This window comes from Protopterus annectens, chromosome 10.part0, assembly GCF_019279795.1.
Source record: "Protopterus annectens isolate FY-2018-M chromosome 10.part0, PAN1.0, whole genome shotgun sequence".
NCBI classification, from domain to species: Eukaryota; Metazoa; Chordata; order Ceratodontiformes; family Protopteridae; genus Protopterus; species Protopterus annectens.
In genome coordinates, this window is record NC_056744.1 from 623,903,865 (window position 1) to 624,048,043 (window position 144,179).

The window sequence follows — 144,179 nt, forward strand, 5'->3', positions numbered from 1 at the left end:
CTGCTTTTGGAACTTGGATACCTATATCTCGTTTACATTGCTCTGCTTCACTCTCAGTCTCTCACAGATATATATATATATTTCATCGGCAAAAACATTCATGTAAAACACATAAATATATATATATATATATATATATATATATATATATATATATATACTATCTAAAAAAATTCCCTTTTCTATATATATATATATAGAGAGAGAGAGAGAGAGAGAGAGAGAGAGAGGCTCTTCATATTTAAAACAATATGAATAATAAATGTACACATACTTAAAACCATCGACATATGTTAACATCTATGTCTATGAATGTATTTCATAGCCCATACCTCAGTGTTTCAGGGGTCTATCCCTCAAAAATGGTTTAATAGAAACCCTGTCATTCAACCCTTTCCCTCTATCTGACTACATCCTAATTATCCATTTGGTTTCTTCTTTCTCCTTATTGTTCTTTATATTCCCCAATCTGTTACTTCTATTGACCAACTCTATCACCATAAACCTAACTTTATGGTTTAGATCATTATCCAATGTATGTTTGGTCAGTGCATTAGTTTCAGCCTCACGATTAATAGCATAAATATGCTCCCTCACTCTCTCTCTTAAAGTCCGATTCATCTTGCCTATATAGAAGCTAGTACATTTCGTACAGATAGCTAGATAGACAAGATCTCTGGACTTGCAGTCAGCATAGTGCCTGAAAGTATACGTCCTACCAGTATCAGGGTGTTCAAAATTGTTGGAGCCCATCATATAGGAACATCGATTGCAGTTTCTACATGGGAAAGTCCCTTGCCTACTAGATGTCACCCTACTCCCTTTATTCTCTTCATAACATAGTAGCCTTTTTAGGGACTTATTATTTAGGTAACTATATCTCAGTTTAGGGCTAACTGTATATGAATTTCATCATTGGTGGTCAAAATAGTCCAATTCCTGTTGATCACCTTGCATATGTTCCTATTATTATTGGAATATGGTATGTTTAACTTAATTTGCATACTAGCGGAATTATCATGTCTAGTTACTTGGGTCAATTCAGTGGTATTGGTATTCCTTTTCCTAAAGTCAGGTCTTCCTTTTTCTTTTCTATCTATCACTGCTGAATCATTTAATACATCACTTTCTTTTCTAGTGTACCCCCTCATAATAAATTCTTCTCTCAAATTATTCAATGTCTGTTCACATTTAGCATCATCACTGGTCAGGTTAGAAATTCTTTGACCTTGATTAATGACTATATTTTGATATATATGTCTAGGATGCATACTTGTACGATGAAGCAAACTATTTTTCCTGCAGCTTTTCCTATATAATGAAGTTGCATAACTATCATTTCCTCTTTCGATAAACACATCCAAAAATTAAATTCCTGATCTAGACCATTTCCCTTCAAACCTCAAAAATCTAGTTGTTTGATTAATATATTCAGTAAATGAACATAGAGCAGTTTCAGTACCTTCCCATAGGAAACAAACATCATCCACAAACCTTTTTTAATATCTAATATTCCTACTATATTCGGTATCCATGATGTGTGTTTTCTCCCATTGGGCCATAACTAGGTTGGCGTATAAGTTCTCACAAGGCGTTCCCATTGCCACACCTTTTGTCGGCAGATAGTTTTTATCATTATATAGAAAAACATTATTTTCCAGAATTAATTCAAGCAATATCATGGGGCGGCCATGGTGGTGCAGCGGTTAGTGTTGTCACCTCACAGCAAGAAGTTCCCTGGTTCGATCCTTGGCTGGGGTACCTTCTGTGTGGAGTCTGCATGTCCTCCCTGTGGTCGCGTGGGTTTCCTCCGGGTGCTCCAGTTTCCTCCCACATCCCAAAGACATGCTGTAGGTGGATTGGACACTCTAAATTGGCCCTAGGTGTGAGTGCATGTGTGTGTGTGTGTGCCTTCTGTGGAAGGTTGGGCGCCGGGCTGGCAACTAGACACTGTAAAACTCCACTGCCAATCATGAGCGGACAGGTGATCCGCTGTGGCGACCCCTAACCGGGAAAAGCCAAAAGAAGAAGAAGAAGAATTCAAGCAATATCATGCATTTCATCATTACATCACTACTAACATTTCTTGTACACAGCAGCTGTCTCAAATATTCCAAGCCTTCCACATTAGGTATCATTGTGAACAATGACATTACATCTAATGTTACAAGCCAAGTGTTAGATAAATCAGCATCGTTATTCACAAATTCAGAGAATGTTGCAAGAAATCCCTGCGTATCTCTAATTATAGTATGTGGAGTTCTAACTATCTCCCCAAGCTGCTGCTCAACGTATATGGAGAGTGGTTCTGTCAACGACCCTCTACTTGAGACTATTGGTCTCATCTTAGGTTTCTGTAGATCCTTATGGATCTTGGGGAAGACCCCTAAAAGTAGGAATAGTTGGTAGTTCAACTAGAAAATACTTATACAAATTAGAATCAATGATGTCACACATTAGCAAGTCATATAAATTACTATGCATATTACCAATGATTTTGTTCAGCTGTATATAATTAATCAATTGATAAGTTTCATTGCCATCCAACATTGCTTGCATTGTCATTTCATAATACTGCTGTCTAAAACAACAGTGGCCCCACCTTTATCCGCAGGTCTAATAACAATTTCATTATTATTACTTAGATTAATAAGTGCTTCACTTTCACCTTCATTTAAATTAAAAAAGGTTTGATTACAATTAAGCATCCGTTTACTAGCCATTTTCAAAAAATCCCTTTCACAGGCTTGCTCAAATGCTTCTAAAAAGGGGTGCACATGTAATATGAATACACTGGATTTCTTAAATAAAACATACTCGGTATCATGGTCATTTTTGTATAACATTTTCAGTGCAATATTTCTAACAAACATTTTAATATCAAGTATAAAATCAATAATATCTGTCCCTTTTGAAGGTATAAAAGACAAACCTCTATTAAGAAGTGACTTTTCAAAAATCCCCAATTCATAGTGAGACAAATTAACAATTAGTTCAAACTCACTTGTCTCTGTATTTTGTTCTGGAGTGCTGTTAAGTCTCCTGATACTTTCCGCTTCCTGTTGGTCCTGCTAGGAGTCCATTTCTTCTGCTCTCGAATCGGTAAAGGAGACTGATGGACAACCGAGTTTAAAGCTGGTTGAACAGCATTCACACTTGCTTGTTTCTTTCTTACATCTCCAGTCAACAATAGACTGGATTCACCCATTGCTTTTTCTTGTTGTCGCTCGCTGTTTAAAACAAAAGCCCCTTCAATATTCTCCACTAAACTGATCCTTTTCACTTTGGATTTGAATAAATTAGTGGAACTTGAAGGCTGCTGCTCTGCACTCACTATTGTCGTTTCACAGCTGATCACTGAAGCCGTTGCCTCTAACTCACTTCCATTACTGCCTCTCTGCATGTTAGAAAGTTGAATGGGGGTGTTGGTCTTTTACTGCCCATTTGATTGGTGAACGGAAGGGGGATGGATTGAACACCCTGCCGCAATTGGTTCCCTCGGCCATCTAAGTTCTCTCGGGTAGGAAAAGATGTTTCCAACATTAAAATCTTTCAGATCACATTCAAGTTTTTTCTTCTTGTCAAGAAGCAATCTACGTTCTAGCATAGCTATATATGAGAGCATGTCTTCATGAAATGCCATATAGTCACTTTCACTCATAAGCGATGACATTTCTGTCTGCTGGATCGTTATTTCATCACTAATACCAGTCTTTATTTGCATATACTGCTCAATAAGAAGCTTCATATAGGAGAAACTGGTATCAATATTAAGGTTTTGCCATTTGGCCAAGAGTTCAGGATATAAAGTGCCATATGTCGGCATTTTTAGGATTTTTAATCTCCTAGGTACTACACGGAAGCAAAGACACGCCTCCATGTGTTTATGCTGCCATTGCACATTTTTTAGCTTTGTAATTAAATTCTCTATCTTTCGTGTCAACTGAAGAACATTAATTGTATGCTCATTATGTTGTTCACTATCATTAGCATTCAACAGTTCAGTCTTTTGAAATTGCAGAAGTGCATTAGTTTCAGCTTTCAACAAACGTTTAAATATTAGGAAGCTTATTACCTTCCTTTGTAGAATTGGGGTTATAATCCAGTTTGAAAGTAATTTCTTCAGCCATGTCCCTTACAGCTGCTAAGACAACAGTCGAGTTCAATAACTCCAAAAAATAGCTTCAGGGTATTGAAGGTACCTTTACCCTGAAGCTGTTTTTTGGATTTATTGATCTTCTGGCTCTACTTAGTAATAAATATATGAGTGAAATATGTGCAAACTCATTTGCATTAAGCACACACACACACACACACACACACACACACACACACACACACACACACACATATCTGTGTGTGTGTGTGTGTGTGTGTGTGTGTGTGTGTGTGTGTGTGTGTGTGTGTGTGTGTGTGTGTGTGTGTGTGTGTGTGTGTGTGTGTGTGTGTAATTGTACCAGAGCATAATGGATACCACCAAATATTTAAATACAAGTAATATTATTGACCCAAAAATGTATATATATATATATATATATATATATATATATATATATATGGGTCTAGGACTATTCACTGAAAGCACATTTCACTGAAAGTCAGATGACTGTGCACAAATCACTGAAAGCACAATTCACTGAAAACACAATTCACTGAAACACATTTCACTGAAAGTTATATATGGCCTTTTCCCCACTATAGTGCAACCCTGGAGTTAGAATATATAGTAAGGGAGGGTGTGGGGGGCACCACCCCCCACATTGGAGGGTGTGGTGGGCATAGCCCCTCACATAGTTTGGATATATATTAAGTTTAGAAAAGAGTAATTTATTGAAATTGCAAGTATCCATGTGTATAGTTTAAAATATTTAAAATAGGTGGGGGGGCGGTGCCCCTCACACCCCCCTTACTATATATTTTAACTCCAGGGTCACACTACAGTGGGGAAAAGGCCATATATAACATTCAGTGAAGTGTATTTCAGTGAATTGAGCTTTCAGTGAATTGTGCACAGTTAAATGTGTTTCAGTGAAATGTGCTTTCAGTGAATAGTCCTGGACCCATATATATATATATATATATATATATATATATATATATATATATATATATATAAAAATATATATATATATATATACTGACAGACTTTTATAAAGCAACACTGTTGCTTTTAGTTTTAATGCTTCTTTACCATAGTTGAACATGATTCTATAACAGCATGCGGTGGTGGTGCTGTGGTAGCGTTTTTGCCTCACAGTAAGACGTTGTCCTGTTCGATTCTCAGCTAGAGCATCTTCTGTGTGGAGACATGCGTGAATGGGCGTACATTCATTGAAGGTTGTGCATCAGGGCCGGCAACTCGGCACATAAAAATCTACTGCCAATCATTAGCGGAAAAGAGTTTCCGCTGTGGCGACCCCTAACCAGGAAAAGCCGAAAGATACAACAACAACAAGTAAGAGTACATTTTCTTGAATGACGCAAATAAAGCTTTATAAAAGGAAAGATGAGGAAAGCCCATGCAGTGTTTTGTTTGCCCTTTATGAAGATGGATTTGACGTACAGAGTAGAAACTCTGGAAATGAAACAGCAGAGTGAATACGAAGAAGACAGCAATGAGGAAGATGGAATTAGTTCCTGTTATTGGAATTCTGACCTACTGAGAAAGAAAACAATAGGGACTCTAACAGAAAAAGAATCTAGCCCAGCAGGATGGAACTGCTTTGAATGTACATGTTGTGAGCTTGTTGTTAGCCAATGACTTTTGATTAGAAGAGCGTGCATTTTTAAGTTATTTTGTATAACAGTACTGTTTTATAAGACTGTTTTTTTCTGGTGCATTTAACATTCCACATTGGTGGACTGCAGTGGGCATTTTTGGCATACATGTTACCAAAGTCGTAAAACTGTACTTATTGCTGCCAGCATAAGACAGTCACCATCTGATTTACCCAGAAAGCTAGAAAGAGAGATACAGAAGGAACGACAGACAGACTTGTGGTGTATGCTGGGAGTTTTCCTTCCTGAGTGAAACTGTGCTTGAATCCATTTATCAGAATGGCAACTGTGAAGCAACTACTGCAGACCACTGTTACTGCAGCTGAAAGGATGGAAACAGTGACCAAATGCATGGCTAAGCCAAGGACAGCTACACCACTAAAACAGCAAACCAATAAGGCCTTCAAGGCATATCTTGTTGCCTTTCAGTAGTATGTCTACCAGGAAGGATAGAACTGAGCCAGCTGGGACAGGATTTTTTCCATCTAGATGAGCACATGGATGGAATTCAGCATCTGGATTAAAGTAAAATTAGAAAAGCATTGCTTGCCAGAACTGATATTACATCAAAGACACGGGGTCAGAAGTCTCATAAATGGACAAAACAGAACCATCACCGTTACGTGATTGAAAGGATGCAATTAATTTATGGTTAGATTCTGAGGGTCAACTTACTAAAAATATAATGTTTGAAGTGTTAGTTATTGACAAATTTAAGAGATTTTCACCTACTGCTTTAAGAAAGTAGATGTGTAAAATTGACCCTAACACCACTGAAAGCTTTGCTGTATTAACAGAAAGATTGTTATGCTAGGAAATTTGGAAACAAAGAGTTAAAGAGCCTGTCCATGAAGGTGAAAGTAGAACTTGCAAAAGCTGGCTTGATCCTCAACATCACAAAAATGAAAACTGTGTCATCTAGTCCTATTGGTTCTTTGAAAACAGATGGAGAAGAAGTGGAGGCAGTTACAAGTTTTATTTTCCAAGGCTAAAAGATCCTGCAGATGGTGACTGCAGTCATAAAATTAAAATATGCTTGCTTTTTGGAAGGAAAGCTATGCAAATATGGATAAGATTCTTAAGAGCAAATGCATCATATTGTCAGCAAAGGTCGATACAGTCAACCTTTCCAGTAATAATACATGGCTGTAGGAGCTGTTCTATAATAAGTCTATGTGCTGAAAATTGATGCTTTAAACTGCTGTGCTGGATAAAATGTTTAAAAATTCCATGGATTGCAAGAAAATCAAATCAGTCAGTACTAAGGAAATAAACACAGACTGCTGACTGAAAAGCATATTAATAAAACTAAAACTCACATACCTTGTGTAGATACTACCAGCACAGCTATCTGAAATTTTGTAAATAATTATATCCATTTGTGAATGTCAACATGATTTATATAAGATATTGGTGTCACAACTGTATTAGAACTGTATGCCATGTATATATCAAACTGGTTTGAAAAGACGTGTTGAAAAGGTATTTTATAAAGTGCTTGTGTTTAAAATGTAACCACAGTGTACTCTACTGGAAAATAATTGAAATGTACATGTGCTATTGTAACTGTTTAAATGTATATATTTTAACAGTGGAAACTAGAATTCAGGAGGTTAACTTCACAAAAATAACTGAAATTAAATTACTTTATGGCTAGGCCATAAAAGATGGTATCTTTCAGTTTTCAATGCAGCTAGAAACACAGCGTCTGTACTGAGAAGCTTTCTGTATTGTTTTCAGAGTTAACTAATTACTATCTCTGAAATCATTAAGGAATGTAATTGTTTTATGACTTTCAGCATCTGCTAAAAAATCCGAGGTCTGTGTATTTTCACAGATAGATGCTAAATACTGCCAGCTTCCAGCAGTGGGGGTTTCATCTGGGAACTAGAGTCAGATGACAAGAAATTATATCATTCTGCAAGCTATCCCAGCAGTATTATTTGAGATATTAATTTGAGAAGTCTCTTAGTGAGACAAAGCATACTGTATTCTGTCTTGGACCTGACAGCAACTAGAAGATCCATTCACCACAACATCTGCCTTGCTCTAATAGTAATTTTATAGGGAATAGTATCATTCTCTTAGATATAGTCAGAAATATAGCAAAGCTTAGTTTCGATATTTTTCTTTATTTATTTGAGACTGCCCTGCAATGTTGTTTTAAAGATTTCCTGTGGTTTTGAAATCTGATGTCACTGTAAATATATATTTAGTATTGTCTTGTTCTTTTTTATTTATTATTAAATACATTTAAACCTTTCATTGTGGCTGATCTGTGTAGAGACATTTCAGTTTGGAGAGTATTTGCATATTTATTTGGTGACACTGTGTGGGCCACTCCTAATAGCTTTGCTCTTGGTCAAACTACCATTTGTATTAGTATTAATATTGCACAGTAAAATTAGATAGCCTTTGTTAAGAGCCTTAAAGTAACTGATATGGGGATCTGGTGGCAGTGATAACTACCTTGTAGTCTGGGAAGAAGGAAGCATAGCTAGTAAACCTCTACCAACCTTTCCCAGGTGTGTGTGTGCGTGTGAGTGTGTGCGTGTGTGCGTGTGTGTGCGTGTGTGTGCGTGTGTGTGCGTGTGTGTGCGTGTGTGTGTGTGTGTGTGTGTGTGTGTGTGTGTAAAACAAATCTCCAGGAGTGTGTGTGTCAGCTGCTTGGGCAGGGGCACGAAGCACTGGTTGGACAGAGAGAGCACTGGAGGACTTGGCCATTGGGTAGTCTTATTATTCTCTTAAGGGAAATTGCACTTGATGCAGAGAGCTGCATCTGAAAACATTGTGCATGTACTCATCATCCCCCCTGTATATGTCCACCACTGGTGCCAGTGATGAGGATTGACGCTTCTTGATTGCTGGTTAGCAGTGGTGGGTTATCACATATTTATTGTTTGGCAGTGGTGGGATCACCACCTTACATATTGGGATTCAGTGGTGTGGGTATTGAACTCCTGTAGCCTGTAAACAGTGGCCACTAAAGAAGGTGTTTGTATTCTCAAGCACCCACACAGTAGGCATTCAGCATTTCATTATTGATGGCAGTGGTGTGATCACCACATCACATATTGGGATTCAGTGGTGTGGATACTGAACTCCTGCAGCCTGTAAACAGTGGTCACTATAGGAGGTGTTTGTTCTCTCAAGCAGCCACACAGTAGACATTTAGAGTTACATATCACAATAGTTTTATTTATTTTTTTGCTAACTTAGTTAGTCAGGAAGAGCAGGCAAGGATGTCAGCAGAGGATTATGGCAAACTGACAAGGAGCCAGTTGACTGAGATGCAGCAAGCCAAAGAATTGATGCATGCCAACCTGACTATTCCTCTCATTCTCTCTCCTTTTAGCTGGTGTTGCCATACCATTCTTCACTCTCTCCTTTGAGCTGGTGTTGTTGAACCACTCATCTCTGTCTCTCCTTCAATTTAGTGTTACCATACCATTCGTCTCACCCCTTCATGCTGGTGTTGCTGTACCATTACTGTCTCTCTCCTTCAAGCTTCTGTTGCCATACCAGTCCTCTCTCTATTCATTAAGCTGGTATTGTCATACAGCTTTTCTCTCTCTCTCTCTCTCTCTCTCTCTCTCTCTCTCTGTCTCTCTCTCTCTCTCTCTCTCTCTCTTCTTTGAGCTGGTGTTGCTGTACCATTCCTCTCTATCTCCTTTGAGCTAATGTTGCCATACCACTCCTCTCTCTTTATCCTTTGAGCTGGTTTTGGTTATACCACTCCTCTATCTCTCTTTGTGCTGTGTTGCTGTACCACTCCCATTCTCTCTCCCTTGAGCTGGTGTTGCTGCACCACTCCTCACTATCTCTCTTTGTGCTGTGTTGCTGTACCACTCCCATTCTCTCTCCCTTGAGCTGGTGTTGCTGCACCACTCCTCACTATCTCTCTTTGTGCTGTGTTGCTGTACCACTCCCATTCTCTCTCCTTTGAGCTGGTGTTGCTGCACCACTCCTCACTCTCTTCTTTGAGCTGGTTTTGCCATACCACTTTTTCTCTTTCTATCTCCTTTGAGATGGTCTTGCTGTACTACTGCCCTAGCTCTCCTTCAAGCTGGTGTAACCATGCCATTCTTCTTGCCCCTTCATGCTGGTGTTGTTGTACAACTACTCTCATTATCCTTTAAGCTGGTGTTGCTTTACCACTCCTCTCATGCTCCCTCTGTCTCTCTCTCTCTCTCTCCCTCTCTCTCTCTCTCTTCTTTGAGCTGGTGTTGCCATACCACACCTCACCTCTATGTCTTATTTGAGCTGATTTTGGTTATACCACTCCTATATCTCTCCTTTGTGTTGGTATTGCCACACCATTCCTCTCTCTCTACTTCATACTGGTGTTGCTGTATCACTCATCTCTCTCTCCTTTGAGATGGTGTTATTGTACCACTCCCTTCTCTCTCTCCTTCAAGCTGGTGTTGCCATACTACTCCTCCCTCTCTCTATTGAGGCAGTGTTGTGGTAACACTCCTCTCTCACTCTCTTTTGAGATGGTGTTGTCTTACTATTCCTCTCTCTCACTCCTTTGAGCTGGTATTGCTGTACAACTCCTCTCTCTCTCTCTCTCTCTCTCTCTCTCTCTCTCTACTTTGAGCTGGTGTTACCATATCACTCCTGTTTCTCTCCTCTGAGTTGGTGTTGCTGTACCACTCATCTCTCTTTCTCTCTCTTTTTTAAGCTGGTGTTGTTGTACCACTCCTTTCTCTCTCTCTCTCTCCCTCTCTATCTCTCTTTCTCTCTCTCTCTCTCTCTCTCTCCTTTGCACTGGTGTTGCCATGTCACTCCCGTCTCTTTCCTTTGAGCTGGTGTGGCTGAACCTGTCCTCTCTCTCTCATTTGAACTGGTGTTACTGTACCACTCCACTCTCTCTCTCCTTTAAGCTGGTGTTACCATACCACTCTCCCCTCTCTCTCTTTCTCTCTCTCTCTCTCTCATTTGAGCTGGTGTTGCTGTACTATTCCTCTCTCTCACCCCTTTGACCTGATGTTGCTGTACCACTTCTCTCTCTCTCTCTCTCTCTCTCTCTCTCTCTCTCTCTCCTTTGAGCTGGTGTTGCCATATCACTCCTGTCTATTTCATTTGAGCTGGTGTTACCGTACCAATCCTCTCTCTCTCCCTCTCTCCCCCCCCCTTTGAATTGGTGTTGCTATACCACTCCACTCCCTCTCCTTTGAGCTGGTGTTACCATACCAATCTTCTCTCTCCTTCATGCAGGTGTTGCAGTACAACTACACTCTTTATCCTTCAAGCTAGTGTTGCCGTAACACTCCTCTCTCTCTCCTTTAAGCTCGTGTTGCCATACCATTCCTCTATCTCTCTCTATTCTTTGAGCTGGTTTTGCTGTACCACTCCCCTCTCTCTCCTTTGAGCTGGTGTTGCCATACCATTTCTCTCTCTCTTCTTTAAGTTGGTTTTGTCATATCACTCCTCTCTCTCCATTGAGCTAATGTTGCCATACCATTCCTTTCTCTACTTTGAAATGGTGTTGTCGTACCACTCTTCTCTCTGTCTCTCTCCTTTGAGCTGGTGCTGCCATCCCATTCCTCCCTCTCTCTCCTTTGAGCTGATGTTGCTGTACAATTCTTCCCTCTCTCCTTTGAGCTGGTGTTGCCATACCATCTCTCTCTCTCTTTCCTTTAAGCTGGTACTGCTGTGCCACTCCCCCTCTCTCCTCTGAGCTGGTGTTGCTGTACCATTCCTCTCTCTCTCCTGTCAGCTAGTGTTGCCATCCTATTCCTCTCTCCTTTGAGCTGGTGTTACCTCACCATTTATTTCTCTCTCTCTCTCTCTCTTTCCTTTGAGCTGGTGTTGCTGTACCATTTTTCTCTCTCCTTTGAGCTGGTGTTGCCATACCATTTCTCTCTCTCTCTCTCTCTCTCTCTCTCTTTCCTTTGAGCTGGTGATGCCATCCCATCTCTCTCTTTCTCTCCTTTGTGCTGATGTTGCTGTACCATTCCTCTCCCTCCAATGAGTTGGTGTTGCTGTACCACTCCTCTGTCTCTCCTTTGAGCTGGTGTTGCTGTACCATTTACCCTGTCTCTCCTTTGAGATGATGTTGCCATACTACTCCTCTCTCTCTCCTTTGAGCTGCTATTGTCATAGCATTCTTCTGTCTCTCATTTGAGATGGTGTTGCTATACCACTCCTTTGACCTGGTTTTGTCATAGCACTCCTCTCTCTCTCTCTCTCTCTCTCTCTCTCTCTCTCTTTCAAGCTGGTGTTACCATACCATTCCTCTCTCTCCTTCAAGCTGGTGTTGTCATAACACTCCTCCATCTCCCCTTCAAACAGGTGTTGCCATACCACTTCTCTCTCTCTCTCTCTCTCTCTCTCTCTCTCTTGAGCTGGTGTTGCTGTAACACTCCTCTCTCTCTCACTCTCTCTCTCTCGGATTTGAGCTGGTGTCGCCATACCATTCCTCTCTCTTTCCTTTGAGCTGCTCTTGCCATACCATTCTCTTGTCTCCTATAAGCTGGTATTGCTGTACCACTCCTCTCTCTCGCTGTCTCTCTCTCTCTCTCTCTCTCTCTTTCCCTCTCTCTCTCTCTTTCATTTGAGTTGGTGTTGTCTTACTATTCCTCTCTCACTCCTTTGAGCTGGTATTGTTGTACCACTCCTCTCTCTCTCTCTCTCTCTCTCTTTTGTTTGGGCTGGTTTTGCCATATCACTCCTGTCTCTCTCCTTTGAGCTGGTGTGGCTGTACCACTCCTCTCTCTCTCTCTCTCTCTCTCTCTCTCTCTCTGTCCCTTGTCTCCGTCAAGCTGGTATTGTTGTACCACTCCTCCCTCTCTCTTCCTTGCGCTGGTGTTGCCATATCACTCCTGTCTCTCTCCTTTGAGCTGGTGTGGCTGTGCCAATCCTCTCTCTCTCCTTTGAAATGGTGTTGCGGTACCACTCAACTCTCTCTCCTTTGAGCTAGTGCTGTCATACCAATCTTCAGTCTCTCTCCTTCTTGGCTGGTATTACCATATCATTCTCTCCCCTTCATGCTGGTGTTGCTGTACAACTACTCTCGCTATCCTTCAAGCTGATGCTGCCATACCACTCCTCTCTCACTCCTTTAAGCTGGTGTTACCATATTACTCTTCTCACTCTCTCTCTCTCTCTCTCTCTCTCTCTCTCTCTCTCTCTCTCTCTCTCTCCTTTGAGCTGGTGTTGCCATACCACTCCTCTCTCTCTCTCTCTCTCTCTCTCTCTCTCTCTTTCTCTGTCCTTTGAACTGGTGTTGCCATACCATTCCTGTCTCTCTCTCTCTCTCTCTCTCCTTTGAGCTGCTCTTGCCATACCATTCCCCTCTCTCTTCTTTAAGCTGGTGTTGCTGTGCCACTCCACTCTCTCTTATATGAACTGGTGTTGCTGTACTATTCCTCTCTCTCATTTGAGCTGGTGTTGCTGTACTATTCCTCTCTCTCTCACTCCTTTGACCTGATGTTGCTGTCCTACTCCTCTCTCTCTCCTTTGAGCTGGTGTTGCCATACCAATCTTCTCTTCCCTTCATGCAGGTGTTGCAGTACAACTACTCTCTTTATCCTTCAAGCTAGTGTAGCCGTACCATTCCTCCCTCTGTCCTTTGAGCTGGTGTTGCTTTTCCACTTCTCTCTCTCTCCTTTGAGCTGGTTTTGTCATATCACTCCTCTCTCTCCATTGAGCTGATGTTGCCATACCATTCCTCTCTCTCCTTTTAAATGGTGTTGTCTTACCACTCCTCTCTGTCTCCTTTGAGCTGGTATAGCCCTACCAGTCCTCTCTCTGTCTCTCTCTCTCTCTCTCTCCTTTGAGTTGGTGTTGCCATATCACTCCTGTCTATCTCCTTTGAACTGGTGTTGCTGTATCACTCCACTCCCTCTCTTTTGAGCTGGTGTTGCCATACCAATCTTCTCTCTTCCTTCAAGGCTGGTGTTGCTGTACAACTACTCTTGCTATCCTTCAAGCTGGTGTTGCCATACCACTCCTCTCTTTCTCTCTCTCTCTCTGTCCTTTGAGCTGGTGTTGCCATACCATTCCTCTCTCTTTCCTTTGAGCTGCTCTTGCCATACCATTCCCCTGTCTCTCCGTCAAGCTGGTATTGCTGTATCACTTCACTCTCTCTCTCTCTCTCGTTTGAGTAGGAGTTGCCTTACTATTCCTCTCTCTCACTTTTTTGAGCTGGTATTTTTGTACCACTCTCCTCTCTCCCTCTCTCTCCTCTCTCCCTCTCTCTCTCTCCTTTGTGCTGGTGTTGTCATATCACTCCTGTCTCTCTTCTTTGAGCTGGTGTGGCTGTACCAATCCTCTTTCTCTCCTTTGAATTGGTGTTGCTGTACCAATCTTCAGTCTCTCTCCTTCTTGGATGGTGTTACCATGCCATTCTACTCTCCCCTTCATGCTTGTGTTGCTGTACAACTACTCTCTCTATCCTTCAAGCTGGTGTTGCCGTACCACTCCTCTCTCTCTCTCCTTTGTGTTGGTGTTGCTATGCCATTCCTCTCTCTCCTTTGAGCTGATGTTGCTGTAGTATTCCCCTCTCTCTCTCTCTCTTTCAAGCTGGTGTTACCGTACCATTCCTCTCTCTCTCTCCTTTAAGCTGATGTTATCATACCATTTCTCTGTCTCCTTTGAGCTGGTGTTGCCATACCATTCCTCTGTCTCCTTTGAGCTGGTGTTGCTGTACTACTCCTCCCGCTCATTCTAGCAGCTCATCTACTACCTGGATATTAATTAAACCCGGTGCATCCTCAGGGACTTACTCCTAAATGCTGTGCAGCAGACTTTCTTTTCACAAAATACTGGTGTAAAACAAGTGGTGTTTCCTTCTATGAAATGTTTCTGAAATATGAAAAAGAAGAGTGGATTTTATTTGGAGCCAGCATCTGAGAATAACATGATATGTAGAAAATACTTAATGATGTTTTGCAGTTTCTCTAAACCACTGATTAGTTTTCTATAAATGTCATAATCTTTGATTTTTTTAAAAGTCATATAGTAAATTTTAAGATAAAATCAAAACTCCCATTCTTAGAAATATTTTAAGAAATTGCTTCATAAATCGAAATATAATTCCTCTCCCTTAACTTCACTGGTGTTTTTTTTTTGTATGCAGCAGGATCGGCTGTTTATATTCAAGATCTAAATCAGGTATTCTTGCTTTTAAGAGAGACTCTGGACTTCATCTAAAATTAAGTCACTTTATCTCACAGTTCACTCATGAATAAATTTGTTCTTCATCTAATCGTTGCTTCTAGGAAAACATGTAACATAAAATCAGAAACATAAGTTAAAAAATGTTCAAAACATCTAACCAACCATTGCCTCTAGGAAAACTTGTAATACAAAATTCTACAAGTACACAACTTTTCAACCCTGATACTGTGATTACATATATAGAACTGTGTCTGTGGAGTTAACTTTCTCTTGAGAGAAAATCCTTGCATCCTCATTAATTATACCTTCTGAGGTGTGTAACATTTCACAGGAAGTCTTTTTTGATAAAGCAACCTCATTAAGTTATTCTAATATGCCTGAATTTGTTCTGGTTGTCTTGGTATGTAATTTAACTGAGAAAAAATTGCACAATCACTGTCAGTCACAAAACAATGCACGACTTGTCTCATCAGTAAGTTACTTGTCACTGTTTTCTTGATTCTAGCTGTGTATCTCAGTAAATGGAGTCATTAAATTCTGCCTGCCCTGCCAACAAACTTAAAATAAGTGCCCTTGGGGGATGTGTTAATTTGAATGTTAGGTCAAGATTATGTATGATGGCCTCAGTAATGAGTAATACAACATTTATGGCTCTGTTACCGTATCCAATCTGCCCACTGTGTTACCTCATTAAAGGCAGTTTCAGCACTGAGTAATAAGAAAAAAAGACATCAAATACAAACTAAGTTAGATCTTTTGTCAGCCTAGGACTTTGCTGTAGTCTTGCATTTATCTAAGGGAATGACGTTTTGAATATATATTTTGTCCTTCACATTCTATTAATTCATTAACAGGAGGTGCTGTGGTAGCATTGTCGCCTCACAGTTAGACGTTGCCCGTTCGATTCTCAGTTAGAGCGTCTTCTGTGTGACGACATGCGTGAACAGGCGTTCCTTCATTGAAGGTTGTGCGTTAGGCCTGGCAAGCCAGCACGTAAAACTCTACTGCCAATCATTAGCGGACCGGAGTTAAGTTGTGGCGACCCCTAACCGGGAAAAACCGAAAGAAACAAACAAACAAACGCATGTGGTATGGAATGTCACACTTCTAGCAGCTTGTAAACATTGCATTCCAGAGCATTTTCTGAAAAATCAACATAAAAGCATAAGATAAACAAATGTAAGTGTTATATGAATAATAAAAATCTGTTCAAACTGTACAAACAGCAACTTGATCAGTAAGATTTATCCCTTACAGCAATAACAGTCAGTGTATTCATAGTTTTTCCATAAATACTATAATATATGATAATGCACACAACGACAGAGTTATATTTTTTCTAAACTTTCATAAACAAATTGTCATACCTTGTAAATTATATGATATACACATATATTTTAGAACAATTTAGTTATCCAGACATAAACTTTGACATGATAACAAGAAATTCCTCTCTGGATATTTGTTTATTAAGATATTTGCAAAAATATGAAAATATATGTTTGATTATATAATTAGCAATATAAATTACACTGAATATCCCTCTAGATGTCTAACTTACAGTGCAAATATCAGTGACAGTTTTCATCATCAATTGTCTAAGGTTTCACCTGACACCATGCAATAGTTTGTAATTACAGTCACTTGTTTTTTGAAGTGTTAAGCACATATGGAAATATTACTTATTGTCATAATTAGTAAAAAATAAATTGCAGTATCTCCAGTATACTGTGATATAAATGGACATTGACAAAGAATTTTCCTGTCTCCCACCACAGCATTTCTTAATATTATGTAGGTCTTTCAGTTATGAAAATATGAACATAAATATGAAAATATGAATAATATATGGCACAAGTGATTAATTTCTCTACTGTGGGACAGCCTACATTATACTCTTTATAGTTACCACTGTAACTGTGGGCTTTAATTTTCTTTCTCACTTTTTTTCTGGTTACAGTCTTTATATTCTTATTTTTTCTTAGCATATTCTGCTGCTACTTTGTTTTGTCCACTGTTAATTTCCATAGCAGTCCTTTCTGAGAAATGTCTATTAATCTATACAAGGTAGTCTGGCTGCTTTCCCTCTGTGGTTAGTCCAGTTTACCATATTACAGTTTTGCACAAGTATATTAGTATAATATATACTGCGTCTTGCTTAGTATAAGAATAAAGTGAACATCTTCTCTTCCATCTACATTTAGCCTCTATATTGGATTGGACACTCTAAATTGGCCCTAGGTGTGAGTGCATGTGTGTGTGTGTGTGTGTGTGTGTGTGTGTGTGTGTGTGTGTGTGTGTGTGTGTGTGTGTGTGTGTGTGTGTGTGTGTGTGTGTGCCTTCTGTGGAAGGTTGGGTGCTGGGCTGGCAACTCGACACTGTAAAACTCCACTGCCAATCATGAGCGGACAGGTGATCTGCTGTGGCGACCCCTAACCGGGAAAAGCCAAAAGAAGAAGAAGATTGAGACTGCAACCATGGCACCACAGTGTGCCCTTCCTTCATCTGTAGTTAGTATACTAACACTAGAATAGCACAGTAACTGCTTCCTTTTCACTTAACTCCCCTAAATTCTGCCTACTGCTGAAGCCACTTGTCAGAAGTACAAATGCTTATTCTGTCTATTTCACTTCTGTGGAAGATACCTGGCAGCAATTCAGTGTGTGCATCTTCTAAGAACCGTTTTATCACTTACGTCAGAGAATTATGATGGAAAGTGCATGCACTTTGTATAACTGTTTCACTTCAGTGACTGAAGACTGATGAAAAGTTAGCAGTTGTGTCCTTTACTTCTGTGAGGGAAGTCTGAACAAAAGTCAGAATGTGCACATTTTGGTAATTATAGAAAGTCAGTGTATGTGTGTCTTTTTATTTCTTTAAACCTTAATGATACCTCCAGACATTTCTCCAGAATTACTCGAGTGATGCTTCTAGTTGTCAACTATTGCATGTTCATATCTGAATTAATAATTCCAAAATAATGCTACATGGAAGGTATTGGACCATATCATAAAAACAATATATGACCGGGAACACATCTGCATTGTTAGTTGACCTCTGTGTGGAACAGATAAACATACATTAAATGTGTATATAGTATTTATATATATATTGTTATAATTGCCATATTTCTCTGAATATTCCAACAACTAACATGGACAAAGCTGCTTAGCCTCACATAAAAACTTTCAGTAAAATCAACACAATGCTATAGACCATATGTGTATTGCTTGACTGGTTACCAAGACACTGCAAGTTGGTTACAAAACATTACAAAATTAATATTAACTGTTTTTGTGGTGACTTATAAAATCCAGTTTAAGATGTCAAAGCTGATGAATGCGACTATTGTGAATATTAGTTTGTGTTTGCATTTTGCAATTTAAATTTCTTTACTAACACATGGTTCTACAGATATGAACATTTGTTTTGAACTGTGAGGATATAATGTGATTTTGTCAAAAAGACTCAGGATGCACCCATTGGAAGTTAAAGTACAAACTTCAAGAGCTCCATTGGACGGTTTGAGTTAAAACAGTTTACTTTTCTGTACGACATTTAATAGAAAGCTATTGTATATATCTTTTAATAACCAACTTACTTCTGTGGAAGAAATTAGAAAAAAGTCAGTGTATGTATAAAACATTTTAGTTCTGTGAGAGATGCATGATAGAAAGGCAATGTACGCAACTTTTAATAGCTGTTTTATTTCTGTTCAGAGAAGTCTTGTAATAACTGTTTCACTTGTATAGAAGAAGGCTGATAAAAAATAACCATGTACATTTTTAACAACAGTCTCACTTCTATAGAACACAATAGGAAAAACATCTGAAGTTCTTTTATAACCATTTTACTTCTGTGGCAGAAGCCTGATAGGAGGATCAATGACGAAACCTTAACTGACAAGATGCCAAGGAACCACATCACTGAACATAAACACCCAATGTAACGAAAGGGGGGAATCTAAAACTGCAGGTGTTTGCTTTTTGCAGGGGTCATGCCCCCCCCCTTTGAACTTATATCTAATTTATATATATATTTACATATATATATATATATATATATATATATATATATATATATATATATACACACACACACACACACACACACACACACACACACACACACACACACACACACACACACACACACACACACACACACACACACACACACATGAACACATATGATTTCCATGGTTGCATAAACAGGAAGAAGAGAGAAACCTCACAAAAGAAAAGAATCCATGCTATTTGTTTTGCATTAGTGAGGATGTATCTGGGGGACCTAGAATGGGAAAACCTAACAAAAGAGGTAAATATTTGGTATGGAAGACATGAATTTAGCAGTAGAAACTTGGAGAGAATTTATATATTATTCCCCAAGGTACAATAAATGGGCTAGATTAGACAGAAATTATATTTCAGAGGGACATGGGCGTTTAATTGAAAGCTTCGACACACATCCAATACCTATTTTGGATCATGCGCCAATAAGACATAAGATAAAAATGCAGGGTAAGTAAGTAAATATGAGACACTGGTGCTTCCTCCCCTACCTGTTAAAAAGAGAGGAATTTAAGGAATGGGCAGTGGAAATTATTTGAGAGTTATTAAGATCATAGGATTATAGTAGCTTACTAGGCTATCGGTTTGGAGGTCATTTCGAGTCAAGCCATTTCACCCCAATGTAATACAATAGGTACTCTAGTCAATACCCAGAAATGTATTTATTAATGACTGCCCATATCCAGGAGGGTTCTAGGCACTATCCCCAGTAAGAATTTATGGTGCCCCATCCAATCGTCCAGGTTCCTTTAGAACAGTGTCATAGAGGTGCTCTGCTTCACATGAATTGACGGGCTAGTCTAAATATGTAGCAGTCACTGGGAGACAAATCTGTCCCTCCAGCACATCCTGTTCAAGTTGTAGGCCATATTTATATCCTTGGAACAGGTAGTTCTAGTCCCGTTTGATTTAAAGATGTGCAGTAAATTCATTAGGTTTGGGTTGGAGATTGCTCTGTAAGCCAGGCATAAATCTCCCTTAAGAAGTCTGTAGGGTCACACAGTGGTGTAGCAGTTATCATTGTCTCCTCACAGCAAGAGGTCCTCCGGTTAGATTCTCGTACTGGAGTGCCTTCTGTGCAGAGTCTGCATGTCCCCCTGTGTGTGCATGCGATTCCTCAGTGTGCTCCTGTTTCCTCCCACATTACAAAGACATGCAGTAGATGGATTGGACATTTTAAATTGGCCCTAGCCATGAGTGTGTGCATGCATGTGTGTGTGTGGTGCATCCTCAAGGAGGATTGGACCATGGGCTAGCAACCTGACCCCTTAAAACCAGTAACTGCTACAGAAACATTGACCGCTGAAAGGTGCTCATTGTCCAATGTACCACATGGTGCATAAACAAGAAAGAGAGAGAGAGAAGAAGTTTATATGATACTGAGTATAGTGACAGAGACCTTAGTCAGTCTGTATAAGGCACATGCTGGAGTCCCTTGATCTTCTTAGTTAGAAATGTCTGAGGTGTCTCCAATTGCTGCAGGTGCTTTGTACAGTACATGCCAAAAGGGCTGTTATACTGAGTTATGGGCCTGAATAGTGACAAGTATAGAGAAGTTATTACCTCCTTTGCTCTACAGGCATTGTCTTTGCTAATCAAGTATACTATGTAGAAAGCCTTCCTTAAGGTCACAGTCTACTTGTGATCCCAGATCTCTTACCACTTCGTAGGTACATAGGGTATTGTTGTTAATTTGATAGTGTGAAGGAACATTATTTTTACCGAAGGGAATGATGATGCATTTCTTTGCATTCAGTTTGAAACCGTGACTAAGACACCAGTCATTGGTCTGCAGAAGACTTCCCTGAAGTATAGTGACATAATTTGTGGATTCAATAATTGCACCCCATTTGCAGTCATCCACAAACTTGGTCAGCCACACCCCCATAGTTTTGGTCTGAACTTCTGAGAAGTATGTACCAAACAGTAGGGGGCCTAGCAATGACCCTTGTGCCACCCCACTGGTGATTGGTCTGCTGGTTGATGTAGAGTCACCCACTTTGATAGTGTGTGGCTGGTTTGTGAGCCTGTTGGCAGCCCATCTTGCAACAAAAGGGAAGATAGAAATTTCCTCAGAAGTTATAGCTAATGAGTGGGATAAAACTAAAGTGGAGTTTAAAAATAGGGTAGAAATAAAAAAAAAAGGAGACATTGTTAAGAAGTAACAGGAATTATTTACAGGTGCTGACAAAGGTTAAAGTATTGCAGAATAAAGGGAAATCACGAACAAGAAGAGGCAACAACAGAGTTCTAAAGAGACAATAAGGGAGTATCTGGATAATATGCATGAGATTAGAAAGACTGCTGTTAAGCAACTGTTTTATGATAACTCCAGAGCACAAAAACTTTTAGCGCAATGACGTAGGCAATAGTAGAAATGTTAGTTCGCAAACTTAGCGAGCCTATAACAATTAAAATAACTAGAGATCCTGTAGAGGTATTATAGATATATTGGAAATTTTATGAAAATTTGTATAAAGCAGAGAAATGTGGAAATCAAGAAAAAGTACAAATCGAAATATTTATAGACTTAAGTATGCTAAGGTTAGAGGCAGATGAGGCTCAACAATTAACAGTTAAGATAGGAAAACATGATATAAAAATGGTGATGTAATAGGAAAACATGAGATAAAAATAGTGATGTACAATCAATCTGCAGGAAAGTCTCCAGGAATAGATGGGATTCCTGTGGAAGTTTGGAAGCTAGGATGGAAGAAAGTGCTAAAAATCTTGAAGGTTTTGTTTAACATTATTTTAAAAGGAGAGGAACCATCAGCATCCTGGAAAAAAACTGCAGTGGCTGTAATACCTAAATACGGTAAAGACTTGTTAGATCCAGCTTCATATAGGCCCATTTCAATTTAAGGAGAGAGAGGGATTTTGGATTCAGATCCTTAAGGAGAATAACACCAGTCATACAGAATATTACATTCATATATCATGGACAGAAGTAGGTCAAAAATTAAAAAAGATAGCTGGGTGCACAAGACCCAGAATAAAAAAGTGCCCAATTCTGGTAGGCACACTGGTGCCAAGATTGGAAAAAATAGTGTAGAATCCTCAAAATACAGAAACATTCCTACAATGAGGCCAGGCCCATGGGGGGAGGATGGCCCCCTGTTGTAGAAGGAAGTAGCAGTCCACAAAACACAAAAACGGATAGGCCAAGGAAGAGCCATAAAGACAATAGAGTGTACTATGGAGAATAGGAAAGAAATTGTGTTGTTACCATTATGCAAAAAGCCCAGAATTTCCAGACACAAGATATACAAAAAGATGGAGCGAGAAAGTAGAGGAAAGAAAAATACTTTCACACAAAAACCTGTCAGAAGCTTCAAATAAAAAATTGTGTTCATTAATACAACATATTTCTGAAAAACAGTATATAGACCAAGAAACTTTGATCTGTTTGGAAAAAGAAAGGAAGTGTGAAAATATAAACAACAAAACCTAAAGATTTCTGTAAAGTATAAAAAAGAAATATGGGCATGGGAAAGAAAGAGAGATTTGATTATGGTGCAATATTTATGCAAAGTCAAAAGCCAAATTAATCAATAAAAAAGACAGCTCCAAAGATATCCGATGATAAATACAGGCAAAGGCTTCCAGATATGGAAAATTTCACAATAAAAACAATATCACAAAGAGGGAATGCAGAAAAGATTACTAAAGTAAAAGTTAAAAAAAAATAGAATCTGTAGTTATGTAATGCCTGTGAAGTGAAGGATTTGGTGTAGAAGGTCTAGCACAGGTTCCATCACAGCATGATGCAAGGAGTCCTCAAAGTAAGGAGAAAAAGGAAGATCAGGAGACATCTGACGAAGAAATATGGACATGGGACAGAAAGAGATATTTAATATGGTGTAATATTTATGCAAAGGAGAAAGCAAAACTAATCAATATAAAAAGAGCAGCACCAAACATATTTTAAGAGAAATATAGACAAAGGAATACAGATATGGAAAAGTTTACAATATAAAAATAAGACAGAGGAAAGGTAGAAAAGAAGATTAGCAATGGAGAAGTTAAAGAAATAGAAACTGAGGTTATGGAGTACCTGTGAAGTGAAGGATTCAGTGTAGAAAATCCAACGCAGAAAGCACCACAGCAGGATAGAGCAATAGACATCCAAATTATGGGGAAACCAGTGGAACGAGAAGCAATAGGTCAGTTGCCATATGCAGATATTTTGGAGCCTCCCACAGGAAACCAGTATAAACATTCACTTGAAGCTGGACAGCAAGGAAGGCACAGGAAACTGTGGCAAATCTGACAAAGTCAATGAGTTACCATTTGACAGAGCAACGAATGCACAGGATGAAATTAAAGAGAATGTGCCACAGGAAGATGCTATAGACCTTTCTATAGAATGCCCACAGGAAATGGAGAACAAAAAATGTGCCCTCAGTTTACAAGAAAATGAGGAAAGAGAAGAGTTGCGCACTGATCGATTACATTACAGTGACCATGAAACAGTGGCAAACCACTTTGCAAATAAGTCATGATAAAGGGCAAATTATTATTCTAGGGATAAACATTCAAAGAGGGATATTCCAGGGTGACTCCCTGTCACCGCTACTATTCTGTCTTGCCCTTAACCCATTAAGCTGTCTACTTAACAGATTAGGTCATGGCTATAATTTGTCTCCCAGAAAGCAACAAAATGTAAAGATTTCTCATCTTCTGTTTGTCGATGATTTAAAACTGTATAGCTCATCAGATGTGGAACTGAAAACACAACTGCAAGTAGTCAAAACTTTTTCAGATGATATAAGAATGTCATTTGGTCTTAATAAATGTGCAAAAACAACCTTTAAAGCATTGCAGCACCAAGAAAACATCAGTTTGGGACAAGAATGTGATATAAAATAACTTGAACAAGAAGGAGTGTATAAATATTTCGAAATTGATGAAGGCTCAACAATAAACTTGAACAAATGTGAATAAAACTTAGTAAGGAATACTTTAGAAGACTTAAATTAATAATCCTGAAGACAGAGCTGACATCTATGAACAGAATTCAGGCTATAAACCAATTTCCTTTTCCTATTCTAACTTACAGTTTTGGAGTAATTGACTGACCCCAAAAGGTGATGGACGGATTAGACAGGAAAATAAGAAGGATGATTCATGCTCATCAAATGATTTATAAAAATCAGTGCATACCAAGATTACATATTCCATGTACTGACGGAAGTATAGGCCTCTTGAAACTGATTACATGTATAGACCTGCAATCATGGAACTGCACACATATCTGCTGAACTCACAAGACCCAAACATAGTGAAAGTTTTGAAACATGAGGAGAATAAATGTAAGATGACTTCCTTACTTAGTCTAGAAGAGCCATATTGAAGTCAAGCAGGATTGGAAATTAAATCAGAGGTAGATAAAAATCAGGCAGCAACTGAATGTGCCAAAAAACAAAATAAAGAATATAAGGTGAAGGATCAAAAGGCAAGAAATGTGGAAAATGCATAAATATAGTTGCAAGTATAGAAAACTCCTGGAAGAACCTCATGTTGATCAGGATTGAATGCTTTCTTCTTTGTTAAAGAAGAGGAAAATTCAGACCAAAAGATAAAAAGTTAATATTGGTGGCCCAAGACAGTGGGCTACATACACATTGATTTACAAAGTCCATTGAACATGTGGGAGAAACAGTCAAATGTAGGTTTTGTAAAACAGAATTGGAAACAGTCACACACCCCGTTGTTGGTTGTGATATACTAATGGCAGAAGGACTGTATACTGAAATGCATAATAATGCAGCAAGACTTTTGCACTGGGATTGTGCAAACATTATAATATTGAAATAGCTGAAAAACACTCGAAACATGAGCCACAAAGCATCCCAGAAAATGATGAAGTCTACATCACATGGGATCACCTGTTACCAACAGTTCAAAAGATAGATGCAAGAAAACCAGATATGATTGTCCATGAAAAGAAGACAAAAGTAGCATTGATCATTGAAATCACTGAACTCAGTGACTACAGTGTCTTCCATACAGAGAGACACAAAGTCATAAAATATCAGGAGCTGCAGGCAGAAATGAGAGCAATGTGGAAGAAAGATACCCAGACAGTTCCAATAGTAGCAGGAGCAACGAGTCTTATAAAAAAGAATCTGCAATCATATTTAGATATGTTACCAATGCATGTAAAACCATAGGAATTGCAGAAGGAGTGATTACTGGGCACATTAAGGATCCTGAAAAGAGCACTTCTGGCTGACATCAAAGATTGAAACAATACTAATTTCATGAACTTTAATCACACTTTGACTTAGGAATGGGGTCCATTCTCATCATGGTATCAAAAACCCAAAAGATCTGGAGGAATTAAAAAAGGGATTGATCATATTAGGGTATATCAAGAAATGAATGGTCTTAGGTTACAGCTCCCTAAGCCAGGAAATCCATCCTCCCACAAGTGGTAATGATATATGACCAGGACTGCTACAGTACAGGCTGAGTGTGCCATCTAGGAAACTTTACAAGCTGACATGAGCATCACGTCTCTGGAATGCTTGGCTGCCATCCTTGTCTTGTTAAGGGGCTAAGGGGCTTCTTCTTGCAACTTCGTCTTGAGGGACTGGGTGGAACTTGAAGAAGAGGGAAAAGATAAAGGGGTATAATCAGGAATATCCAAACTGGCCAATGCTTGCTTCATCTTTTCTTGGTCTTTTTCCAGTCCCTAGGAGCCTAAAGATATCCAGAATAAACTTTCTATGCTCATTCTGACAGGAACAGAGCCTTAACCATGCCATGTAGCAGAAAAACATCATAACAAAGAGAGACATTTTCCCAAGCCGTAACATCAACAGAGTCAAAATTAGAGTAATAAAGCAATTATCACAAGACATTTTGCCAGAAACTACTGATCTCAAAAAAGGAGCTCTGCTGACTTCAACAGAGCCTTTAACATAAGGAAGCACATGAAATGAGAAACATGTGGCTGAAATTGCAGGGATCTGAGATTTAAGGGGACAAAAGGGGATACTCTTTTGCACACTGTTTAGAGCTTTGAACTTCTTATCTGTCATCAAAGTTGAATGTTGCTGTGGTCATTTGACCTTTGCTGATTCAGTGAATTTACATAAGATTTTCCCTACATTATTTAGTAAACATTTCACTCAGCTCCATCATGGAGATATTGACAACAGAACTTCCTAGAAGAATAAAGAGCAAATCCAGATGTTTACAGTCCATGTAATATGGCATCCTTCAGGTCAATTTTTTATTTGTCCCATTCGATTCTTGGCTGGGCTTGGGAATGCCTTCTGTGTGGAGTCTGCATGTCCTCCCCACGGTTGGGTAGTGTTCGAAAGACATGCGTGCATAAATGGGCATGCCTTCGTTTAAGGCTGAGCGTCGAGCTGGCACCTCTGCATTTCATAAAAATCTACTGCCAATCATTAGCGGATCGGAGTTCTGCTGTGGCGACCCCTTACCAGGAAAAGCCGAAAGACAAACAACATTTATATTTTGGGGGGAAAGAGTAGAGGATCTGAGTTTCTTAATACTTAGCATTTTTTCATAAGTGAGATCATTTGGAGGGAAGAGCAATATAGAGGGAGAGTATCATTTTTCTTGCCAGTCTGAAAACTGAGAACAGTGGAATCCTTAGAAACCCTGTCCCAGGGACACACAGAATGAGAGAGAGAGAGACCCTCTTCTGTCCTTCATGAGACAAGAGGGCATCTCATGTACAATTGTTATGACAGATGGCTAGCAAACAGCAAATGGGCATTGGGTTCAGATCAAATGTGCCCTGCACCCAGGGATGTGCAGATTGGTAGTAGCAACCAGCCATGACAGGCCTTGATAACATCTTATGCTGTCATCAAACTATGTTCCTTAAGAGTGTGAAACTTGTGAAGACAGTTACCTAGCAGGTGTTAGACAGTGTATGCACATCCAATATTATTGACATTCTTAGGTTCCAAACTGAGGTAGGAATCCCTGCAAGAGTCTCCCTATCTCTGGCCTGTTAGTCTTCCCACCCTTGAGTGAAGGTCAGATGACGAAACTTTCCAAACCTGAGTTCAACCACTGAGCCATTGCTAATGGAGTCATGGGCTCTCATTGCACAACCTAGCTAGTCTTCATGCTTGATAACAAGCATGGGTCAAAAGGTCAGAGGCTGTGACTGGAACTCGTGTTCCCATGAAGAGAGAGGTCAAAAAGCAGCTCTTCCTTAAAAATGTAAGGTCTGTATACTTGCACCCATTTAATACACAAGCTGTGCAATTTTATGAGATAATTACTCTATCTGTCAGACTCCAATTTACTGTTAAGTAAATACGCTACTGTAAGTTTGTGATGCTGATTCTTACATAGGCAATTCCTAAAAAAATATTTTACTTGGCTCCCCTTTCATATCTTTAGGTGAAAAACTATGCAAGTCATCATGGGCAGCATTAAAATTAAACATAACAAATGTAAAACAAAACACTTTAACCAAAACAAAAAAAAACGGAAACTAGTATGGACAAGAACGGAGTATAAAACTGTATAAAATACTGAATTTAATAAACCATTTTAGCGCTTTCATCTCCTAAGAGACTTCATCAAAAATAAGACCAGAACATTATTCAATTTACATTTAAATACTAAAAGTCCTATGACATCACAATTAATCAATTTAAAAAGACAATGACACACACAAAAAATTCCTTTGAATAACTAAACACAATACAATTATATAAAACAGCCTTGGAACAACTTTATAAACTGTCTAGGTCTACAAGAGGGCAGTGAGACCAGCTATGTTATATGGGTTGGAGACAGTGGCATTGACAAAAAGGCAGAAGTCAGAGCTTGACGTGGCAGAGTTGAAGATTTTAAGATTTGCACTTGGTGTGACGAGGGTGGACAGGATTAGGAATAAGTATATTAGAGGGTCAGCCCAGGTTGGAAGGTTTGGAGACAAAGCCAGAGAGGAAAGATTACATTGGTTTGGACATGTGCTGGGGAGGAATGCAGAGTATAGTGTGAAAAAGATGCTAAGGATGAAGCTGCCAGGTAACAGGAAAAGAGGGTGGCCTAAGATAAGGTTTATGGATGTGGTGAGAGAGGACATGTAGGTGGTTGGTGTGACAGAGCAAGATGCAGAGGACAGGAAGAAATGGAAACAGTTGATCTGCTGTGGTGACCCCTAATGGGAACAGCCGAAAGAAGAAGAAGAAGAAGAAGAAAAAGAAGATTTCTAACAACCTCTAACAACCTTCTAACTATAAAAAGTAATATTTAAGATATGGCCCTGATTTTGGGCCTTAGTTCTTCATTATTTATTTTGTCTTTGTCCTTGGTTCTTGTGCTAAGTGTTTGAGAGGTATACCTTAATGTTTGTTTCATTTTATGGAATCTGGCTCTGTGGTGCATGTCTAGCTTCACCTATTTTAGGAGAAACAAAATGACCACTTGCTTTTACTGTTTCATGTTTTCATTCATCTTAGTGATCCAATGACAAACCCGTTAGCCATACTAGAGACAGAGGCCATCATATACTGGTGCACAACTTCTTGTCCAAGATTACAAAAAAGTCTAATAAAATGATACAAAATAGCTGATGTGATTAACATACTTAAAAACAATGTAAGTCTGAAACACCTTTTTTCTACCATCAGAACATCATGACTTCTTGATGCTGACATTAAGCCAGCCAGAACAAGCTATTTGCAGAATTATTTTATCTATAGTAGACACATATTTTACAGTAACTTTAACTCACAGGTACAAACCCATACAGTTGCAGGCGCACACACACACACACACACACACACACACACACACACACACACACACACACACACACACACACACACACACACACACACACACACACACACACACACACACACACACACACACACACACACACACACCGACATACCCACACAGATATGTGCAGTTGCATTAGTGCAGAATCACAACCATTTTTTGTTGTCTTTTTTGTTTAGATCTGAAAGACATGACAAGTGAAAAAGGAAGCTTCAAAATATGGTTAACTATATGGGCAAATCTATCTTCAACAGATTTTAGCGTATGCACACAGGCATTGTTTTTTCATAGTAAAATATATTTGCTTGTGAGCATGAAAACTGTCTGTGAATATGTGTGTGCACTCAGCTTTGTTTTGTCATAGAAAAAGAAGTTTGCCTAACAGCATGGGGCATACGCCCTTTCTAGGAGTGTGACGATTGTAGTATGCCATCAGTTTTTAATCTCAGCATTGAACTAGGTTAAACTGGAAAATGTGTAATGGTGTAATGTTCCATTGCTGTTATAAACTTTTATTGCATAACTGAGCAACGCTATAGACATATTGCCATGTTGTTGTGACTCATCCCATACAGTAAAGTTACTATACGGTTTACGTCTTGGTCTGTCATCATTTATTGACTTACATCTCAATCACAATCAAACGACCTGAATGTTGCACAAACTGAATTTAGAAAAGGCAATTGTATAAAGAATACAGGATAACAGACATATCAACTAGATCAAACTCTGCCTCACCTATCAACTTCCACTTAAATGGCTGCTTATCTTTGCCTACCTGAAACCTCCCATTTCATTTATTTTAAATTTGCTGACCGTGAAAGTCCAACTAGGACAGAGCCTATTTTCAGTGGAGGCCTGTGGAGAAGCACTCCAAACGCATGTCTTTGGAATGTAGGTGGAAACCAGAGTACCCAGAGGAAACTCATGCAAATGCAGGGAGGACATGCAGACTCCACACAAAAGACACCCCAGCCAAGAATCGAACTGGAAGACCTCTTGCTTTTAGGTGACAATGTTAACTGCTATCCCACTGCACCACCCATCTAAAGATGAAAAAAAAAAAAAACAAGAAGTTGATGGAGCAGTGCAGCAGCTAGCTTCTGTGTCTGACTATTGATGATAGATGATTCATGTTCTGTTACTCTGTTGTAACTCTTATCCATACAAGCAAACCTGACTCATCCTGTCACAGTGGACAAGTACTCAAACAAACTTTCTTCTTGATTATGAATCACTTAAAGAAAATTTAGACTAATTACAGTTTCATCTAATTTGTCTGAGTGTAATCAACAATGCAGATCCAAACTACAATAAAAATACATTATTGAGTAGAAGCTACCAGGCCCCACAACCTTAGAATTTTATAACTAGTCACTCACACTCACCAAAGCAGGCCGTATATCACAAATGAAGCTATAACTTTAAAATTACTAGTGGGTATTCACCCCATTCTACCTAGTTCTGTTGGGCTACAGCCTCTCAAGCCTGTGCTGCTTTGTGCCTTTGTGAGTAGGCTATCTGATGTTGTGATCCAGAGAATTGTGGGTAATGGGACACTTCTCTTCCTGCTTTCATCATGAGTGAATCATGGGCAGAGGTTTGATGATGTTAGCCAAAGGGCTGCAGGAGCTTGCAAAGAGCTCCAGGGCATCACACTGACACTTTGTAGGAAGATGCAGTGGCCAGTGGTCAGCTTTGAAGTTCCTTGCATTCTGTCTTTTATCTGACCATTGTAAGGATAGTATTAGGGACCCCCCCTGTTAATCCTTATGTGGTCCATGCACCAAATATCCACAGTAAGGGAATGTAGGATTCTAGTCTTTTGTGTTTATATCATTGAGTGACCATGCTTAAACACTGGCACTTAAGGGGATTTTTAAAATTGTATGCCTCTTGCAGACAGTACTATATCGGTGCAGGTACTGGCTGTTGGCCTTAAACTGCAAGCCAAATGAGTTACTTGAAGTTTTTTTTTTTTTTTTTTTTTTTCAGGTATTGAAAAATAGAAATTATCTGTTGATATATGGTAGTACAGAGATTTAACTGCGAGTGGCAGCAGAAAACTGGGGAACAAAGGGGTCAGTGACACTTTTTAGCATGACTTATGATGGCATGCTATGCACCAGCAGTGGGTACATATGCCCATGAGTAACAGAAATAAAGATTTTTAGAACTCTGCCAATTTGGGGGTGGGGTGACAGAAAGGGATATGCCAGCTGTTACCCATCACAGAGGGCTTACAAAGTCATACCACTGCATTGTCCATTTCAGTGAATGGTCCCTTTGTTCCATACCATAGGATTATATTTGATAATCTAGTCAATTATTTAGATTATAGCAAACTATTAGGTGCTCTATCACATCAGAGCATCATGACCCCAAACTCCCTAAGCCTTGGAAAGCTATTTATTCATTTTCTAACTTTTTCATACTTTTAGCTGCCCATGCATTGTTTGTAGTTGCACTTAATATGAGCATGTGCCATTTGGTTGGGTGGTCTTCCAAAGAAAGGGATTAATGTGAAGGAAACTCCCAGAAACCATTTAGTGCAACAATGGAGTATTCACTTTTCTCCTCTGTTGTGAGACTTCAGTGTAGGTATATTTATGTTCAGGGCTGTAGGGTGGCTCATCCTCTGGACAAAAAAAACTTAGTCTAAAAATCACTGACATTGATTTCAGCGAGTTATGTTTGGAGTACCGTTATTCTCTGGAAAGATAGTCCATCTAACTTTATGAATCTACTACTGTCCAGTTAAAGTTAAAATACACTGCAACAGTGGAAAAAAAACCTCATTCAACAATAGCGTATGCAAGGAAAACTTGATGCATATGGTTTACTTTCTAATCTAATTGCTGCCTTTTATTTATATCATCAATTTTTCATTGGTTGTATATCAGATATTTAGAAAATGTTATTACAAATCACATTCATAAGGAGATATGCTGAATACATATAAAATTTCTATATCATCACCTCTATCTGAAAATATATTTTGGCACAAATATAGACACTGGTCATCTTCTTTCGGCTGTTCCCGTTAGGGGTCGCCACAGCGGATCATCTGCTTTCATTTCTTCCTGTCCTCTGCATCATGCTCTTTCACACCAACCGCCTGCATGTCCTCTCTCACCACATCCATAAACCTTATCTTAGGCCTTTCCTCTTTTCCTCTTACCTGGCAGCTCCATCCTTAGCATCCTTTTCCCAATATACCCATTATCTCTCCTCAGCACATGTCCAAACCAACGCAATCTCGCCTCTCTTGCTTTGTTTCCAAACTGTCCAACCTGAGCTGATCCTCTAATATACTGATTCCTAATCCTGTCCATCCTAGTCACACCCTGTGCAAATCTTACCATCTTTAACTCTGCCACATCCAGCTCTGACTCCTGCCTTTTTGTCAGTGCCACCGTCTCCAACCCATATAACATAGCTGGTCTCACTACCCTCTTGTAGACCTTCCCTTTCACTCTTACTGGTACCCGTCTGTCACAAATCACTCATGACACTCTTCTCCACCCATTCCACCCTGCCTGTACTCTCTTCTTCACCACTTTTCCACACTCACCATTACTCTGAACTATTGATCCCAAGTACTTAAACTCATCCACCTTTACCAACTCTACTCCCTGCATCCTCACCATTCCACTACCCTCCATCTCATTTACACACATATATTCTGTTTTAGCCCTGCTGACCTTCATTCCTCTCCTCTCTAAAGCATATCTCCACCTCTCCAGGGTCTCCTCAACCTGGTCTCTACTCTCACTATATATCACAATGTCATCTGCAAACATCATAGTCCACGGGGCCTCCTGTCTGATCTCATCTGTCAACCTGTCCATCACCACTGCAAATAAGAAAGGGCTCAGAGCTGATCCTTGATGTAATCCCACCTCCCCTTAAACATATCTGTCACTCCCACTGCAGTCCTCACCAATGTCACACTACCCTCATACATATCCTGTACCACTCTTACATACATCTCTGCCACTCCCGACCTCCTCATACAGTACCACAACTTCTCTCTAGGCACCCTGCAATATGCTTTCTCTGAGTCCACAAAGACACAGTGTAACTCATTCTGACCTTCTCTGTATTTCTTCAACAACACTGTCAGAGCAAACATTGCATCTGTAGTGCTCTTTCCTGGCATGAAACCATACTGCTGATCACTAATCATCACCTCCCTTCTTAACCTAGCTTCCACTACTCTATGATGATGATGATGATGATAGACACTGGTCTTTTTTTTGCATTAAGCTATATGCATTCATATCTGCTTGCATCACTTTAACTGGCCTACCTACTCTTACATTCAATAATTGTAGAAGTGCAGGTGAACAACATATACTTTTGTCAGTGGGTTTCATTGACTCTAACAAAGGATTTGCTTCAGTTTCACATATGCAGATTGATGGAATTAACAAAATGCAGCCTGTAGACTTCAAATGGATTCTTAACTATCTGTCTGATAAAGATAACAGAGTTTGTATCTTTTTTAGTTTTCCTTTTCAAACTCCCATTGTCTTGGCATTCTTTGTGCCACTGTTCATGAGCTTTTTCTTTTTCTCCCCTGTATATCAATTAATTCACTCCTTAACTCATTTCTTGTAATCTTTAAGTTATTTATGCTGATGAAATTATTTTCTCAAGAAACCGTGTATCATCATCTCCACAAGTGGAGTGCCTCAGAAATCAGTCTTTGGACTGCTCCTTTGTGGCATTTACTTCTCAGAAGTAAAGGCCAATGTCAGTGGTCTCTGGTTGACTAAATTTGCAGATGATTGCAAATTAGGAGCTGTCATTGAATCTCACAATGTACTCCAGGAGGGGCTGACACAAACAACTGGTGTCAGAGCCACGGACTAAAACTAAATGCCAAGAAATACATAATAATATCTTTTGGGAAGTCATCCATCCCTGGTTACTATCATATTGACAACACACCTCTTAGAGCTGACACACTAGTCAGGGACTTAGGGATAAACATATATAGTAATGTAACCATTGACCATCACGTGTCTACAGTGGTGAGGAAAACATTTTATGTTGCGCAACTTATAAACAAAGGTATGGTGTCTGAGTCCAAGAAAGTCTTTTTTCCACTGTATTCAGCATTCATCAGACCTGTCATTGAGTGCAATGCCGCCGTTGGTATGTACCTAACCAGGCATACCCAACAATTGGAGCATCCACAAAGGTTCCTCACTAAAAGAATACAGGGAGTAAGTAAAATGTCCTATGCAGACTGCCTCAAGGCCATATCCCTGTATTCTGTCTCCTACAGGCTTTTGAGGGAAGATCTATGCCTGGCATGCAGGGCATTGTCAGACCCCACTCTGATGGACCTCCTGCATATCCACAAAAACAAACAGCACCAAAATTACCTGTTCTAAAGACTTAAACCTTGCCTGTGATATAAATAGGGCATGTTTGAGAGATAGGTATGTATCCCAAAGACTACCTCTTCTATGGAACAGGCTCACCAGCCATGTGAAGCACAGTTTCTTCCTAACACAATTGGATAGAAAACCAGAAATTCATCCCTGGTTTGGCACCTATCTCTCTCATGAACACAGGTAACCTGTAAATGGTTCATCTCCCAGGCCCATGCTTACACTTATCAAGAGTATCACAACTTGTCAGAGATTTGGGATGCATGGCTAGGCTTAAAAAGGCCCGTGTGGTCATTAGCCTAGTAAATACCTATGAACCTATGACCCTATGAACCAAGTAATAATGCTTTGTCCCAATCACCGCTTCTTTTCTTCTTGTCATGGAAGTCAGTGGCAGTCTCCATACCTTCTTATTCTTAATAACAGTAATGTGATTTCTCTCACCCTCACAGGCAAGGAAAGTTTTACAAACAAATTCTCAAAAGAAAGCAATAGTTTTCCTCTAACAGTGTCCACATAAAAATGTGATTAGTCACTAGGCAGGTAAAGCTTGCCATAGCCCTAGTGTGCTGACATGTTCTATGGTTATAGCACAAAAAATCCTCCTTCTGTGTAGTAATTTTCACACAGAATCAAGAGTATCAGAATGTCAATCTCTTCCTGATATTGCTGTGTTTTTGAGCTATAATTATAAACTGAACAGAAATAAGTTGTCAGATCTATTAGGCCATGGTATAATAAAAGCTACTGAAAAAGGAGATATACAGAAAAAATAAAGAATGCTCATTCCATATGCAGCTAGTGACTTATGGAAGTGACATGAAAGAAACAGAAAAGCATATTAATTAACAATGGTCTGTATTCGAAAATTATGGCAATGTCAAACAGGTGACTGGGAACAGGCTTACGTTTACATACAAAATACAGCAATATTAGAAGCAGGACTGTAGCTAAATAGACTGGATTACTCAAATGGATGGTGGTAGGGAATCCACACACAGAGGTATTTAAGAAGGGCATAAAGGGGAAGGAAGTATGTATGAAAGGAAGGATATTATATGAAATTAAGGCCAGACTTGATTAGCTAAGTGTCATCTTCTGCTATCAGACAAATATAATGTAATGATTTAATGTAAATGCGTTAGACCCAGCCCCTTAAGTTTTTTTTTCACCTCTTGTCTCAGCTACTGCACATCTGAGCAGTGTACTGTGCATGTGGATGGTATGCATATGCTGACACTTCCACAGTACATACATATGCTGACACTTCCACAGTACATACATATGCTGACACTTCCACTGTACATACATATGCTGACACTTCCACAGTACATACATATGCTGACACTTCCACTGTACATACATATGCTGACACTTCCACAGTACATACATATGCTGACACTTCCACAGTACATACATATGCTGACACTTCCACTGTACATACATATGCTGACACTTCCACAGTACATACATATGCTGACACTTCCACTGTACATACATATGCTGACACTTTCTCTGTACATACATATGTTGACACTTCCACAGTACATACATATGCTGACACTTTCACTGTACATACATATGCTGACACTTTCTCTGTACATACATATGTTGACACTTCCACTGTACATCAGTAAAATGCAAGAGTCGAATTATACAAGCTGCTTGGTTCTTGAATTCTTCCTCATCATATGTCCATGTCTTCCTTCTCTTGCTGTTTCGGTACTATTCATTTTCAATGAGCTACTTACTGGAAACTAGTAGTAGCAACAGTGCAAGAAGGGAATGACACAGAACTATGACGGGGAGGATTTCTGTTATTTATTGAGGATGGGATTCTGTTTTTATTAGCTTTCTATTCATATATAATAATTGCAAATTACCAAAATTAAAAAAAAGAAAAACTGAAAACACTGAAAAACAACAAATGCCGAATATCAGTTTTATCCTTTAAAGTCACCTTTTGCAGGAGAAAGCAAGCCCCCTGTGCCCCCCCCCCCAATGTGGTAGGGCAATATCTGTTTCGTCTCATATATCTGTATTTTTCATGACAAATTTTCCATGATTAAAATTTTATGCTTTCCATGTCTGTGAAAGCAGAAAAAATAAAGAACTAAAAATGTCAATAATCTTTAATAATGAAACTTAGAGAAAACTGAATTGGGTGGCTGCAGTGGTTAGCATTGCCACCTCACAGCATGAGGTTCTCTGGTTTGATTCTCTGCTGGGGTACTTTTTGTGTGGAGTCTGCATGTCATCCTTGCGGTCATGTAGGTTTTCTCCCACATCCCAAAGACATGCTGCAGGTCTAAATTAGCCCTGAGTGTGAGTGAGTGCATGTGTGTGCCTCCTGTGGAATGTTGGGCACTGGGCTGACAACCTGACACCATAAAACTCCACTGCCAAATGTTCTGCAGACTGTTGTTCTGCCATGGTGACCCCTAATGGGAAAAGCTGAAAGGTGAAGAAGAAGAAGAAGAAGAAGAAGAAGAAGAAGAAGAAGAAGAAGAAGATGAGGAAACTGGATAAACATAATTATTCAAAGAAAGAAAAATCAAAAAGCCATTAGATACATTACAGACATTTAACCCTGTGTGGGTGTTTTAACTGAAGTTTGTTACCACTTAAAAATACAATGTGGAAAGGTTTAAAGTTTCATTCATACTCCCAATAAGTAGTTCTTGTAATGACTTAAAATGTAAAGTACCCAAATGGTTCTGTAGTGTCAAGGGATAAAGCCCTAACTACAAAACAGACAACTTAAGTATGGGCAGCAGCTTGGGCATAAAAAAAGCCAGGTGAGGGGATCTGAAGTGAATGGCTAAAAACAGCTTGCCCATTCGGGGGAGAGGGGGGTCCTAGTAGGCCGTGACTCCATTGCAAGAAGAGTCTTTCTTGTATGCAGACTGTTAATTAGTTGACACAAACTTGGTATCTCAACCCTGTAGTAGTAGCAGCTCTGCAGGTGTGTGTGTGTGTGTGTGTGTGTGTGTGTGTGTGTGTGTGTGTGTGTGTGTGTGTGTGTGTGTGTGTGTGTGGAGATAGCCAGCCCAAGGGAATGAATACATTTTATATATATATATATATATATATATATATATATATATATATATATATATATATATATATATATAGTTACATAGGAGTTACAAGGTAACTAAGCCACGAGGCCATTCTGCCTCACTAAGACCCACCCTTAGGCCTTGCCTGTCTTTTCAAAAAGGACCTGACCGGTCATGTGAGGGGTGAATTTGTGAATACCCAGCCAGTTGTCCAGCTCTTTTTAAAGTCAAACAGTGTGTCACTTTGCTTAATATGGAGAGATTGTGTATTTCAGAGAGTGGGCAGGTGCTGTATGACAAATCTGTCTTTTTAGTCTTATTTATTTGTTAGATTTAGGTCTCTGACCCTAGTGTTAGCTGGACTGGATCTCTTATATGCCAATAAGCAAAGTCATCCCTAATGAGAAACAGAGTTCACCCAAAGGTAGTTGATCTCTATCCTCTGGATTTCCCCTTTGTGACTGACCCTCCCTTTGTAGTAATTTTAGAAGCAGCATATATAATATCAACATAAATACTATATTAGCCAGAATCAGTAGGAGGTATGCTTCACTACATTTCCAATAAAATCATGAATGCTCTTCTGTAAATTAAATCCCACATTCATGATTCCCCTCACATACAATTTAATGAATTCTGTTTTTATCCTCCCCTGTTAAAATCTTGGGGTTAAAACTGATGGCCCATTTGCATTCTCCACTTACTTGTCCTGCTCCCCTGTGCCTCCATGATGGTAATGCTGCGGTTCTGAATTTGTATACATTAATCTTTTATTAACAGCTACTCAGTCAAAGAAACATTATCGTATTGCATTGCTGCAGCTAACAAATTTTAATTGCGTCAACCTCACAATGGTAGAAGCCCTTGCATGTTGTAGTATCACCTGCACCTGCTCTTTACCAACCAGATAATAACCTGTCAGACAGCCAAGAGTCACAAACTGTATCAAACCCAGGACATCCAAATGTCACATTCTGATAGCCTTTCCTCCATTACAAAAGGCAAGTAAATGCAATTCCACTAACTACTGCTAAATTGCTATTATGCTACTCTGTCTGAGATGGCAAGGATGACCCCTCCCTTTTGTCTAGGTCTTTAACTGTCATTGGCAGGAAGTGCAAATGCTGTAGCATATCAACCATTACTTTTCAAGCCTGCACAAACTCCTGGGTCTTCACCAATCATGTCAGGTCGTTGTAGACTTTGTAAGGTTTGGCTGTCATGATCAAAAGTGGTGCCAGGTGAGGTTCCGGCATTTTTTTTTCTTTTTCTGTTCTTCCAAACCTCACACAATGTACTATAGGATGATCTTTGGTTACAGCAGTTTTTATGTTTTTATTTGACATTTCATCAAAGGTGTCTTCATAGGTTTATAGGTTCATAAATAAATACTATATGATTAGTCTGCAGACCATTACAAAAACTAGCCAATATCCCATATTCAAAAGTTCCCACCAGTCTCAAATAGGACAGAACTTGATAAACCAGGGGAGAATTTGAGGCTGCCCATCCAATTATCTAGATTTACTTTGAAGGTGGCAATTGTGCTACTCTGATTAACATATAGTGGACATTTGCTTCAGAGGTGGGATGTAAATCTATTGTTGCATGTCTTATCAGTTGATGAAGGTTTAGTTCCTTTAACCTGTTTTCTGAGAATCCATTTGGTCTGTGAAGTAATACAAGGTTAAAGAAAGTCAGATCTTTCATGGCTCAAAAGGCTAGACACAGATTCCCATATTAGAGTCTATAAGAAACTGAGTACAGGCTGTTAGTCTGTCTTAATAACTGTGATTTTTAAGGCTACTGATGTTTTTAGTTTGGAACATCTTAGGTCTGTCAACATGACTGATAATGTTTAGACAAATGCATGCCAAAAAGAAGCATTATATTCAGTAATAGCCCTAATGAGATACCTGTAAAGGTAAATTAAGACTTCTACGTATCTAATTGAGATGCCTGTGGAAATTAGATGAGCCAGGTATAAAGCTTTCTAGACTACTGCAGATACATGATATTCAAACGATAAGCAATTATCAAGAAGGGTGTGTGGATCCCTCGTAACAATGTCTGATTGGAGGGGTATGTCACCTATATGGTATGTCAGAATGTTTTGTTTACCAAAATTAATTATACTACATTTTTTTCACATTTAATTTAAAACCATTGTCATTGCACCAATTGCAATTCTGTGTCAGTGGATGATCAAATAACAACTCAATTTACAATTATCTGCACATTTAAATAATAAAATGCTAGCAGTGGTGGCCTAAAGGTCTGAGAAATATATGCCAAATAAAAGAGGACCCAACAATGATCCCTGTTGTACACCATTGGTAACTTTTTTGCTTTCAGAAATGGTTCCTGTAACTCTAATCACTTTGGCTCTGTCAGAGAACTAGTTAGCTGTCTTCCACACAGTATAAAGCTTTATATTCAGATTTACAAGCTTCTTTCATAGTTTCATAGGTAAGTAGCAAGCTTGCTCTCCTTGTAGGCCATTTTTTTAGCCTAGCTAGTTTCCCTCAAAAGTGGAAATCACACCGTGTACATTGTGTCTGTGAGCTAAACATCTTAACCATTATGCCAACCCCAAAACTCCTGCCAACTCCTAACCCTTATTATCAATAATGCCTGCATGAGAAATAGTGACAAAGGCACTGGTCAGGATCAGATCTGATGTATGTACTGCATAACCACTTTCCACCTATTTCATTGACTTTTTCAAAGAAATTGATAAGGTTAAAGCACAATTTTTCTTTGACAAAATCAAATTGATAACTATCTAGGATGAACATATTTTAATTGCCATAATATTAAGGTTTGAAATAATGCATTCTAAAGCTTTACATACAGGGCTAGTAAAATTAATGGGCTTATAGTTACTAGGATTTGTTGGGCCACTCTGCAACAGCATTTGGCATTACAACTGCTGTTTTCCAGGCTTCAGGAATATTAACAGTGAAGAAACTTAGATAAAAGAAGTTAAAAAGGAATTCAGATCGGCCATATTTGTCAGTGATAATCAGCCAGCCTGATATGCTGCCTGGACCCATGGAAGAGGCATTCTTAACTTTTGAGAGGGCTGACAAGACTTGTTGCATAGTAATTAAAGAGGGTAGCTATAACTATGAAATTTATGGAATAGCGATAACTGTGGATGGAGTAGAATTTGCACTAGATTTATCAACTAGGACATTAGCTGTTTACTTTAGGTCAGAGTAGGTATTACAGTGGACAAATGCTTTACATTGTTGGTGTTAGTTTGCAACTTCTTGACATACTTAAATATTTGTAGTTGTTTTTAGTTTTAGTGACTATTTTAAAGTCGTATTCAGCATTGAGCTTCCTAATGGGTATCTTAAGCTCTTTAGTAGTCTACTTAGTGTTGTCTTAAGGTAAATAGAATGAGATTGCATTGTCCTTTTTTGCTCACTACCCCTTGGCTAACAGTCTAGCTGTTCTGTCCTAACTGAGTCTCTTACTACACCAAAACATTTTGTGAGCTAGACACCTAAATATTCCTACATATATTCTGAGACATTCAAAAAGCTATCATAGATACCTGATATCATAGATTGTACTTATATTGTATCAACCCTGTATTTGTTACACCATGACATGAGATATATTTAACCTTCTCTTTCACTGCAGATAATATTATAATAAATGACTATAACAAAACCAATCAGTCATAGACACTGACTTAGCGTTGTACCCTGTACTTTTTGTGCTTTAAATTTAGCTCTGGTGAATTCCCACTGTAAATGTTACTACCATATACCTTCTCTTTAAATTACCCCACTTATACACACTACTATTAGATAATGATTTGTTTACTCTTATGTGAAGTGCTGGCAACATCCAAGTTTTTATCCCTGAGCTAATTGAAATACTATTTAAGTAGTTATCATTTTTGATCTTTTATGCAAAACAACAATTACATATAATTTATTTTCTCAAATTATACCACTCAAAGACAGGGGCTATTAACTTGCTACATTATTGCACTGGGACAAATGAGCAATATTTGCCCATTCTGTATTGTAACTGTACTAGAAAGGGTGTTTATCACTTAAGATGGTTTTACTTATTTGTTGGCACTGCTCCTACCAGTGGCTGCATTTCTGTAAAGCTGCTGACAGAGTAACTGTAGTACTTACTGGCCTTCTTGTCACATGCTTATTAATAGACCTACTCCTTTTGTTAAAATTAAATCCACCCTTTTTACATACTTTTGTACCCCCTTAGTATTATACCAGTTATATCCTAGTGATTGCCTACCATACTTGCACTTTATCTGGCTAATAGTACTCTGTCATGAAACATGACTATTCCTCAGTTGCTGTCTTGTTGAACCTTATTTTTGATTCCATATTTTTACTGCAGTTTTGCTAGAAATACAATGGGGGTGGCCTGGCTCACTGTAGCTGATGAGCCTCATGCTGCAAATGTTGTGCCGCATGGTTGGAAGGCTGCACATGCATGGAAGCATTCTGGCACCTCCTGCAGGCAGCTATTCCAGAACTTGCAAGGTTGCCATAGGAGTGGGCTAGAGCATAAAAAATACTAGCCAGCAGCAGTATGATGTTACACCAGAATCATTTATCTCCTCACTAGCCCCATAGGTGGATCAGGTAAAGCCTGAACGGAGGCTAAGGCAGGTCCAATAGACCCAATTAATGAGGAGTGAAGCTGCTGGTAGCTGACGGTCAGCTGTGAGGCAACTAAAAAACTTAAATAAATGAGTGGATAATGTAGACAAACATGCTAAGTGAGTCAGGTAAACAACCTAGGCTGCACTGGAATAATGACCAGGGTCTCCCACATTCCAAAAGAGGCATTAGGACATATCTCTGCACCCAATACTCTTTCAAACCACTAACAGATAATTATCTTCTGTGCCTTATTTCATTTTCTTAGTACACTGTGTAATACTGAAACTGATGTGGCCCTTGGTCCAAAACATATCCGCCTGCACCTTCTAGGTACTGAAGGTGACATTTCATGAAACTCAAGAGTCACAGTCTCTATACACACGTGCAAATATTTGGAAACCATATCTTACCTCTAAGTCTTTATGACCTTTCTCTTTTTGGAAGTCTGATAAGATGTCTGTTACACAGAATATAAATCCATGGAATTCTTGGTTATATTTGTTAACCTTACATTTTTTTTTTTAATTGAGAATGCATCACTTTCTTTAAAAGCTTCTGAAACAAAGTCTCAAACAGATGTTATCCTTTTCTTTTGCTTTCTAGATACCATAATACCATCACTAATATTTCTAACATTTTCTGTGCCATTTAAGATTTGTTATTCTTTAGGTGCAGATTTCACCCAGAAAATGCATTTGTATATTCTTAGCCTCAGGTGTTTAGAAACTATTATTTTCCTGATGACTGGCTGGTGCTTTAGCTCATAGTAACTGGATCTGCTGAATGCCTGAACTCCTTTCATATCTAGAAATATGCCAGCCATTTTGACTGTCAAATGTCCTCCATTGAAATGGATGTGCTATCAATCCTCTTATCAACGTAGCCAATGACCTCATCCAAAATTCTGAACTTAGATGGAGTGACTTCTGTTGACACCAAACATTTTCTTTAATGTATCTTCTGCTCTTTGTTCTTTCTTTACCTTGCTGTTTTATATGCAGATGTACACTTCTGTGGAGTTGGCAAACTAACTTTAATGAAATAAGTTGGATTTTTTTCAACTTTTCTATGTCATGAAATAACATATCCATCTTGAAAACTGTTTGACAAATTCATATCAGTTTTAAGTAATTCAGTGCCATAATCAGCCTTAATTTATATTCAATAAAATAATGTTATTGTGATCATCATGTTCCCTTCACTACATCTGACTTGATACAGTTATTCTTTGCTATAACTGCAGTTTCAGATATTCCTTTTATTGGTTTACTATTAAAGAATAATATAATGGTGTAAAATAGTTTTAATGCTGACATAGGATGCAAGCCAGATGATGCAGTCTGAGTTTAGAGCTGTCTGCTTTGGTATTCTGCGTGCTGCTTATGGCTGAATCTTGTCAGTGGCCTTTATTGTACCAAATACACACTTATCTGAGCCGTTAGTATTTATATTCTGCTTCTATGGAACATATTCACTTGCAACTATATTTTATTCTGTTTGCTCTACAACACACTTTTTTGATAATTTTTTGCCTCATGCCTACCAACCATCAGTCTTCTTATCCACTCAATGAGACATTATGCTATCCACGGAGAGGTTGTCATCCAGGCTGTGAGGGTGATTTGTCCTCTCACCAGCATCCTGCCAATGCAAGCAATTTATTTATAGCTTAACTCTTCCCTGATTGTGAAGTAAACACTTGTATTGCTACAATGACCACCTATGCCTCTCACCCAGGAGCAAATGCATGGTGCTATATATGTGCCAACAATGGCCACTGTCATCAACTGAGGTGATCACACTCATATCTATCTTGCACAGCTCCCTGCATCATGTTGACTGTATTGCAGAAGAGGCTCTGTCTTTACAACAGCAGCAGAAGCTAGACAGGAACCAACATGCTTCCCACAAGATAGGTACACCCAGCCTCCCTGCATGTGTCATCAACCAGCCAAGTAACTATTCAATCTGTTCTCATCTTGACTGTAGTTAAAGCTTTATCCTTCTATGATACTAGCTTGACTTGCTTTTGTGGGCTTGATCTGCACACTCTTTCACTGGACATATGCTCTTATGAATAAATCTATCAACACGACTACTGCATAATGGGAATCTCAGTTGCTTTTTAAATAGCTTGGTAAACTGGATATTAGCCACTACATCTGTATGACATCTGTTTATGTTCTGCTTGTTTGGCTTGTTCCTCTAGCAACTCAAGAGCTCTGACATACTTTAATAAATAATTTAATACTTTAATAAATCATTTAATAAATAATTTAGTATAAGGCATGGTTCCCTGAGAGTTTAACTTGACTATCATTATGGATTTACAAATTTATACTATCTGAGTTTTAATTTCACATCAGTGACACTTGAGAGACAGTTCTTGGTTGTAATCCATAATGTTGTCTGGTGCATACCTGCTGTTTTAGTACTGTACTGCACTGAATTTCTAAACTTATTTATGTATCCTTTGTTGACTGGGTTTGCACCACTGGGATATTGGCCTTTTTTCTGGGACAACATGAGGAGATATTCATGCCAACTAGGCAAAACTTGGCCAGAACACTGGGGGACTTTCCTTACTCTCTGGTGCTGCTAGGTGGTGCCAGGGAGCTGCTACTGTAGTTCCAGGAATTCCAAATGGAAGAGATTGCAGCAGAGCTGGAGAGAAGAACAGGAGATGATTTACTGAATAAAGAAGAAGAAGGAAATGAAATAACTGTTACAGAGTTAGAACATGGAGGACTGGAGACACAAGTGCTTGTAGATTTGATGAACCAGGCAGAGCAAAAGAAGGGAAAGGAAACATGATGGAGTGACACGGTGGAGAGTATTACAGGAGGAAGAAATTGAGAGGTTGGAAACACAAGCAACAGTTGCTGAAAGGAAAACAGTGTAGGTATTCACAGCTGGTAGATTAGCTAGTATTCAGGGTTTACATCCTCTACAGGGATTTTTGTTACAAAAAAGATGTTATGTCGATGCAGCAAGGCAAGGAAGAATGTGAGAAGAAACTGAGAGAGGACAAACATTTGTAGTTTCTCATCAGCCACAGAGAAGATGACCAGTAGTAAGAATAAAAAGTAAAAGTGATTGTAATGCAAACAGGAATGACATTATGGAGACATAAGAGCATTAATTCATTTGGAAGCTGAAAAGTGTAGTTAAGAGTCATTGGAAAGTTTTAACTTGTTGGAAAAATTATAACTTAGACTGAAAAAACTACAGTAGTACCGAGGAAAGGCTATTCATTTCAGAGCTTTGGGATTTTAACTAGAAAATAAAATAAATGTCCAATTTAGGATTACAGATATTGGTGAACATGAGTTAAAACTGTTTATTCTTTCACTATGTAGTAAACTACATGATAAAAAAAAATGTGATGAAAGAAAAGTATTGACTGGGGGTTGGGAAGTGTGAGGAAACAATGGATGTTAAGGATAGGATAATTCAACATATTTCAAATACAACAATTGTAAATGCTAAGAGAGGATTTAGTACTGATAAAAATACTTTAGTAGAATACTGCAACAAACAAAGGTATGGCCAATGTGGGGAAAAAAGAAATACAGTAAAAAATGTAAGCTTTTTTGTAGAAAATATAAAGAATTTGGACACTTCTGGTTTGACTGCCTCATATCAGAAAAGAATGAGCAGATAAACAGGAAAGTTCAGAAGAAAGACAAACAGTTGAACATATCTTACTATAGAAGATGTTGAAAGAGTAGATGTTATGGGAAGAGGAAAATGAAGAAAATAAAAGCAGGTTATTAATATACAGGAAGAGACAAAGCTTTAGTTTTAGAAATTGATGAAGGAGAAATTGTGAAAAGAGAAGAACAAGATAGTCAAAATCCATTGGTGGGAGATTTCAGAGAAACAAAAGAAAAATAAGATCTGAAAGTAAAACCCTTACAAAAAAAGGAAAAGGATGGTATATGAATTTTAGCATTAAATGTGAATAGCATCATAAACTATATCAGAGGTTGGGTGGTAGAATGATGTAAAATAATAAAAATGGATGTCTTTGCTTCCTAGATACCAGATGTAACAAAAAAAGGAGAATAAAACAGGCAGTATGGGGGGTTAAATTGTTTGGTCAGTTGGAAATGAGACATGTTCTGGAATAGGAATTCTTATAAAAAATAAAAAAATAAGAATTTTAATTTTAATAATAGTAGTACCAGGAAGGGCAGTGATATTTGATATGGGAATGAGACAAAAATGTGAACGATTAATAGTGATGTATGTATATACTAATATCATGGTGAGAAAGTTGTTAGAAGAAATAAGAAAATATGTTAGCAAATATGTCAATATTGATGTTAGGAGGATTTTAACTGTGACGCGAGAAAATAAAAGGGGAAAAATATAACATGATATTAAGGTGTTAAGGGAATTAATAAAATGTAGAGATTTAAAAGCAGGGAATAATACAGAATGGAAATATAAAAGGCCATTTTTAGGACTGAAATTGATTATGTAGTTTACTGTCATGACATAAAAGAAATAAGAGGGGTAGTAGAGATGGCAGAGTTTTCAGATCATAGAGCAGCATGTGCTATAATTGTGGAAAGCAGAAAAATAATAAAGGGGAAAGGATAAAGAGATTAACTGCAGAGTGTGAAAAGAGGGAAGAAATGATAAGAGACAAAGAAATATTATAGAAAGATCATATGACAATGAAACCACTTTATAAAAATTAGACAGAGTAACGGGTAATATATAAGTATAAAACTATATTTATAAATGGAAATAAGAATAAAAAAGAAATAAGAAGTAATATAAAGAAATTTTACAGAATTATGAGAATGGAATAGAACAAGTAAGTGACAAAATAAGGGAAACAGAAAAATAGATATATGAAAAGAATAGAGAAAAGGTAAAAATTATGTTACATGGGCAAATAATTTTTAAAGGAAAGAAAGGTGAGGCTCCCCATTATTCAGAAAAATAAGTAAAAATGAGAGAAGGAAGGAAGGAAAGGTGGATGCTAGCTTAGATGGCAAGGAAGACATAAAATACAAACAAGATAATATTACGGAAGTGGTAGAAAACTTTGTTAAGATAATGTACAGAAAAGAGGAAATAGATGGCAAGAAAAATAGAAAGTAAAAAAATATCTGAAAAGGTAAATTTTATTATAAAAAATATAACAATAGAAGAAATAGAGACAGTGATAAAAGACGGTAAGAATGAATTGGTGCAAGGATTAGATTGTATCAATCTTGAGTATTATAAGGAAATTAATAAATGTGAATGAGAAGTTTTATTTTTAAAAATATTAAATGAAAGGATGAAGAAATGTATAATCGAAGAAGACAAATATGGTCAAGTGTTAAAATTTAAATGGAAAAGGGATGAAAGAAAAAATATAAAAAGAACTGAGTCTTGTAACACTAGGGAATACTGACTATAAAATATTTATCAGTTCTACAGAAAAGATGGAGAAAGTATTATCTGAGGTGGTAGAGGAAGAGCTCCATGGTGTATAAGGAAGAAAGGTGAAAGAAATGTTAATTATAATGCAAGGAGTAGTAGAGGTGATACTGAAAGAAAATAAAGACATAAGACTGATAGCATGTGATTTAGCTAAAACCCTTGATAGAGTGAGCTATGAAACAATGTGACAGATTTTAGAAGCATATGGCATAAAAGAAGAAAACATACCCCGGGATTCATGAAGCTGAAATTTCCATGCTGCACGGAATATGGCCGCCGAGCGATCCAGGAATGTGTCGTTTTGACGTGCACAAGCCTGCCTACACTGTTCCTGCATGGAAAGCCCTGCAGTATGCTAACCAGCTCATTTGCTGTTGAAAACCATGCAAATGAGCTGAATTAGCAATTCAGAAATTAGGCAGGTCTCCGTGCAGGAACAGTGTAGGGTGCAGAAATGTATTCAGCTACTAGCCGAATACATTACTACAAAATAGAAGACGGAGGCATGACAGCCTCAAATAAAGCATGTATTCCATGTATCAGGTATATCAATGGCCAAATGTATGGCCATTGGCATGAAAAAAAAAAAAAAAATATATATATATATATATATATATATATTTTTTTTTTTTTTTAATAAAAGTTTGTTTTTTTTGGCCAGTCTTGGCCATTTAAGCATAGGGCAGCAGTATGCAAATGAGATCATGCTGAAAATACAAAAAAAAAAGGGAAAAAATCAAGTTGAGAGAAATCTGCATTTTGCCATAATAGTCAATGGCATGCAGAATTAAAACAATACCAGGGAATAGTGGTTGCTAAGGGGAAAAGCTCAGCATAAGTGTGGTAACTCAGGAGTAAGGCAGTGGTGTATGCAAATGAGGGGATTTATACTGAATCACAAATTTCTTCTGTCAGACTGCACCTAACCGCGTAGGTGCTCCAACTCCATGGCATAGACAGAAGGAGCAGCTAACATGAAAAGGGGATGTGTCATGATTGCTGTAAACACATTGGAGCTCAGTGGCCCGTGCTTGCCCTTAGCTAAGCACAGCTAAGGCAGGGTGTGTGTCTGAGGCTGTATTTCCCTTTTCCATGAAATGCAGAGCGTGTTCGCATCTAGGAAGGGCCAGTTCTGCTTAAAACTGTTTGCTTTAGCTAAACAGGTGTGTGTGGCATGCACCGGGCCTAAAATACCAAAAAATAAATAAATAAACACAGGGGATAGCAGAACTGTTGACATTTGAGCAGTGGGAATGTGAGGTGCACATCAGGGCTTAAGCAGGGAGGAACTGGGAAGGGGAAACTGCAGAAGGAAGGCAATCAAGGAGGACAAGCATAGCTAACAGGTGGAATGTATCAGAATCAGCCAATTACACAGGCAGCAGCCCAGCACACTACTATAAACTATGCAAACACCTTTCAGTCTGTTTTTTCCCACAAACTCTACACCACTGCTGTACACATTTGGGGGAATTTTAAATTGACAAATCTAACAAAACATGTTAAGGGCTTTTGTTGTTTTGATCTATCAGCATGTGCTAGAGACTGAGGGTGGTGAGGAGAAAAATGCTGACAACCAAATCAGACTGGGGAGGAGGAGAAGAGTGTTCAGACCCAGGGTAACCTACCAGGGGCTACATGATCTGGAGATTGTAGAGCAATACAGGGTGGACAGGGACATACTTCAGAAACTTGTTTAGCTGTGCCGGCCTCACCTCACAACCAGTACCAACAGAGGGGAAGCCATCCCAGTGGATATCAAGGTATGTGTAGAATTAGGAATACTAGCTACAGGCACTTTCCAAAGACCAACTGGGGATATCATGGGGGTCTCACAGGCATCTGCATCCAGGATACTGCACCAGTTCCTGGATGCCATGCAACCACATGCCACTGAGCACATTCACTTCTACAGCATCCGTGAGGAGAGGACCAGCAATATGCGTTGCTTCCACCATGTAGTAGACTACCCAGAGGTACTGGGTGCCATAGACTGCATGCACATCAACATCAAAGCACCACCTGGTGAATGGGGTAGGGTCTACATAAACTGCAAGGGCTTCCCCTCCATCAACTGCCAGGTCATGTGCAATGCCCAGGGCATTATCATGAATGTGTGTACTGGCAGCTCTAGAAGCTATCACGACTCCCACATCTGGCATTCATCACAGCTGTACCGGGCGTTTGTCAGTGGGGAAATCCCATCTGGCCAGCTGGTGGGGGATGCTGGCTACGCACTGGAGCCATGGTTGATGACACCCATCAGAAATGCACACACACCCACACAAGAATGCCATAATGATGCACACGCACAAACCAGGATCAATATAGAGCGTGTGTTTGGGATGCTCAAGTCATAGTTCCGCTGCCTTGACATATATGGTGGAGCCTTGCAGTACTATCCAGCCAATTGTGCACATATTTACAGTATGTGCCATGATACACAATATGATCTTGCAGAAACAGCTGCTTCAGGAACAAAATGGGGAAGGGCCACACAGCCCCCTACCATTGCCAAGGCCTCCACAGGCCACCACAGTGACTCAGAGGAGGAACATCCCAAGCCTGCCCCCGTAGGCAGATGGAGGCATGCCTAGTATGCCCTGGCCTTGACAAACAGGCAACACATAGCACATAAGCTGACACTGTAGGGCCCCAGGGACTGATCTCTCCCTCTCTGACTTGCAGACACAGTAAAATGGATGCCAAATATCACACCACCTATACCTGACCATGTATAGGCAGTGTACTGCATGCATCTGAAATAGTCAGCCCTCAAGCACCACCCTCACAACAGCTGCAGGCACAAGGTAAGCCAGTCTTCTCTAACAAAATAAACTAATGGAGTGGAATTTTCTAATAGCATATCTATGGTATTGATCAAGCATGTAAGGGAATGGGGTGGCTAACTGGGATAGAAGCAGACAACTGACAGCTCTGTGGGACAGCAGGAAGTGTATCCCCAGTACTGCCATACCCACACCATGCAGTACCACTCTAGTTGACAAATACCACTGCAGTATATGTGGTGAGCCAAATAACTGGGGGGGGGGTCATAGGTCACATGCATGGATGTCAAAGTGAAGGTCCCATATCCACCACCAACCCCACACAGCAGATCCGCTGTAGAAAACCATACAGAAATGCCTGGCAAAGGCCCCCATATGGTGACATCCATGAAATCCCCACCCACAGATATTTACACAGTGGTATCACAGCAGGTCTGGCAGTGGCAGTATGGCTATGAAAGGTAAGAAGTCTGAAACTACAAATGTCTATGCCAGAATAATCTGACCTGTGGTTGATACTATTATGCCTGTAGTCTGAAAGATAGGGCACACCACTATGCTAAATGGGACCAAAATGTTAAGCAAATATCAGCACAGTCTGTGCAGATGTGTATCGTGTCCAGTTGTGTCACCCCCCCCCATAATCCCATAGAATTTCAGTAACATGCTCCTAACCTTAAGCAGCATCCAGCTGTCACCCAGAGTGATGGCACAATAGTAACAGAAAGCAGTTGCACTAACACCCACAGTCAACTTACTGGTGCCATCCCAGGGGTATCTCCTGCCGGCAGCCTGAAACATATGATCATCAGAATGCACTACCTTGCTACAGATGGCCTGCGTCTGTCACAACTGGCCTGCAGGCCTCTAGTAAATGCCTATGCCTCACCAACAGTGCTCTGTTAGGGAGTGTCATGGGGTCCATAACACCAACATAACACAGTCCACAAAATGCAAAGAAAGGCCATGCTGATAACTGCTAGGAGCAAACCTGCCAGCCTCAGGGAGCCACAAATCTGGAAAAAGCCATGAATAATGGGGTGATGAAGGTCCAAAGAGAAGGACACCTGTGAAATCCTGCTCTAATAATGTTATAAAGTTGATGGAATGATTTGTATTAGCATGGGATGTCTGATGGGTACGAAGTCTGAAACTGCAATGTCAACTGTCAGCAATATCTGACTTCAACCCTAAGTGACTTGCAAAACACTTTTTCTGGAAAACCACACTTGTTTGGGTAACCAACAAGATATATGAGTCATGGATGTGGACATTCTGTGATACTCTGTACAGCCAACAAGCAGGGCTAGGCATTTAAACATGGGAATGCACTCACTGCAGGCAGGCCTAATCCTGAAAGATGGTGACATGTCTGCACCCACAGAACCCTGGGCCACAGCCATGGAGAGTAACACACCCCTCCCAGATCACTCATCCTATGCAACATCCTGACCCCAACATGTGGCCATCCAAGCAAAATGAGGTGGGCCATACATATATGTGAGACAAGTGCACACCTCCAGGCTGGTCAAACAGTCAGAAACACACAAGACCTTCCAAGTGCAGTCAACCATTGAGAAGACTCCTATGCAAAGTACTGGTAGCTACCGGCAAACATATATGATCCAGGACACCCCACCACCACATATCTTATCCCCTACAAATCTATCCACAGTCTGCCTGTTACCATGATCCTCTCTGACTTATATTACCCAGCCATAGACTGGAAATCAGACCAGGCCAGAACAGAAATGCACAGAGATTCCACCATTGTAATTTATCACCAAGGTGCTGGACTGTTTCCACAGCACCAGCAGTCAATGGCTTGCAGGCACACCTCTCAACAGGCTGGATTGTGCAAGAATACACAGCATTTGGCCCATAATCCTGGTGTGTGCATCATCCATCCTGTATTCCTCTGGTAAATCACTGTGATGATCTGAGGAGGTATGTCACGAGGTACTGAAACAATACATGACATTGTCAAATGGCATGTATGTCAGATGTCTGCTAAAACAAGCCCTGTAACCCTAGTAACCCATATGTTACTGAGAGAAATCGTCACAATCGCTGTATGGCCCATTGTCTCCTCATTTTGATAGGCTATCTCCAGATATCCTGCAGCAACAGGTTGAGAGGTATGGCTGTAGCACAAAACAAACTGGACTGGAGTACAACAATCCCTGGAATGGAGTCCCACATGTACTATAGAAGGTCACACTGGGGATGCTCATACACTTACAGAAATATCAGTAGGATCTAGGAACAGTGCACTTCCCATTGCCCTACATTATCGGTCCAGAAGATGTCTGTCACCATAGAAGTCCCTTTCATCAGGTTTTAGCCCTATAAGCTGTGTGGTGCATGCGATAGCTGTGTAACACTATAGTACAAATAACTAGTTATGTAGGAGTTCTGATCTCGGCCCTGGCAAATGTAAAAGTGTCTGTGTGTTTGCAAGTTAAAGCTTTTTGGTCCATTCAAAACCAGTACACTTTCCCTTCCCCTACTTTAGCAGTCCTGCAGATATCAGTCACCTTAGAAGTCCTTTTCGCCAAGTCTCAGCCCCATAAACTCTGTGGCATGTGCGATAACTGCGTAACACTATAGTACTGATAACTAGTTAGGTAGGAGGTCTAATTTTAGCCCTGACAAATGTAAAGAAAAGTGTGTGTGTATACAGATAAAATCTTTTGGGTCCATTCAAACCTAGTACACATCCCCTTTCCCTACTTTAGCAGTCCTGTAGATATCAGTCACTTAGAAGTCCCTTTCATCAGGCTTCAGCCCCATAATCTCTGTGGTGTGTGTGATAAACGTGTAACACTATATTACAAATAGCTAGTCAGGTAGGAGTTCTAATCTCAGTTCTGGCAAATATAAAAGTGTTTGTGTGTTTACAAGTAAAAGCTTTTGGTTCCATTCAAACCCAGTACACTTCCCCTTTCCCTACTTTGGCAGTCATGTAGATATCAGTCACCTCAGAAGTCCCTTTCATCAGACATCAGCCCCATATGCTCTGTGGTGCATGCAATAACTGTGAAATACTATAGTACAAATAACTAGTTAGGTAGGAGTTCTAATCCCAGTTCTGGAAAATGTATGTGTGTAGTTTAAAGTATTTTGTGGCCTCTCTCACTCAGTACATCACCCATTGCCGTACTTTACAAGGGCTGGTGATGTTCCTCACATTAGAAGTACATTTGGGAAACCTTCACCCTGTTAGTGCTATGGCGCATCCGATAAATGCATAACACTGTAGTAGCAATAAATAGATAGGCAGGGGTTCTAATCTCAGTCTGGGTAAGTGTGTGTGTGTGTTTGAACAGTAGCCTGTCTGGGGGGGTTGTGTGAGAACCATACCATGGGGGGGTGGACTTTGCTACTTTTTGCTGTTGCCCACTTAGTTCATGTCCCAGTATCCACATTACAAAGCCCACAGTTGTCATCCACTGTAGAAGGACCTGTAGACACTCTGCAGCCATATAAGCATTGTGCCATGAATAGATAACAAGATAGGCTGCCCATCTAATCCTTGAATATCACTCCCCATTCAGGAATCATACACAAACACAATCAGGTAGGCAGCCATACCTACATCAGTAGGTGGCCTGCAAACTGGCACAAAGATAGAACCAACAGTGTGAAATCAGCGGACTCCATGTCAGACTGCTGAACAGTCACGAGTGGAGACCCACAGGTTATGGACCTGGGTTCCCTCATGTTTGGGATCCACAACTCTGAGGACCAGCCCAATACAAAGTCGCCCCGGCTGACAATGTTTGCAGATGACTACAAGGTGGGTGTTATTATAATCCCCCACATGAGGCTGACATCCTTTACAAAGGCTTCTCTGACACCTATGACTGTTGTCAGAACCCTGGACATAAGCTCAATACCAGATAATGTGCCACCATCCTTTTTAGGTACGACATGGTTTGGATAAATTAATACATTGATGGTCGTCCACTGAACACTGATGTTGGTATAATGGAACTGGAATACAGGTTGATAGTGAGCTGTATGGTGACCACCACAGTGCCATTCTCTTCAAAACGTCCTTCCATGTGTCACTTCTCCTGACTCAGGGTGTTGAATCCAGGAAGTAAAAGGACAGTGTTTCCCTGTACATATCCCTCAGTAGGCCAATCAATGTGTACTGTAGCCCAATTGCCATGTACTCCACTGGACACCAGCAACAACAGGAGAGGCTGCAAATATACCTCACAAAGAGGATCCTGGGTACTACACACTTGCCCCATATAGGCAGACTCCAACAACTGCTATGAATCTCTGTCTCATATTGGCTACTTAAGTGTGATCTCTGCCTGACATACGTAGCCGTGTCTGACCCAACCCTTTCAGGAATGCTACATTTGAAGACACCAATCTGTTCACAGGACATGCTGGAGGGACAGGTTCATAACCCAGTGACTGGCCACACCATGGAATAGACACCACATACATGTAAAGCTGAGCACATCACTGGCTCTCTTCAAGAGAAGTCAGTAGTAGTGGATGGAGAATAGAATACCCACCCTGGAGATCATTCCAGTGACTATACTCAGTAGACACACTGAGGAGTATCGTCAGGTGGCACAATGCCAGTGTATTCCCATGGGCTAGCCTTGTAAAGCCTCCATGGCCATTTGTCACGTACACACCTATGACTCTTTGAACCCATGGATCTCAGTACTGTCAAATGTATGTGTGTGTGCATTAGTGTATCTGAAAGTGTTTGTGAGTGTGTAAACATGTGGATGAAAGCAGTTGGTGGTGTGTAAACATATGGATGAAAGCAGTTGGTGGCCCGTCTCACCCAGTACAACTACCATTGACATACCTTACAAGTGCTGTAGATGTTATTCACTATATAGGTACCTTGTGACACTCCACAACCTATAAGCTTTGTGGTGTGTGTGGCAACTGCAAAACACTGTAATACCAATAAACACATAGCTAGGGGTTCTAATATGAGTCCTGGCAAGTGTGTGTGTGTGTGTGTGTGTGTGTGTGTGTGTGTGTGTGTGTGTGTGTGTGTGTGTGTGTGTGTGTGTGTGTGTGTGTGTGTGTGTATTATGTGTAAGTGTGTATATGTGTAGGTCACAGTATTTTGTGGCCTCTTGCAACCAGTGCATCACCCATTGTCATAATTTGCAAGGCCTGCTGATGTCCCTTGCCTTAGAAGTACCTTTGGACAAGTGGCACCCATAACCTCCGTGGTGCATGCGATAAATGCATAACAAGGGCTTTTCATCCAGAAAAAAGGAGGTCATTGTCCCACCATACTCATCCCTCATTAAACCTATTATAGAATACAACGCCCCATTTGGTATGTGCCTCTCAAGTCATCTGCAACAACTGGAAAGGCCACAGAAATACCTCACTAAAAGAATCACAGGCCTAAAGCAGATGCCCTACGCTGACCGCCTTAAAAAACTCCAGCTATACTCTGTCACATATTGTCAATTCAAAGGCGATCTCTGCTTAACATACAAGGCCATGTCAAACCCAGAGCTGTTGGACATGCTACACTTAAAGAAATCCCAATCCCTCAGAGCCACATGCTCCAGGGATCTAAACCTTGTCATCACAATAAACAAAACATGCTGGAGGGATAGGTTCCTGACCCAGAGACTCCCCAGACTCTGGAATAGATTGCCCAAACATGTCAAGCAGAGTGCCTCTTTGGCCCTCTTCAAAATGAACCTTGACAATTGAATGGGAGAAAGGAAATTCACCCTGGGGATCACATCAGTCACCCTGCAAGACAGGGGTCCAGGGAAGTAAATAGTGTGGGAAGAAATAGCCAGGGAATTGTTATGGCTAGGCTTGAATAGGCCCTAGGACTGATAGCCTAGTACCAACCTATGAACCTATGAACAATGGAGTCACAATAAATAGACAGGTACTCCCAGTCCTGGCAAGTGTGTGTGTGTGTGTGTGTGTGTGTGTGTGTGTGTGTGTGTGTGTGTGTGTGTGTGTGTGTGTGTGTGTGTGTGTGTGTGTGTGTGTGTGTGCGCAAATGACATCCATTGGATGAGTATGGATTCATACTTTATGCCATAGTACACACAGTACACATTCCTAAGTGTACTGCATGAGGTCCGCTGTTCACATCAACCGTAGTGGTATCTGTAGACACTCTTCAGCCCTATAAGCCCTGTGCAACAGTATGGAATGGTATGGTATGAATTACAAGATAGGTTGGTCTGCTAATGTCAGTACTGGCATGTGTGTGTACATTGGTGTGTATAGCAGTGATTGTGAGTATGTAGACTTGTATGCCACACTATTATGAGTACTCACAAACCCAGTACAGCCACCATTGCCATACCCCACAAGGCTACATGATGCTATTCACCTTATAGGTACCTTGTAACACTCATCACACTAGTAGTCCTGTACCACCTGAAATAACCACATAATAGTGTGGTACCACAACTTGATGTTTAGGGGTTCCAAACACAACACTGGCAACTGTGATCCTATGCATGTGTGTGTGTGTGTGTGTGTGTGTGTGTGTGTGTGTGTGTGTGTGTGTGTGTGTGTGTGTGTGTGTGTGTGTGTGTGTGTGTGTGTGTGTGTGTGTGTGTGTGTGTGTGTGTGTGTGTGTGTGTGTGTGAACAGTATTTTCTGTGTGTTTGGTCGACACAATATTCTCTGGGGTTGAGGGCATTAGCAATCTGAGGTTTGTTCCACCCACCACACTTACCATTCACCTCTATACTAGAGCTGATGTCAACCACCATAGACTGAGATACAACCCCTCAGCCTTATAATCTGTGAGGCACATTCAAGAACTGTTACACAGACTTGGGAAATGTGTGCAAATACAGCTGTATGCTGACAGTGACATGGTCAATGTGTTACTACACTGTCATACTCCTTGTTGCTGATGTCGGCAGGGCCACATTCTGCTGACACACAGCCACCTGGAACACAAACAGAATAGAGCATGTGAGAACACATTCATTTAATATTACTAACACCAATAATGCATTATGGCTGAAAAGGTGCACACACACTCTGATGTGTACCCATTACAAATGCCAGATGACAGCACCTTACACAGCATTAAATAGCTACACTGTACTAAAGTCACCCTGTGCATCAGACCCATATAAGCATGTCCCTGCATCAGTGGTATGGATGGCATGAATATGGCACAGGTATCATCATATGCACAGGGTGTTGTGTACATTTCTGAGAAGCCTTGGCTGGGGCCACACGGTTGACATCATATATGTGTGTGTTTGGGGGGGTGTTCATTAAATGGGCAGTACAGGGGTGGTGTGTGTGTGTGTGTGTGTGTGTGTGTGTGTGTGTGTGTGTGTGTGTGTGTGTGTGTGTGTGTGTGTGTGTGTGTGTGTGCATGTGTTTTTGTATGCTCACAGTCACGCCATGTGGGTGCCCTACACTGGGGTATTTTGGACATCTTTGGGCCATACCTGGCAGGGTGTACAGTTCACTATCTTTGGCCATGGAGCTGAGGGTATTACCGGCACCACCAGGGCTGAGTCCAGATGCAGTACTACTCCCTGCTGGTGACTGCTGCCTACTGGATCCACATCCCTGTTGGGACCAGCCAGGATCACGTTCCCATGTCTTGCTGCATTTGGGCATGGGACTTACCCCTTCAGTAGTTGTGGTGGTACTGCCAGCATGGGAATGTGATGGTGCACGGCCACGTAGACCCTCAGCTGATTGTGGTGCTGCCCTACAGCCACATGGCTGCTGGCCATTGTCCATAAAATGCTCAGGCACAGATATTCCACAGTCAAGGAGTGCCATGGTCTCCCCCCACATCTATCCATGACCCCAGTATGCTCACAGATAGCTGCAGTGAGTTCATATTGCCAAGGACACAAGGGACCTGCTCATCCACAACCCTGCATATATGTCTGGCATTATGTTCATTGTGTGCCTGTGCCCCCATGACAGCCTGAAACATGCGTCTGGTGACTGCTGCCATGGCACTTGCAACAGGGGCATGACAGGCTGCAATCCCCTCTGAGCACCCCTGCCCATCTGCCTGTGTGGGACCTCATCAACACTCTGGCTATGGCTAGTGCCTGCACCCTCACTTGCCATAGTCACCACATTAGCCTGTTCCATGCCACCACCTGCCAACTGTCCATTATCTGTGGCCACTGCTAATGGGGTATGTGTGGGCATTGTGACTGTGTGCAGGAATGGGTTTGACAATAGGGGGATGCCAACTGATGGAACAGTATCAGCCCCTGACAACCCCACCTGTACCTCAATATGAGTATCATCATGGTCAGATTCTTCAGAGACACTGACATCAGTATCAAAACAAGAGGGACTGATGCCATCATGTCCACCTGTGAGGGGAAAACAACATATGTAAATCACTACTGGCACTCTAAGGTTTACTGGTATATACACACACACACACACACACACACACATACTCACAGACAGGTGGGGTGCCTCAAAGGCATTACACAGACCTCACATTAGCTGATTGGGTGCATTCACGACACACAGTCAGACAATAACATACACACTCTGGACGTAACCTCAGCATCATGCAGTGCAGCCCTTTACAATTACTGTTACTACTAATATACACCTCTGGGATACGTGAGGGGTGTTAGTAGGTGATGGGTCTTCACCTAGCACACACTGCACCCATGTAAATTATTGCTGTTCACCTGTATAGCACTATGGCAACTCCTATAGAACATACCCCTAACTGTACAGGGTTTTGCTGAATGTCTACATGTCTGGCTCATATGTTTGGTCTGATCCTCATAACTCTTGTGGTTGTCTGATACATTACTGTGCTGGCCTGTGGATTGGTGCCACTAAGTAATGTCCTAACTGGAGGTGCAGACTTTATAACCTGCAGTATATGTGTTTTAAAACAAAGCTGGTTACTCAAACAACTTCCCAAGCTTACAGTGGATATAGTAAGTGTACACACACCTGTTAATATGCCAGATTTTTGTATATCACACATACCTGGCATTCTAACAGGTGTGTAGTCCATTCATATGCACTGTATACCACTAATTTATAAAATATGACCCTAGTTTTGGGCCTTTGTCCCCATTTTGTCGGTCTTTGTCCAAGTGTCCTACAATGACAGGTTGTGAGGTATGCTACAGATATGTAACATCTCCTGAAAATAGGCCCCTGTCATGACCACCCTGATACAATTCAGTAAACACCACCACAGGTGAACATGCAGATGTTGCCAAATGGCTGAGTGTAACAGTTCTGTGCATGGTCACATGCATTAACTTTAGCATGCCTGAGGTACTGGTGAGCGACAAGAGGGAAACCCCATACTTACTGGGTCTAGGCTGCTGTCCTATGTGCAGACCAGAGGGACCTATGCAGTTGTGAGGGAGAGGTATTGTCAGCAGATTCACAATAAGCATTGGTATAAGATGAATGCTACATTTCTGCACATAATTTGCTGTCCTCCACCACAGATGTGCATTTGTGTGCATTACTATACCCTACCCACTAATCCATCTAGAGACTCTGTAGAATACAGTTTAAATGCTACCTCATTACATTGATGTGCACTTTGGCCTTACCTGGATGCTCCTCGCCTGTTGCCTGGGTGCCACCCACCTACATAACTGCTGTTTCCTGTGTTTGAGTTTATGTGGGGGCTACCCTAAGGTTGGCAAGGAGCTCCTCTGTCATCATAAGTGGAGCCTGTGCAGCTGGCCCCCCACTGGTAGCAGTACAGTCCCTCTTTACAGCAGCAGCCCTTTGCTGAGCATGATGTATCATGTCAGTTGCTCTATACCTGACCTGATCATATGTGCATCTATGGTGGCCCAGCATGTTCACTCTGTGGATGATCTCATCCGACAGGGCAGCCGACTCCTGCAGATTTTGCCAGCTACGTCAGAAAGGATGGAATAGTTTAAGATTACAGCTTCTGTGATGGCTGCTCTTTCTGCATCTGTGTAAGGTGTTTGCTGCTGCATGGCACCTGGAGGACATACACAGGGAAACACATCACAGGACCTCAGACATTGCCCAGAGTTTTTTTACAGAGCCAGCACATGCATATGGACTGTCATTAGCCACCACCTACAAACACATCATACCCCTGTACTTGGCAGCACTATATAAACATGCATTGTACTCCTGGTCCTGATGTGTCATGTTCCCTCCAATGAGGGCCAGTACATTGCATAAAGCACCATTCATCATCCACGTTTGTGTAGAGGGATGACAGTGGCCATGTTCCTTTCAGATGGAATGTCAATGGTGCTCAGGCTTTGCTTGCATACAGTGTGTAATCAAGCTGGAAGCATATGCCTGGGTTCATGTAGAATGCAGACAGGAATGTTACCAGGCCCAAGGGGACTTGCTTTTGCCAACTTTGATTAGGCAGTTCGCACCTGATCCATGATGATGAGGGGAGGGGTGTGTGTCCTGTGCATATCCACCTATACTGATGGTGATCCAGGGTGGTGATGTTTGCCCTAAACCTGTCTGCAGCAGGTTGGCTGTATCTATGGTGTGTGTGTATGTGCTGTGATTGATCACCATTACAGGGTGGATTGGGTCGGTGCCTCTGAGACTGCAGACATGTCCTTGTGATTGCCCTTAGTGGATGTGTCCAATTTGTACTCATAGTTAGCCTTACAGTAATCCACCTGTGACCTATTATGCTTGTTCAGACAAAGGTTGACATGCTGCCCAGTTGATGCCTGCTCCTGCTTTGCCATGTACAACCAATATAGCATCACATTATGTGCTTTGTGCATTGATGCTGTCCAGCAAAGGGGTTTTCTCTACTTTGGTGGAGACAGGTTTTACAAGTAAGGTTTTGCTGCGGCCATACAGCTATGTAGCTGGTCATATATCTGTTTGTAATAGGCATGGACACAGGGTCAGAACACAGTTGGCCACCTCTACAATTTCAATGTGATACTCATGCTTATTAGGGCAATGACACCACCAGTAGCTGCAGAGGTGTAACTCTGTTAGATGCACAGAAACTAAGGTTAGACACATGTACAACATGTACAGCTTATTCACCTGATGTTTTGCATCCCATGTCAGTTGTTATGAGGCAGCCAGGTACACCTACCCATATATACATATGCACAGGTAATACCTGCTATACATTTCTGTTCTATGTCAGTATGGCACACTGTAATAACAGTCTTGCTGCGCAGTCAGTCATGTCAACCTGTTAGGGTAGGACATCTGTAGGACAATGCACACACATAGTGGGCTAAGGGATGCAATTAGTGACACTTTCTTCATATTGCTGTAACATACATATGTCATTTGATAGTGCTGTAGCCTTTGCATTCACAGACATACCCTGGAGGATGTCTGATGCTCATATGGTAGGCAGAGAGGTGTGTGGTAGTCAGGGTAGGAACTGTTAATGCTGTGAGTATGACTGGTATGGGGACAGAGCTAGCTGATATGCTGGACAGAGGAAAGGTGGATATATTGTGTCTGCCAGAGACTAGATGGAAGCGGTGTACAGCTGTGTGAATTGGAGTCAGGTACAAATAGTTCTATCATGGTGTGTATGGGAGGGGAAATGGTGTAGAGGTTAACCTGAAGGAATATTATGCCAAGAGTGTTTGTGGAGGTGATAAGAGTGTTGGGTAGAGTGATGTTCAGGAGGCTAGGAATTGATGGCGTAATGTTGACAGTTGTTAGTGCATATTCTATGCTAATTGCATGTGTGATGGATGAGACAGACGTACTTTGGTGTGTTTGGATGAAGTGGTGATGCATATACCCAAGACTGAGTGAGTGGTGACTGGAGCAGATTTCAATGGGCATATTGGTGAAGGGGACAGAGGGGATGCAGAAGTGATGTGTAGGTATGGTGTTAAGCAAAGGAATGCAGAAGGTAAGATGGTGGTGGGGTTTGCAACAGAGGTTGGACATGGGTGTGGTGAATACATAGTATTACAAGACTGAGGGGCATAGGGTGACATACATGAGTGAAGGAAGATGCACACAGTTGGATTATCTCCAATGCAGGTGGGTCTGTTTGAAGGGGATTGGTAACTGTAAAGTGGTGACAGGAGAAAGTGTAGTTAGGCAGCATGTAAGGTTGGTCTGTGGGATGATGTTGGTGATCACGAAGTGGGGGAGGAGTGTGAGGGCGACACCATGGATCAAATGGTGGATACTGAGAAAGGGTGATTGTGAGGTTGAGTTCAGGGAAGAGTTAAGACAGGCAGTGGGTGGCAGTTAAGAGTTAGCAGATATCTGGTAACTACATCCAAGCTAGTAAGGGATATGAGTAGAAAGGGGCTCGGTGTGACATCTGCACAGAGGAAGGAGGACAAGGAGACCTGGTGGTGGCATGAGGAAGTACAGAGGAGTATACTGAGAAAGAGGTTGGCCAAGGAGAAGTGGGATTGTCAGACAGATGCAGGAAGTAGACAGGTATATAGGAAGATGGGGTGCATGGCAAAGAGAGTGGTGGCAAAGGCAGAGGATGGGGCATCTGAAGGGTTGTATGTAAGGTTGGACACCAAGGATGGAAAATAGGATCTGTACAAATTGGCTTGACAGAAGCATGTAACTAGGAAGGATGTACAGTATATAAGGCTGAAAAAGGATAATGATGGAACTGCACTCACTAGCAAGGAGAGTGTATCGAGCAGGTGAAAACAGTACTTTGATGGGCTGCTGAATGAAGAGAATGAGAGACTGAGAAGGTTGGATTATGTGGGTATGGTGAATCAGGATGTGCAACAGATTATCAAGGGGGAAGTAAGGATAGCTATGAAGAGGTTTAAGAATGTAAGGCTATTGATCAAGATGACATACCTGTGGAAGCATGGATGTGTTAAGGACAAATGGCAGTGGTCTTTTTAACTGGATTGTTTACTGTAATCTAGGAAAGTGAGAGGATGTGTGAGGAGTGGATGAAATGTGTTTGGGTACTAATTATGAGAATAAGGGTGGTGTGCAGAGCTGTAGTAACTACAGAGGGATAACATTGATCAGTCACAGCATGAGGTAATGGTAAAGGGTGGTGGAAGGTAGGCTAAGAAGGGAGGTGAGGATTACTGATCAGCAGAATGGTTTCATGCAAGGATAGAGCAGTACAGATGCAATGTTTGCTCTGAGATTGTTGATGGGGACATACAGAGAAGGTCGGGCATAGCTGAGTTGTATCTTTGTGGACTTACAGACATCATATGACAGGATGACTAGAGAGGAGTTGTTGTATTGTATGAGGTGGTCAGGAGTGGTGGAGGAATCCATAAGAATGCTACAGGATATGTACAAGGCTAGTGTGACAGCAATGAGTTCTGCATTGGGAGTGACAGTTGTGTTTAAGGCAAAGGTGGAAGTACATCAGGGATCAGCTATGAGCCTTTCTTATTTGCAGTGGCGATGGAGAGGTTGACAGACATGATCAGACAGGGGTCCCCTAGACTGTGCTGTTTGCAGATGACATTGTGGTTTCTAAGGCGAGTAAGGAACAGGGTGAGGAGACCCTGGAGAGGTGAAGGTATGGTCTAGAGGGGGAGGAATGGGAGGACTAAGATGGAGGATATCTGTGTGGATGGCAGGGAGGATGGAGGAATGGTGAGGATGCAGGGAGTACAGTTTGCTAAGGTGGCTAGGTGTAAATACTTGAGAACAACAGTTCAGAGTAATGGCAAGTGTAGGGGACAGGTAACGACATGAGTACAGGCAGGATGTGGGTGGTGGGGAAGAGCACCATGTGTGATTTGTGGCAGACAAGTACCATTAAGAGTGATAGGGAAGGTCTACAAGAGGGTAGTGAGACCAGCTATGTTATATGGGTTGGAGACACTGGCATTGAAAAAAGAGGCACAAGTCAGAGCTGGACGTAGCCGAGTTACTGATGGTCTAATTTGAACTGGGAGTGCCCTAGCAGTGTCACAGTCTGTATTGTGCAGCACACACTGCAGTAATGGTCATATGTGAGCCATCCTTTCCTGTGAGCTGTGTTCTATGTCACTGTAGACAGACACAGTTTCTATGACTATAGGTTCTGCTCAGCAATATATCAGTACAGCATGTGTTGTTGAGACATAATATTCTTTGAACTTTCTATTTTCCACTCTTACATGCCCCCTACTACATTCCATTACAGGCTTGATTGTTTGACATAGCTGTGTTTATTTGTTTTCAGTTTAGTTGATATGCTCCATCAGTCTCTGTTTGTTTGTTTGTTTCTGTGAGTGTGTGTGTGTGTGTGTGTGTGTGTGTGTGTGTGTGTGTGTGTGTGTGTGTGTGTGTGTGTGTGTGTGTGTGTGAGTGTGTGTATATCTCTCTCTGAGACAGATGTAGCATATACATCTGTTTTGTATAGGCAGCATCTTGCCTTTAGTAGGTAATGCTCATGAGCAGCTGATGTTCTATGCACCATTTGAAGTCCCCACTTGCTAATTGCATGTGGAACAGCTGTGGTATCATTCCCATAACCAATAGCATGGAAACACAATCCTACAACTGAGTACTTCATGTGGGCATTGCCTCTTTTCCTTGCCTGGGAGGAATACTTCATGTAGGTGTGTGTGACAAACAACATCACAGAGTGTAGTTAGGAATACTCTTATGACAAACACTGTGGAGACAGCCCAACAAACTGGGGGAGAATGTTCCAGAGATAGGGACAGAATGTAAGTATAGCTGTTATACAGTTGAACTAATGCTAGTTTGACAGGGTTTGTGTGGATATGGCTGCTCTGCATGAATTTAAGTCTGATAGTGTTATGTGGTTGACATAACTTCCAAATATAGGGCTATCTACAGACCGGCCAGAGTTTGGACTCTTATATTTGGTGTGTTACTCACACATTTTTTGCCCTTGGAAATTCAGTAGCATACTCTGAGGATTGCAGTCAGTAAATGGTAACATCCATGTGTGTTTCTGATTTCATAACCCTCAAAACAGATATGTTGCAACAACCCTGTTACACCAGCAACTTTCTTGGTTTATGACAGCAATATGTCAATAATGCCCCTGTGTTTGGGCATCTGTCCTCAAATGTGTCAGGCTTTGGCCAGATGTCATGCTGTAAGAGGTGTATAGGTTTAGTATATCATTATATACTGACTTCATTCCGGATATCATCCCAGTGATGTATCAGATTGCCAGACATGTTACATGTAGAAGGCCTTATATATGAGGATGAAACCTGAACGTTCTGTGGGACTCTATACAGTTGGGAGGACTGTGTATTTCTGGCAATTGTTGACAGACTGTCAGGATTGTGTAGCATTGTACTGTGAATGTGTTATTTGGCCGGGAGGGGGGATAGATGTAAGTGTTAAGAGTCCTTTTCTATCTGACCTTGCATACTGCTCCAGCTTCTGGTGCTCCATCAGCTGTATATGTTTGTAGGGCAGACTGAGACATGTCCCATACCACAGTCAGGCATCAGACTACACTGTAATTGGGCCACTATATATAGGGCTTGTGTGTGAGTGGCAAACATGCTGATGGTTTTGTTCACACAGTCCAGATACTCTCCTGTTTCTGTGGCTAACCAGTATATCACTTTGAATGTGGTGAGATTGGTTCTGGGTATGCACTTTCACACTGGTGGCCATTGGTCAGTGCTGTTACATCCCTGTAGTGCCTGATATATTTGCAATTACATGTGTATTCCCCCATAGCAAAATTGGGTTTGTGCTGTGTCAGTCTGCCTGTAGTTAAGACAGTACTTGGTGACATGCCTAGCAGCTCAGTGTAGTTTCCCTACTGTGATGTTATGTCCCGATATTTATCAGATGTACAGTTGCCTGGCCCCCATATGTGTTGTGTATGTCTGACACATCAGTGGGATGATGTGAAGATGTATGTCAGTGAGTAGTAGGGAGTAATTTGGTTTTGGACTTGGGCTATTCCCGTCAATATATGGTACAACAGACATGATGGTGTTACTGCATCAAATGTGTTACCTTATCTACTCCGTTATTTGGGATATGTTCTCAGTTTCATGGCTTTACCCCCCGGTCGGGCTTGGTCCAGATTTGTTGTACTAAGGGATTCTGAGCATACCGCTCAACTGTTGAGATTGTTTCAGACTGTCCAGGATTATTGCTCATATGTATGTTCTGTTCCACAGAATCATTATTTTCATTTCTGTGGTAAATCACTGTGATAATGTGAGGATTTCTGTCTGTAAATGATGACATACATTTCAGTTTCAGAACTCACATCCTTCTGGACATGTATGTTGACATGAACACTGTTACTGTAGGAACATTCTACATTTATAACTGCAGTATGTACATCATGTCCCTGTTCTTGGACCATTGTCCCCCTATTTTGACAGCCTTTGTCCAGAATTATTGCACTAAGATGTGTAGAGGTATGGTGCTGGGTATGACTCCACTACATGTTATGGGCATATATATATATATATATATATATATATATATATATATATATATATATATATATATATATGGGTCTATATTAGAACACCGAAGTTTCAGAACTTTGAATGTTCTAATATCGACCCCTATTCAGTGGAATCCGAAAATAGCGAAGTTACAGAAAACCGAATTCTTTCCTAGGGAAAGAATTTGGTTGTCCATTCCTGTCGCTTCGCTATTTTCAGTACTGTGGTGGAAAGTTACGGGTCGGGTTCAGGTAAGTGTGCGATTGTGTGGATGTGAGGGTTAAGGCGAGTTAGGTGAGTTAGGGTTAGGGCGTGGGTCAGGTAAATGTGCCAATGTGTGGACATGAGGGTTAGGGTGGGGTAGGTGAGTTAGGGTTAGGGCGCAGGTGAGGTGTGTGTGTGCAATAGTGACGGACCTTAGGGTTAGGGTTTGGGTTAAGGTAAGTGGGTAGATAGTGGTGTATGTACAGTTTAGTGTAGGGTTAGATGTAAGATTTTAGGTGTATGTGTGTGGATTGCTGTTTGTTTGGTGTGCTTCTGTTGTGTGTATGTGTTTTGGAACATCAAATTTTTTCCATAGGAAATTCTGAAACTTCGATGTTCTAATGTAGACCCATTTATATATATATATATATATATATATATATATATATATATATATATATATATATGTGTATATGTATATATATATATATATATATATATATATATATATATGTATATATATATATATATATATATATATATATATATATATATGGTTCTATCAGAAGCCTGAAACACTATAAGCCTGAAAATCAAAATCCTGAAAACTATAGACTGAAAGTTCAAAATCCTGAAAGCCCAAAATCCTGAAACTCAAAATCCTGAAAACACAAATAATGCTAATATGTCACTATAAAGACACTAATATCTACCAACTGACCCTGACCCTAACCCTAACCCTAAGGTCCGTCACTATCGCACACTCACCTGACCCGCGCCCTAACCCTAACTCACTTAAACCGTCCCTAACCCCAATATTTGTCACTATTGCATACATGCCTAACCTGCGCCCTAACCCTAACTCATTTAAACCGCCCCTAACCCTAACATAAAACCAACTGCACACTTACCTGAACCCAACGCATGACCCAACACCACAGGGCTAACAATAGCAAAGCCACAATGACGTCAGTATGTCCATTTTGTGTTTTCAGGATTTTGAATTTCAGGACTATTATTCAGGTATCAGATCTTGGTGCATGGAAAAAATCATATAGTTAATCTCCTGTTTTACAATTCCACAATCTTTATCAGATGAGCCTTGATTATTTAATGCTTTCTGAGCTATAATTGCTGTGCAGAAACTGTACACATTTCAATTCATACCACCACATACCAAAGTAAATGCAACCAGTCCGAGGGTTTTGACTTTTATTGACAGGTATTGACACTTTTATTGATATATACTCTGTGCATCATTATTACTCTGCTAATGTGTCATTTATTCAGTACAAACCATACCCAATTTTAAATGCTGACATTTTTATTTATTTGCCCTGAATACTGCAAGCTGGATTTGTACTCACCAGCCTTGCAACTCAGCCTTAGCAACCTGCGGGCATGGGCATCCATGTTCGCAGCCGTCTCATCTGCAGCTGTGCAGGAGATAGAGAAACACTTATGCATACCTATCCATCACATACACAGGCTGGACTTTGGAAAACACTTATTGATACTGATACACACAGCTGGGACATTCCTTGTACATACATCTTGGACCCACTGGTCCAAGAGCTCTCTCTTCCTATGCTTCAGCTCAGCAAAGTGGTGCTGGACCTGCTCACCAGTCCAAGGGATGCCAGTAGCACTGGTAAGATCAAGTACAAGATAATCCCAGACCTCCACTTTATATTGGGAGCCCTGGTACTGGTCCTGCAGCAGTTTCCCTTCATGGTCTTTTACTAGGAGTCCAACCATGACCCTGGACTTCTGAATGCCCCAGCACTGCGCCTGAAAGCCCACATCTTCACCAACACCAGTCATAGTGCCTGCAGTGATCAGCTACAACTGGTTATGGTTGTATTCCCACCTGCAGGGTTTAAATAGGGCTGGATTCCCACCCTTTGCCCTGACTGGCTGAGTTTGAATATGCTGAGCTAAGCTAAGTGAAGGGCAAACCCGCGTAGCAGAGATAAACATTGCTTAAAGGGGTAGATGCTAACCACTGCTTACCAGTGTGCAAATCCCCTTAGCTATGCTAATTATTGCTAAGCATACATATTTAAGCAATGCTTACTCTGGCTAAGCATAGCTGAGCACAGTTTAGCGTTGTTCAGTTTTCATTTTATGGACTACCAGGATTGTGGGGTTCATTCTTCATTAATAACATGTTATGATATGTATGTTGACCTTCCATAACATCCCCATATATTCTTTCATAACATTACATTTTGTGTAACTATACTGTATGGGACACTTGTGTTTATATGGGGGTTTCACAACTTTATTACACTGACACCTCACATTTGGACCTACTACGCTACTCTGGTTGACAAATATATATTTACTACCTAATTATAAAAAATAGTACTACTTTCACATATAAAAGTGAATGTTTTTATTAGGGATTGAACCATAAATGACTACATGTTAAGCAAAAACTCTAACAACTATGCTATTTCACTTTGACTATTTTGGCTCTATATTTGTATTTAACTCCTTTGGATGTTTAAGCTATGCTATACACAGCTGCGTGACATGCACACCCGCTCTGCTACGCTTAAACTTTATTGTGGACAGAAAAAAATAATAAATATGTGTTTTATTTTTATACTGTAGGGGTATGCACATTGCTTTCTGCTTCTTAGGGCAGGGCATATGGACAACTACGTCATACATGGGGCAATTGGTTTAAATGTTCCTCTCAGGAACATGCTTACTTATTTGGTATGCCAGCATGTACACTGGCAAACCATTCTGGACATTATCTGTGCTGGACCATTGTTGAGGGCTGTGCTTTTGTATTACTTTACTTATTTTGTCCACAGACACTGTTATCTTGATATAACAGTGACCACGGATACTGTAGATGCTTTAGAATTGCTGTATGGCAATTCTGGATTGCAGGGGGCATGTGTACTGTGCAAGCAATGCTTGGACATGCCCCCTGCACTCGTACATGGATCATGTCCATGTAGATAAAACAGCACCATGCCTTCATTAATATGCATGGTGCGCTGCTGTTCTACATGGGCACGATCCACTCCATGTAGGAATAGCATTATTCCTGCATGGAGTTTAATGAATCCAGGGGAATGTAATTTTAGAAAAAAAATGTGTACTCATGGAGAGAATTAAATGAAGATTGAAAAAGGCTATAAAAGACAGCAGAAAAGGGTTAAAGAAGAGTTTTTTTCTGAAGAATTTTTTAGATAAGTTACTGGTCAAAGAAAATATGAAATATAAGGTGATGATGGAAATATGGAAAGTTGACTGTAGTGCAAAAGAAACAACAAAAATTATTTTTTTGATTGCAAAAAAAATAAGGGATTTGGAGAAAGTTTAAAAATGAATATAGATAGGAAGGATTTAAATGTATAAATATGAATATATTATAGAGGACGTATGATAAAGTAAAGATGTGATATTAATAAATGGGATAAAGTACTGTTTGTGACAATATAAGTGCTATGGAAAAATATGTAAGAATGTGTTATATAACAAGAAAATGGAAGAGGATGATGTATTAGTTTAAATAAGAAGGTTGCAGAAGAAAGGATAGATGGATAGAAATGTTTAGTTAAGTTATTTTTGTGTTAATAATTTGTAAATTATTTTAACAATGAATGTATAAAAATCAGTGTATAAATAACATATTTATTTTTACATGGTGTAGAATGATTGTAAATGTTAATAAAGCACCCTTACTCTTTGCAGTGGAGGAGTCCAAGATGAAGGAGAGGACAGGCATGGTAGAGGCTGTGCCTACACATGAAAGAAGATACTTCAAATGAAAAAGAAACACTGGTGAAATTGTTGAAATGTATACAGTGAAATTGGGCAGTTTAAAAGATGAAGTTTTGGTGACAAAGATGCCAGAGGAGCCAGCAGATGAGTTTTCTTTATCATCGAGTGATTAATGAAAAAGTAGTTGCCAGAAAAGATTGTTGGTGTATTGTCAGAAATTACAACTTCTAAGCATGCTTTGGGGATGGATGCTAAGGCATGTGATGTGAAAGGTCAAGAGGTTTGGAAGGAAGCAGCAGAAAGACAAAGTCGGGAAGTGACACGTTCCATAATACAACCAAAACTTACTTTTGCAAGTGTTGCAGCAATAACTGGGGATTACAAAAATTAAACAGATTTTTCAGAGAGGACTAATCATGTAAATTGTATCAGAACAAGAATTAGGCACAACAGTGGACAGATAGAAACTGTGGGGTTATATTGTTTAGTCTTTAGGCTTTGTTCCTATCAATTTGTGGGGAATAATCAGGTGGGAAATGTAAGTTATGTTGACATCTATTTTGAAAAATATGAACTGCCTATAAGTTTGTGGGCTTTTTGATAAACAACAGGACTATGAAGTTTATAAGGACATTGTTATTTCCAGTCTTACATTGCAGGTAAAAACATATTTTTTTGTAATTTAGAAGCATTTATATTGAATATATGGATGTAAAAAATATTGTGAAAAAGAATATCACTGTTTTTTATTCAAAAACCGTCATGATAGCAGGGGTATTTGGAATGGTGGCTGGAAATCAGGGGTAACACTGAAAATTGTACTGCATGGTATTTCCTTATCTAGTGTTTGTGTTGTAAATAATGTTAGAGGGTATTTATGTTATAGAGGCCAGTCTGTTTTATTTTGGTGGAAATTAGACCACTTGATAAGTGTTTGTCCTTTCAAAAGATGCAGTAAATATGGAGATAAATGACATACAATTAAGGAATGTATATTGCATTGCACAAAGTTTAGTAATGAAGGACATGCATTTTGACTATCAGGGACAACAGGAACTTGCTTGTGCAATGCAAGAGGAAGAGCAGTGAGAAAGAACTCAAATAGACCAATATAAGGAAAATGCCCGTATGGCTTCTTCTTGGATAGAAACACAAAATAAAATTAATGTACACGTGATACAGGTAGAAAAATGTCTGTCATAGGTTCATAGGTTCATAGGTAGGTACTAGGCTATCGGCCCTGGGGCCTATACAAGCCCAGCCGAAAAGGTACCCTGGCTTTTGCCACCCAAGAAAATTATTTCCTGTGCCACTGTCGGGCAGAACCACAGAGGTGATCCCTGGGGTGAATTTCCTATTTCCCATCCAATCATCAAGATTTTTCTTGAAGAGTGCTAATGAGGAGCTTTGTTTGATATAGATAGTTAGTTTATTCCAGAGTATGGGAAGTCTCTGGGACAGGAATCTATCCCTCCGGCATGTTCTGTTTATTGTGGTGACAAGGTTTAGGTCCCTAGAGCATGTAGCTTGGAGGGATTGGGATTTCTTTAAGTGGAGCATGTCCAACAGCTCTGGGTTTGACATAGCTTTGTATGTTAGGCAGAGATCACCTCTGAGTAGACGATATGCGACAGAGTAAAGCTGAAGTTTTTTGAGACAGTCTGCGTAGGGCAGCTGTTTGAGGCTGGTAATCCTCTTTATGAGGTATTTCTGTGGTCTTTCCAGTTGTTGTAGATGTCTTGTGAGGTACATACCAAAAGGGGCGTTGTACTCTATAATGGGTCTAATGAGTGATGAGTAGAGGGGAACAATGACCTCTTTTTTTCCTGGATGAGAAACCTTTTGTGATGAGGTGTGCCACTTAGAAGGATTTCCTGACTACTGTGGTGATGTGATTATCAAAGGAGAGACTACTGTCCACCTGTGTCCCAAGGTCTCTTATTACACTTTCAGTGTTAAGTATACTACCGCCTATGTTATAGTTCATGGGTACAGAGTTTTTACCAAAGGGGATGACAATGAACTTTTTGGCATTGAGCTTGAGACCATGGCTTTGACACCAGGCATCTGTCTCAGTGAGGCCCTTTTGTAGGATGTCCACATCATTAGGAGTTTCGATTATGGCTCCTAGTTTGCAGTCATCTGCGAACTTTGTTAGCCAAAGACCTTCTGTGTTAGCCTGTACTTCAGAGAAGTAGATACCAAACAGGTGAGGACCCAGGACTGAACCCTGTGGTACTCCACTTGTCACTGGTCTGAAGTCAGATTTGGAGTCTGCTACTTTCACAGTGTGGGTTATGTCAGTGAGCCAGTTGGCAACCCATCTTGTGACATAGGGATTTACACCTAGTTTAGTGCTTTTATCTATAATTCCAGAGTGGGGGATGGTGTTGAAAGCCTTGTCAAGATCTAGATAGGCTGTGTGAACCACCTTACACTTGTCTATGGCTTTGGTGACTGCTTCAAAGAAGTCTATCAGGTTTAGGAGACATGATCTGCCTTTTACAAACCCGAACTAGGTGGGATCCAGAGTTTGGAGATTACCAATGTCTTTGTTTATAAGTTCCATGATGATACGTTCCATGGCCTTGCAGACCAGGCTCATCAGGCTAATGGGGCGGTAGTTCCCAGGGTCCATGGTGGCTCCCCCCTTGTGGAGTGGGATAACCGTTGCTGTGCACCATTCAGCAGGCACAAATCCTGAGGTGAGGCTATGATTGAGCATGGTACTTAGGTGGGGTGCCAGTTCATTCTGTAGTTCATATAGTACGCAGCCTGGGATGTTGTCTGGTCCCATGGATACTGTGTTCTTGGCTTTGGAGAGTGTAGTTTTTACCTGTGCAGCCGTGATTACAGGAACTTTGCATTCTTCCGGTATAGAGATGGACTCTTTAGGGGGTGAGAGGGGGGTAAAGTTAGCACTGAACCAATCTGCCAGGATGTTGGTAATATCAGTTGGGTCTGTATATTTAGTGCCATTGTGCGGTAACTCAGAGCAGATCTGAGTGTTGCCTTTGAGATTCTTGACATAGCTATAGAATGCTTTGTTATTAAACAGTTATTAAATAATGCTTTTGAAGAATTTGAATTGGAAACAATGACAATAGACAGGACCCTGTAGAAATTGAGGAAGGGAGGAACATTAGTTCTGAGGATACAGCAGAGACATGAGAAGCAAAAAGTGGTATTATAGGTAGCACGGCCCACAAATAAAAAAGAAAGCTCAAAGGCATGGGGTTAAAGAGTAAAATAAAAACCAGTGATTAATTTTTCAATTTTACCTGTAAATGTTAACAGCATTATCATGAATGTAGAAGTACATTACTAAAGTGGTTAAAAAAACAGCATTGTGATTTTATAATTCTCATGAACACTATATTCCCTGGGATTCAGCAAGTAGCTAGCAGGAATAAGTTATTCATGCATGGCAGGGACCATTCCTGTTCAGCATGATGGCGTGCCATGCATATTTATGAAGGCACGATGCCATGCTCTAAAACAGGCATGATTCCGTGTATGAGCGCAGGGGGTGTGTCTGAGAGGAGAGGTCTCACAATACACACACCCTGCACACCAGTATTTACTTTTGGCAATTAAAAATGAGTGAGAATGCTTGTAACTCCCCCAACCTGTCAAGATAACAAATCTGGTCAAAGGATAAGGGACAATCATCCCTACCAAGCCAAAAGTTGTTAGGATAACACAGGTAGCATAAACACATAGCGCACACTTTCCAACCTGTCAGAGTAAGGAATGTGGACAAAGCCAAAGGGGACAATTGTCCCACAAAGCAGAAAGTTGATAAAATAGCAGGTTCAGCATTAGCAGGGGTATTCTGAAGAGTATAGATAAAATAACACAATAAAAATATATTTTTTATAAATGCGATAATGTTTAAGCATAGCTGCATGGGTGTGCCTTTTGCTTAGCTATGTTTAGGCCAGCTTAAACAACACAAGAAGTTATATAGCAAGAGACATCCTGCATAAACAGTATTGCAATAGTGTAGTCGTTAGAGCGTATGCTTTGTAAGCAACCATTCCCAGTTTGATCCCCACTGTAACCATTTTACATGTGAAAGCAGTACATAAAATTTTTTTTTTATTATTAGCTGCTAAATAACATATATTTGTTAACTGGAGTACTGCATTAGGTCCAGATGTGAGGTGTCAGTGTAATAAAGTTCTGAAACCCCCATATAAACACAAGTGCCCCATACAGTATAGTCACACATGAATAAATGTAATGAAAGCAAATTTATAATATGTAATGAATGATGAATCAATGCCATACAGCAGATAGTCTATAAAATGAAAAATAAGCAATGCTAAGCATTGCACAGCTCTACTTACAAGTGTAAGCATTGTGTAAATATGACTGCTTAGCAATGAGTAGCCCAGCTAAGTGGATTTGCCCACCGAGTGACGTATTAATTAATGCCCAGCTTAGTAATTTTATCTATGATTCCAGAATGGGGGATGGTGGCAAAGGTCTTGGCAAGGTCCGGATAGGCGGTGTGGACTGCCTTACCCTCGTCCATGGCTCTGGAGACTGATTCAAAGAAGTCAATCAGGTTCAGGAGACAAGATCGGCCCTTCACAAACCCAAACTGGGTGGGGTCCAGTGTTTGGAGTTGGCCAATGTCTTTGTTTATAAGTTCCATGATAATACGTTCCATGGCCTTGCAGATTAAGCTCATCAGTCAACATGTGCATTCTCTGAATAGTAATGTTGCGTTAACCACTGTTACCCACACTGTGCTACATAAAAAAAGTCTAGAAATGTCTGTATAAATCTATTGTAAGTACAAGATGAGATTGTACAACCAAGAGAGCAATATCCAAATAGCACACTCTGCTGCAACTTAAATTGTTATATTTTTAACAGACACAGCCATGGTTCGAATCATACTTCTCAGCTGTACAGATTTTTCAGAATGTCCAGATAATTGGCTCATAGTTTCTGCCCGTTCCACTGTCCCCTTGGCAAATCAGTGGGATGATCTCAGAATTTTAGTCACGAAATAATGACATACATTTGATTTTCAGACCTCAAAACCTTCAGAAAATGTATATTAAAACAAATCCTGTCACTCTAGCAACTCTCCAAGTTTATGACAGCATTATTCAAAAAATGTCCCTATTTGTACCACCATGTTGTCAAGCTTTATCCAGAGTGTGTGCATTAATGGATTGAGAGATATGTGCATAATATTAACTTATTGGAATCGGAATATGTGTATAACAGTCAGGTAGTGTTAACAAACATTCCCTCCACTGGTCTGTTAGATAAGAAAACTCCTGAACTGGTAGTGTTTACTCTTGTATAGTATGGCCTGACATGTAGTATTCAGCAACATCTGATATCAAAATAGTACTGTTGTGTCAACCACTGTTTCTCACTCTTAGCTACATAAAAATATGTGTAGGAATGTCTGTATAAGACTGTTGTAAATACAAGGTCAGATTGTACAACCAAGAGAGACTTAGACAGAAAACATTGAAAGAATAGATAGCAATATCCAAATAGCATACTCTGCTGTGACTTAAATTGTTGTATTTTTAGCAGACACAGCCATGGTTCAAATCCTGGGAGTGGTAGTAAGCTGTATGCATAATCATACCTCTCAACTGTACAGATTTATCAGAATGTCCAGATAATTGGCTCATATTCTCTGCCTGTTCCTCTGTCCCCTTGGCAAATCAGTGGGATGATCTCAGAATTGTAGTCACGAAATAATGACATAGATTTGATTTTCAGACCTCAAAATCTTCAGAAAATGTATATTAAAACAAATCCTGTCACTCTAGCAACTCCCCAAGTTTATGATAGTAATATTCAAAACATGTCCCTATTTGTACCCCCATGATTATAAGCTTTGTCCAGAGTGTGTGCATTAAGAAATTGAGCGGTATGTGCATAATATTAACTTTGAATTTGGGAATATGTGTATAACAGTCAGGTAGTGTTGACAAACATTCCCTCCTCAGGTCTACCAGGTAACAGATGTAGAAGTTAGCTATAAGACAGTTGAAGTACACACTGTGTACAAACATACCACTGCCCAAACTAAGGCCATAGGGTATTGTAATAATACCTGTGCCTTAATGATTAGAGCAATAATCATTGAAGTTGTGAGTACTAAAAGGATATCTAAGTTGTTAATTGACATCTCTCTCTCCCCCCCCACCATATCTGCAACAATAATCTAAATACACAAATCACTGGGTATGTTTACACCAAACCTACTGTTGGGACATATGTCCTATTGTTCAACCTTCTGGGTCGTGAAGGTGCAGTGGTGACTGCCCATGGTTGGGGACCTCAGTCCCACTGTTTCCATTTGGGGGCTCATGGGCTTCTGATTTCCAAACACTCCTCCCCATCCAAGGTGTTTACCCCTCACATGTGTCATATACTGCCCCTGTATGCTGTCTTGTTTGTCGTGTCTGTCTTCCTACCCAACCTACCTCCTCAAATATACCTACTATCATTCCGCAACATCTCACTCTCACCTTAAAAAAGGGCAATCTGTTCCCAAAAAAAAATTTGCCCCATACATAGCTGTCTATTTTGCACACATGTCCACTGGGCACATGTAATCTGGTCTAATTGGCTTCATAACATATTATTGTTGTCTTCATTCCTCTCTCAGGGGTTTGAGTGTCCAAAGCTACCTCCAAATTCACTGCATATGCACAGCTGTTGCTGAAGAAGAAATGGACAGCTATGGACCTTCCTTACACCCATCCTGCACATCCCTAGCTACTTTTCCTATTGTTTTTCCTTCTGCATGCCCCCTTTTTCACTACTTTCCTATCACCCCTTTTTTTTTTCTTTCAAAGAAATTAGTGCAGGGGTAAGCGGGAGTAAGCACTTTTAAGCAGTAGTAAGCGGGTTTAAGCCTGTTTGTGTGGCAGAAAGCAATGGCTGCACAGATTAAGCACTGTCAGGCTAACTGTCTGTAAAATCCAGCAAAGAGGTGTGTGGCAAAACAATGGCACTGCAAAAACTGCTTGAATAAGGAGTCCTTTTATTTGAAAAAGTACTGAATAGAACACAAGAAAAACATAAGCACTTTCACAGTGTATCCCACTGCTTCCTCAGACGTATTTACAGAAAGGCCTAGCAGTTCCATTTAAATACTCCTGTTGTAGTCAATCAGTTAAATAAGTTAAGCTAAATCATCCTTCCTTAAAGGTACATACATAAATACACTTTTGGATAATATTACTTAAGCATGAAAAGTGCTTTAAAACATGAAAGTGCTTTAAAATATATAATTTAAAACATACAAATGATAAATATATATGAATGAAGATGATTATATATAGAAAACCTTTTAATATAATTATATTTATATATTTAAATAAACTTAGATGTTTTTACAAAATACTAAAAATGCATGCTTACATATGAACTTAAAAAGCACATTCACAAGATATACTCAAACAATATATTCTGTATTAAAATCTAAAATTTGTATTAAAATCTGAACAACAGTGGTGTGTTTATACAGGTAATGTGATGGACAATTGGACCAAAAGAAAGTTATATATGAAGAGTATTAAATTTTTACATCACAAAAGTTAGGATCATGAAAAAGACTGAATACTCCGTGAACTAAATGAAATGTATGGATATATATAGATAAAAGCAAAGTACAGAACTGTATACATAAAAATATATATACACATAAAAATGTGAAGGGCATATATATATTAAAGATTTATAAATATATGTAAAATGTGAACTGTAAAAACAATGAACTATAAAAACAGATTGAGCATAGATCGGGCTATTTCTAAGTGGTCTAGCTTGCAAAATGGGCCTCATAGGGACCCTGTCATTAAGTCCACTGCCCACATCTGCTCTTAATCTTAATACTCTTCATATATAACTTTCTTTTGGTCCATTTGTCCATCACATCACCTGTATAACTATATATATATATATATATATATATATATATATATATATATATATGTGTGTGTGTGTGTGTGTGTGTGTGTGTGTGTGTGTGTGTGTGTGTATGTAGACATACATGTAGATATATGTCTATGTGTATATATATATATATATATATATATATATATATAGATAGATATATTGCATTCGTACATATATATATATATATTTATATATTCATACATATATATATATATATATATTTATATATATGTATATACACATACATACACATATAAATATATAACTACTTATAAATATGTATAAAAAGAGTATATATAGGGGGTGCACAGCATATCAAACAGCCATTATTCCTATAGTTGCCACCTTTTCAAATGGCTAGTGTTTGATTCTTTCCTACAAATGAGAATTATTGCATGAAACATATACCCACACACAATGCAAAAGACATGACACCACACAAAAGTTTGCATACATAGTAATGTTTATTTGTGTACTATTTCAGTTGTTTATGCCATTTCTTATAGCAGTTAGGTGTTTGACAACAGTAAAAAACACACTTGCCTTGAAGATAAGAATCAATCAACACTTAATTACAGATGTAGTTCAGCAGCCTCCAATTGTACTCTGTACTCAACCCCTAGGTGGAATAGTATTAGTTGTTACAATGTAAATGTATCTGTTACATAACAATGCTTAACTTAAAACATCACTATCACACTGACAAACAGAACTGTGTGTAAGACAGTAAGCTCTAGTCCACCACTGTTCCCATGGTGAAACATATGGAAATGTACAGCCATATACCTTAATGTTTCTTACTACTGATATCCCTCACATCTTGTAACAGCCCTCCCACATAAAATGTCTTACAAGGGCATATAACAGTGTTCTCCATACACTGACCTCTGGACTGTACAAGGTCACACATGTTTTGTCCAGCTGTACCCTTCATATATATGGACCCTACCCCACAATTTGTGTGGGAGTCCACAACATCACTAGAATGATAACAGGAATGCCAGCACTAAATAATGATAGGCCATTACCTAACAACCTCTTACTGCATGACATCTGGACAAAGCCTGGTATATAGGTGGAGGACAGAGGCTGAAACACAGGGCCTTATTTGAAATATTGCTGTTATACACTTTGAAAGTTGCTGGTGTTACAGGATTTGTTGCAACATACCCTTACTCAGGAATATGAAGTCAGAAACACAAATGGATGTTGCCATGTACTGATAGCACTCAATGGAGAGAATGGCACTGATATATCAGAAACAAGACCTGTGTGGTGAATAGACAAAACATGACAGCCAATCCTTTGGCCATCATGTGGATAGGCACACAGTTGAGAGCTATGCAGACAGACTACATTCCATGCAAAACTAGCATGTACACACAAACCCTGTAAAACTAGCAGTATCCAATGAACATAACAGCAATACTCACACACTATCCCTGGGTCTGGAACCTTATACAAACATGTAGTTGGCCTGTGTCCACAAGTCCTGTTGTAAGAGGTATTGCTACCTGCTGTCTGTAACACTGCTGCCCACATAGAGGAAGGATGCCTTCCATACAGGAATGGTAAAGGGACAATGCCCACATGATGTAGCCATTTATAGTAGTGGGTTGCTATGACATTGGCTATTGGAAGTACTACACAGTTGGCTGCATGCAATTAGCAAGTGGAGAACACCAATTGGTGAAGAGGCCATCACCTTATCATGAGCATCACCTACAAAAGCCATGCTGCAACTTATTCAAACCAGCTCGATCCCTGTAGTGGAGAGATAGAGACAGAGAGAGAGGAAAAAAAAATAATACTAAAAAACAAAAATACTGCAAAAAAACAAAACAAAAAACAAACAAACAAAGAACACATCAAAGTGGTATACAGAAGAGAGCACAATAATAAAACAGGTATGTGAAACATGTCAGCATGCAATTGAATGTAGTACTTCGTCTGTAATAATGGGACAGATGATGCTGAAAGATTTATATGTTCCATCAAGACTTGCTGTAATGATGTCCTGATGAACAACTGCTATGGACACAGCATCTGGCCCTGTGGGCAGTGGGCCATACCTGTCAACTGTGAAGATCTGCACAGAATGTCAAGATATAAGCCATCATAGTGTTTGTTATGTTCCTCTAAACATGTATATTAGTCTGGCAAATAGCTAAAGGTAGAAGTAATGAAGTCATGATAGACACATGAGTTTCAGATCTGATACATTTTCCCTACTGTTGAATTTGAAAAAACATCACACATATCTGCAGCTCAGATGGCTTAGTGATAAATTGCTGTGGCTATGGTGTGCAGGGCCATAGGTTAGACACTTGCAAGGGCTGATAATTTATTTGCTGGCCAGAGCAATGGCTGTTGGATGCAGAGTGATTAAAACACCTGTAAGCAGTTGTAAGGGGGTGCAAAATGGACTGTTATGTATGATGTGAAATTCAAAATTCTTTTTGGGAACAGATTGCCCTTTTTTTGTTAAGGTGAGAGTGGGATGTTGGGAAAAGATAGTAGGTATATTTGGGGAGGTAGGTTGGGTTGGAAGACAGACAAGACAGCATACAGGGGGTATATGACACATGTGGGGGTAAAAACCTTAGGCAAGGAGGGGTGTTTGGAAATTGGAAGACCATGAGCCCCCAAATGGAAACAGTGGGACTGAGGTCGCCACCCATGGGCATTCACCACTGCACCTTCACAGCTCTGAAGGTAGCTGTGCTGAGGGATGAGCAGGAGGTGCAGGCTGACCCTCTAATTGCACCACGAGGGTCTCAAGCTGGTGTAGCAGATCCCCCAATTCTCTATGGATCTCCCTATGCACTAGACCCTGGACCTGACTTCAGGTGACAGGATCCTGTCTTTGCCAAGTCCCGTGGGGGGGGAGCACCATCCCCTGAGGAGGTTTCACCTGAAGGTAGTGCAGGACCAGCAGATGAGAAGCTCCCGATATGTGTACCAGACATGCTGTGGCCTGGTGCCACAGCCAGATGAGGTGGGAAAGGTGGTTCTGCTGGGAATAGCCTTCCCAAGCATGCTATTGTGTTGCAGTTTTAGAACATATGTGGGTTAGTAATAGTCAACACAATCCAGGATTAGTTATAACAGCATGTATAGATATTCCTATTAACCCAAAACACCAGATTTGGAACAGTTGCATAGCAAACAGAACACATGCATATATGGAACCACAGTAGCCATTACAATGGCATGCAGGTTACATTGATAGCAGCAGGCCACCAATGATAGTGTTTCAACATGGAACATGAATAGAAACACATTTCAATATTTGTTGCACAATAGCATATATGTCCCAACAGTAGGTTTGATGTAAACATACCCATTGATTTGTGTGTTCAGATTATTGTTGCAGATATGGTGGGGGGGATGTCAATTAACAACTATTATATCCTTGCAGTATGAGGTCCTCAGACCTTTTTTTCCTGTTTATGTCTTCCAGGTACCATGTCCTGAGAGCATCTCCCTGCTTATACTCCCCAGGAGAATGATATAATAATAAACTTCCTTGTGCAACACCACAGAACCCTCTTTGGATGTATGGCCCATTATCTGCATGAGAGGACTTCCCTGTGGAATGAGCTCATCCACAGGGTAAACAATGTCAGCCTGCATAACCGCAGTTATGAGCAGGTGCGACATCATTGCACTGATCTCATCCACCACACCAGTCAGTGTGCTGTTGCAGGTAGGAGGGACCAGCTAGCCACTGGTGGGGGTCATGCCATCCAGCCCACACTGATGCATACGGTGAAGCTTCTCACCAGCCTTGGGGCACCCACCTGCCAGCCAAGCCAGGAACCTGACAATACCATTGTGGAGGTGGGTGCTACCCACACAATGAATGAGGAGCATGCAGGTAAGGCCCCAGGGCACATTAGTAGACCACTGTTGCTTATCCATCTTCATCTGTAAAGTATCTTCATGCATATGTCAGATAACATAGTCTGTTGCTGCAGTGTAGTAATGAATAGATGTGCATAATCTCTAGTATTGTGGTTTTGTACTGTTGATGTACTGAAATGCTGCTCCCACCCTGTACCAATGCCACAGGTGTGACTACTGACATTGCATCTTTCACACAACTATGTAGGTCTCTCTGGTATACAACTGGGACAGCAGCCTGTAGCTGGTGAGTATGGAGTTGTTTTGTTCAGGTTTGCCAATACACCGGCCATGTTATGACCATGGTATTTGTCATGCAAACATTTAACACACCTACCCATAATGAATGCTGTACATGTTCACTTATTGTTGCTGTTAACTGTACTGCATCACAGTGGTCACCATGGTGGCATATCTGAAGGATATTTAAGAGTCTTGCAGTATACCTAACAACCTGTCAGTGCAAGATTTGTGGACAGAGATGAACATAATGGTGGGATAAATGGCCTACAGTAAGGACATGTCTGAAACATTACCTTTATGCAGTGGCTACAACAGTGTATACACCACTATTACAATGGCAACTTTTACATATCTACACAACAGCATATCACAGTACCACATTCCACATCTTTTTCAACCTGTAATGTGATCCTAACATGAGCAATGAATGTGCAATATGGAATCCTATGTTAGAACAACAAATATGGGGAATACATACCTTAACAAACAATGGAAGCATATGGGTGCACACACTCCAAATAACATGTTGTGGAAGCAGCTTTAGAGGTACTGACAGCATTCACTCTTCTTGAGTGCGCACCTTCCATCAAGTACAGGGCCTCAATGTCACAACAAGTAATGGTCTGCTGTCCAAGAAGTATGTCCATGCCATTTGCCCACTCACCTGCAAAAGAGGCAGCCATGGCTTGCACACATCTTACAAACCATGGAATGGATCCCATATCCAAAAGGTAGCACTCAGGAGTGAGAGACGTAGCCTTACCTCACCATTGCATATACCATGGCAAACAGTGCAGACAGTCATGTATGAGACTATGAAGTTAGAAAATAAACAGATGCCCATCCAAGACACATGACAAGACATGTAGCAAACTGGTCATGGAGGCTGCCCAGAAACATGCAGCAACACTGAGGGACTTGCAGAAATGTCTAGCAAATACTGCCTGTGCAGTACCTGTGTCGACAATTGCCTGAACTCTGCATAAGTGTGGCCTATGGGTTAGGGTAATCAGATGGAAGAGTTATTCCACAGGAAACATCATCCAGGGCTCTCTACAGGTAGTATATGCATAACATCAAGTCTCCCAAAGTCATGTGTTGCAATGTGTAATGGTGTACCGAGACCAAGGCTGAAACCTACAGACAGTATTAAAAAGATACATGTGGTGCACAAGCAACACCTCACTCCACATCAGGCCCACCATCCCCAAATTAGGCTGGTAGACGTGGTGTTCTAAATTTGGAACACTGCAAAATGCCACTCATATGTGGCTCATAGTTGTCAAGCATCTGCAATAAGGCTGAGGATGGGGAGGGACGTCATCCTGAAACACAATAGTGAACTGAAGCATACATCCAAAGCTTGCTAACAATGGCTGTATGTGAACACAGTCAAGGTCACGAATTGTGCCAGACATAACCCTGATGACACAGCAATAGTGAAAGCACTGTGTGACCTCCAAGGGCTGTTCACACGAGCTGACCTTGCAATCCAGCAGAGCTGGGGGACATTTGTAGAGCGAGTGACCAAATAATGGCAAGGGAAGATGGGTCATGCTAGTATATCCCTTCCAGGAATAGTGACTGCTGTAGTTCACTCAACATGTGCTGCAACAAACCATCGTGTTAAGGGTGTGAACAACGTATGCAACCCACATATTGTATGCATCTCAATCAGCATCTGCACAACTAACACATTTGTTTGATACTGCATTTGATTGCACAGGTCATATGTCACATATCAGGTGTGTGTAATGTTAACATATGCAGTATTGTGGCCCCATTGCATATCATGGAAGAGGCTGGCATGTCAATAAGGGTATGTACACTCCTCATAGCCACAGTAAGCCTTGAAGGTCGTCAGTGTAATTGGATTTTATTGCTCATACATGCACTGCTGATGATGAGATCTGCAAATCAGAGGTCAGGCATTCACTATTGACATCTGTCCTCATATCATCCCAGGTATGTGCCAGACAAACACATACAGGATGTGAGCAACAGAGCAAACATTACTGCCACACATATACACATTCAGCAATGGTGTGTACACTTGTGAGGTATGGTGCACAGTACATGCCAGAGTGCTGACAGGAGCATACCAATACTGTGTACATGGGTGCAGTGTGTCCCAGGGGAAGGGGCATCACCTACTAATGAAACTCATGGATCACAAAGATATATAATGTTGGTAACAAGGATTGAGTATAGCTGCAGTGCATTCTTTTGAGTGCTATATGTTTTGCATGTTGACTGTTGGGTAACGAGAGGTCTGTGTAATATCTTTGTGCCACCTCAACTGTAAGTGTGTGTGTGTGTGTGTGTGTGTGTGTGTGTGTGTGTGTGTGTGTGTGTGTGTGTAGGTAAGCAATGACATACAGGTCTTAAATTACATTTTTTGTTTTCCCCTCACAGGTGGCGAGGTAGGTTAGGGTCCCTCCTGCAGGCAAACTGATGTTAGTGTCCATATAGACTCTGACAATGATGATAGGTATGGTGAGGCACAGGCAAGGTTGTCAGGGTCTGAAGTTGTGCCATCAGTTGACATCCCACTTTTATCCACCCCTGCCCCACACAGAGTCACAATGTCTATACATACCCCATCACCAGTGGCCATAGATGAGGGACAGTTGGCGGGTGGTGGCATGGGACAAGACAAGTGTGTCTGTACACAGCAGCCATAGCCGGATGACTGGCAAGGTACCACACAGGCAGATGTACAGGGGTGCTCATAGGAGGGCTGCTGGGCATCATGCCCCTGGCAGAAGTGCCACAGCAGGTGTCACCAGATGCATGTTTCAGGCCATCATGGCATGTATGGAATGTTATACCAGACAGAGTCTGAGGCTCCAGAGGGCTACTCATTCTGCTATACTTCACAACATCCGTGATGTTGCACATACTCACCATCATTTTTCAGAGGTCCTGGATAGACGGTTGGGTGAGATGGTGAGAATCCTTGACCGTGTAAGGTCTGTGTTAGAGCACATGGTGGGAGTAGGGTGACCGCCAAGTGGACATAGGTCAACAACACCAACAAGTGGAGGTCTAGGTGGATGTGCAGCAAGTCATAGCCGCTCCTGTAGTGGTAGTGCCAGCACCAGCACTGCAGGGGGTGCTGTCCACACCACAACACAGCAGGCCTCGTGCACGTGGTCCTGGCTGGTCCCAACAGGGATGCGGATACAGCGAACATTTGTCATCACCAGAGGAGAGTACATATCTGGGCTTGCACGTGATAGTGCCCATGGAACCCCTGGCAAACACGGTTCTCATGTCCATGGCTGACACAGTGAACTGCACACTCTGCCATGTATGGTCTAAAGCTGTCCAACAAACCCCTGTATAGGGCAGCCACATGGCAGAATTGTGTGCATACATAGACACACAAATCATCAACACAGCTAGGGCACCTCCATACCTACACACACCACATCTGCACAGCCCAGTTGATAACAAAACTCCCTAATACACACACATGATGTCAACCAAATGGCTCAGCCTAGGTGTCTGGCAAACCCACAACACACCTTGTGCATATGATGATACCTGTGCCACATCCCTGTCATCCATACCATCAATGCAGGGGCATGCTAATATGGTTCTGATGCACAGGGTGAATGCACTAAGCTTTAGCAATGTAATGTTGTGTAACATGCTTTCAGCTGGAAAGTTTAATGCTTACATGTCAGAATGTGTAGCTGTCCAGCCATAATGCATTATAGCTGTTATTAACACTGACTGATTGGGATCTCCATAATGTATTCAGTTTGTGTTGTAGGTGTCTATGTGTCAGCAGGATGTTGGTCTGCTGTTGTTTCCTACAAGGGGTACAACACAGTGGTGACACATTGACTGTGTCATATCCTGGGTACAGCTGAACACAGGTAACAGGTCTGTATAACAGTTACTGCATGTGCCACATGGCTGATAGGTCTGAGGGGTGTATACAGGTGAGTCCATGGTGGCTGATATCAGCAGGCCTTCTGCAGTGGACAATGGTAAGTGTACTGGGTGGCACACACCGAATATTTGTAAATAACACACACACAGAGGCTTTGCTGTTGATGCAATACACAGAGAATACTGTATACATGGATGTACTTAATTTTGCAGTGAACCCATTTTAGTCTATGTAATTCCACCAAGACAAAATAGGCAAAACATCACATAAGTAAATAATCAGTCTGCCAGTTTAATGTCATTGACGATGGTACTGGCAGGGTAAATGTCCTCTTCCCCAATGTAGTGCAATCCTGGAGTTGGTAAACATAGGTGGCTGGTGTGGGTGGCACAGCCCTCAATTTTGGATGGTGTGGGTGGTGTAGAACCACACATAGTGTGATTGACAACTACTTAACCTGTTAACATAAACTGTACAGTATTACAGCAGACTAAGTGGGGGTATAGACACAGCAATAACCCCAATGAGGATGGCTGTGCCCACAACATCCACACCCAACTATATATACCATCTCCAGTATCGCTGTACAGCTGTACAGTGGGGAAGAGGGCATTTACACATCTACTACTATTTTGATGGAATTAATTTCCATAAGATGATTCCTTTGAAATGTTAGCGTTTGCCAGTCATTTCTTGAACAGATGACCTCCTGGGACATGTATTTTCTGCAAACTGAAGTAGATCTCTTCACATACACACACACTTACTTGGCAAATACTGAGAGTACAACCCCTACCTAGGAACTTATTGCTACTAATGTGTTTGGCCTTAATTGCACACACCATACAGCTTTTAGGATGAGGTGTGTCCCGAGTTTCTTGTTAAGTGAAGAACATCACCAGGCCTTGTACAGTATGGTAATGTGGATGCACTGGGTGCTAATGAGCAATACATAGTATGACATACTGTCACATGCACATTGACAAACACATAACAGTCATAGACACATCTGAGAGACCTGGGTTTATCAATGCTAGCTACCTTGTCACTGAGTCCATTCTGTTACAGATAATTTGCACACAGCACATGCATCATTGGGCTGGATAGCATAATCAATTACCTGTATGGTTGATGGTGACAGTGGTCCTCATACAGTGGACCTTGGGACATGTACTTCATGTACCATGGTGTAAAGACAGTATACCCAGCACCCACACCCCACATTGGATATTTTACTCACTGAAACCCATGATAATGCTCTAACATACCCACAATCACACATTCACCAGGACTGCAATGCAACCCCTTGTCTATCTAATCAGTGTTACTACAGGGATATGCATTTATTGCACATGTCACAGGGATAGTAGGGTGAGGGTTTGTCATGGCTCTCCTAATGTCAGCAACATCACTATCCCTTATAATGTATGACAAGGTGTATTGTATTTGGAGAATGTGGCCTCAGAATGCTGTATCCTACAAATATACACACTTGCACACATACACACACTTGCCAGGACTCAGAAAGTAACCCATGCCTATCTACCCATTTGTACAACAGTGTTATGCTGGTACTGCAAGCTCCAGGTAGCCCATAGGGTGAAGAGTGTAACAAGCTACATTTAATGTCCATTACAGCAGCAGCCATTTCTAACTATGGCAATGGGGTGTGTAGTGAGTGAGAAGGCCATCAAGGTATTATCAACTACAAGTTTATAAACACACAGACACTGTTATTCTCAGTAATGTACACTGACACATTTGTCAGTACTGGGATCCATAGGTGCATGTGTTCCTAGGTGTGTACCAGGATAATGTCCACTTAGAGATGAGAAGAGTAGGGGATGTGGGTACAGTGGTATCATGCCACCTGACATTTCTCAAAAGGCCATTTATCAACTGATGCCACTTGAGTGACCCCCAGGGTGACAGTTAAATACAACATCCAATCATCTGGTTTTCTCTTACAGAGGGTCAGGGAGATGCCCCAAATGACATGTATGCAACATATATTATATAACATGGCCAGTGTCTAGGATGGAGACCTGTACTCAAGCATGTTCTGCTGACTGTGGTAGTCTAGTTGAGTATCCATGGCATGTGGTGCATACAGGGGGGATCCTAGCTGTGGCATTCATAACACAGCTGGGTAGACATGTCAGTGTCAGTAAAGCACAGATTGACTGTAAGCAGCCAAGATGGATACCTGACATCTTCACATCTGCACAGAGGACAGACAGAAATCAGCTAGCCAACAGGTTATGCATTATGATGAATGTTTTGACAGACAGACATTTAACATTGATAGGCATTCCATTACTACATGACAACAGCCCTCAATGACATGTCCTAAACACATAGTAGTCTACAGTTACTATCCACATATCAGATCAATATCCAGTAGCAAATACCTAATAACACACAGCTCACACACCAAGAACATGATAGTCAGTACTCAGAGTCCAGTTTTGCATTCAGGGGTGTATGGTTCCAGTACTACAATCTGCAATCTACTCTTACTAGGGAAAGCATGGTTAACAGCAGTAACATAATGATACAATACATGCAAGTGTGACTGCATATAACCTTGGATACTACCCATGTATGAAACGCATACAAAGAGAAAATATTGTTGTACTAGTTATATATACTCAGGTGTCCCATACAGTATACTCACACCCCTTGCTACTGTAATGACAGCACATAAAAGCATGTTATGTACATGGAATTAAATACACTTATTAAAGATGTCATTACCCTGCTATTTTACCAGACTGGAATGTGATCACTGGTTACCAGGGGTGAGCTATACTTAGCAGGTGTAAGCATTGCTTAAATGTAAATGCTAAGCACATTTTCCCACTGGTAAGTGAAGCCTACATGGTGTAAGCACCTTTTAATTTAACCGTACTTTAGCACCACTTACCATCACACAAACCCACGCAAACCCACTTAAAGCTGCTCAAAACTGCCTTAACCACTCTGTATCCAACAGTCCTTGTTCTGCCTAGCAACAAAAGAAACAGCCCTTGCAGGTCTTGAACCCAGGACCCTGTACACTATAGTCACAGCAGTTAACCATAATATGTAGTGGAGTCATACCTCAGCACCAATAGTCACAACCTCTTAGTGCAAGGGGATGTAATGTAAGTATTGCAGGTATAAATGTAGAATGTTGCTACAGTAACAGAGGTTGTGTTAACAGACATGTATGGGAAGTCACTTCTGATACTGACATGTACACCATCAGTTACTGACAGACATCATAAGATCATCATAGTGAAGTACCACACAAATCACAGTAATGATCCTGTGGAATACAGCAGAGATATGACCAATAAACATGGGCAGTCTGACTCAATCTGGTCAGTCCAGAGGTATACACAGAACCCTTAGTGCAAGACGTGTGGACCAAGCCTGACAAAGTGGTTGTTTACAGCCATGTAAATGGGGATATCACAAAAATACTGGAATAGATAAGCTCACACAGTTGATGCAGTCACACACTCCTGTCTATCCTAACATATATTAACCAGAGGAGCAGAGTTCCCAAGCCCACATACTTCCCACTAGTTAGTGACATACATCTTCACAGCATTCCACTGCTTTTTCAGAAATACACACCACTTATGATGGCCAGGCAACAGTACATTTGACAAATATCTGGACATAACATCACACTAGCTAAATACACCAAGCTGCTAGGCATGTCACAAAGCACTGTGCAAACTAAAGGCAGACTGCCACAACACTGACCCAAGTTTCCTATGGGGGAATACACATGTACTTGCAAATATAGCAGGCACTACAGGCATGTAACAGCATGGAGTAACAGACACCAGTGTGAAAGTGCATACCCACAACCAATCTGAACACAGTCACAGTTACATTATGGTAAGCCTAATTAATAGTACAGTATATGGACTGTGTGAACAAAACCATTCTCATATGTGCCACTCACACACTAACCCTACATATACTGGGCCAATACACAGTGCAGTCTGATGCCTGATTGTGGTATGGGACATGTGTCAGTTTGGCCCTACAAACATGTATGCTGATAGGGTACCATAAACTGGAGCAGCATGCAACATCAGATAGAACAGGACCAAGAACAATGACATCTACCACAGTCTGTACACAGGCCAAGTAACATATTCACAATACACACTCTGTCAACAATCACCATAAGTACACATACCTCACTACTGCACATACTACAACAGAATGTCCAGGTTTTGTCCTCAAATATAAGGCCTACTATACATAACATGTCTAGCAGTCTGATATCTCACTGGCTTGTTATCAGGTATGATGTCAGTAAATAATGATGTACTGTAGATATGCACCTCTTACTGCATGACATATGGACAAATGGTGACAGACTTGGGGGATGGAGGCACAAACACAGGGCCAATATTGACATATTGCTGTGATAAACTGAGAAATTTCCTGGTGTAACAGGATTTGTTATGACATATCTTTTCTGAGGGATATGAAGTCAGTAACTCACATGGATGTCACCATAATTAACCAGTGCATCAGGTCCCAATCGGTTGAGGTTTTCCTACCTCACCTCCCCCTGAAAGGCTTGTAAAAGCATATAGGGTCATTCCAGGAATAATAACAAGTACAGAAGAATTTCCCCACCATGGAATTTGTTTCAATAAGGTGTTCCTACCTCACCTCCCCCAAATGTCTTGTAAAAGCATATAGGGTCATTCCGGGAATAACAACAAGCACAGGAGACTTTCCCCACCATGGAACTTGTTTTAATAAGGTGTTCCTACCTCACCTCCCCCTGAAAGGCTTGTAAAAGCATATAGGGTCATTCCAGGAATAACAACAAGTACAGAAGACTTTCCCCACCGCAAACTTGTTTCAATAAGGTGTTCCTACCTCACCTCCCCCTGAAATGTTTGTAAAAGCATATAGGATCATTCTGGGAATAACAACAAGTACATAAGACTTTCCCCACCATGGAACTTGTTTCAATAAGGTGTTCCTACCTCACCTCCCCCCCGAAAGGCTTGTAAAAGCATATAGGGTCATTCCAGGAATACCAACAAGTACGGAAGACTTTCCCCACCACAGAACTTGTTTTAATAAGGTCAATATGCACTAAAATACCTTGCCACCTGTAAACCTAACAAACTGGGTCCAAAAAAGCACTGGTGAATGTCCCCATAACTCCTGTTTGTAATCTGTTTATGCTGATAAGCATTAGGTTGGAAGAGTTAGACTTTCCTGTAGCCTTCTTTCTTCCCGAATTAAGGTAAAAACAGCGTGCTTTCTACTGTTCAACAGACAAGCGTAGTGTGTTCTGTACCTCCAAACAGTGCATTTCTCAATAAACTAAGTGAAACAAGCATGCTACAAAAAGGAATTGGGAAACAGGCGCTCTTCATTTTTAACTGAGAAGTAGGCAGGGAACTGTGCAGTTTTTAACAGTAGTGCCTAGGAACAGAGTACTGGGCATATAAAAAGAAACAAAAAAAGTGTGCTTGTAACTCATTTAACAGTAGGGCTTAGGAACCGAGTATTGAGCATATAAAAAGAAACAAAAAAAGTGTGCTTGTAACTCATACCTGCACATGCTGCCTCTAGGCATCTGCTTTACTGGTTTAGCCAGGTTCAGCCCTTCACCTCCCCCCTCTCTCAAGTAATCAGAGGTTATATAATCACCTACCTGACCAGCTATTTTCAAATTAACCAATGCATCAGGTCCCAGTCGGTTGAGGTATGTTCACATACTTATGTATTTAATTCTTGTTTCTTTATCTGAGCTCAAAGTACTGTTTACTACATTTACTCACAAACTGAAACCTTGATGAATTAAGGCATGTTTATTGGTACTGGCTGCTACAAATTACTCGCAAACTTGCATTGACTTACTTAGTGGTCTGTCCTGGGTAGTGTAGCATTGATAAGGGACAGAAATAATGAACAAGTAGTGTAGTACTGATAAGGGACAGAAATAATGAATATTAACTGAGCCCTTAAGGTAGATATATAGGAAAGAGTGCTGCTGTTTGCTAATACTAAAAGGTGCGCATGGACTTGTTTGATAATCATGTATACTGAATGTTTGAATGACTAACTCTGTTCTTGGTATAGTACTAATAATCATATCCCCTCTCTAGGTGTTCCTACCTCACCTCCCCCTGAAAGGCTTGTAAAAGCATATAGGGTCATTCTGGGAATAACGAGTACAGAAGACTTTCCCCACCACAGAACTTGTTTTAATAAGGTCAATATGCACTAAAATACCTTGCCACCTATAAACCTAACAAACTGGGTCCAAAAAAGCACTGGTGAATGTCCCCATAACTTCTGCTTCTAATCTGTTTATGCTGATAAGCATTAGGTTAGAAGGGTTAGACTTTCATGTAACCTTTTTTCTTCCCCAATTAAGGTAAACCTTCTACTGTTCAACAGATGAGCGTAGTGTGCTCTGCACTTCCAAACAGTGCATTTCTCAATAAAGTAAGTGAAACAACCGTGCTACAAAAAGGTATTGGAAAACAGGCTCTCTGCATTGTAAATTGAGAAGCAGGCAGGGAACTGTGTAGTTTTTAACAATAGGGCCTAGGAACAGAGTATTGGGCATATAAAAAGAAACAAAAAAGCGTGCTTGTAACTCATTTAACAGTAGGGCCTAGGAACAAAGTACTGGGCATATAAAAAGAAACAAAAAAGCGTGCTTGTAACTCATTTAACAGTAGGGCTTAGGAACAGAGTACTGGGCATATAAAAAGAAACAAAAAAGCGTGCTTGTAACTCATTTAACAGTAGGGCTTAGGAACAGAGTACTGGGCATATAAAAAGAAACAAAAAAAGTGTGCTTGTAACTCATACCTGCACATGCTGCCTCTAGGCATCTGCTTTACTGGTTTAGCCCCGGTCCGCTCGCTTCTCTTGCTCCGTGCCCTACCCTGCCCCATATCCCACCTGCCCCCAGTAGTACTACGTTTATTGTACCACTGGCATGCCCCCTTAATTAGCTAACCAACTACATGTGCTCCTAGAACCCAGCAAACTCCTAGCACAATAATACACTCTCTAGCCACCCCACTATCCATATTAACCCACCCATAGCTATTCTATTCTCTCTAATCTTTTATCCACCAGATACAACCAATACAGACCCTACCCTAGTAATTCACTATGACTACAGCTAAAACACTAATGCTGCTACCCTTAGTACCCCTGCTATTCATTCCTTATCACCTAAGCTCCTATGAATATGTAGAGTATCTTGAAATCCAATACCCAAACTCTCAGACACCAACTCAGTATTTAATAAGTTTATCCACCACATAACTACCCCCTCTCCTAATTCCTTGTCTCCCAATTACCATCACCTGACTAAATACTGCTACATTAGCTTAAAAATCAAAAGCTATGAAAAAATCATAAAAAAAATTTTAAGACTCATAAGCAACTTAAAAATTAATCTTATGAAGGATAGAGACATCCACCCCAACCCCGGCCCATCCACAACAGTAGACCCAAGCACACCATCTAACAACCAACGTGTACTACCCAGATTGATAGACTTCCAAACTCATTTCTGGTCTGTCATATCAACATCAGAAGCCTAAACAACAAGATCCATAGCCTACATGGAATCTTAGCTGTTCACTCCCCTGATATCCTCTGCCTCACAGAAACCCGGCCAAAACCAATAACCAAAGATAACGAAATAACCCCCCCCCCCCACAGTACAACATCCTTAGACTGGACCAAATCTCCAGGAAAGGTGGCGGGGTAGCTGTAGTATACAAGTCTACCCTAACAATAACAATTGACACCAAACAGCCACCCCAGTTTGGCAATGTAGAAATTCTCATCACCAAACTAATAATAAACAAAAATAAATGCAGATACACTGTCTGCATTTATATTCCACCCATCAAGAATGATAATACTCTAGAAAATATCTTACATTGGCTAGCTTCTAACTATCCCCAGGAAACTATTGTCTTGGGGGACTTTAACATTGATTGGAACGCCTGTTCCCTGAAACTCCCTCCACCCATTTAAATCTCCATGGGTTTACTCAGATCATTGCCACCCCCACCAAATTTAGCAAAAACAGAATCAAAGATAGTATCCTTGATTGGATACTTATTACCAGTCACCCCCAAAAGTACAAGCCAGGTACATTACCCGATGATCTAAGTGATCACTGCCTTACCTATATTATTAGGCTCAAAGCCAACATTCCCAACCAGCCCACCTACAAAACTATAAGAAACGTCAAGAACTTTAACCCTGACAACTTTCAAAATGAACTCAAAGCATGTAATTGGAATGCCTTGAAATGACTCCCATTACAAGAAGCAATTGAGTACTTCAATACCAGATTTATGGCTATCCTTAACCACCATGCTCCTACCCGTACCATCTGTGTAAAAGCCACAGTTGCACCATGGCTATCTAAAGAAACAAAAAACAAAATTAAACTAAGAAACAATGCCTGGGCCAAGTGGCATATTACCAAAGCCCCGATGGACCAAGTAAGATACCGGCAGCTAAGGAACCAGACCAAAAAATCTGTCATTCTAGACAAAAAAGAATCACTACACCCTCCTAAATCAAAAGCCTCAAAAGTTCTGGGCTGGTATTAACAATCTTCTCCACCCAGGCCATTCTGCCAATCCTACCCTATCAGCTGCATTTGATAAATACCCTGGAGAAATTGCAAACAGCTTCAACTCCTTCTTTACTGAAACTATCCAGTCTCTAGCTACCCATCTCACTCCATCAGACACAAACACCAGCTCTGGCACATCTGGCCCTGATCAACCTAGCGCTCAACCCACCTTTACCTTTCAAATTGTAACTACCAACCTGATTCAGACCTTACTCAAAAAGCTAAAACCTACTACACTAGCTGCCGACCACCTCCCAGCTGAATATCTTCAAAAAGCAGCTGATGCCATAGCACTTCCCATTTCTATTCTGATCAACAGATACATCTCAGAAGGATCCATCCCAGCAATATGGAAAATATCACATGTTATACCTCTCCATAAAGGAGGAAGTTCCACAGAATTATCTAACTTTAGACCTATAGCCATTCTTTCACCACTAGCTAAAATCATGGAAAGATGCATACACAAACAAATCATGCACTTTCTTATTTAAAACGGAAAGCTTGCCGACTCTCAGCACGGCATTAGGCCATACCACAGTACCACCACGGCTCTTCTATCTTTCTCTAATGTCATCAGTCTTCATCCTAACAACAACAAACTATTTTCAGCACTCTTCCTAGATCTCTCAAAAGCTTTCAATGTGGTCAACCATCAGCTACTGCTCCATACCTTACAAACCATCGGTTTAGACCAACACACAATACAATGCTTTCACTCCTACCTAAACTGTAGACGGCAGGCTGTCTTATGGCAGAGCAAGCTGTCATCCCAACTTTCTCTAACCCTAGGTGTCCCACAAGAGTCCATACTACGTACCCTTCTTTTCCCTATCTTTATCAATGATCTGCACACCACTGTCCCAGAAGTCACCTGCATCCAATATGCAGATGACTCAATGCTAATATGCTCCGCCTTCTCTCCTACTCAACTTCTAACCCTCATCCAGACCACTTTCAGCATGGTAGAAACATGGCTAGCTAATCGCTGCCTGCTTCTAAATCCTAACAAAACCAAGCTACTACTTTTCTCCCCTAATCATAGAATTTCTCCTCCTTCCTTCAACATCAAATCTAGCAATAACACCATTATCTCCCCTGATGACCATACACAGCTTCTAGGCATAATAATAGACAACAACCTTAAATTTGATAAACATGTCAATCACACTATTAAGTCCGTCAACAATAATTCTTGGCTCCCTGTACAGAACCAAGCCTTTCCTCACCCGCCCCTAGCTAGGGTAGCTATTGCAAGATCACACCTCCTCTCTACCCTTATGTATGCCTCCCCTGTACTCACCAACCTAACCAAAACCGATCTCAACAAATTATCACAATGTTATAATCATATAGCCAGATTTGCTACTGGCATGGCTTTTAGGACCCACCATTGCCAGAACCTCAAAGCACTGGGAAGGCTAGAGTATCCTACCCTTCTACATTTCAACCAGCTTATAGTAATGCATAAAATACTCCATCAACCTGATAACACCCCTGCCCTCAAAAATATTCTTAACCCTCATAGTGCCCCCAGGCCATTATGCTCAGCTGATAAACTAAAGATACTGACCCAAAAATCCAACAACTCTGCAGGCGATGCTATATTTGCCAACTCAACCGGTAAAATCTGGAATCTACTCCCTACTACCGTTACCAAGGAAACCTCACTACCCCTATTTAAAAGAGAACTCAAAAATACCTCACATCTCATTGGCTGTGCTCTTGTTCTAAACCTGACTAACAACTTCACTAATACATGTCTTGCTACCCAACCTGCTATTTAGCCAAGTATCTATGCCTCATAACATTTGAATGTCTAAGCATTGTGAATTATGAGATCTGATTATATTCTATGTTCACATTTTCTGATACGTCTTTGCCAATCAGATGTAAGTCTGTACATTGTGTATATTGATATCTGTCTGTAGTCTTTGTCTATATTTTTCTAAACATGTCTGCCTGAGTTTATCACTCAGTGATGTATGTACTGTCTCTTTTTTGGTATGTGGAGCTTTCTGCCCAGGCCTCCACTGAAAATGGATATATATCCAGTTGGACTATCCCGGTCAACAAATGTAAAATAAAATAAAATAAAAATAAATAAATATGTACTGACTGCAATCATCAGAGTATGCTACTGCATTTTTAAAGATAGGAAATGTGTGAGTAACACACCACATCTAAGACTCCAAACTCTGGCCAGTCTGCAGATAGCCCTACAGGTGAGAGTTTCCTCAACCACATAACACTGTCATGCCAGACTTTAAATCAGATAGAACAGCCATATCCACACAAATCCTGTTAAACCAACATTACTTCAAATGTAGAACAGCAATACTTACATTCTGTTCCCATGTCTGGAACATCCCCCTCCTGTTTGTTGGCCTGTCTCCACAGAGTATGTTATAATAGGTATTTCCAACTACCCTCTGTGATGCTGTTTGTCAAACACTCACATGAAGTCCTGCTCACAGTGAAGGAAAAGGGCCAACACCCACATGAAGTGCTTAGTTATAGGAGTGTGTTTCCATGCAATTGGCTATAGGAATGATACCACAAATGTTCCACATGCAATTAGCAAGTGGGGGACTGCAATTCGTGCACAGGCCATCAGCTGATCATGAGCATTACTTACAAAACTCAAGCTGCTGCCTATGCAAAACAGATGTACTTTTCCACATCCACCAGAGAGAGAGAGATAGAGAGAGACAAGAGACAAAGTAAGAAAGGAAGGGAGTAAGATAGTAAGAGCCAAGCATGTTTGTGTATGATCCATGGGTGGAGAGTGTTATCTGGGTATTATAATGGTTGCCTATATTGTTTACTAATCCATACTGTCATATAGTAATTGCACATGGCTGTACACATTTATGGCTGAGGATTGTGTACAACAATTACTGTTTGAAAACTGTTGGCCTTGTAATGTGAACAATGGGACATATAGGTCCTCAATATAATGACGTAGCAAAACCCACACTGCAATGGATCTTGTCATTATACAATCACCCCACCACCCACACAGAATACTGATACACACACAAGCACACATTTACCAGTACTGCGTTTCAAACCCCTACCTATGTATTGCTATTACAGTGTTACACAGTTATTACACATGCCACGGAGCTTACATGTTGAAGAATTGTCCAAAGGTATCTTTGAAGGTGAGTGATATCAGCAACAGTGCTAAAGAAGGGGTAAGGGAAGTGTAGTAAGTGTGAATGTCCACAAAAGCAGGTGTTAACAAAGACACACACACTCTCAGGGAAACACATACCCTATCACAGTTGGTAGGATCAGGATTAGAATTTCTACCTAACTAGTTTGCTACACTACACTATTACATAGTTATCACAAGCGCCACAGAGCTTATATGGCTGAAGCATGGCCAAAGGGTTATTTCAAGGTGAATGACATCAGCAGGCATGCTAATGTAGGGCAATGGGAGGTGTAGTGAGTGTGAATGACATCAAAATCATTAATCTCCACACACACACACACACACACACACACACACACACACACACACACACACACTTGCCAGTACTGAGATGCATAGGTTCATTGCTTCACAGGTGTTTAGTAGGTGAATGGGCCTGAAGGCTGTACAAGGCTAGGCAAAGGGAATACCTTCACATCAGGCCACATGACAATAGTCTCCAGTGTAGCTCAGGGGTGTTGTCTCTGGAGTGGTCCCCACGGGTGGGTATTGTATTCACCATCAACTCATCTGGGTTACTATTGTGGGTGGCCAGTGATGTGCACTGCTTCCCATGTATCTGATCTATATTCCATAACATGGACAGTGTCTGGGTTCTGCACATGTCCTACATGCATGTTCTTTGATGTGGAAGTGTACTTGAGGTCTCTGGGGCATGTTGTGTGGACAGATTGTTATCTTCTGATGTAGAATTCTTGACTGCATTTGGTGAGACCTGGCTATAGAACTGAGGCCATGCTTGCACCTACATTGACAGCATATGATACAGGTATTCAGTGGAGTTTGTGGCATCTGTCCATACAGGGCATGTGTGTAAGGCATGGTATTTCATTTGTGGGTTACATTCGCAGACTCTACAGTTGTTGCAGGCGTCCAGTGTGGAACATAGCAAAAGGGCCATTGTAAGCATTTATTTGCCTACTGCAGGGATGGAATAGGGTGCTATGTCCTTTTACTTGCTGGGTAACACACACTCAGTCTGGAGATGTAACACATCACAGTACTTTCTGATGTCAGTGGCACTGTGGTTACTATCTGTGAGGCAATATGCAGGGAACTACCAATATAGTGGTTGTTGCCTAGCCAAGTATGTTTGTGTATGAGACATGGGTGGAGAGTGTTCTCTGAGTAATAGAAGGGTTGCCTATATTGTTCACCAATCCATAATGTCACATGTAGGGCTATGGATTGTCTACATCAGCCTCTCTGGTGTTTGATATCTGTTGTACTTGTAAGGTGGACATTGTGACATATACTAGGTCCTCAACATAATACTTTAGCAAACCCCGCACCACAATGCATCCTGTTATTACACAGTCACAGCAACCTCCACATAAGATATTGATGACAGACGCACACTTGCCAGTACTGAGATTTAAACCCTTACCTAACTATGTATTTATACTATAGTGTACTGCATTTATCACACATACCACAGAGCTTATAGGATGGATGTTGTCCCAAGGTACTTCTAAGGTGAGGAACATCACCAGCCCTTGTAAATACTGGCATTGGGTGATGTAGTGGGTGACAGATTCCAAAAATAATTTTACCCTAAACACACATTTACATTTGCCAGGGGTGAGGTTCAAATCTCTATCTAACAATCTTTATGAACCATTATGTTACACATTTATCACATGCACCACTGATCTAACATGGTCTAGGGATGGCAACAGGTACTTCTAAGGTGGATTATACCTGCAGGACTGCTAAAGTCAGGCTCTGAGATGTGTACTGGGTGTAAATGGGGTCAAAATCTTTGGGGTACATACATATTTGCCACAGATGAGATTCAAACTCATATCTGTGTAGTTACTGCTACTACATTGTTTCACATTTTTGGCACGTGCCATGGAGCTTACATGTTGGAGAGCTCTCTACAGGTATCTTTGAAGGTAACTAACATCAGCAGCAGTGCTAAAGGAGAGGTAAGGGGAGAGTAGTAAGTGTGAATGTCCATAATATCATGTGTTATCAAGGACACACAAATACACGCACAGTTTTACAGTTGCCATGTCTGGGATTAGAATTCCTACCTAACTAGTATGTTACAATATAGCATTACACAGTTATCACATGTGCCACAGAGCTGATAGGGCTGTTCCTTATCCAAAGGGGTATTTCAAGGTGACTGACATCAGCAGGCTTGCTAAAGTAGGGCAATGGGAGGTGTAGTGACTGTGAATGGTCCCACAATCATTAATCTCCACACATACACAGAGTTTCACAGTTGCCATGTCTGGGATTAAAACTCCTACCTAGCTAGCATGTTACACTATAGCATTACGCAGCTATCACAAGCACCACAGAGCTTATGAGCTGAGAGGTGGCCAGAGGGTTATTTCAAGGTGACTGACATCAGCATGCATGCTAACATGGGCAGTAGGAAGTGCAGTGTGTGTGAATGGGCTATAAACCATTCCTCTGGAAACACACACACACAACACTCAGTCACACACAACTTTACATTTGACAGGACTGGTTATACAAATGCTAGATGAATACTGATTTGTACTATCATGTTACACAGTTATCACAAGCACCACAGACACTATAGGGCTGTGGGCTACCAAAAGCAAATATCTACAGTGATTGACATTGGCACATCATGTGATATTGGTCAATTGGATGTGTGGTAGGTGGGACAGGCCTCATGATGGAAATCTTTCTGTAACTGTCTGTCTCTCTCTTTCACACATCTGTGTGTGTATGTTTGATCTATTATAGTGTGTAGGCCTTGGATATGTGAGAGTATTCCCATCCAATGTGTGTGCAAAACATGAATGGTGTGCAATGTGGTGTGTGTGCACAGACATCTGCGACTGACAAGATATGTATAGTCCACTGTTGTTGTCAGACATGGGCTTCATTTCTCTAAGTGTAGGAGCATGCCCAGTATGACCTTCTGTATTGAGTGTGTGAATCCATTCCAGGTAGGTTGTACTCCAGTCCAGGATTTTGTGTTCTACACCTACAGCTAGAAACCCGTTTCTGCAGGATACCTGTAGATAGGTTGACAATATGGAGTCACAACGGGCGAAAGACAGTGGGATACTGTAACTATTGTGTCTGTGCTGCTTGAGTTACATGGTTGGTGTTAGCAGAGATATTCAGACATATGTACTGTTTTACACTGTCATGTATTATGTCAACTACTGACAGATATTCTTATTTGCTCACAGTTATTTGCAGGGAAATAAAAGATGAATGAAGCTGTGTCCAGTATTGTGGTCTGCAGCCTACATATTCTTGCACACTCATGCCATTCTGGAGGGGTAGCTGCAGACACTTGCTGATGGATCTGTGTAAATGGTCCAGCATTCTGGTACTGTGGTGGCTGAGGATCCCCTGCTTGTACATCTATCGACATAACAGAATGGCCATATCCTGCTGTGGCCATACCTCTCAGCTGTACAGATTCACCCAGGTTACCCAGAGGCAGGGCTCATATATCTGTTCAGTTGCCCTTCACATTTGTGGTTTACAAAAAAAGCCTCGCAAAAGCCTTCGATACAATACCCCACTCGGGCAATATAGATAAGCTCACCAGCTTAAATATAAACCCCTATATCACTAGATGAGTTGCAAACTGGCTCAAGGACAGAACCCACTTAGTTAGAATTGCTGGGGCCATGTCAGACTCCAAACCAGTTACAAGTGGCGTCCCACAAGGCTCAGTCCTGGGACCTCTTTTGTTTTATATATATTTCGAAGGTATAGGCCAACACAGAAGGACTGTGGCTGACCAAGTTCGCAGATGACTGCAAACTGGGTGCCATAATTGACTCTCCAGCCGACACAAGCATCCTCCAAAAGGGCCTCATAGAAACAGACAACTGGTGCCAGAGCCATGGCCTCAAGCTAAATGCCAAAAAGTGTATAGTCATCCCTTTGGCAAAAAAAAAAGTGCCCACAAATTACCACATAGGTGGTAATCCATTAAGTACAGAAGAAGTAATTAGGGACCTGGGTACCCAAGTTGATAGCAATCTCTCATTTGACAACCACGTGGCCAAAGTGGTTAGAAAAACATTTTATATAGCCCACCTAATCATGAAGGGATTCACATCTAGATCAGGGGAGGTCATCGTGCCTCTTTACTCATCCCTCATCAGGCCCATAATTGAGTACAATGCCCCTTTTGGGATCTACCTTACCAGACACCTGCAGCAACTGGAAAGACCCCAAAAGTACCTCACCAAGAGGATCAAAGGGCTCAAACAGATGCCATATGCTGCCCGGTTAAAGAAACTCTAGCTCTACTCAGTGGCATACTGCCTGCTCAGAGGTGATCTGTGCCTGATGTATAAAGCCATGTCCAACCTGGAATTACTGGACATGCTGCACCTCAGAAAATCCAAATCCCATCGAGCTACGTGCTCGAGAGACTTGAACCTCAGCACTGAAATAAATAGGACATGCTGGAGGGACAGAATCATAACCCAGAGGCTCCCTTCACTCTGGAATAAAATCCCAGTCCAGGTTAGGCAGAGTCCCTCATTGACTCTCTTCAAGAGGAATCTTGATGAGTGGATGGGAGATCGTAGGTTTACCCCGGGTATCACTTCTGTGTCACTGTTAGACAGAAGCACAGTATACTAACCTCGAAAAAGGGCATATCAAAATTAATTTAAAATGGGTGGCGAAAGCCAAACACACTCTGGCTAGTATGAACCTATGAACCTATGAACAAGCAGGTTTGTAGCCACCCATTATTGGGTTTACCACTGGATTCTACTGGAGTGACAGGGTAAGTGTGCAAGGTGTTAATGGCAATAGTTCCTGTCCATATTAATCCATTGTTCTGGATGCTGGCAGGGTGCTGCTTACAGCTAGGGACACACCTATATGGGACACCTCTTCAGCATGCTGCATTCTGTGGGTATTCCCATACAGAAGTGAGGGTCATACTGTACTCATTCCCAACAGCAGGGATATGTCCTGTGATAAACCTGCATCTGATGGTGGGGTGAGCTGAGTGCATGTGTGATATGGAAGCTTCTTGCAGCTGACTCACAGATATACCTGGGACATTCCCCTTATACTGCCTTTTCCAGGGACATAGGCAGTCTTTCACTACTTCATAACTGTGCCTTTTGTGGTCTGCCAGTGATTGGCCAGACTGCATCATTATTCCATACTACACAGACAACTAATGTGCTGCTAACATCTATGTACAATTCCAAAGGTGTGTTCCATTGACAGTTAAATTTTATGTACTCTGTCTAGGGTACTTCCACCTGTGTACTGTGTGTATGTCTGGGCCCACATTCATGGCATGCCCATCTTTCAGATCATGACAGATAATGACATCTGAACAGTGAGTATGGATGACTACTGAATTGGGTCTTGCTGGGATGCATTGTGGTTGGCACTGCAGTTGTCAGAACATGGCCCTGTCATCAACAATACTGGCCATAGGCCACTGAGACACAACCCTCCATGTCTACATGCTGACCACTTCCACACAATATACAACAACCTAACACACAGACCCCTGCATATTGTACACATGCAACAATCTATCCTATAAACTGGGCCAGCTCAGGTAATCTGTGCTCCACTGTTATTAAACCCACATGTACATGTTACTGCATTTCTACATAGGATTGTTGGGGGGGAGGCACACCTGACAACTGTATACATTTGCTATGACTGTACTGGTATTTCAGGTACTCTGCTGGCTTCCATTTTGTTTTGTAGTCTGAACTATCATGCAGACTAGAGGCATATCAGCAGAATACAGATCTTAGGTTTTATTGACCTATATTTCAGTTTCAGACTTCTTACCCATCAGAACTAACATACACCTGCCAGACCTGTTGTAGTCTGTCTGTGTAGGTCTGGAGGGGGGCTGTTCTCCATTGCCATCAATTGGAGGCCTTAGCACAGCCTTTCTTTGTGGTCATCTACACCTGTCCTGCTGGCTGAGGCTGTTGTTGGGTATGTGAGACTCACTGACGTGGATGTGTGTGTCCTATGGACACATATTTGGGCCACCACATGTACTGCAGTGGGATTTGTCACCTTGTCTAGTACTGCCTACTTTGTTGACACCAGTATTTGTTATGGATTCCATGCTGCCCATATAGGTGTCCACTATTGGCTGCCATCTCATTCAACCACCCAATTCCATTGCATGCTCACATCCATACCATAGATACAACTAGCAGAACATACTACTCCATTCAGCAATTGATAGGAAGAGTGACTTACCTTGCGGCTGTGCCAGTACTGAGGATGGTGCTGGAGGACTGACTATGTCAGATGCACATAGTACACTCCATATACATGGTAAAGAACAGGTAGCATCATGTTTGGCATCCCTTCTACTGTATGTGTGAGTCAGAGAGAGGTGTCATTCCCTGGGTCCCTACCATGTCAGTGTATGTACTATGTGTTGCCTTTTTGCCAAAGCCTGGGCATACTGGGCACACCTCCTTCTGCCTACATGGGCAGGCTCAGGTTGTTCCTCCTCCGAGTCACTCTGTGGCTGCGCTGGCCTTGGCAATGGTGGGGGCTGTGTGGCCCTGCCCCATGCTGTTCCTGCTGCAGCTGTTTCTGCAGGATCATATTGTGTAGCATGGCACATACAATGAAAATTTGAGTACATGTAGCTGAAGAGTACTGCAAGGCTCCACCAGATATGTCCAGGCACCAGACCCGTGACTTGAGCATCCCAAACACATGATCTATTACGATTCTGGTTTGTGCATGTGTCTCATTATGGAGTTCTTGTTCAGGTGTGTATGCATTTCTGATGGGCATCATCAGTCACGGCTCCAGTGCATAACCAGCATCCCCCACTAGATGGCCATACAGGATGTCCCAACTGGCAAATCTCTGGTACAGCTGTGTCATATGCCAGATGTGGGAGTCGTGATAGCTTCCAGGGCTGCCAGCACACACATTCATGATAATGCCCTGGGCATCGCACATGACCTGGCAGTTGATAGAGGAGAAGCCCTTGCAGTTTATGTAGACCCTACCTCGCTCACCAGGAGGTGCTTTGATGTGTATGTGCATGCAGTCTATAGCACCCACTACCTCAGGATATTCTGCTATTTGGTGGAAGAGCCACATATTGCTGGATAATGCCTCATGGGTGTTGAGGAAATATATGTGCTCACCGGCATGTGCTGACATGGCATCCAGGAACTGGTGAAGTACCCTGGATGCTGATGCCTGTGAGATGCCCATGATATCCCCAGTTGGCCTTTGGAAGTTACCTGTGGCTAGTATTCTTAAGCCTACATGTACCTTGCTATCCACTGGGATGGTTTCCCCTCTGTTGGTTCTGTGTGTGAGGTATGGCTGGCACAGCTCAACAATTTGCTGTAGGATGTCCCTGTCCACCCTATAGCACTCCACTATCTCCAGCTCATGTAGCCCCTGGTAGGTTACCCTAGGTCTGTACACTCCTCTCCTTCTCCTCACTGTGGGTTGGTCATCAGCATTCTCATCCTCACCACCCTCAGCCTCTTCCACATATTGATGTATGACAGCGACAGCAGCCCCTATCATTTTGTTAGTTTTGTCAGGTAAAATTTCCCCGTCTGTGTACACCGGTGGTTTAGAGTTTGTGGGAAAAACCAGAGTGAAAGGCGTTTGCATAGTTTATAGTAGTGTGCTGGGTTGGGCTGCTGCCTGTGTAATTGGCTGATTCTGATACATTTCACATGCCAGCTATGCTAGTTCTCCTTGATTGCATTCCTACTACTGTTTTCCCTTCCCATTGCCTTCCCCTTTAAACCCTGAGGCGTGCCACACATACCCAGTCCTCAGATGTGAACAGAGCTGCTATTTCCTGTTTTGTTATTTTTTTTTTTAAACCTGGAGCATGGCGCACACCCATTTAGGCAATGTAAACACTGCTAGGCAGCCTCAGACACACCCCCTTCCTTACCTGTGATTAGCTAAGGGCAAACACAGGCCATAGAGCTCCGATAAGCTTACAGCATGCATAACACTCCCCCTTCTGAGATCATCTACCTCTTATGCTTATACCATGGTGTTGCTGCACCTATATGGTTGGGTGCAAGCTAACACTGAGGGGAAATCTGTGATTCAGTATCATTCCCCTCATTTGCATAAAACTGACTGCTAATGCATGGTTACAAAGCTGACACTCAGCCTTCCCCCTTAGCAACCACTATTCCATGGTATTGTTATCTTATGCACGTCATTGTCTATTATGGCAAAATGGTGATTTTGGTTTAAAAACTTATTTCCAACTTTTTTCATTATTTTCAGGCCGATCCCATTTGTGCACCACTACCCTACACTTAAACAGCCGGAATCAGCCAAAAAAAATAAATACAAGTTATTTTTTATAATGTTGCAACTATTTCCCATTCCAATGGCCATATATTTGGCAACTGGCATGTCTACTACATTGAATACATGCTTTCTTTGGAGCTGTCATGCCTCCGTTTTGTAATTTGCAGAAATGTATTCGGTTAGTAACCAAATACATTTCTGCAGGTTACACTATTACTGCACAGATATCTGCCTGCTTCCTGGATCTCTAATTCAACTCATTTGCATGGTTTTCACCAGCAAATGGGGTAATTGGCATACAGGAGCTGTCTCCATGCAGGAATAGTGTAGGAACGCTCGTGCATGTCCCGGGAGCTCGTTCCTGGATCACTTGTCGGCCATATTACGTGCAGCAGCTCTTGCACTATTCCTGCATGCCATGCAGAGCTTGCTGAATCCCAGGTATTGTGTTCTCATTCAGAAAAATGAGCAATTTGGTAAACTGGGGGATTATTATTTGGGTGGCTGGGACTGAGACCTTTTCAGGTATTGCTTTCCTTTAAAAAGCATGTAGTCACAATTAAAATTTTTTTGATACTTCTGACAGGTAGTGGGTACTACTTGTGAATGCAATGTTTAGACACCCTTTAGTCAGAATAATTTCATTGTTTGCTAATCCAAAATATGAGGAGAGATACAGTCTACTGGAGAATGTGAGGGCATATATAGTAGTGAGCTTACAAAAGGCAAGCTAACCAAAGATGTCAGAATTGGTAAGTGTAATGCTAGACCAAGATAGACTTTTTCTTATTTTTTGAGAAGTTACAAAAAGTATCAGAAGGCAAAACACTTGACTGGCTTTTCAGATCATTGTGCCATATGTTAGAGTTTGGTGATGAAGAACAGAGTCTCATAGTAGAGAAAGACTTTAAAAAATTAACAGCTGAATGAGTCGAGGAGGGATATTGGCAGAGCAGGCTGAAAACATTACGGGAAGTGCATTTAACTATGAAAATTTTTTATGTGTCCCTTACTGACTGATGAATAGGATTTAAAGACAAATATAAAAAGAATACATATATTATATGAAAATATTTTTTTTCTGAGGGAGAAGTATTTTTACAGATTATTACTTTAGAAATAGGAATATTCAGAAAAACACACAGTCAAGATTGTCTAAGGACAGAAACAGAAATTTATGCAAAAAATAAACTCCAGATATTACTGCAGATATACTTTTAAGAGGAAAAAAGAGGTATTACTTTTTCTAGGTCGGTGGGTTAAGAAGCATGAAAATTCTATTCGTAGCTTGTTTGATGAACCTGGGATTGAAAGAAAAGGTAAGCAAAATATTGTATAACTACTCCAACAAAATATATTATATGAATGCAAAGAAAATAAAGAATTAAGATACTGGCACTTAGGAAATATAGATTTCAAAAAATATTATTGATAGGAAAATTGAGTTATATGAGCTTAAAATGCTATTAGGACTGGTAGATAAAGATAGTTTTCTAGAACGACAAGCTCACTTACATTTTTATATTTCCATGGGTGTTACACAAAAAATGTATTTTTAGATGTCTTGAATGAATGGCTTACTTTAAGGGTTCATAATGATTGCATAGTACGTACTGTTATGAAGTTTTTATGGAAAAATGGTGCTAAAAAGGATATGAAAAGCTGAAGACCTATAACTCATTGTAATACAGATTACAAAATCTTGATGAAAGCTCTACAGTTTAGAATAAGTGAAAGTATGAGTAGATATATGGTAACAGGCATGTATGGTTTTCTAGGTGAGCACATTAAGGAACCTTTATTGTTAATTAAACATGTAGTGTATCAAATACATGTAAGAAGAGAAAGGGTACTTTTGCTAAGTGATGTATTTCAAAGGCCTTTTATAGATTAGAAACAGGCCATCATGGGAACTATCACAACAGTATGGCTTGGTATCAAGATGTTGTGATTGATATGTACAGTATACAGTAGGCCATCTGTGTCATTGTTAGCAAATGATTGCCATTAATATGTGTTAGGGAGTTAAGCAGGGATGACCATTAAGTGGAGTTCTTCTTTTTTCTTGGTGATGAATGCTGTAATTAAGTACATGGATGTTACATTTTTAGGGGGGCAAAAGGAGGTGCTTGAAGGGATGGAATTCCATGATTTTTAGTTCATGCAAATAATTTAAAGCTAGTTTCTGAAAAATAACCAGTTGTTGACATATTTATATTAGGGAAAATAGGATTAAAAATAAATAAGGAAAAATGTAAAGGGTTTGGAACAGACTTTGGTTTATTGGGTATAGCATCTACTGTAGTGGAAATTAAAGCTTTAGGCCATATTTTGCTGGATAAGAAGGTATAGAAAGAAATAGGTCACAGCTTTAGGAAAACCTTCAAAATGTTATTTGAATAGAAAGTTTATTTAATAAATGAGACACTTGGGACTAGCATGGTATCTGGAATTTTTATTTTATTTATTTATTTAAAATGTGTTTACCAGGAAAGTCCAACTAGACACAGGTCCTTTTTCAGCAGAGGCCTGGAGAGAAAAGCTCCATGAATAACAGTAAATTTTAATGCACACATTACAATAATCAATAAAGTATAAAGTAAACCAAATGTAGTATACATAAGAAAATACAAATGTGTTACATCTTGATAACAAAACCTAGGCTTTGAACATAGCTAGTACTATTTGTAAAGTATGACTTATGTCAAAATATAAGGTTAAGACAAGTCGGTAGGAATAAAGGATTAAACACCGGGGAAGAAGTTGGATATGGTTGGGGTATACTGTGAAGTATCAGAGCATTCATGAGGGGTTAGTACAGGAACATAGCCACTTATTTTTTAGATAAACTTTAAGTGATGGCTTAAAATGGTTAGTGGATGAGACTGAGAGAATGGGTTTAGGAAGGGAGTTCCACATATGAGATATATAATTGGAAAATAAAGATTCTCCTGTGGTGTTGTTGGCCTTGGAGACGGTGAATAAGTTCTTATTGTTAAAGTGAAGTGGTCTGCTGGAACTGTAAGGAAGGATGAGATTTTGTAGTGCAGGGGTTCTGGTTGGTTGTGTTGCAATTTTGTGAGTTAGAGAGAGTTTGTTATAAAGAATAACATTGGGAAGCTCAAGCCAGTCCAGTATCCTTAAAGCTGTACAATGATGTGTTCTATATGAGCAGTCAGATGCCAACTTAGCAATTTTATTATAACATGCTTCTAGCTTAGATAAGTTAGTTTTCCTTAGATTAGTTACAATTGGAGAGGCATAGGGAAGAGAAGAGAGCAGATGGGTTTGTGCTAATGTAATTTTGGCCATTGTGGTCAGGAACCTTTTGTGCCTATATAGACTTTCAAGTTTCTTATGGACTTTTTTATTAGGGAGACATGCAAGTCAGAGTTTAGGTTATTTTCTATTTCCACTCCAAGAAGCTTTGTATGGGTTGTCGGGGAGTTGATAGTATTGCCTTTGGCTACTATGTTAAATAGTGGGCATGAGCTATGTGTCTTGTTAGGTTGGAAGAGTAATAATTTAGTTTTGTTTGGGTTCAGGATTAGATGGGCATTGGCTAAACATGTTTCAACAGAAGTAAAAGATTCCTGTGTTTGAGAATGAAGAGCTGATAGTGAAGTGGCAGCACAGATAAGTGTTGAATCATCTGCATACTGTATTATAGAACCATGTGGAGTAGCTGTGTGTAGATTATTAGTAAAGAGGGTGAAAAGTGAGGGCCCAAGACAGATCCTTGGGGGACAACAATGGATAAAGGAAGGCAGGGAGATAGGTTGCCCTGCCATACAACAGATTGTTGATGGCCAGATAGATAGTTAAGACACCATGCTGTTGGAGATGGTGAGAAGGATAGTTCAGTTAGTACATCTATAAGTTTGGAATGGGAGACAATATCAAAAGCTTTTCATAGGTCTAAAAGATGGCAGATACAAAGCTGTTGTTATCCCTGTGATAATTTACAGTATTAGTGAAGGATAAGAGAGCTGCAGTGGTACTATGTGATGGGCGAAACCTATGCTGAGTGTTTGAGAGAAGGTTATTTGTTAGTAAGAATTTCATGACCTGGAGATGAGTACACCTTTCGAGTAGCTTAGAAAGAGGTGAAAGAATAGCAGTTGGCCAATAGTTTGTCAGTTCTGTGGAAGGTCCTCCTTTATGAAGTGGGATTACATGGGAAATTTTCCACAGTTGAGGGACATTGTTTTCGAGAATGGATCTATTTATAAGGATTGATACTGGGAAGGTTATAGATTCAGCTGCAATTTTGAGGTATTCACTGGGTAAGTTATCTATGGCAAGCGTAGTAGGTTTTAGTTTCTGGAGTAGTTTTTTTACAGTGGCTGTAGGAACTGGGGAGAAAGAGAATGAGGCATTGCTAGTTGTAGACTTGGCTGGTTTAGTATCAGGAGTAGGGGTTTGCTGCATGAAAAGGGTAATTATAGATTCAGTAAAATGTTTTTTTAAAAATGGTAGCTATGCTATCGGAATTGTTGTGGATGTTTGGGGTCGGTGTAATAGATTTTCCTGGGTGAAGGATTGAGTTTATAGCCAGCCAGAGTTTGTGAGGGTTTTTTGATATGTGTTTTGAATGTTATGATAGAAATTAATTTTATCCTGTTTCATTTGGTTTTTTTGCCTTATTTCTAAGTTCTTGATGCTGTTGTTTAGAAACTACTGTGTTAGTCTTACGCCATAGTTCCCAGGCTTTATCTCTAGTTTTCTGAAGGGCCCTAATGTCTCTGCTTAGACAGGGGGCATAGTTTGATTTTACTCTGATGGTTCTAACAGGGACATGTGCATGTTATGTATCTAAAAAGGATTTATTAAAGTGATTCACTGTGTCACCTAGGTCAAGGTATTCGAGTGGAGTCCAATTGCACCTTTGTAGGTCAGCTAAGATGTTGTCAAGATTAAAGTTATGTTTTTTTTCTGAGTTGTTTAAACATAGTAGGTTTTGATGGGAATATGTGCTGCCGTATAGAAATGTGGGTAGGTGGTCACTCAGACCATCATGAAGGTAACCTGATTGGAATGAGTGACAGGAGTTAGTAATATCCAATCCAAGGCTGATTGTTTTTTACTAGCTTTATCTATTCGGGTAGGTTCTTGAACAGTTTATGTAAAACCATGCAAGTTTATGTGATGGATAGGGTGATCTGTATCACATGCAAACCTGCCTAATTTATAATCACCCAGTATGAATGTCTCCTGACTAAGGGTACTACCCGCCCAGTGCAATAGATATTCTATAACTGGGGCATTATTTCCAGGTGGGATATAGCAGCCAATTATATTGTGTTTTTCTTGAATTTATAGTTAGTGTGGTACAGATGATTTCTGCACTGTCAAGTTGTGGGGTTTTCCAGTCAAGGAAAGTTAAAGTGAGATGGTCTTTAAAGAGGATAGTAACTCCACCTCCTCTTTTGTTGAGTCTATCCCCCAGTAGTATGGAGTAACCTGGGGGTAGTATTTCATTATCTTTTGTACTTGTTTTTTGCCATGTTTCAGTGATTATTACTATGCCTGGGGAGTACATGGTTAGCGTGGCATGGAGGATGTCTGATTTGTTGGTTATACTTCTAATATTAATGTTCAATAGCAATAGGTCTGATTTTTTTTCTGTTTAGGACTGGATTTGCCTAAGGAAAGGGGAAAAGAATATTAGACATTTTTTCATTTTGTTCTGGGGATTCCAATTAAATCTCATCTGAAGAAATATTGTTTACAATGAAGCAATGAAAGGGGATTATATTTAGTTCATCTAGGAGTTATTTTTTCTAGCATCATTACACATGCAATAGATGTTACAAAGCACTAAAGATAGGGGCAAAAATTGTTGGATCATTTTTTATTTAAAAAATGCAAATAATTTGGAAATAGTTATGAAAAAGGAAAGAATGTAAGATTTGATGGAAAAGTATAAATGAAGGAATTACAGAACAGGATGCAACAGTGCAAAGTAACTTTACATGACTTGGCTGATAGAAAACTGTGGTATATAAGAATTATGGAACTTTTGTATTATGAAGATGGGCATGCTAACATAAATGCACAAGAAAGAGAGGGAATTAAAAAGAGAAGAATTAGGCTCAGGGAATATCAGAATGGTTTGACTTTTTGGCATCTACCCTTACTAAAAATACCCATTAAAATATGAGGTGTAAAATGTTTGCAGAAAGGAATTGTCATAAGCAAGGATGTAATGTAGAAGAAGATGATGGCCAAGTTTTCTTAAAATGTACCAGAGTTCAGCACTTTTAGAGTATGTTATACAAGGAATTCCCATTTGAGTAAATAAAAATGTATCAATGGCTATTATGAGATTAGAGTCTATGGGATTCCATGGGATGCACATGTTGGGAAAATAGCAAAATTGCTCTGTTATTTGGTTCTTATGGTTAGTAAGATGCCATGAAGTATTATATAAGTTTTGTGTAGACTAAATTTTTTTTTCTCAAAATTGTTTTTTTTATTTTTGAAATACATTTGAATGAATTCCATAGTATTTATACATAACATCTTCAAAAAAAACTATGCACACTATTTACATTAGCCTGAGACTATAATAGAGCTTAATGTATACCGTTACTTTATAAGTATGTCCAATCCATTATCAGAGTGTCTGATCAATTATTGTATAGTGCCAATCAATGATAAGACTTTTCCCCAAGGGTTGCTGTTAAATGGCTTTGGATAAATTCTTAGTTCTTTAATTTTAATTTCCAATAATGCTGTGGTCTTCAGTAGGCTGTAGAAGTCTTCCAAAGTTGGTATTGTGTTTGTATTCCATCTTCTTGTTATACACTTCCTTGAAATTGCAAGTATTGTCCATACTAGGTACATGTTTGACCTATTCAAATGAGGACCTTCATTCACATTTAATAATAAAACAGCTTTAGTTAAATAAAATGATTCATTAAATAAAGATTGTAGAAAGTTATTAATACCATTCCAAAATGGCTTAATTTTAACACAAAGAAAATGTGGTTCCAATCCGCATTGTGTACTTGCTGACATCTCCAACATATTCCTCTTATGGAAGAACTACTTTTATTGATTCTCTCTGGGGTTAAGAATGCTCTGTGCAAGCATTTCCAATTAAAAACTTTCCAGTATTGCTTAAAGGATGTATATTTTATCAATCATAAGATATTTGTTTTAATATCTTCAGTTAACTGTATTGAGTGTCCTTTTGTTATATGTTTCCAATATGAGGTTTTGGTTGTTGTTTTATAGTTTATCAATATTTTGTAAAATTTTGAAATACTGTTTCCAATGTCAGAGTCATTATATATGATTTCATATATGTATTTCATAAATTTAGGTATTTCTTTAAATGAAAAATTGTGAATTATTCTACTTAAATCTTGTGAATATGACAGAATGCTCTGTAAAGTTAGCCAGTCCTATTGTGGAATTGTGTATATTGTTTTTATTACTTGCATATCTAAAACTTTTAGTTATTTGATACATTGGAGCCAAAAAACAAATCCTTTCTGTTCCCAGGAATTAATAATTTCTCTATATATTTTATGTGGAAAGTTCTTTGTGACTATAAATGGTGTTAAAAGATCAAATCAGATTTTTAAATCTATATTTGCATTAATAATTTTCCTAAATGAGTCAATGTAATTAATCATATGAGTTTTAGTGGGTTTAGTTATGTTATATTGCATACTAATACATAATATGTGTCATGGCAAATTGTTTTTATCTGTTATTTGAAATTTTTTTGTAAATCAAATTCATTTATTGATATTGCAGTTAGTAATTATTTCCAGTTTGCAGAGTAATTTGGACTTATCCAATCTAACATTGTTTTAGATATTAATGCTTTTATATATGTTTCTATATCAGGAAAGTTTAATCCTCCCAGTTTCCATGGTTTGATATGATGTATTAAAGCTATTCTGTTTCTTTTGGAAAACCATAAAAAATGTATTAGCCATGAATTTATTTCTTTAAGTATATTCCTTTCTGGTAACAGTTGTTTTGCCAAAGCTATATATAGGATCTTGGGCAGTAAAAACATTTTATTAACTGTAGTCTATCTTCAAATGTTAATATTATCTTGTTAAATTTTCCACAGAGATTTTAATTGTATTGATGATATTATTGTAGTTTTTTTAGACTAATTCATTATTATCCTTGCATAACTCAATTCCTAGATATTTAAAGTAGATTCTTGTTTCCCTATGATGTGATCCCCTTAGTCTGCAGTTCTATTTTTATTTAAAAATAAAAACTTTGATTTTGATTTGTTGAAATGGAGTCCTGAAGTCATGTGAAATTTGTCAATTAATATATCTAATTCTTCTAATGTCTCTTTTGTATTATATAATGTTAGTAATATGCCATCAGCAAACAGCATCACTTTAGAATTGTATTGTTCATAAACATCTATTCATTGATAGGAATTGAATCTGCCAATATTTCAATAGCCAAAGCAAATAGAATCAGTGACATGGGACATCTTTGTTTAGTGCCTTTTGTTATATGTATAGATTCAGAGGTAAAAGGACCTAACTTAACATACACTAAATTATTTGTGTGTGTATGTATATATATATATATATATATATATATATAGTTTCCTGGTTAGGGGTCACCACAGTGGAACTCCGGCCCGCTAATGATTGGTAGTTGATTTTTACATGCCAAATTACCAGCCCTGATGCACAACCTTCAACGAAGGTATGCCCATTCATGCATGTCTCCACGCAGAAGATGCTCTAGCTGAGAATCGAACCGGACAGCGTCTTACTGTGAGGCGACAATTCTACCGCAGCACCACCACTGTGGATATATATATATATATATATATATATATATATATATATATATATATATATATATATATATATATATATATTCTTTGGGAGATGAACAAAGGATGCAGGAAATTCAAATTGCATTAGGACTTTAAATAAATAGTCGCAATTTAGGGATTCAAAGGCTTTCTCTGTATCTAAGCCATTATGAGTGTTTCTTTATTTTCTTTATTAACAGAATCTATAAGAGAAATTATCCTTTTAATATTGTCATGTGAGTGGCTATACTATATAACTCCAGTTTGATCATTATTTATTGTTTTGGATAGTGGTATTTTCATTCTGTTAGTTAATATTGTCATAAATAGCTTATAGTCATTATTTAATAATGATATAGGTCTATATGAGGTACAGAGGTTTGGGGATTTGTTTTCCTTTAGGATTAGTGTGATTAAGGAATATCTCCAAAGAGTGGTATTAAAGCTTGTGACTGAATTTCTAATAGAGTTTTATGTAAGAGGGATAGTATCTTTGAAGAATAAAGTTTATATATTTCCATAATTATGCCATCTATACCTGGAGCTTTATTATTTTACCCTTTTTATATTATCTATAATTTCTTTGTAGGATATGGGCACTTACAGGTCTAGTTTTAATTTTTCTGTTTTTTTAATATTAAACAATTTTTCATCTAGATTTAATTGATCGATATGTACATTTTCATTTTGGAAATGTTCCATATAGTGATTTCTATAGGCATCAAAAATGTCACCTATATCCGAGATATTTTTCCCTTTCTTTTCATGGAAGATACTTTTAATGTTATTAGCTTTTGATTGTATTTTGATTCTTGTGGATAAATTATGTAGATATTTAGGAGAAGTGGCCAAGGCATTAATTTTTAGTTTTTCTAAAGCTAAACAAGTTTTATGTGTTACAATTTCATTGTATTTATTGTTTAATACGTCTACTTTCTTTTTCATTTCCAAATAATTTTGATTTTTTTTCAGCTTTTACTGACAAAAGTTTGGATTGTAGATCTAATAATTCAGAATCCCATTCTCTGATTTTTTTTTATACCAAGTTAGGGTTTTGCCATATATGTAAGCTTTTAATGGGTCCCATATCATTATTTTATTTATCTCTGTGGTGTAATTAATATCTAAGAAGAACTGTAATTCAGATAATAACCTGGGTTTGAACTCTTTAATTTTAGTTATATATGCTGAAATTCTGGAGTTAAAGATTAATAGTTTGTACCCATTTTTGAAGTTTTGGAATCAATGAATTGTGGTCTGAAAAGGAGCAGGAATTGATTGAAAAATTAATGATTTTAGAGTATAAGTCATGGGCAGCAAATATTTTATCTATTCTAGTTTGGGTACCAAATCTGTGATCTGATGGGAAAGCAACAAAGATTTATCTTCTTTAAATTTGAAAGTATCTACACTATGAAATGATTCTATCCACTTGTTTAAAACTTTTAATACAGCAGATGTATGCAGTGGTCTTTTATTTGTAGTTTCATAAATATCAAATATAAAGCTAAAATCTCCTCCTACTATTAAGTTGCCTTTACAATTATTAGAAATGAATTCAAGTGTTTTTTAACAGTTCCTGTAATGTCTGGGAACCAGTACAGAATGGTTTGACTTTTTGGCATCTACCCTTACTAAAAATACCCATTAAAATATGAGGTGTAAAATGTTTGCAGAAAGGAATTGTCATAAGCAAGGATGTAATGTAGAAGAAGATGATGGCCAAGTTTTCTTAAAATGTACCAGAGTTCAGCACTTTTAGAGTATGTTATACAAGGAATTCCCATTTGAGTAAATAAAAATGTATCAATGGCTATTATGAGATTAGAGTCTATGGGATTCCATGGGATGCACATGTTGGGAAAATAGCAAAATTGCTCTGTTATTTGGTTCTTATGGTTAGTAAGATGCCATGAAGTATTATATAAGTTTTGTGTAGACTAAATTTTTTTTCTCAAAATTGTTTTTTTATTTTTGAAATACATTTGAATGAATTCCATAGTATTTATACATAACATCTTCAAAAAAATCTATGCACACTATTTACATTAGCCTGTCACTATAATAGAGCTTAATATATACCGTTACTTTATAAGTATGTCCAATCTATAATCAGAGTGTCTGATCAATTATTGTATAGTGCCAATCAATGATAAGACTTTTCCCCAAGGGTTGCTGTTAAATGGCTTTGGATAAATTCTTAGTTCTTTAATTTTAATTTCCAATAATGCTGTGGTCTTCAGTAGGCTGTAGAAGTCTTCCAAAGTTGGTATTGTGTTTGTATTCCATCTTCTTGTTATACACTTCCTTGAAATTGCAAGTATTGTCCATACTAGGTACATGTTTGACCTATTCAAATGAGGACCTTCATTCACATTTAATAATAAAACAGCTTTAGTTAAATAAAATGATTCATTAAATAAAGATTGTAGAAAGTTATTAATACCATTCCAAAATGGCTTAATTTTAACACAAAGAAAATGTGGTTCCAATCCGCATTGTGTACTTGCTGACATCTCCAACATATTCCTTTTATGGAAGAACTACTTTTATTGATTCTCTCTGGGGTTAAGAATGCTCTGTGCAAGCATTTCCAATTAAAAACTTTCCAGTATTGCTTAAAGGATGTATATTTTATCAATCATAAGATATTTGTTTTAATATCTTCAGTTAACTGTATTGAGTGTCCTTTTGTTATATGTTTCCAATATGAGGTTTTGGTTGTTGTTTTATAGTTTATCAATATTTTGTAAAATTTTGAAATACTGTTTCCAATGTCAGAGTCATTATATATGATTTCATATATGTATTTCATAAATTTAGGTATTTCTTTAAATGAAAAATTGTGAATTATTCTACTTAAATCTTGTGAATATGACAGAATGCTCTGTAAAGTTTGCCAGTCCTGTTGTGGAATTGTGTATATTGTTTTTATTACTTGAATGTCTAAAACTTTTAATTCTTTGATACAGTGGAGCCAATAAACAAATCCTTTCTGTTCCCAGGTATTAATAATTTCTCTATATATTTTATGTGGAAAGGTCTTTGTGACTATAAATGGTGTTAAAAGATCAAATCAGATTTTTAAATCTATATTTGCATTAATAATTTTCCTAAATGAGTCAATGTAATTAATCATATGAGTTTTAGTGGGTTTAGTTATGTTATATTGCATACTAATACATAATATGTGTCATGGCAAATTGTTTTTATCTGTTATTTGAAATTTTTTTGTAAATCAAATTCATTTATTGATATTGCAGTTAGTAATTATTTCCAGTTTGCAGAGTAATTTGGACTTATCCAATCTAACATTGTTTTAGATATTAATGCTTTTATATATGTTTCTATATCAGGAAAGTTTAATCCTCCCAGTTTCTATGGTTTGATATGATGTATTAAATCTATTCTGTTTCTTTTGGAAAACCATAAAAAATGTATTAGCCATGAATTTATTTCTTTAAGTATATTCCTTTCTGGTAACAGTTGTTTTGCCAAAGCTATATATAGGATCTTGGGCAGTAAAACCATTTTATTAACTGTAGTCTATCTTCAAATGTTAATATTATCTTGTTAAATTTTCCACAGAGATTTTAATTGTATTGATGATATTATTGTAGTTTTTTTAGACTAATTCATTATTATCCTTGCATAACTCAATTCCTAGATATTTAAAGTAGATTCTTGTTTCCCTATGATGTGATCCCCTTAGTCTGCAGTTCTATTTTTATTTAAAAATAAAAACTTTGATTTTGATTTGTTGAAATGGAGTCCTGAAGTCATGTGAAATTTGTCAATTAATATATCTAATTCTTCTAATGTCTCTTTTGTATTATATAATGTTAGTAATATGCCATCAGCAAACAGCATCACTTTAGAATTGTATTGTTCATAAACATCTATTCCTTTGATTTTTATATAGATAGGAATTGAATCTGCCAATATTTCAATAGCCAAAGCAAATAGAATCAGTGACATGGGACATCTTTGTTTAGTGCCTTTTGTTATATGTATAGATTCAGAGGTAAAAGGACCTAACTTAACATACACTAAATTATTTGTGTGTGTATGTATATATATATATATATATATATATATATATATATATATATATATAGTTTCCTGGTTAGGGGTCACCACAGTGGAACTCCGGCCCGCTAATGATTGGTAGTTGATTTTTACATGCCGAATTACCAGCCCTGATGCACAACCTTCAACGAAGGTATGCCCATTCATGCATGTCTCCACGCAGAAGATGCTCTAGCTGAGAATCAAACCGGACAGCATCTTACTGTGAGGCGACAATTCTACCGCAGCACCACCACCGTGGATATATATATATATATATATATATATATATATATATATATATATTCTTTGGGATGAACAAAGGATGCAGGAAATTCAAATAGCATTAGGACTTTAAATAAATAGTCCCAATTTAGGGATTCAAAGGCTTTCTCTGTATCTAAGCCATTATGAGTGTTTCTTTATTTTCTTTATTAACAGAATCTATAAGAGAAATTATCCTTTTAATATTGTCATGTGAGTGGCTATACTATATAACTCCAGTTTGATCATTATTTATTGTTTTGGATAGTGGTATTTTCATTCTGTTAGTTAATATTGTCATAAATAGCTTATAGTCATTATTTAATAATGATATAGGTCTATATGAGGTACAGAGGTTTGGGGATTTGTTTTCCTTTAGGATTAGTGTGATTAAGGAATATCTCCAAGAGAGTGGTATTAAAGCTTGTGACTGAATTTCTAATAGAGTTTTATGTAAGAGGGATAGTATCTTTGAAGAATAAAGTTTATATATTTCCATAATTATGCCATCTATACCTGGAGCTTTATTATTTTACCCTTTTTATATTATCTATAATTTCTTTGTAGGATATGGGCACTTACAGATCTAGTTTTAATTTTTCTGTTTTTTTAATATTAAACAATTTTTCATCTAGATTTAATTGATCGATATGTATATTTTCATTTTGGAAATGTTCCATATAGTGATTTCTATAGGCATCAAAAATGTCACCTATATCCGAGATATTTTTCCCTTTCTTTTCATGGAAGATACTTTTAATGTTATTAGCTTTTGATTGTATTTTGATTCTTGTGGATAAATTATGTAGATATTTAGGAGAAGTGGCCAAGGCATTAATTTTTAGTTTTTCTAAAGCTAAACAAGTTTTATGTGTTACAATTTCATTGTATTTATTGTTTAATACGTCTACTTTCTTTTTCATCTCCAAATAATTTTGATTTTTTTTCAGCTTTTACTGACAAAAGTTTGGATTGTAGATCTAATAATTCAGAATCCCATTCTCTGATTTTTTTTTATACCAAGTTAGGGTTTTGCCATATATGTAAGCTTTTAATGGGTCCCATATCATTATTTTATTTATCTCTGTGGTGTAATTAATATCTAAGAAGAACTGTAATTCAGATAATAACCTGGGTTTGAACTCTTTAATTTTAGTTATATATGCTGAAATTCTGGAGTTAAAGATTAATAGTTTGTACCCATTTTTGAAGTTTTGGAATCAATGAATTGTGGTCTGAAAAGGAGCAGGAAGTGATTGAAAAATTAATGATTTTAGAGTATAAGTCATGGGCAGCAAATATTTTATCTATTCTAGTTTGGGTACCAAATCTGTGATCTTGATGGGAAAGCAACAAAGATTTATCTTCTTTAAATTTGAAAGTATCTACACTATGAAATGATTCTATCTACTTGTTTAAAACTTTTAATACAGCAGATGTATGCAGTGGTCTTTTATTTGTAGTTTATAAATATCAAATATAAAGCTAAAATCTCCTCCTACTATTAAGTTGCCTTTACAATTATTAGAAATGAATTCAAGTGTTTTTTAACAGTTCCTGTAATGTCTGGGAACCAGTATAGATTGGCTAGGGTCCATATTCAGTTATTATATTTAACTATTACTAATGCCATAAGGCCTTTGTTTATCTTCATACTTATAAATGATTTCTGGGTTAATCACATTTGTTTTCCATAAAATTGTCACCCCTTTTGTATGTGTCTTATAAGTGGATTGCACCAATATCATATATTCCTTAGGATTCCATTTGTAATTGTCATTTGTTCTAAAATGAGTTTCTTGAAGGAAGACAATTTGTGTTTTCTTCAATTTTAAATATTTCAGTAGATTTGATCTCTTGCTATGATTGTTTAAGCCATTGGTATTTAAAGAAAATAAAGTTAAATCCATCTTAGGTTAGTTAGACTATGTATTTTTTGTTTTATTGTGACTATTAAACATTTTGCTCTGATAATTATAAAGTATATGTTTGAGCTTTTAAAGGAAATTATCAGTTTTATACTTTAAGTGTTTACCTGTAAAGTAATGTTTTGGTCAGGCATACTAAAATATTTTTGTGAAATAAATTTAAATTAATAAATGTTAACAAAACTAAGAATCGCACTAGCCATGGAATGAAAATCATTCCTAATCTGATGGATAAACCTAAGTCCATCAGATTATCAATCATACCTTGACAATCCAGAACATCTGAGCTCCATAAATTGAATTATCATATGGAGAATATTTGTAATAGGAATAAGCAATATTTATATTATTTTGAACATATGTAGTACTATTGTAGATTTGACAGAATTCTAATACAATATAAATGTCTACATATTGTATAAGCAATTAATATTTACATGAAAGATAGATGACAAACAATTCAATCATAGTAAATTAGGATGTATCATATATAAAACCTCAGTAAAAGATTATAGCACACAGTTATTTAACATATTCACCCTTAATGATGAAGTCTTTTAAAACGTATTACTTAATATAAATAGATGGTAATAATATTTATACCTAATGTTTATAATACAATGTATTTTACTGGATATATCAGAAGTTATATTTCATTGTTTGCCAGCATTTAAGTAATCACTTTGTTTGTTGCTAACTTACTTAAAGCATCAAGTTTGTTTTATGTGAACATTAATGAAAGTTAGTGCATTTTAATTATCAGTGCATCCCTCTTCCCCCCATTTCCTACATATAAGGATTTTCATATCTGTCATTTCCTATTATAAAATGAGTGAAATTATAGGTTAGAAACCACAAATTCACTTATTCTGATTAATAATTACAAGCTCTCTTTCCATATTCATAAATTGCCATTTTATGGAATATACTGAAAGATTTAGATTTAAATGGCAATAGTCTATTTTGTATAATCAGCAAAGGTTAAACTGAGTGATTATTGTCAATTTAATACTATTTGTTTAGAATGTGATTGTTACATTCTATGACATTCCTAGTTCAGGCTTCTATTGTTTCCCTTGAACAACTTTGCCAGTTTGATGTCATGTATAAAACATTAGTTACCTAGGTAACAGCTTAAGTATTATGTACGGTCAAGATGGGTTATGAAACCACAATTCAAGCTAAAGCAATTATATGATTTGTTATGCACATTTACTTATATGAAAAAAATCATCATGCTTCACCTTGATGTTCAATATAGTGTATGTCATTTATGACAATTTATGACACGTTAAAACAGTAGTGTTATTATATACAAGCCCATGTTATTAAACTGAGTGTCTATTGTCAATTTAAAACTATTTGTTCAGAATATGATTGTTACATTCTGTGACATTTCAAGTTCAGGCTTCTATTGTTTCTCTTGAACAACTTTGTCAGTTTGATGTCATGTATAAATATTAGTTACCTTATTAACCACTTAAGTATTGTATATGGTCAAGATGGGTTACAAAAACTACAATTCAAGTTAAAGGAATTACATGACTTGTTATGCATATTTACTTATATAAGAAAATCATTATGCCTCCCCTTGATGTTCAATGTAGTATATGTCATTTATGACAAGTTAAGAGAGTAGTGTTATTATACACAAGCCCATGTTATTAAATCATGTCTTTGATATTTAAATTCAGCAAACTGCTTCATCTTATATGACAGTTATATATTTTATGTTTAGATTTGCTAAAATCATACATTACATAACTATTGTGTTTTTTTTTTTTTTTTTGGCTGTTACTTATTTGAGAGACCACAAGCTGTAATGCTTATTCTTATTATTAGCTCATTCCAAGCATGTTTATGCAGTCCATAGACTTTAAATTATGAGACCCTTCTAGTTTCTTATTTGTTATATTTTCATCCTTACATACACACATATCAGTACTTCAAGCATGGGCAACAATACCCATCCAGTTTTACCAGAATACCATTCACTAGTTCATGTAGTGTGTTTCCAGGCTGTTCTTAAAATATCCAAACCAATATTTGTCCTGTTCCATACAGTGGCCACTCTGCCAGTGAACCATTCAACACACCTTCCATTCCCAGAGATATTTCCATGAAGGAAACCTGGTGACTCTCTAGCACTTCCTGGCAACTCCAAAAACCCCTAGAATCAGCTATCCCCATATGCCCAACACTTCCGAGCAAGCTCACCTCCCAAACCACTGCAAAGGGTTGTGCACAAGACCAAGTGCTCTTAGTCTTTCACAATAACTCAGACTTCCACTCTTATGTAAGTCCTTAATGTGTTTGGACCAAAATACATTTTAATATAAAATTGTGCTTATTATTTTTTTTTTTATCAAGAATCAACTTAATGAGCTAAACAAAGTGTTGGGAGACCATCAAAATGTGGACGTGTGGTTTAAAACAGCCTCTTTATATATATATATATATATATATATATATATATATATATATATATATATATATATATATATATATTTTTTTTTTTTTTAAACCAAAAACATTGCCAAGAATCATCTCGGAACCATTAAGCATTATCATCACAATGTCTCCATTACCATAGCAACCTGTGAGCATTTGTTTACTGCATACCAGAGGCTCGTGATGCATCTGAAGCAAAGCATCACTTCACTGCAACTTCAAGCCTAAATTCCCTCCCTTTCAGTGAGGCAGCAGCCAGGAAAAAAATGAAGATCAAACAGATCAAAAAAAAAAAAAAGAAAAGAAAAAAAAAACTCCCAACAAGCCGCCACAACAAGAGATAACACATTCTTCCAGCCTTCCCACCTCTCACTCAGCAGATATATAAACAAACTATTCCTTGCCAAAATATCCCAACTTACAGTTTTATCCACCCCCTTCCCCTGGATCCAGGCTAAAACACCAAATGTCTCCTCCTAATACACAAGCATCAGTAAACCTCAATCACAAGCCGCAACCCACAGCTTACTGGAGATGAAAATGGCAACATACAACAGCTGCCAGACACAGCTGCAGCCATACACACCATGTCCAGCTTAACCAAACAGCACTCAAAGCTATGATACCTGCCATAATTGATATTAATTATGTTTAAACAGAATAATAATGACATTTGTACTAGCTGCCAGACAAGGCTGTATCCCTGCACACCATATCAGGATTGATCAAACAGCACTCAAAGCTATGATACATGCCATAATTGATATCAACTATGTTTAGACAGAATAATAATGACATTTGTACTAGCTGCCAGACACAGCTGCATCCACGCACACCATATCAGGATTGATCAAACAGCACTTGTAGCTGTGATACCTGCCAAAACTGATATTAACTAAATTTAGACAGAATAATGATGACATTTGTACTAAGAGCTTGCTACTATTATTTAACCAGGATATACATGACATTTCTAAATCATACTTTAACTGAAGAAGGCATTAGTCTCCATGACAGCATTTTTTTTTTCAAAACACTCTACTGTTACTGCTGTTATATATGATGTTAATTTGTTACATTTGAGTCTGAACTCTGATGAATGGTACCCCTGTTGAATTAGTTAATTAATTACTTAAATTATTATAAGTAAAAACAATGAAAAATGAACAAGATAAGTATTCATTGAGTTCAAGTAGGGGAAAAGAAACGTCTATGTTTATATTATATGTTGCTTTGTTTGGCTTATATATAATGTAAACAGTAATCCATCTTGACCTACCTTTGTTTGTGAAGAATTACTGGACTCTGAACATTCTGAATACATCATTACTGTTTCTCAGTTGTTTAAGAAACCCTCCTTTTTTTTAAATAAAAACAGATGACAAGTGATGTACCATATCAGCCGATACTTTGAGAGATGTAGTTGTAAGAGTTAATTTCTTGGGACAGCTATCTTGCAATCAGTTTTTTTTGTTTCTTCTTTCTAGCATTAGTCCAAGGATTTGTTTCTTTTATTATTTTAAGTGTAGGGGCCATCTATTCCATTTCTTCTGAGACAGACACTACATTGTTATTTTTGATGAATATAGTAGGTTCTTCTAAGTCATTAAAGGTTCTCATCTCATTGGCAAAAAGTATTTTTATCTTGGCTGGAAAGACCAGCTGTGCTTTAATGTTGTGTTGTTTCAATACTGGCCAGACTTTTTTTCCTTTGTTCTAGTATTCTGGAAAAATAATCATTGTCAAACCTTATCAGGCTTTGATTGCATTTTAAGGGTGATTTTTGCCAAGCAGATTTTGATATTAACTCCTTGTCCAGAAATGAAAGAAATTTTATAACTATGGATATAGGTGGAGTATTTGTTGAGTTAAAAGCAGGTTTTCTCAGTGCTCTATGCGCCCTTTCAGTTCCAAATGAAACTCCCTTTTTCAAGTCTACAAATTCAGGAATCCAGGTTAAGAATGAAATAATATCTTCTCCTTCAGTGCTTTCAGGCAGACCAAAGATCCTTATGTTGTTTCTCCTTTCCCTGTTTTCTAAGCCATGTATTCTGTTTAAGCAGAAATTCTTTATCTTTGAGTCTCCCTTCAATGTCATTTAGAGAAGTCTCTATATGTGTTATTTTTTATGGTGTTGCTGTAATAGTTCCTTAAGAGTATCAGTCTGTTTTTGAGAATTTAATTTGAGGTTTTCTAAGTAATTTTTAAAGCCATCCATCTTCAAAGATAGTTCCTGCAAGGTAGATGTCATCAATTGCAGTTCTTTCTTCAAAGCAGCATCTGGATGAGAATTCCTTGAGTTGTTCATATTCAATGACTCAATATATCTCCAAGTTACTTGACAGGAAAAATGTTTGTATATCTCCACCAAAACTGATATTTATGTAGTTTAGTAGTTTATCTATAGATGTCTGACATTTTAAACTTGAAAATAATAACATTTTCCTATATTATTATACTAGCTTATGGAGCTCTCAAATTTCACGGCTCTCAATTGGCCATCTAGGCTACATCCCTTAGACTAAAATTTTGGTTATTGACAAAAGAGTGGGATAATCAATTATTATTGTTCATTTTTTCTTTCATGATTTTTTTTTTTCAATTTTTATAAGTTGGGGGAATATTTTTAAAAATTCACAGTTGCTATTTATTTTTATCTTTGTAGTACAGAATCCTTATTGTACATATTTCCTTTGTATATTTGCAAATATGTAAAAATGTGCTGTTTTGTAATTTTCATGTAAAATTGAAAGACTCCTATGCTTGATAAGTATTGTGGAGTCTTTTACATCTACCCAAGCTACCACCAACTAGGACATATGGGATATTAGTATAACATTATATCTGAAAGATGGCACAATTAGGAATGTAGTACCCCCGATGCTATGCTCCAGTGCTAGTAATGGAAAAATAATCCAATTACTAGGGGTAGGACTAAAACATGCAGCCTTCAGATTTTCATACACCAAAGGCCAATGTACTAATTGTTGAGCCATTGACATTATCATTCAAGTTGTCTATTTTATTGTGTTCAAAATGATTATTAAGTTTTGACTTCATGTCAGGATATCTGTTTGCCTCAGCTGTCAATGTATTAAATATGCCACATATGTTTTTACCAGCTTTATGTTACAACATTGTTTTAAATCTAGTGTCTACTGTAACATTTACAGACGTAACATTGTTCTCAAATTATTGCATCCATCTGTTTCATTTTGCAGCTAATGAACTTTGTTCATTGTCCTTATCAAATAACTTGAGACATGGGTTGCAGCTGTTCGTTTATGTGTGCTCAAAAGTTATTTGACTTTGACATGTGTTTCTGTAACTGTGCCTTTTCTGGTCCTTAAAACAGCTTTATGTGTGAGTTCTTTTAGCTATACAAGTGCTACAGTACTGCAGTTATCTGAAACATTGTGTGTCCCTTGGTAATTAGGCTTGAATGAAGCACAATACATTATATCTTGATATGTCTAAACTGCATTGCTTGTATCTCTGCCTATGCACTATACTGAATGAATTCAAGAACAAAGTTCTTTTAAAAAGTAAAACTTGCCATAGTTTGAGAAGTCTTTATTTTTGAGTTTTGTCAGCTTTGCACTCATCTTATGAACACTGCTGTAGTGCTTGGACTCCCTGAAGTTACTGTTGCCTCAATGAAAGGATAATCAAGCTTGAGTCTTCCATAATAACATGAAATACAGTCCATGGACAGCATGTTCATGAAATAAAGTGTTTGCATACTGCAGCATATGTCAGAAATCTAAAGGTAATGTTAACATGGAGCACAGACAACTTTGAGATGACATTCTTTTATTAACTATTTGCAACTTCATCAGTACTGCCCTTAGTTTGCATTTGAGCTTGCCTAAGTATTTTCAGTTTGTGTTTGAACTTATTTTCTAAGAAGGCAGCTTTTTCTGAATGGAGTCCTTTGAATCCTTTATTGTTAGTTTAGACCACATGACTCCATCAGAGCCATCCCTGAGAAACCTCTATACATATTTATGAAGGGGGAAATTTCTCTGACTTCGGGGTTACTGTAAGCAGTGACAGCTGTCACTCTAAGAGAAATGGGACAATCATCATCACAGATTAATTAACTACACTGTGTCCTGGCTGAACCTATTATTTAATCTATACACCCCTAGTCATTAGAGACTGAGGAAGGATGTCAAAAAGTCACAACAGAGCTTATAAGTGCATCTGCAGCTGGATCAACCTATTGGCAGTGCTGTTGTACTGAGGAACATCTGGGCTAAGGGTGGAAGGCTACAAGAGTGATTTAACATCACAGCACTTTATTCAGGAATCTTAATTTTATTTTTAATTTTTGTCATTTTATTTATATAGTGTTTTAGCTGAAAATTTAGTTTCTCAAATGCAAATAATAGTTGATGTCTACGGTTCATTACCTTTGCCTCAGCCTCCTCCTTCTTTTCTTGTTTAGAAAGATTCTTCTATATCTCCCTAACATCATGCCCCTCCTGGCTATCCACAACTCTGATAAGAAATGTGGTATCTCCTTTACTTTCTGTTTCATGTCTTTCTCCTCCATGCTTTGGAGCTATCTGGTAGTGACTTTCTTTTGGATAATGTCTACCAACCTTGCGCCCTTCTCTTTTATGGCTTTCAGTACTACCCTCAGTATTTAAAGTTGTGGCTTGACCAGTCTCCAGTATAATGGAAGAATTACCTCATTGCTTATGATTTCTAGCCCCTTGGGCATAATATTTGCTTTCTGCTGTCTGCCACTGTCATTTCACACTATCACTGATGTAATTAACATCTCCAGTTCCCTTTCCTGCCCTTTTGCCATTAGTTCTATTCCCCCAGCTGACACTTCACACTAGGATTGCTGTAGCCCAGGACCAGTTAATTGTGTTTGTCAGCAGGACCTCAAATTATGTTTTTGATCCACTTGATCAGTTTTAACAGATTATTCCTTAAAATCATTGTATACTGCTGCTTCTAACTTTATATAATCAGTGAAGGGGCTGATCCTGTTATCTGTTCCCTCAGGTATGCCTCAAACAAATACACTGAATAATATTGGACCCAGGCTTAACCGCAGCTATTCTACACAAGTCGATGTCCTTATTCCTGTATTATCTCCCTCACCACAACCCTTCTGCATCCTAGCACTTAACCATACAGTAAACAATTCCTTAGTCTTTATCTATGAATCTATCCCCCCTGGATTTCCCAGCAGTTTCCTGTGCATGTCTGAGTCAAAGGCCTTTCTGATGTCAGGTAAGAGCATGATGTCTAGTACTCTTTTGTCAATGTTTTCTCTAACTCATAAAATGAGATAATAATGTACCATATCATAACTAATGCTTTAATGATCCCAGGCACATTCATGATGGTACTTTCACTAACAGAAGCTACATTTATTTTATGCTACTAGTTGCAAATTGCATCCACGATGGTAATATTTCAACAATCCATAAATCGATCATAATATTTAACAATCCATAAATTGTTACTATCACCTCCAAACATTAAATCTCATTGTCTAAGAAACACTTATGCATTGTTCCCTGCTTCTTTTTACAAAATATGACAAATGCTTGCCTGCATTACATCCCCCCCCCCAGCTTATCTTGCCAGCATAGGGGAACTTATTCTTTTGCTTCATTTTTTAATCACATCAGTATGACTCAGTACAGATCAGAAACTGCAGGAGAGGTGAGGACGAAAGAGAATGTCAGAGCCTTAGTTTAATAAAGCTCCAGGGTTTTAATACAGAGTAAACATAAAATTTATGTGTTTAATTTATCCCCCATGCCAGACATTTTAACACTGACTATTCTTACTCCTGCAGTTTGCTAATACTTTCTGTCCTGCACTAAATGTAATGTCAGATTTTGTTTCATTAAAAGCTGGTTAGAGTGAAAATAACAAAAGCCAGAAGGGTAAAGTCGGATGAGTGTTTATAACAGCTACTGGACAGTGCATAATGTAAGACAGTTTCTAGCTGTCTTGATCATATTTTCGATTAAATTTAACTTGAGAAGTGAGTCTGATCTTGCTGTCATCTCTTGTGGTCTGTGGTACACTTTGAGCAATAGGTTGGCAATGATTCAAAGTTGACCATTCAAAATCAGTAGAGTGTATGAAGTAAGTATTAGTGACAATGGTATTCCAACCTGCATAAATTATTGGCTCAAACATCCGGATTTGCCTTAAACCTTGTATTGCTGCTGCTATTCTAACATGAAGCATAGCTTTATAAGACACTAGCATGTACTAGTATGATAATGTAACTCACTTGTTTTTAGCCTTATTGAAGAAAGCTTGTGCTTGAAAGCTTTGTTTACTACATTAAGAACAAAACCTGATCATTATAGTCAGCCACTGGCAGCCACTGCTTTATTATAGCTTATTGCAATGCAGAAAAATAGAAACTTACCAGCCATTGTAACTGAAGCTGAGGGTTTTCATAGCAAACTGATTAATATGAGCACAAAGGCTCAGAAAGGGAAACCTGCAAATGGGTTTACCATCTCCTGTGGCATCCTCAGAAAGGAACACATAAAGACATCACTGAAATCGAACATAACAAAGTAGAATTGTGATAACTTTACATAGCTTAGAGCACTGCATACTTAGAATTAGAGGAATAAGTATAAATGCAGTAGATAACAAAACTTCTCAGATCAGCCATACACATCTTGTCAACTATGTATACGAGGCTGATACATCATTGAAGTGTGTCTTCTTTTGAATCAGAGAAGAAAGTATTAAGCAAGTGAAACAACATCTCAGCATTGATGATGTGATAATGAAATAGGCAGATGAGAAAGATTATTGTAACGGTGACGTTTTTACCCTGTTAGGTCTAAACAAGGACAGAGGTAAAAGTCTTTATAATACACACACAGCTCCTTTTCAAAGAGAGATGGAAATAGTTCCACTGTCTGAGAGATGAAGGAAATAAATTCTAGAGCTTGACAGTGCATTCCTCTACAGAGACAGCAAATGTTTATACAGAATTACTTGAAGACAATTCGTAGTACAGTCTTGTGGAACACATTAGACAAAGGTGTGATTAAGCACAGTATTTGCCCATTAACTCAGCAGCATCCAAGCTCACTGTGGACCAGAAAGCTGCAGTAATTTCTAACAATTGCCTGCTTTCAGTGTTTTATTCCATTTTAAGACTTTACCCATATCACAGATTTTTGCATGGAAACACTGATGTGAGATCACCATGGGGGCACTAAAAGTAAATGTTATAACAACTGAAAACTGCAAACAGCAGTGCCATGGGAATGCTCAAAACACTGAAGCATGAAATACACTAATTAGAGCTGCACTCTGCAGCATTCTGAAGAATTAAATGTACCAGATGGTACATATTACATACCAAACAATAAGAACCCATGAATCTTACTTGCTGAAAGCTATAAAATAATATCTTCCTTGAGAGCTGCATGGGTTTTGGCTATTCTGTTTAAATATTATTTTATTATGTACTGTCTTCCTGACGTTTGATATAGAAGCTAAATTTGATATCAAGTTATTTTGCATATTTCAAGATTTTGTAATAAAAAAGGTGGTAGCAGAACAAGAAACACCCCCAGATTCAGCAAGCCCTGCTGCAGGACTAGTGCAGGAGCTCCAGCAGGCAATATGTCTGCCGTGCGATCCAGGAATAAGCTGTAGGGACGTGCACGAGCGCACCTGCACTAGTCCTACACAGACTCAGCTCCTGTATGCAAATTACCCCATTTGCAGGTGAAATCCATGCAAATGAGATGAATTTGCAATCCAGGAAGGTGGAAGCCAGCTGTGCAGGACTAGTGTAATCTGCAGAAATGTACTCAGTTAGTAACCAAGTACATTTCTACAAACTACAAAACGGAGACATGACAGCTCCAAATAAAGGGTGGATATTATGTAGAAAGCATGCCAATGGCCAAATATTTGTCCATTGGCATGGAAAACACAGTTGCAAAAATTAAAAAATTAACTTTTATTTTTTTTAGCCGATTTCGACTGTTTAAGCGTAGGGCAGTGGCATGCAAACGGGATCGGGCAAAAAAAAAAAACGAAAATAAGCATTCTAACCAAAATCACTATTTTGTTATTATACTCAATGGCAGGCAGAAAACAACATGGCCAGTGAATAGTGGTTGCAAAGAGGGAGGGTCAGTGTGGGACCTGTAACTATGCATCAGCAGGCAATCCTATGCAAATAAGGGGAATGATACTGAATCCCAGATTTCCCCTGCATGCTAGTCAGCACCCAACAGTGTAAGAGCAGGAATAGCTTGGTACAAGCTAAGCAAGGGGGGGGTGTCTGAGGCTGCCTAGTACTCTTTACATTGCCTAAGCAGGTGTGCATGCCCCACACTGGGTTTTAAATGGAAAAAAACCCCCAGGAAATAGCAGCTCTGTGTACATTTGAGCACTGTGTTTGCGCGGTGCGCCCCTGGGCTTAAACAGGAAGGCAGTGACTCAGTGGAGGAACAACCTGAGCCTGCCCCAATAGGCAGAAGGAGACATGCCTAGTATGCTCTGGCCTTGGCAAAGAGGCAATGCATAGCACATACACTGACACAGGAGGGACCCAGGGAATGACACCCCTCTCTGACTCGCACATACAGTAAAAGGGATGCCAAACATGACACTATCTGTGCTCAACCATGTAGAGGGAGTGTACTATGTGCATCCGACATAGGTATCCCTCCAGCACCATCCTCAATACTGGCACACCCACAAGGTAAGTCACTCTCCTTACCAATTGCCGAATGAAGTAGTATGTGTTGTTACTTGTATCTATGGTGTGGATGTAAGCATGCAAGGGAATTGGGTGGCTGAATGGGATGCCAGCAGATAGCAGACATCTATAGTGACACCATGAGATCTGTAACAAATAGTGGTGTCACCACAGTAGCAAGTACTACACATGGCAACAAAACCCACTGCAGGAAATGTGCTGGGCCACATGTGTGTCCATATGACACACACATGCCAGTCAGGGAGGTTCACATACCCAACAATAGTCTCAGCCAGCAGGACAGGTGTAGACAAACATAAACAAAGGCTGTGCTAAGGCCTCTGAGTGATGGCTATGGGTAACCACCCCCAGGCCTACACAGACAGACTACAGCAGGTCAGGCAGTGGGATGTTAGTTCTGAAGGGTAGGAAGTCAGAAACTGATATGTAGGTCAATCAAACCTAAGAGCTGTAGTGCACTGTTATGCCTCTAGTCAGCATGATAGGTTAGAATACAGAATGAAATGTAGTACCTGACATACCAGTATAGTCATAGAAAATGTGTACAAGTGTCAGATGTGCCCACCCCCAATCTTGTGTAGAAATGTAGAAACAGTCAGGTGTGCCCCCCCAATCCTATGTAGAAATGTAGAAACAGTCAGGTGTTCCCCACCCCCAATCCTATGTAGAAGTGTAGTAACAGTCCGGTGTGTGCCCCCCCCAATCTGATGTAGACACGTTGTAACAGTCAGGTGGGCCCCCCAATCCTAAGTAGAAATGTAATAACAGTCAGGTGTCCCCCCTAATCCTATGTAGAAATGTAGAAACAGTCAGGTGTGCCCCCCCAATCCTGTGTAGAAATGTAGAAACAGTCAGGTGTACCCCTCCCCCAATCCTATGTAGAAATGTAGAAACAGTCAGGTGTGCACCCCCAATCCTAAGTAGAAATGTAGTAACAATCAGGTGTGCCCCCCGATCCTATGTAAAAATGTAAAAACAGTCAGGTGTGCCCCTCCAATCCTAAATAGAAATGTAGTAACAGTCAGGTGTGCTCCCCAATCCTATGTGGAAATGTAGTAACAGCCAGGTGTGCCCCCTCCCCCAATCCTGTGTAGAAATGTAGAAACAGTCAGGTGTGCCCCCTCCCCCAATCCTATGTAGAAATGTAGAAACAGGTGTGCCCCGCAATCCTAAGTAGAAATGTAGTAATAGTCAGGTGTGCCCCCAATCCTATGTAGAAATGTAAAACAGTCAGGTGTGCCCCCCCCAATCCTATGTAGAAATGTAGTAACAGTCAGGTGTGCCCCCTCCAATCTGAGGTAGACATGTAGTAGTAACATGTATGTGTAGGTATAATACCAGTGGTGCACAGATGACCTAAGGTGGCCAAGGTAGCAGGATAGATTGTAGCATTTGTACAATATGCAGGTATGAGTGTGTTAGGTTGGTGTGTGTTTCATATTGTGTGAGTGGTCAGTATGTATGCATGTTGAGGTTTGACCTGGTGGCCATTGCCCACTACTGCTGATGACAGGGCCAAGTCCTCATAACTGCAGTGCCAAAGACAATGCTCCCCTGTATAACACATGCTATAAGAAAGCCATTGTAAATGTATGGCGGTAATATGTGTCACCATCTGAAAGATGGACATGGCATGACTGCTGTGCTAGATATACAAGCAGTACACAGGGAAAAGTACCCCAGACATACAGTATATAATGTGTAACTGTGAAATGGACACACCCTTTTAATTGTACATACAGGTATGCCTTACATTATCTGGACTTGAAGTAGGGAATACCAATGTCGTCTGGCCGAACACTTGCAGATCACAAATGCACAAGCCAGCATAACTGGAATGCCCCATGCATATCTGTGTGTCAGATGCAAGTAGTGTCCATAGCACACATGCACCCAGCTCACCCAAACACTACCCACAGGTACCTCTCCGGTCATATCCCTGCTGTTGGGAATGGGTACAATATGACCTCCACTTGTATATGGCAATAGCGAAAGAATGCAGCATGCAGTGCAGGTGTCCCATGCAGGTGTGTCCCTAGCTGTAAGCAGCACCCTGCCAGCATCCACACCACCTGATCAATATCGATAGAAAGTATTGGCATGAACATCTAGCACACCTACCCTGTCACACCAGGGGAATATACTGTATGGCAGTCTAGGACTGTAGGACTGACAGAATGCAACGGCCTGCTACAGCTGGCCTGCATCACCACCAAGTGGCCTACAGGCCTCTGCCAAAAACCTGAGCCAATGTATGTTATGTCATGGACACCCAAATAACAACATAACACACTCCACATAAGCCATAAGCAAGGCCATGTGGACAAACCACAGTAACATACAGGACAAACTAAGGCAACTGAAAAAAACTGAATAAAACAACTCCACAAAACGTTCCCAAATCTAAGGATCTAAACACACTTGAACTCCAAACACAATGCTGATGTAAAACCAAACGATAAATGAATTTATTTTTAAGCCGTTTGACAAACGCTTTTCGTCAGAGCATACTCCAACTTCTTCAGAATACAAAATGAACAAACAGTGCCACTCCCCAATCATTCATTTAAATACCTCTGTGATTGTCTTGATCACATGATTGCAAGTACTTTCTTAAAAAAACCTTTATATGCTTCTCATTAAAACTTATACTGGTTAAAATCAATTCCCTGTCTACTATTTTGCAATAAAATCCATCACAGAGGGTCTGTACCTACAACCCCCGTATAATGTTATACCTGTAGCTCATGAGTTACATAGCAATATATTTCTATTAACAAACACTCTTTCCATTCTGCGGAAGTGGCAATTCCTCCCAGCCGCAAGGGAAACTCCATCTCCTCTGGACTGAATAAACTCTTGGTCTCAAGGACCAAGAGATCATAGATCACAATTCTATTTTAAAACTAGTATATTGTAGTCGGGCAAATGACTTGCTCTAAAGTATAACTTGATTCCATACGTGTTCATAATTGATATAAATAACAGCTGATTGAATCTTATATCATGAAAAACCTTTTTGTATATTCAGCTGCTAAGCTGGTCCATATTAATTAAACCTACGATAATTAAATTTAATATTGCCGACAATGTCAAAGTTACATTGAACCAAAAACGTTAGCGTAGGCATATATATTAAATATACACATATTGAACATATACATATACATTTGATCAAACTGTAAAAACTCCTATCAGATTGTACATAAGTCTAGAAATTATTATAACACAACAGGACTACTAAGAATAATATGTTGAATGTATATTGATATACACTAAAAACATGTAAAACTGAACCTATCAATGGTTAAATGTTGTATAACCCACTGACCCGTGATTAACCATTCTATTATTGTACCCCGGAGATACATACTCCCTATGGATGGAAATAACTGAAACAAATATTGGAGTTAAACTAATTCTATTAGAAGGCCAAAGATGTAATTATAGCAATAACTTCTTACATCAAATGGCTACATTAAACCCCAAACAAAAATCGTTGTGGAATGAATACTAATATATTCCTATGGGACTGGGTAACTCCTTCCATATACCCTACCTCCCCACCTTAACAGAAGATGAGCTCAACTATGTCTGTAATATAACATTGTGGTGGCAACTCAAACTGGATGCTTGCCATACTCCTGGGCTTAACGGGACATCTAGCTTAGCATGTTTGTTGAAATTGAAATGTCTGGCAAGGTAGCTTACCTGATATTTTCATCAACACAACGTTGGGGGATTTTTGTTATATTACAGCATCAGGGTTAGAGACATAGTTAACTCCAATATTTGTTTCAGTTATTTCCATCTATAGGGAGTATGTACCTCCGGGGTACAATAATAGAATTGTTAATCACAGGTCAGTGGGTTATACAACATTTAACCATTGATAGGTTCAGTTTTACATGCTTTTAGTGTATATCAATATACATTCAATATATTATTCTTAGTAGTCCTGTTGTGTTATAATAATTTCTAGACTTGTGTACAATCTGATAGGAGTTTTTACAGTTTGATCAAATGTATATGTATAAGTTCAATATGTGTATATTTAATATATATGCCTACGCTAACGTTTTTGGTTCAATGTAATTTTGACATTGTCGGCAATATTCAATTTAATTATTGTAGGTTTAATGTGGACCAGCTTAGCAGCTGAATATACAAAAAGGTTTTTTCATGATATAAGATTTAATCAGCTGTTATTTATATCAATTATGAACACGTATGGAATCAAGTTATACTTTAGAACGAGTCATTTGCCCAACTACAATATACTAGTTTTAAAATAGAATTGTGATCTATGATCTCTTGGTCCTTGAGACCAAGAGTTTATTCAGTCCAGAGGAGATGGAGTTTCCCTTGCGGCTGAGAGAAATTGCCGCTTCTGCAGAATGGAAATAGTTTGTTAATAGAAATATATTGCTATGTAACTCATGAGCTACAGGTATAACATTATATGGGGGTTGTAGGTATGGACCCTCTGTGGTGGATTTTATTGTGAAATAGTAGACAGGGAATTGATTTTAACCAGTATAAGTTTTAATGAGAAGCATATAAAGGTGTTTTAAGAAAGATCTTGCAATCATGTGATCAAGACAATCACAGAGGTATTTAAATGAATGATTGGGGAGTGGCACTGTTTGTTCATTTTGTATTCTGAAGAAGTTGGAGAATGCTCTGACGAAAAGCATTTGTCAAACCACAATAACATGTCCACCATGTCCCACTGCATGAACTGTGGACCAACACCAAAACACAGCTGTGATGAGGTGATAACTATAGGGAAAGTATCAGAGAATGTATGCATAATGTATGAAAGAGGATATAATAACAGGGGGGAGCATGGGCAGCATGGAATGTGCAAACTCCAACACACAGCCATGTGCACATACTATCCCTGGCTTCAAACACAAAAATGGGTGGCTACAAACCTGCCCATACACCACAATAGGGGTAATGTCCTGACTTATGACCCCCTGCCTCTGGGTAACCTGTGTGAATCTGTGCAGCTGTGAGGTATTGCCACAGCAAGATAAGGCCATACTGTCACGTTGATGGATTTACAAGTATGGGATCCTCTGCCATCACTGTACCAAGGTGCTGAACTGGATGCACAGACCCAGCAGCAAGTGTCTGCAGCGCCCCCTCCAGAATGGCATAACTTGCCATAACTATATAGGTGATTGACCACAATACTGGACACAGCTGCATTCACCCTGTGTTCCCCAGGACATCACTGCCAACAAAAATGTCCACCTGACAGTACTCGAGGACATAAAACATCACAGTGTATAACAGTACACGTCTGAATATCTCTGCTAACACCACAGACACAGCCACCTACAGTACACACTATCCCCTGCACAGTTTGACCCCATATTGTCAACTGATCTACAAATATCCTGCAGAAACAGTTTGCTAGCTCTAAGTGTAGAACACAAAGGTTTGCACTGGAGTACAAACTACCGGGAATGGATATACACATGCAATACAGAAGGGCATACTGGGCATATTCACACACAGAGAAATGAAGGCAATGTCAGACAACAACATACTGAAAGGTCATACCGGGCATGCTCACACACTTAAACAAATGAAGCCCATGTTTGCCAACAACAGTGGACCATACATATCTGACAGTTGCAGATGTTAGTACATACACTCCTCAGTATGCACCAGTCATGCTTTGCACACATATTGGATAGGAATACACACATATATCCAAGGACAACATGCTATAATATGCCAAAAGTACACATACATAGATGTGTGGAAGAGAGTGACAGTGACAAAGAGCCTTCTATCATGAGGCCTGTCCCACCCAGCACACAGCCAAATGGCTACAACCACATGATGTGTAATGTCACTCACTGTAGAAATTAGCCACTGGTATCCCTCAGCATTAAAGGCTCTGTGGTGCAAGTGCTAGCTGTGCAACATGACTGTACAAGGCAGTAGTCATCTAACAGTTGTATACATGTACCTTTGAAATATAAACCTGCGTGTGCCAGAGTGCGGAGTGTCCACCTCTAGATGAATGGGTTATGGCCCATGCACACACACTGCCCTCCCCATAGCCCTACTATGACAAGCCTGCTGATGTCATTCAGTTTGAAATATACCTTTGAGAAAGAAGTAGCCCAGTAATCTCCACAGTGTGTCTATAACTGCATAATGCTGTAGTGTGATAAACTAGTTAGGTAGGAATTCTAATCCCAGACATGGCAAGTGTGCATGTCTCTGTCTGTGTAGGGAGAAATGCTTTTTAGGCTAGTCACACTCAATACATTACAAATTCCCTACTTTGGCAAGGCTGCTGATGTCATTCAGTTTGAAATACACCTTTGGGAAAAAAGTAGCTCTGTAATTTCCGTGGCACGTCCTATAACTGCGTAATGCTGTAGTGTAATAAACTTGTTAGGTAGGAATTCTAATCCCAGACTTGGCAAGTGTGTGTGTCTCTGTCTGTGTAGGGACCATAGGTTCATAGTTTGGTACTAAGCTATTGGTCCTAGGGCCTATACAAGCCTAACCATAACAATTCCAATGCTTTTTAGGCTAGTCACACTCACTACATTTCAAATGTCCTACTTTGGCAAGGCTGCTGATGTCATTCACTGTGAAATACACCTTTGGGAAATAAATAGCCCAGTAATCTCCATGGTGTGTCCTATAGCAGTGTAATGCTGTAGTGTGATATAGTACTTCAGGAGGGGTTCCATTCCCACACATGGCAAGTGCGGATGGATGTTTGTGTGTGTGTTTTTTGGTCTGTGTAGGTAGCAATGCTTTTTAGGCTAGTCAGACATGCTACAATTCAACTGCCCTACTTTGGCAAGCCTGCTGATGTCATTCACTGTGAAATGCACCTTTGGGAAAGGAGTAGCCCAGTAACCTCCATGGTGTGTCCTATAACAGCGTAATGCTGTACTGTGATATAGCACTTTGGTAGGGGTTCTATTCCCACACATGGCAAGTGTTAATGTTTGTGTGTGTTTCTTTGTCTGTGTAGGGTGCAATGCTTCTGAGGCCATTCACAGTCACTGCAACCTCCATTGACCTTCTTTGGCAAGCCTGCTGATGTCATTCCCAGTGAAATACACCTTTGGGAAAGGAGTACTCCAGTAATCTCCATGGCGTGTCCTATAACTGTGTAATGCTGTAGTGTAATAAACCTGTTAGGTAGGAATTCTAATCCCAGACATGGGAAGTGTGTGTGTGTGTGTGTGTGTGTGTGTGTGTGTGTGTGTGTGTGTGTGTGTGTGTGTGTGTGTGTGTGTGTGTGTGTGTGTGTGTGTGTGTCGGTGTTTGTCATTCGTATCCTGTGTGGAGGTGGCTGTGAGTGTGTAACAAATGGACTCATTGTGTAGTTGGTTTTGCAAATTTCTTATATGGTGGCCCTATTATATGTCACAATGTCCACCTTACAAGGATAACAGATGTGAAATAGCCTGGAGGCTGGGGTACCATTCCATACCCCTACATGTGACATCAAGGCCTGGTGAACAAAGTTAGCAACCTTTGTATTACCCAGAGAACACTCTCAACCCATGTCTCATACACAAACACACTTACCTAAGCAACAACTGCTATGTTGGTAATACCCTGAATATTGCCCACAGTTAGTAACCATGGTGTGATTGCAGTGGACTACAGAGGGCATGGCACCCTGTCCATCAGTACAATAGGCACGTACATGCAGACAGTGCACCTTCACTATGTTCCCCACTGGATGCCTGCAACACCTGTGGTGCCATCAATTGTTACCCACAAAGGACATACCATGCCTTAAACACATGCTTTGTATGGACAGATGCCATTGACATCAGGGAATACCTGTATCATGCTATCAGTATAGGTTCAGGGTCAACCTGCTGTCTATTACCAGTTCCCGCCACATAAGGCCAGGACTGGCACATCTGATGATAACAATCTGTGTACACAATATGGGCCAGACACCCCAGGTACAGTTCCACATGTCACTGTACATGCATGTGGGATGTGTGCACATCCCAGACAACATCCATGTCATGGACTAAAGAACACATACATGGCAAGCATTGCACAGCAATGGCCACACACAACAGTTACCCAGGTGACTGGATGGTTAATACAATATCCACCTGTGTGGGCCAATCCGGACACTACACCCCTGAGCCACACTGCAGACCACTGTCATGTGGCCTGATGCCAAGGTATACCCTTCACCTAGCCTTGTATAGCCTTCTGGCATAGTCAGCCACTACATACCCATGAAGTAATGCACGCATGAATGTCAGCACTGGCACCCTGTATCTGTGTGTGTGTGTGTGTGGTGTATGATGCTTTTGACCACATTCACACTCACTACAACTTCCATTGGCATACTGAAGCATGCTGTCTGATGTCAGACACCTTCACATAACCTTTTCCCATATAACCTCTGGATAACTCATATGGTGCATGTGATACCTGCACATTACTGCATTGTGGCAAACTAACTAGTTAGGAAGTGTATTCCTGACCCTACCAAGTGTGCCAATGTGTGTGAGTCCCTGATAAAGTGTGGCTGTGTTGACACTGACACCTGTTCATGTGGACAGGCACATGTACTACACCTACCGTATTGCTACTATATCACTGTTGCAGATGTCACTCACCATCACATATACATTTGGACAGCTCCTCAACATGTAATCTATGTGGCACTTGCAATAACTGCATAGATGTGATAGCAATACATAGTCAGGGGTTTGAAACCCTGCACTGGTAGGTGTGTGACACAACCATGCTTAGGTTTTGCTCTCTCACCCCCTACCTGACAACAGCTTGTGTTTTGTAAGTGATGCTCATGATCAGCTGATGGCCTCTGCATGAATTGCAGCCCTCCTCTAGCTGATTGCATGTGGAACAGCTGTGGTAACATTCTCATAGCCAAGTGGATGGAAACACACTCCAATATCTAGGAACATCATGTTGGTGTTGGGTCTTTTCATTCACTGTGAGCAGGACCTAGATTTGGTATTTGGCAAACCGCATCATAGATGGATTTGGGATTTACCTCTAACAACATACACTGTGGAAACAGGCCAACACACAGGAGGGGGATGTGCCTGACATGACTACAGAATGTAAGTGTTGCTATTTTGCATTTGGAGTAATGTCAATTTAACAGGGTGTGTGTGGATATGGCTGGTCTACATGTTTTAATACCTGTCATGACAGTGCTAATTTTGAGGAAACCTCCATCTGTAGAGTCATATGCAGACTGTGCAGTGTGTGGAGCCTTTTGTTTCTTATGTTACTCACAGAACACCTATCTGAGAACTGCAGAAACATAGTGTGAGGATTGCAATCAGTACAGTGACAGCCATGAGAGTTACTGACTTCATATCCCTCATAGGACATATGTCACAACAAACCCTGGTACAACAGTAAATGTATGAGGTTATCACAGCAACATGCCAATATTGGGGCAGTATTTGTAGCTCCAGCCACACGTCTGTCAACCTTTGTACATATGTCCTGCAGTAAGAGGTGCATATGTCCTGTACACCATTATGTATTGACATCATATCTATAAGCCAGTCAGATATCAGACTGCTAGACATGTTATGTATAGTAGGGGCTGTTTCTGAGGACATAGCTTGGCCAATCTGTGGTTGAGTGTACAGTACTGTGGTCTGTGTACCTAGGGTGATTGTTGACAGTATGTGTATTGCACATACATACCTTGGGCTGTGCAAAGGCTGTGGTAGATGCCATTGTTGTTGGTCCTGTTCTATCTGATATTACATGCTGCTCCAGTGTATGGTACCCTATTGGCTCACATGTCTGTAGGGCCAGACACACACGTGTCCAATACAACAGACAGCCATCGAACCACATAGTGCCATGACCCAGTGTATGTAGGGTCAGTGTGTGTGTGGCACATATGAGGATGGTAAACAGAAACAAAGCACCCTGAACCACTGCTAGGTAGGCAAACAAATTTATTAAGCCGAACAGTTCACTCGAAAAAATAACGCTGAATCAAATCACCATACGTTTTCGTCCACAACTTCATGGAGTTATTGACATGAGTACTTTTAAATATTTGCATGTAGACAAACCGAGAATACCCTCCATATCTGGGATACCAAAGGTGCATAAAGATGAAAGTGACCCACCTTTGAGAGTGATAGTGTCAGCCGAAGGTTCGGTCACTGCACCTTTGGCCAAGTACATTGACCAGAAGATAAAAAAGCTTGTTTGTGACAACAATGTTATTTTAAAAGATTCGTGGCATTTCTTAGGAAAACTAAATGAATCACTTGCAAATGAAACAAAAGGTTTTGGTACCTTGGATGTGATTGACTTATTTACAAGTATACCCCATGATGTAGGCCTTGAATGGTTCGAAGAAATGCTTCTTGAATCCAAACTACTAGGGCACAATGAGTTCAGAACTGTATTGTTATTAATGGAGATTGTCCTAAAGAATAATTTTTATTCTTTCAGGCAGTATTTTCGACAAACTAAAGGTGTGGCGATGGGGGCACACTGTGCTCCCACTTATGCTAACACTATAATGTCCTTCTGGGAGAATAAGTTTGTACTGAATTCAGAATATAGTAGTTTATGGAAGTTGTATGGTAGATTTCTGGACGACTTGTGTTTCTTATGGGCAGGCACTCAAGATGAATTTGGTAGCTTTGTGGAATACCTAAATGGTACCACAGAATTTTAAAATTCACTCACAAATTCACTACTGATGAATTGAAATACCTTGATGTTAACATATCTAAAACTGAGTATGGCTTTGAGTCTAGAATTTATAGAAAAGAGACCTTTTCTAATTCTTATCTGCACTACTCAAGTTCGCACCCCCACACCAGAAAAGGAGTGTTATAAAAGGGCAATTTGCGCTTGTGTAGAATGACTTCTGATGATGCATGTTATGGTAACGAATGTAAAACCTGAGAAACATGTTCCTGAATAGAGGCTACCGGAAGAGCTCATTGATAGAGTTTCCAAAGAAGTCAGTGATGGGAGGAAGGGAAGGTTTGCCCCTGTATTGGGTAAAATTGAAGATGTTGCAACTCAACAAGTCACAAACAAGAATGTAGATGGGTTAAATAATGAATTCGTATCAGGTATCATTACCACATATGATGGACAAGCTGGTGTGATCAAAAGAATTTTTGACAAAGAGTGGATTAACTTTTCTAAAGTTTCTGACTTAAATCACATTTTCCAGGGTGAAATAAAACATATTTATAGGAAAGGGAACACCCTGAAGGATATTTTTGAAAGAGGTAGTAAA